General features: G+C 42.7%; 5 protein-coding genes and 1 long non-coding RNA gene across 8 annotated transcripts; 3 read left to right on the forward strand and 3 right to left on the reverse strand.

Moving 5' to 3' along the window:
- Positions 1-3291: 3291 nt before the first annotated feature.
- Positions 3292-28740, reverse strand: cd4-1 (CD4-1 molecule). Its single transcript, XM_083661306.1, has 12 exons — positions 28699-28740; positions 18865-18987; positions 11799-11875; positions 10370-10454; positions 10087-10248; positions 9828-9974; positions 8567-8812; positions 8049-8432; positions 6029-6301; positions 5399-5502; positions 4701-4750; positions 3292-3829 (listed from the first exon to the last, which is right to left on the reverse strand). The coding sequence occupies exons 4-12, from the start codon at positions 10425-10427 to the stop codon at positions 3799-3801; spliced, it is 1455 nt and encodes a 484-aa protein (XP_083517432.1). The 5' UTR covers positions 10428-10454; positions 11799-11875; positions 18865-18987; positions 28699-28740; the 3' UTR covers positions 3292-3798.
- A 1970-nt stretch (positions 28741-30710) lies between these two features.
- LOC310798860 (uncharacterized protein) lies at positions 30711-40770 on the reverse strand. The gene is made up of 9 exons (XM_083661424.1): positions 40637-40770; positions 39359-39424; positions 38805-38966; positions 38488-38637; positions 37217-37462; positions 37025-37075; positions 36546-36721; positions 32570-32637; positions 30711-31069 (listed from the first exon to the last, which is right to left on the reverse strand). Exons 2-9 carry the CDS (start codon positions 39384-39386, stop codon positions 30979-30981), a joined length of 972 nt encoding a protein of 323 aa, XP_083517550.1. The 5' UTR covers positions 39387-39424; positions 40637-40770; the 3' UTR covers positions 30711-30978.
- Positions 40771-41259: 489 nt separating this feature from the next.
- Positions 41260-73469, reverse strand: usp5 (ubiquitin specific peptidase 5 (isopeptidase T)). 3 transcript variants are annotated; one of them, XM_083661295.1, is made up of 20 exons: positions 73250-73469; positions 72500-72628; positions 71383-71446; positions 71153-71280; positions 70394-70539; positions 67386-67570; positions 64599-64693; positions 59498-59688; positions 59274-59345; positions 53382-53469; positions 49650-49775; positions 49415-49568; positions 48408-48579; positions 48218-48306; positions 47673-47858; positions 46509-46652; positions 45356-45498; positions 44894-45044; positions 44658-44742; positions 41260-42111 (listed from the first exon to the last, which is right to left on the reverse strand). In XM_083661295.1, exons 1-20 carry the CDS (start codon positions 73355-73357, stop codon positions 42018-42020), a joined length of 2550 nt encoding a protein of 849 aa, XP_083517421.1. In that variant the 5' UTR covers positions 73358-73469; the 3' UTR covers positions 41260-42017. The 3 variants fall into 3 exon arrangements, with proteins under 3 accessions (XP_083517421.1, XP_083517422.1, XP_083517420.1); XM_083661296.1 differs by having other exon boundaries at positions 47730-47858; positions 71383-71449; XM_083661294.1 differs by having other exon boundaries at positions 71383-71449.
- Positions 73470-74855: 1386 nt separating this feature from the next.
- p3h3 (prolyl 3-hydroxylase 3) lies at positions 74856-91742 on the forward strand (the record flags this gene model as incomplete). Its single annotated transcript, XM_083661436.1, has 16 exons — positions 74856-75144; positions 75564-75751; positions 77259-77417; positions 79376-79568; positions 80992-81123; positions 81811-81953; positions 82329-82418; positions 82515-82567; positions 82662-82741; positions 84355-84482; positions 84581-84676; positions 87240-87390; positions 89314-89431; positions 89972-90047; positions 90153-90293; positions 91423-91742. 16 exons carry the CDS (start codon positions 74856-74858, stop codon positions 91594-91596), a joined length of 2211 nt encoding a protein of 736 aa, XP_083517562.1. The 3' UTR covers positions 91597-91742.
- An 11779-nt stretch (positions 91743-103521) lies between these two features.
- On the forward strand, positions 103522-112694 carry gnb3a (guanine nucleotide binding protein (G protein), beta polypeptide 3a). The gene is made up of 9 exons (XM_083661327.1): positions 103522-103625; positions 104654-104774; positions 105878-106023; positions 106889-106952; positions 107985-108147; positions 108955-109021; positions 109658-109859; positions 109977-110193; positions 111342-112694. Exons 2-9 carry the CDS (start codon positions 104718-104720, stop codon positions 111446-111448), a joined length of 1023 nt encoding a protein of 340 aa, XP_083517453.1. The 5' UTR covers positions 103522-103625; positions 104654-104717; the 3' UTR covers positions 111449-112694.
- A 15454-nt stretch (positions 112695-128148) lies between these two features.
- LOC310798620 lies at positions 128149-130030 on the forward strand. The gene is made up of 3 exons (XR_014553781.1): positions 128149-128194; positions 128915-128979; positions 129667-130030. It is a non-coding gene; the product is annotated as an uncharacterized lncRNA (long non-coding RNA).
- Positions 130031-144179: the final 14149 nt, after the last annotated feature.

Genomic DNA, 144179 nt, shown 5'->3' on the forward strand with positions numbered 1-144179 from the left:
GTGCGCGTGTTTGTTTGTTTGTGGGGAAGGGATAGGCTTTGAACATTCCAGTGGGTGGCTGTAATGCAACATAACGTTGTTTGCCAACCGCTATAAAACTCAAGAAGAAGAAATAGACTTCCACTCAAGCCCAGGCATTGCTTGCTTTTTTTTTAACAGCATTTACTTGTACTTTTACTTTCAATACTTAAAAGTACATTTAATATCAGAAAATTACTTTCGATACTTACAGAAAATATCAGCTACTTTAAGACTTTTACTCAAGTAATATTCTAATGAGTGACTTTGAGTTTTAATAAAGTATTTTTCTGGGAAGATAGCAGTGAGGCAGTTGGCCAGAGTGGAGAGAGAGGGTTGCAGTGGTGATGTATTTAGTGGATATGTAGAGTTGGACGTTGTCGTCGACATAGCAATGGAAATAGAGACCATGACGACGGATGATGTTACCGAGGGGGAGGAGATAGAGGATGAAGAGGACAACACTGGGGGACTTCCTTGGGACAGAGGAGCAGTGGAGGAGGTGCAGTTATTTATGTTGAGGAATTGTTGTCCGTTTGTGAGATATGACCTTAACCAGGAGAGGGCAGTACCAGTGATGCTGAGGGTGGATTCAAGGCGGGAGAGTGATGGAAGAAGAAGAAGAATGGAGTGATTGATGGTATAGAAAGCGGGTCAAGGAGGATGAGGATGCTGAGGTGGCCGGAGTCTGAGGAGAGGAGGCGGTCATCGGTGTCACTTTTAGGAGGGCTGTTTCAGTGCTGTGAGCGGAAGCTGGATTGAAAAGGTTCAAACAGGTCATTCGAGCCTGGAGGTGAGGTGGGTTTTGATTTGACTCATGGATGGAACACTCATGGATGAGAGGAGGAGGGGCGAGTTATGAAACATCTGTAGCACCGCTTCAAAGGGAATGATAGAAGATGAAGAAAGAGAATTTGTTCTCTAAGTGAAATGTAGAGGATTCAAGCCATAAAAGGCTGTTCTAATACCAGAAATGTAGCACAAACCCGACTAAAAGGAACACAGAGTTCAACAGGAAATACTCATCCTCTACTTGAATGAGTTGTGTTTGAATAGAACAACTGCATAGAGGGGTGGAACGGCTGACAAGAGCCAGTGGAATAAGGTGCCAACAAATAAATAAAGGTGACATAATATACAAAAATGCCTTGACAGACTGTTGGAGCAAGAGAGTGGCCATCTGGTGTGTGTGTGTGTGTGTGTGTGTGTGTGTGTGTGTGTGTGTGTGTGTGTGTGTGTATGTGTGTGTGTCACTGTTAGAGGTGATATTGCAGCTGCTCTAATGACAAGAATACAAATAAACACACACACACACACACACACACAATCAGATACGCACACACACATCACTGCTCAATGCTGAGTCATACATTTCAAGTTTCCACGTCTGCTCGTGTAAAAGTAAGATGCGGGGGGGGTAGTCTATTACAAAATGTAAAAGACTACATATTACTAGTTACTTTCATTTGAAAGTAATACGTTACTTTACAAAATTACTGTCTGTGTAGATAGAGTAACTTGTTACTTATTACACTACTTTTGCATTACTTTCACTAAAACAACAGCAGCAGCAGAATGACATCGCCTCCCCGGAACCATCCCGAAAAATAATTTCAACCGTCTTGAAGTCAGTGAACCATCCAAAATTCTAAATGTTATTATTTTCCTTTGTTATTGTCATCTATAGTCGTTATTTGCATAAAAACAGACAGTTTGATTAGGAATTGATTGTATCTTTACTTAAATATGTGCTCTGATTTTTTTTAAGTAACTCAATTTGCAACTTGAGTTACTTGACAAAGTAACTGGTATCATATTACTAAGATCCTATAAGTAATAAGTTATATTACTGAGTTACTGCTAAAAGTAATATATTACATGTAATGTTACTTTTGTAATGAGTTTATGTTTATTTGCACACAGATACATAACATACAGAAAGTTAGTTAAGTTAAGAAACACAACAAATTACCCCCAACACTGGTTAAAATAGCTGAAGAGCTGATCCTACCGTATAGGCGGAGTAGATTTTATTGGCAGATTTACTGCGACTACATCTATGATAGTGACTCGTGTTTTGAATATGCCAGTGAGTTTTGGAACGCTGTACAAATCAACAATCCTATTTCAATAAAATCTTTTTTTTTAATTGAAGTAATAAAGCATTAAATTTGACAATTGAAACATTTGAAAATATGTATAAAAAGAAAGAAAGTAACCAACCCTGCATATTATTATTATTATTATTATTAAGGCTGTGTTACAGAGCATCATACAGAAATATACATTTGGGTCATATGGTTCAAAGAAACAACATGAATAAAAGATAATAGAACAATAATAGAACAAGTAATGACTGTAATGATCAAAAACAATGTCAAATGAATCCTGAAGTTAAATTCAATGGGCCATATCGTATGGGTAACCGAGGTGAATCAGCGCGGATTCCTCGTGAGTGTCGTAGCAAGTGGATTGGTTAAACTCACTCCCCCAGTATAAAGGCATGTTAATCAGCTCCGCCAAGAGAGCTCTTGGCGTTGCGGTTAACATGTCGGACTCCCAAGCCGAGGGTCGGCAGTTTGAATCCACCCCTGGGTAAGCCCTACACATGGGTTGCTGCAAGTACCACCTACACAACGCCGTTACATATGCCCAAGTCTTAGTGCAAGGGCCAATTTTTGCTAGTTTCTAGCACTCAAAATCTAAAATTTTTCTTTTAATTAATTACCCTTTGTGCTAAGACTTGGTTGTAAGATATGGCCCATTACCTTTTAAGATCTTTTTTTAAGAGCTTTTCAATATATTTTAAGACCTCAACGCCACTTTCGTCACATGAGCGATAGGTATGTAAATAACAAGTTCCATCACAATACGATATTATATACTGTAGATTCTTCGGACAACCATACTTGCCACTAGGGAGCTTGCCCCTCCCGCATTACCACCACTGAGGTGCCCTTGAGCAAGGCCCTTAACACCAACCGCTCCAGTGGAGCTGCTCAGTGGCCAGCAGATCAGTGTGGTTGTACTGGGCAGCTTCCAGGTATGAATGTGTGTGTGTGAATGTGAACAGGGCACCCCTGAAAAAGAGAGCATTGCTCTCAGTGAGACTCCCCCTGTATAAATAAAGGTAAAAAAAAAAAAAAAGTATATACTGTATATACATTATATACAGTGTGTATGTATGTATGTATGTATATATATATATATATATATATATATATATATATATATATATATATATGCGGATATCACAAAATCTGCCATGATACGATATACATGTAGATTCAATTCAGGGGTCTGCGATCGATTTTAGCCAATATCATATGCCCATTTTAAAACAATCAGCACAATATATAGCTACATAATGTAATACTTCTCAAATGGCAATTATTAAGCGCCTTCATTTTCCCTAAATTGATTCATCAAAGACCCTATGGATACTCTGTAAATAAATGGAACAAGCAAGGTCTGTAAAATTAAACCAATTCCTTTGAGCATTGAATAAGTGGTACAGTGATACAAATATAAAGAAAGAATCCAAACTGTCTGTTATGTAATTGTAAATGTTATTTACAATTGTAATATACAGTTCTGCTATAATACAATCTGAGGACAGTTCAACAGCGAAGGACATTCTTTGACAACGTTCAGTCCCTCATTGAAAACAGCTACCAGAGGCGCATGGTTTAGTGGACGACAGAGAAGTCCATCTTATCTGGACAGTCATTCAGGTGGTTGTGTTCTCCTCTTGAAAATGTCTTTCTGAGGTCTGGAAGATTAAGTCCGGTGGAATCCTTTTGGCTTGGGGCTGAAACATAAAACCATGCGTTGGGTTTGAGGTACAGAAAGAGAGACGGCACTACAAAATAAGAGTGTGGTGTTACCAGTGTTGGGCAAGTTACTTTCAAAATGTAATATAATACATATTACTAGTTACTTTCATTTGAAAGTAATACGTTACTTTACAATATTACTTTCTGTGTAGAGTAACTCGTTACTTATTACACTACTTTTGCATTACTTTTACCAAAACGACAGCAGCAGCAGAATGACATCGCTGCCCTGGAACCATCCCCGAAAAATAATTTCAACCGCCTTGAAGTCAGTGTAAACAATCCAAAATTCTAAATGTTATTCTTTTCCTTTGTTATTGTCATCTATAGTGGTTATTTGCATAAAAACAAATAGGTTTGATTAGGAAATGATTGTATCTTTTTGAAATATGTGCTTTGATTTAATAAAATGTAACTCAATTTGTTACTTGAGAAAGTATCTGGTATAATATTAGTGAAATCCTATAAGTAATAAGTTATATTACTGAGTTACTGCTAAAAGTAATATATTACATGTAATACCGGTATGTTACTTTTGTAATGAGTTACCCCCAACACTGGGTGTTACACAGACACACACATAGACGCACGCACACACCACACACACACACACACACACACACACACACACACGCGCGCGCAAGCACGCACGCACACATTGAGATTTTAAACCTGATGCAATGAGTGTGAATATACTGTATGTGTTTGGAGGCATTTTATAGACGGTTTCAACTTGACGACATAAACATTCTAAATTGGCAATAGTCTTACTTCCTGTTGAGTCCAAAGTGTTGCCTAGCAACAGAATTCTGCTGAAACTGTCTATTAGTCCAGGAAATAACTTACTTCTTGCACCGACAGAATTTATGCTTGGAGTGTCTTGTCCTCATCTTCCACTATATGTCAGAGATGAGTATGAGAGAGAGAGAGAGAGAGGAGAGAAAGAGAGAGAGGGAGATGAACAGAGATGCTATATGTCAGAGATGAGTATGAGAGAGAGAGAGAGAGATATGTCAGAGATGAGTATGAGAGAGAGAGAGTGAGAGAGAGGAGAGAAAGAGAGAGAGTGAGAGAGAGGAGAGAAAGAGAGAGAGGGAGATAAAGAGAGATACTGTAAAGAGAGAGTGAGATAGAGATTTTAGCATGATAGTGTTATAAGTAATCCAGTGCGCTCTGAGTTAGCCTCGGTTCACACCAGGCGCTATTCAGAAGCAGCACTTAAACAGAAGCCGAGTGCCACGCAAAACCGCTCACACCAGGAGCACCTTCATTGCTCGGCGCTGCCCTCCTCCCGCTCACAACATGCATTGACTTCATGCCCGGCAGCTCGGGTGCAGCGCGCTTGAAAAATAGAACAGAAGATGAAACTATCACTGCAGCGTGGCTTCAGCGTGGCGTGGTGGGGCTGGTGTGAACGGTCTCGCCTGTTAACGAGGACTGCCGAAATTAAACTGCCATAGCGCCGCGTGGCTTCGGCGTGGCTTCGGCGTATATGGCGTGAACGAGGGACAGAAAGGAAAACGATGGCAAAGTTTCGACACTACCTGTCTGCGCCGTCGGAGAAGGATGACGATGACGATGAGGAAGAGGAGGATGAAGATGACTGCGGCACCACATATGGTCACCAGCAGCCACACGCTCGTCTGGGCTGCGCGCACACAGAGACAGAGATAGACAAATATATATAAATAATAATAAATATTTATAATATATACAATATATATATAATATAATATATGAAGAGTTCATTTGCAAAGACAGGTATCTCCCTTTGGATTTTTTTTATCATTTTATTTTATATATTGATGTATTTATACTGTAAATAATTTATTTTTGGGAAATTTTTATTATCAATCATAACTAAAACATATTCACCTGATGATTTTCACATAAATCACCTCAATAATGTTTTCTATGTGCACTCCAGGGAGTATCAAACAGATGTTTGTTCATTTTAAGGATGGCGTTTACCTGTTTTTGCAAATTAACTCCTCATATATAATATATAATATATTTAATATATAAATAATAAATATATGCAACGTACACAGAGTACACAGAGATAGACATATGCAACATACACAGAGTACACACAGTTGTCAGTTAAAGACGGTGGCCACAAGGTGACATGCCCATGTTATATTTCCTGCCTCCTTCTCACATCCTGTGCTCACCGATCTTCAGCGACATCTCGGCTGATGTCAGCTGCGTTGTGTTCCGCCACAGCTCACACTTCCACCTCTCCTCACCACACTCTCCGTCTACCACTTCCGGGACGGTGATATAGGCGGGGAGACGGTCAGATCCCAGGGAGGAGGGCAGGCACCCCTTCTTCTTGGCTCGGACCCATTTCACCTGCAGGCCGACGGGCAGCGGACGACCCATGCTGCATGTCAGGTTGACCTGCTGGCCAGCCGGTATCTCCAAACCTGAGGAGGAGGAGATGACTGGAGAGAGAGAGAGATAGTGAGATAGAGGAGGGGAGGGAGATGGAGAGAATTGTTCAAATAAAACTGGTTGCCTCTGTAACATAAAGTAAGAAGACAGTTTTACAAAAAAAGTCGTAGGCTATAGAGTACAAAAAAAGGACAGAAAGAAAGACATGACATGAAAAGTTTCCAGTTTGAATGTCTGAGCCCCTTACATCTTCTCTAGAAGGTTAAACATGTTAAGGAAAACAAAAGCACAAGATTTAAAGGAACACTCTGCCCATTTTCAACCAGCTTTGTATCATTAGAACATCAGTAGTATATCAGAAAACTGTAAACAGTTTTGAAGTCTGTCATTTAATTTGACAGTTATTGAGTGTTAAAGTGTGGACCAGTGACATCACTGGTCCACACTAACTCAAATTAATAACTCATTAACTCAAATCAACTGTCAATAACTGTCAAACTAGATGACGGTTTTGAAGTCATTCATCTAGTTTGACAGTTATTGAGAGTTGATTTGAGTTAATGAGTTATTAATTTGAGTTAGTGTGGACCAGTGATGTCACTGGTCCACACTTTAACACTCTAACTGTCAAATTAATTGACAGACTTCAAAACAGTTTACAGTTTTCTGATATACTACTGATGTTCTAATGATACAAAGCTGGTTGAAAATGGGCAGAGTGTTCCTTTAAGGGTGTTTTGTACAGCCAATTCTATTTTATGGACACCTTAACTCTGGCTCTGAGGGAAATCTTAACCTAAGGTGCTCGGTGCAAAATGGGCCCTGGACTCTCTGGGAAACAACTGGTGGGTGTGGAGTGAAACTGAAACGCTCTCCCTTCCCCCAACATTTAGCCTACTGTCAGAATAGCAAATACCGCGACTGTGTTTGTGTGAATGCGTGCGAAGTGTGAATAGGCAAAACATAATAAGGGTTAAGAGAGACTTTACTTTATAAATACTCAGAACACAAAGCAAGCAATTAAAATCATTGTGTGCCACACTGTTCTGGCAGAGGGAAACATTAGACCCTATTTAAAACAAGTGGAGCTAGACAAGTGTATTAGCCACCGAATTAGACACGCGTCACACAGGGGACACATAACAGACGCAGAGAGGTGGCAGAGAAGTAATTGTCTCCAGCTCGTTATGAAGGACAATTAGGAAGGAGGAAGGAGGAAGGGGACATGAAGAGAGAGAGATAAGGAGACTGTGATAGCCAAAGAAGTATATGTATATGTATATGTAGCAGATTTGGGTGGATCACACAGTCATGTTCAGACTAGGAGGCCAAATCTGATTTGTGAACTTTAGTGACCTATTAATGACTTTATCCAGATTGGTTTTATGAGTCTGGACGCTCCAAGTCTGATTTGTGTCACTTGTCCCAAACCACATTATGGAGGTAGTTTCCAATCTGCTTTCGACTGATGTTGACTTGAGTGCGGACGCGCAGATCCACCAAATCTGATTTGAACGTCACTCGCAACTCGTCATCAAATGCTTCTGCGCAGGAAAACCACGTCACCAGCGTACGTATTTACTGATGCCCACGTCGTTACCATAGCAACTAACGCAGATAGGCTGTTTAGGTCTGGACACGCAGATCCGACTTGAGAATCAGATGTGTGGCAGTGCGGACACACTCCCAAATCAGATTTGGGAAACCAATCAAGATAATGATGATTAATGACTTTATCAGCAAATCAGATTTGCCTGTAATGTGAACATGACTGCACAACATTTCGGCCCGACTTACTTTCCAACACCTCGACACGTACGCTCCTGTTCAGAGTGGCGCTGTTGTTAAACGTCAGGGTGAGGACATACTCTCCCCTGTCCGCCGCCGTCACCGCCCGCTTCATCCACAAAGACAGCTCGTTTGCCGCGAGGTCTGATGGAGTCAGTCCTCTCGCTCCTTCTGGCTTCCAGCTCAGCGGATCCTCCACGGAGAGGGTGAACAGCTTCTGCCGAACCCCGGGACTGAGCGCAGGCACGAAGCTCCAGTGGCCTCCCTTCAAGCCCTTTGCTTTGAAGTTTGCCCAGGAAAGTTTAGGAGCAATGGCACAGCAGGGGATTTTGAGACGGGTGGCGGGCGGGAGAGAGGTACCGGTATATATATATGGAGGAGCTGCGATGAGGTCTGGGTAGGGAGGGAAAGAGAAAAAAATGTTTGAACTGTTTTTCAAACACACAGAGATGTATAACACACACAAGCGCGCAATAATCTTAAAAAAAAAAAGTAAAATTTAAAAAAAAATCTGACTGAAAACTCACCCAGGACCATAACAGAAATTTTGACAGAGGATTCTATGCCACCGCTTGTCACAACACAGGTCCACTCTCCATGGTCTCGGCCTGTGACTGTGACTGTGAGTTTCCCTCCATTTGCCCTTTTCTCTCCCTGGGGATTGAGCCAGTGAATCTGGGGCTGGGGCTGAGGATTACCTTGAAGACTCGGTACCAGGCAGGTCAGAGATAGAGACTCCCCAGCCAACACAGGCGTCTTTGGTTTCATGCTCACTAGCAGATCAATTGTGGAGTGGGGATTGAAAGGATTTAAAGTGCAATTATTATTATTATTATTTGCTTCTAGGTCAGCTCCACATTAGCATTAAAGGAACACTCCGCCCATTTTCAACCAGCTTTGTATCATTAGAACATCAGTAGTATATCAGAAAACTGTAAACGGTTTTGAAGTCTGTCATTTAATGTGACAGTTATTGAGTGTTAAAGTGTGGACCAGTGACATCACTGACATCACTCTCAATAACTGTCAAACTATTCATCATTCATCTAGTTTGACAGTTATTGAGAATTGATTTGAGTTAATGAGTTATTAATGTGAGTTAGTGTGGACCAGTGATGTCACTGGTCCACACTTTAACACTCAATAACTGTCACATTAAATGACAGACTTCAAAACCGTTTACAGTTTTCTGATATACTACTGATGTTCTAATGATACAAAGCTGGTTGAAAATGGGCGGAGTGTTCCTTTAAGTCGACATGTTGAGAACCTTGTCTTTTCAGGAACTAGTAAAAACTTTTTTTTAGCTTGACCGCCTTGCATTTTGAGTTCGTCCACTTGGTTTTTAAAGGGTGTTATAAACTCTCAAAGACTTTGTCTCAACCGGTGGTCGCACTTTATTTGGATAGTCCAATGTTGAGAGTCAAGTTCTTATGAAGTGATTACAATGTGTCACTAAAAAGTCGAAAGTGTTTCAATGATCATTTGTTTAATATAATAATGATGTGAAAAGAAGTTTATAGATATTCATTGCCTGGTCTAGGGTTGGGGTTCATGTTAGAATTAGGTTCAGATTAGTGTTGGGGTTAGGATTAAAAATGATGTCAGGGTTAGGATTAGGTTGAGAGAGATGCATCTGATGCAACTGACACTTTGTTGACATCTAGGGCTACCTTTTGTTGCCTGGTGGTTACTCAACTGGACTATCAACACTGGACTATCAACACTGGACTATCGAAAGTCCTCATATGAGGGTTGCTGATCATGCCACCTTGTGTGTGCCCTTACCATTGATTTTGGATAGTTTATATGTCTTGGAGGAATGAAAAATCTTAACCCTCCTCAGCACACAAGTGAAAGTTCCAAAGTCCTCATCATGGACTTCTTTAATGACGAGGGAGTACCCAGATAAGGACACCTTATCTTTCCATCGTCCTGTAACACAGGAATTAAGTCATTACCATATTGCCAAGACTGACTTAATTTGCATTTTATATTTTGATTGTAAAAACATTCATATCTGTGAATAATCCAATGTAGTATTCACCTTCGAGGGTCGTCATACCATAGGGATTGCTCGTAATCACTTTATTGTCGTCTGATGATTCGTCTCCAAAGTACCAGGTCACGTATTTGTCATTTATATTCAAAGGCATAGAGAGGGTGACCTTCTTCTCTCCTACCTGAGCGTACACATTCTCCACGGCCCCTAGGAGAAAGAGAAGGGATGTTATGTGACTGTGCACAATATCAAACTGCCGCGATGGAAATCTAATAATCTAATAATAATCTAATAATCAAATCTAATAATCAAGAACACGGCCTCCTACCTGTTGATGCCTTTAGCAGAGCAGTGAGGATGAGGAGGGATCGAATGCACTCCTTCATTTTGCTCACACGTCTGGAAAATGTACCCTGAAAAATGATTAGTAGATGACATATTCGTACAAATAACTGTTTACTTTGCACATAATATATATATATATATATATATATACACAAAGAAGTCTTGTCTGCTAGCAGCAGATCATCACGTGCCTTTACTGTACATGTAATTATTGCCAAATAACACACTTTCCTTTTGATAAGCAATTGTTACACTCCCCGTTACCCTCAGGGTCCCAAAGGCACGCACAAATCGCTCGCGAGACAGTTTCTTCCCGCAGGCCACGAGACTCCTGAACACACACAAATAGCTGCTACCATTACGTACAATATGAGGCCATTTACACCTGGCGCTAACATGCGTTTTCTGTGATCAGATTGCAATCAGATTGTGTTTTATCACTTGAAATGCCAAGTGTAAACACCCACCAAAACGCATTGAAGAAGGATTGCAATCTGATCGGCCAAACCACCTCCGGAGGTGGTCAGGGATGCATTGTGTGTACACATTGAACACAAGTGTAAACGCAATGTGTCCTCTCAATCTGGATACACCAACTTTATGCGGATTGAGAGGACAGCCATTTCTGCAATCTGATTCCAATCAGATTTGAGAAAATGCATGTTAACGCCAGGTGTAAATGGAATCAGGCTGAAGTGATCAAATACAATCTGATTGCAATCTGATGGCAGAAACCACATGTTAACGCCAGGTGTAAATGGCCTCTATGTTCAATTAGGTCTATGCTAGTTGCACCTGTGCAAACAGAATGAATGTGTGTGTAATAACAATAATATAACTAGGTTTAAATTATGTGAGAAAGAAAGAACTATGCTATTTGCACATATGTGCAGTGAATATGCCACTGCTTTGGCGTTTTTTTTTATTGCTTTACTGCCTTATTGTTGTTTCTCTTGTATTTCCTGCACCTTGTTCTGCACTATGTTGTAACGGAGTCTACAGCACAAGAATTTCACATGTGATACTTACTTACTACGGAGTGACAATAAAAATCTTGAATCTTGAATTGTCAAATTTAGCAGAAAATATATTTGAAAAGTAGCATTCCAATAAATCTATGCCCGTAAAGACATCCTGACTTTTATGCCAAAATTCTGCTTGCAAAATGGCATTATGTCAGCGAGAAGCAAGAAGGGGTTTGTGGTGGTCTCAGATTTCAGAAGAGATTTGACAAAGATCAAAGAGTTAAGAGTTCAGAGAGACGAGAGTAGGCGGCCTGTGGTGGGCTTTGGATGAGAAGTCAAGAGAAAGTCAAGTGAGAGAAGGGAGGAGGAGAGATGGAGGGTGTGTGTGTGTCGGGTTGTGGTGGGACCCTGATTTAGTGAGGTGCAGATTCTTATCCCGATCCTCACCTCTTCTTCTCCGTCTCTCTCTCACTCACACCCCCTCTCCTTCCTCCTCTGTTCCACGAAAGACGGATTCCTCCACGCTTTAACAGAGAAAAAACAGACCACATCATCACCGGTAGTACACTGTGGTTTAAGGTACTGTATGTTTCTCTCCCTGTCTCCCCTCCTCTGTGTCTCTCTTTTTCTCTGTGCTTTACTGTATAGGTACAAAGAAAACATCTAAGATTTTTTATTGTTGTTGCATTTATAAAAAAACGAACCTTAACTTGTACCACTGTTCCTTCAGAAGTTGTAGTTTTCATAGACTGTGTTACATAGTGGATTGCTCTATTGCTGACAAAAATGTGTTATTGTAAGTCGCTTTGGATAAAAGCGTCTGCCAAATGAGGTAATGTAATGTAATGTAATGTAATGTAATGTAATGTAATGCTATAACACGGCTTGAAAAACAGATTCTGACTTGTTTGAGAGATCGTGGATGCAGGTACACAGGCCAAGCTGTATTTACATGGTACGTTTGTAGTCAAGGCCACCTCAGTTGAGTTCAAGATAAAACAAGACTAGGTCTTATCAAGTTTGAGTCAGGACCTCCTCCAGGGGTGTCAAACTCAATTTCACCCCGGGCCACATCAGCATTATGGTTGCCCTCAAAGGGCCAGTTGTAAATGTAACACAATTAGGGATGGGGGAGAGTACTCGGGTACTCGAGTACTCGTTTGTAACGAGAGTACTCGAGTACCGTTTCCGCTGTCCGGGTACTCGCCCCACCCCCCTCCCCTATAAAAATGGCCGATCTAACGTTAACAGCGTCTGGTGAATCGCCAGCAACACAGACGTCCATGTATATTAACGCAATCTATATTCAGCAGATGTAAAATAAACAAGATTTGATTGCAGTTGTTTTCCGTTCATGGCCAATTTATATATAGATGTGCAAGCAAAGATGTTAACGTTAGATGTTTTTTACTCGGACGGACCACTTTGACTAACGGACCCCTGACAGTACCCAGCGAGCATTTTTCGGTTGAAAAGACGTTTAAAAAACGTTTAGGGTCAACGTTGAAAAAACGTGCAAGGAAGGTTTGAAAGTGAAAGTTTTTTCACCCACTATTTGCAGACGTTTATTGAACGTTCAGATTTAGACCATATTTCACCAGGAAATTAAATTAAAAATTCAGCAGCGCACACGGGATTCGAACCCCGCTTTCCCACATTCAAGCCAGCCCGCTCTACGCGCTGAGCTATATATTTTCTTATACTCTGTAGAGAGCTGGGCACATATATACTCTATCTCGCACACAACTTGTAGACTACATGATTGTCGACATCGGAGGACAAGTTATTTTATGTGATGTGTGTACGAGACTATTATATTAATGTAACAGACTAAAATTATGTTGTGTGTGTGTGTGTGTGTGTGTGTGTGTTGTCTATAGGCTGTAGCCTATGGCTTCAGAGGTTAACTTCATTTAACACCAGAGACTGAGGAGGTACACAGAGCCTCGTATACAGTCTGTACAATAACATAGCGTGCCCAGAGCACCTCGTTCCGCACTTGGTGCAGACCGGTGCAGACTTGCTTTGGTCTAGTCTAGTCAGTCACGGTTAGTATAGCTAGCAAGTAAGTACTTGCGTTACTGCGTTGTTGCAGGAACTGAATTCATTATTTTATAGTATTGCGCTAAACTATTAACCATAGTTGTGTCCTGGAAGCTTTTTGCTGGCACCACATAGCCTATATAGTCCCATATTTATGATATTTCATGTGACATAAAATGCGTTGAAATGTAGTTTTCGTATAGACCAGATTTCAACTCTCAGTTACACAATAAAATGGACAAATGCCAATTCACACACTATCAATATTGCCTCTATTCCAAGCTACAACAAATGTTTTAACAATATGATGCACCAAATTGTGTTTTTTTACACGTTGACGTTGTAACCGCATTTTAGCCGGTTGAAAAGAGGGTGAAATTAGGTCTTAGACGTTCAAACCCAATATCACCCAGATTTCAACTAAAAATCAACGTTGAAAAAACGTTTTGTGCTCGCTGGGTAACTTTGTTTACCATAGCCAAACGTTCCGTGTTTCACCACGGGCGGGGACCATCACTCGGATGTTGTTGGTGGTTTTTGCGGTTAACGTTAGCGAACATTATTACTGTTTGCATTTATCATGTTTGCAGTTATCACTTTTTGGCAGAACACCAGAGTTTTTAATAAGTGGATTTACTTAACAGTGATCAAGAAGCAGTATGGAATGATTACCGACATGTATTGGGAATTACTTTTACTGAGGTAGGCTAACGGCTAACACCGGATCACCTTATCACAGTCAATCTGTAAAAACTAAAAAGTGCACCAGGCAGCGCTTTTTCCATGCAAAATTGGTAATGTGTGTGAAGTTGCTGTGAACAGCCCCATACAAAGCAGATCACCCCTGCTCTCATCACAGGCATTTGGCGAATGCTAATGGTAACTGCTTAACATAGCCAAACTTAGGATCTTTCATGTGTGTGTGTCGTTCCCCCGGGGGGGGGGGGGGGGGGGGGGAGTACTCGAGTACTCTTTCATAACAGAAGGAGAGTACTCGAGTATTTAAATCCCTTACAATGCCCATCCCTAAACACAATATAAATGTATCTAGCCTACTTGTTATCACATTTCATAATAGCCTCTGATTCGGTTATTATTGTTTTTTAATAATAACTTAATACTTAGTAACTCGCTCTGAAAGCAGAATTATAGGGAAAACAATGGCAAACAGACAACTAGTAGCCTACAACTATTATTCCATTTAACAATAGCTATTTTAAGCCATATTGCGAAGAATTGTATTGCGCAAATTGTATTCTTTGCTAGCTCTCGCGGGCCACATAAAATGAGGTGCCGGGCCGGATCTGGCCCCCGGGCCTTGAGTTTGACACATGTGTCCTAGACCAACTGCAGGTTGAAGGTGAGGCTAAGATCAGAATAAGCTTATTTTTCCAGGTCTTATTTGAGACCAACCATAAAATGTAAGCTTTCCAAATGGATACAAAACCCTTCTTGTCAGTGTTTGGTGTTTTGTTGTGCAGCATTAAATGTGATATGGAAAGAAGAGCAGAGAGGTGGGCATATCTTACGATTTGCATGTAGTTATTTCAGATTTTTTTTGTATTGGTCTCAAGTAAAACTACCGCAACTAACAAAGCAATATCTAAGCCAAGAATTAGGCAGCAAAATAAATCGTCCAAACACCGGTTAAATACTTTAAAAATGTAGTGGTGCTGACCAGTCCCGCTGAAACGGGTGTCAACCGGGTGAGTTGGCGAGCTCGGAGCGCCCTCTAATTGTCCATGAACTTCTGGAATATTTTGTCAAAATTAGATATTTTGTGAAAACTTTAGACGGTATTTATGAGTCACATAAAAGTTTAATATTTTTTGCTTTCCAACTTTCCTTGATGGATGAATGGAAAACAATTTTACTTTCAACAAGGTTTGGCCTGTGATGGACATGACCTCTGTTATACGCATGGAGAGACTTAGGTTCCTGAGAACCAATGCACTTAGAAAGTTTGTGACTATCTGGGACCCATTTTAGTTTACCTCAACGAGGCTAGGGTTGATGGGTGACTCACCCGGCTGGCTTCCCATAGACCCCTTGAGTGAGATCCCAGGTATATCGTTTACAAGAACTTAAGAACCTTAGGTGGCTGGCGGCACCACTTTGTAATGTTGATTATATTTTTTGTTTTGTTTTGTTTTTGTTTTGTTTTTCATTTCTTTCCCCGGTGTCTGAGCCTGTTTGTCTTGTTTGTGTTCTATAAAAATGTAAAATGTGAAAAAAAAAAAAAAAGTTTGGCCTGGTCTGGTCTAAACCTTGCAGCTCGCGACCCTGTAGTATTCCGGGGGACGTTTATTTTGACAATGTAGTCGTCTGTACTGGGCGACTCTGGTAATTAATAATATAATAATAAATGATGGAGGAACCCTCCTCCATCATCCTATGGGATATGCGGCGGATATCTCTATGTCTCCAAGGGTCTATCAATTATATAAAATGTCATGTGTAAAAAGTGTCATAGCACTTTATCAAGCTGGATGTTTCAAATGAATTGTAGTTATATGGCCCAATATCGCTATTATTATCTACTCACCCCCATGCCGATGGAAGGTGACGTTTTTTTAGCCCACAAAACATCTGTGGAGTTTCACAGCAAAACACTGTTGCGGAATTCTCCAAAACAATTGAAGTGAACGGTGACCAACTTTCAAACAAAAAACAAACAAAAAAAAAACACCATTGCTGGCAAAAATGTGTTATTTTAAGTTGCTTTGGATAAAAGCGTCTGCCAAATGACGTAATGTAATGTAATGTAAAAAACAGCTAAAAACAGGGCGTAGGGGCTCACCAGGTAGAACGCGTACCACCAACGCTTAGTACTTCGCGTGGCCGAGCCGGGTTTCGAATCCGTCCCGTGGTCCTTTGCCGGATGCCATCCCCTCTTTCCCCCCCCCCCCCCCCCCCTCCTGTCTATCCACTGTCCTATCCATTAAAAGGCAACCCCCCCCCCCCCCCCCCCAAAAAAAACAAACAAACAAACAAACAAACAAACAACACCACCACAGAAACCCAACCCAAAACAAAACAAAACAAAACAAAAAGCAAAAGGGTGTAAATGTCTTTTCAAGTCAACTTGTCTTCTTGGGGCTTCTGGAGACCTGGATTATCATTGTTGTTGTTGTTGTCGTTTTTATGTTTGAAAGTTGGTCACCATTCACTTCAACTGTTTAGAAGACTTCTGCAACGGCGTTTTGCTGTGAAAATCCACAAATGTTTGTGGACTAAAAAAACGTCACCCCTCCTTCTATCGGCATGGGGGTGAGGAGATAATGACCGAATTTTCATTTTTGGGTGAACTTACACTTTAATACTGATACCAACACATCAGTTATTATATAGCATTAAAATCAAGGTGTTTATATTCATTTTTAAAGGTTTGGCTAATGCTCCATTGAGCCATACTGTATACGAAAAGCTGAAGTAAGTATTTTCTGCTCCTTCACATTGAGGATGAATTCTTCTTCAGGTGTGAATCTGTCAAAAAGAAGCGTTCTTCTTCATGGGTAATCATAACCCTGGGACATTATTGCACTCAAAATACAAGACGTGTACAATGAGTGATAGAGTAGCGACAACACAAATACTTCAATCACACAAAAAAGTTTTTAGTTCGCTGCATAGCCCGTACAGTAGTTTGCGAAGAAAGCCTCATCAATCAATGGACTGCATCAGAGCCGTATAATAGAAGAGTTCCGACATCTCCATTCACTCCAATGGACCAGTTTTTTTCCAGGAAGTAGAAAGTGGAACTCTTGAGTAAAAAGAAGCAGCACTGTCGAGTTGCAGAAAAATAAACAGTTTGTGTTGTACTGTGAAAGGGTTTTTCATCCCTTGAATCAAATTGTACATTATCAGCTTTATTTTAGCATGCAAACGTAGCGCGAGACCCATTCCTGGCTGTTCATTGGCTAATGAGTCTCGCATTTTGGTCCTCCGCTGACGCCACTTTCCTACTAGAGGACACTAGACTGCATTAAATAACGCAACATTAACCCATTGCTACCTGATGCAGCATTTGCGTGTATATCCCTCATTTGTGTGTGTATCCCTTTAAGACCGCGAACCGCGTTAACGCGGTTCGCGGTCTTAAAGGGATACACACAAAAATACTGCATCGGGTATCAATGGGTTAAGCACTGGCATTGGATTTGGTGTGCTGTCAAGGAGAAATGTTGCACAGCAAATGTTTTAGGTGTGTGTAGGCTACATCTATAAAAGTAACCCGGCAACAAATACAGAGGAGAGAGACTGGAGAATGAGAGTTGTTGACGTTAAACAGACGTTCAAAGACGTGGCACCTGTGGAGCTAACCCAGAAATGCAGATGATCAGCTCAGGAGTTGAGGTGGAGGTTGAGTGAACAGATATGGGGGGAGGGGAGATTTAGAGGTGAAAGAGGCCAGAGAGAGAGTTGAGGCAAAAGAAAAATAGAGCAGAGACAAGAACATGCATGCATTAGATTAGACTTTATCTGGTCACCCATATTCAACTGATTTAATTAATTTTATATCCACTGTTATTATTTTTTGTCCTCTCAATGGATTATATATGTATAGTGTTTGTCTGCAATTTTAGCAGGCAACAATGCTACCAACCTTTCACACTAGTGGGAAAAAAGGATGAAAATTAGTACCGAGATATGTTGCCTGGTTTTGTTCCCGTTATCTGCCAGTATGTTGCACACAAATATATATATATATTTTTTTTATATGTTTTGAGTGCTATCTGCTTAGTGTATGACAGAGGCAGACTACAAGAAATGTCAGGCAGAAAATGTCAATGAAATATGCTTTATATACTGTATAAGGTTCTCTGTCAAATAAATGTCCGCAAGCCCTGGTAAAAGTTGCTATTTTGTTATGAGTAAATAAAAATGTGAACACTATATTCCTAGTGCATTGTACGTAACATAGCGGTAGTGTGTATTAGGCTACCAGCAGTCCAATTTTGGAAGCGCTTTCATATTTTACCCAAGCACGATGCAAGAAAGTCAATGTCAAAAACATTCATGTAATGTTTTTTTTTGTTTTTTTTAGCGACAACAACTTTGATCAAAATGTGTTTCTGTGTGCATGCAAAAGTGTGGTGGGATGCTGAGGTAGCCTATTGAGTTTTGTCTCATTCTCTCATATCCAATTTAATATTTCAATTTTGTAAGCTCACTATAAGTTCACTACAGCGTTTGCGTCTCAAGATCTCGTCAAGAAGTTTGATTAGATATACTGTACAGAACTCATGACTCTTCCACCTTCCTGGGCCTGTTAAGGTTGCAAGGGTTCATGATCCTAGGTAGGACAACAATGTCTAGTAGATAATACATATATAGCAAAAATCTAAAATATACTTATAGATTTATTTCAAACATGGTGAAAACAAAAACAAAACAAAGATAAAAAATAAAAGAAATATAGGCAAGAAGTGCCAAACAATCAGTCAATTGGAATTCACAGCATACTTACAACTGGTGATGACTGCTCAGTGTCCCCTCTGCGATTCAGCGATGATCCGGAGCGGAAATGTTGAATATCTAGAAAAAAATCCTCTTTTTAAGCGCTGTTGCACCTCCCTCGCCACTGATTGGTCTGAAAGAAAGCACACGGTTGTCGGTCAAACCCAAATTCAGAATAATGACCCTGTGATTGGTTGTCGAGCGGAAGAGGGCGAGATCTCTTCACTAAACTTTCCTCTGCTACCTGAAAACTCTTTTAGCTGTTGGCTACATTTATGTGTGAGGCCTAAAATGTTTACGCTATATTGTTGTAATATAAATAAATGAAACAAAACCATTCATTTTGGCAATGTAAACATACCATATTTTATTCAGTGACCGAAAAAAGTAATTCTTTTTTTCTAACGTGATAAATGGATGTAATCTTAATTGGGTAAAATTGTTATTTTACACGCTGCCTGATAACATAAGTCACAAAATGTGTGAAGGGTCTCCTTGGACCTGTTATCTATCTTTAGCACATTCTAAATAGCACACGGGTGGCTAACGGCCTAATTTATTGTAATTGCTCAGTTGATTTTCCCCCGGTCACATAATTGTACTGATTTAGCTGCATAATTAGTGTATTAGAATTCAAGCCGTGAACTGTTGGCCCAGCCTTGGCAAAAGCGGTTGATAAACACAAATTAAAAATGCAAGTGTCCCTAAAAAAAAGTAAAATATAGATAAACCTTGATCAGAGGGTTTAATAAGCATTATAGTTTTAAGGAGTTATAATATTAATCATTTTCGATCCAAAGGACACAGAAACACAACACATTTAATGTCGTCCCTTATATGAAACACACCAAGACCAGTAGCTTTTATTGACGTATGGTCAGAGTTGGCCTTCCATGAGTCTAGATTTTGTGAATAGCCTACCTGTTTGTTTCACCAAAATCAACTACCGTTCAATAGTCATTCATGCTCATGATGATCAGAAATAACAAGTCTTTCACTATTTCTTAGATTGCTGACAAATGCTGTTGTGCGGACACTGGCAGCTACAAATGGATGTTAAAGTTGTATAAACTCTTCAGAGGGATGCGCCAAATTGGTCTGATAGATAAACCATCTGTTTTTCTGAAAATAGATTGAGTCCAACGGCAACAGTGTATTTATAAAATACCGAAAAGCAACACAAGAGCAAAAGCAACATACGCACGAACATTTGAATTGGTATTTCAAACACAGCACTCAACAGTCTGTTCATCTTAAATTCGTAAATTCATATTTATCATCCACAGAACACTTCACCACTCATGTACATATTGTATATATTTACTCGATTTGATTGCACTTGCAACTTTGTGATTGTCTTTAGTTATCTTCCTACTTCTTATCTCTGTATATTGATGTGACCGCTACGCTGCATACAGACACTAAGACAAATTCCTCATGTAACTTGCATACTGTGGCAATAAAAGTGATTCTGATTCTGATCTTGACCTTGTTCTCTGATACATTGTTAATTATTGATCATAATCAAGTGGATTGAAAATGACTAGGCAATTAGGGACAGCCTGAGGGATCTAACAGGCGATCCCAAAACTGGAAGATGCCGGTTTTATCAACCATGATATTCAAGATACTGAACCCAAACCCGCTCCCAGTGGAGCCACTCTTGGCGGACCGCACACTATGATCCCAGTGCTGAACTGTGTGTGAGAGCTGAATGCATTAGATTTGATGTTTTTGTAACAAACTTTTTCCAATACTATCCAGTTCAAGCAGGGATACAGGCCTGCAGTTCCACTCCGGATAAAATCAATATTTCAAATTTCATTGTGTCTCTCAGAGATGTAAAGAAGAAAAAAAAAACGATTCTCAATTGCGCTCTATTATGCAGTATGTATTACACTCTGCGTAATATTGTGATGCAGTGAAGCAATTTCACCACTTTTTTCTTCACTTTTTCTCCCTTTAGGCTACATACTGTATATTGGGTAGATGTACACCTGTGCACGCACCAGCCCGAACACCTGCTTGCGCTTATCTCTGCTGTAGAGTCCCGTCTGCACTCAATACAACGGTAAGCCTTCAGGAGAATACAACATCTGTGGGTCTCTCTTTTGTTGGGGAGGTTTATTGTCGTCCTTACTAAACGAGTAGGCTACGTACACAGGGATTGTTACTCTCACAGTATCACCGTACAATTATGTTGATCTTAGTTGTGTTGAAAAACAGACCAAAGAAAAACCCACCTCTGATAAACATGTGTACATGTCACGGGGATTGTTCTGATCCAAGGTTTTGTTTGCTATAACCATCAACAACCAAAGAAGACTGGAGGAATGTAAATGAAGTTGCAACAACGGCAACCCCAGTCGACGCATGTTTTCTTACGTTCTTCTCTCGCAAAACCTGAAAACAAATCTAAAATCTCCACATTAATACTTGATGGCAGGAAAGAAAAGTTTGAAAAATAATAGACTTTGCTTTAGTGATGGGGCAGATTTCAGTGGGTCAGCAACAGACGGAACAACGTAATTAAGATACGGACGCTTGAAGGTGCACCGGTTTGAGATTCATTTGAATACAAACTTTCGTTGTCTCGCAACATTTCTGTTTTCAGGCATCACAGAAAATAGCGATACTTTGTCCTTTTAATGCACCCGATAAAACGATGAAGTGATCTGCCTGAAAACCCTTTAAGATCCATGGTAATCCATCAACAATAGCTTTATGGATCAGTCGGGGAGCAGAATTGTAGAGGCGCACCGAGGTGGTTTAGAGACGTGAACCACAACAAGGACAAAACAAACATGTCGCTCGCGTCTCATCTGTCTTCCTGAGGTTTCTCTTTGTACTACCACGATGAAGGCCCCAAACCCTGCTTCTGTTCCCCCTCTGCGCTTCAATGTGATGGGCCTTCTGCTTTGCTTCTGACAGCAATATTAACTTCTACTTTAGATGTAAACAAGCTCGTGGATTTGACAAAACAGTCCTAGCAAAACAGTCTCCTTGCAGGACATCTCCTTGAGTCTTCCACAGAGGAGAAGCAAAACAGTCTCCTTGCAGGACATCTCCATGAGTCTTCCACAGAGGAGAAGCAAAACATTCTCCTTACAGGACCATCTCCATGAGTCTTCCACAGAGGAGAAGCCAAATTGGACTGTTTTCAATCTACAGTGGATACAAACTGGGCTGCTATTCCAATGGAAAACACCTGAAAGTGCAGGACTCCCTCGTTAGTCAGACGCCTAGCGAGGGCGTCCTGTACCACAACATGTCATTTCTGATTCTGAAAGAGACAAAGACAGATAGTGTGGGCCCAGAAGGCAGAAAGAACGGGTGATTCACTATTTTCATGTATCTCCTACTTCCATAAGGCTTCCCTCCCCATCACATCTTTGCTGTGTCTGATAATTTCATGGTCGCGTCACGTTAGACACAACCAACGGCAAGCAGCCAAAACACTAGAGGATGTTTGAGCTCTCCTTTCAGAAATGGGGAGGCACCTACTAGCTTGTACTGTATGCGCTACGACGGTCGCCCTTCTTCACCGTCTCTCTCTGTGTTTCAAAAAAATAAACACTAAAATGTCAGTGGAAAAAAAGGTTGAGAATCAGAAACATTCTGTGACATTCTGCTCAATGACTGAAAACATGTCGTCTGTTTCATCGCAAGGGGGAACTTCATTCAGGGCGGTTTGAAACCTCAGAGTTGTGAAACAGTAGAGAGGAACGCAGAAAACGTTGCTTTCTTTTCTCCCACTCCTTATATTACTCTATGTTAATCAGGCTGCTGCAGAATCATCATCATCAGAATGGAAACATTGATTTTGATTGTTGATTTGATTGAAACATTGATTTCTTTCTATATTTTGTTAGCCGAGATTACGACGCATGAAACACCATCACGTAAACTGGAAAGGAAAACAAAACAAAAAAAAACACTAGTTCTTCCACAGTGAGTATTAATGACTTTGGTTGTATGTTCTGAGAATCTTCACTGAGAAATGCAATTTGAGAGAAACCAGGCCTCGTTATTTTTTACGGTAAGAAAACTGCCTGACAGCTCAGCAACTGACAGGGCACATTTCATGTTGAGACATATTCACACTAAAGCTGTGATGAGGTTGAAGCTTTCATCACACGAGGCTTTTATCACAACATGACATGTGTAGATGATTGGAAGAACAAACTAACATCTAACATCGAAGTACAGATGCTGTTGCTCAGCGCCTAGCTTGGCGTGTGCAGCATCAACTGCTGCTGTAGCCGAAGTTACTACAGGCCTGGAATAATGAGGACAATACATCATTCATTTTATCAAGAAGAAGACGAGATCCTCTCCGCTATACTAGCTGTCTCTCTCAGCATCATAATAACACTGTAGCCTGTTTGCCAAAAATGTTTGTTAGCGTTGTCTTAAAGGAATAGGTTGCCCCAAAAATGAAAATTCTGTCATCTCGACTCACCTAGGTCTGGAGCCAGGCGACTAACAGTACTCACCCCTCATGCCAAGTGAAACGGCGTCCACCCGATATGCCGACCACCCGCAGTGCCGACAGCCCGCAATGCCAACGTTATAGGTTTAGGCATGGGGGGTGGGAGAGGTTAGGTTTAGGGTTATGGTCTGGGGGGAGGTTAGGTTTAGGCGTGAGGGGTGGGAGAGGTTCGGTTTAGGCGTGGGGGGTGGGAGAGGTTAGGTTTAGGGTTAGGGTCTGGGGGAGGATAGGTTTAGGCGTGGGGGATGGGAGATGTTAGGGTTAGGGTCTGGGGGAGGTTAGGTTTAGGCGTGGGGGGTGGGAGAGGTTCGGTTTAGGCGTGGGGGATGGGAGAGGTTAGCTCCAGCCGGTCCACCGACACGCTGCACACCGCCTCGCTCAGCTGGTTCTGCTTGTGGGCTATCGGCATTACGGTCTGTCGGCACATAGACGCGGCACCAAGTGAAATATGTAAAATGTGTTAGTCCACATAACACACAGGGAGGTTGGCCAGCACAGCTTCGTAGCGGCCTTCTCCAAAGCAACTGAAGTCAATGGGGACCAGATTTACAAAACACCCTAAAACTCTAAACAGACAAACAATCACACTGTGAACAGAAAGACCCAATACAGCATTATTTGTTGCATATCGATCAGCTGTAGTTAAGATTTGCACTAAATGATGGTGTGAATATAGGTCTTTTTGGAACTCGACTGGTCCCCACTGACTTCAGTTGCTTTGGAGAAGAGTTGGAGATGGAGTTGTGCTGTGTGTAACTTATACGGATGAACTTCAGCTGTGTCTCAACTGGCAAGAGGGTGAGTAGATGATCGAATTTTCATTTTTGGGGGAACTGTTCCTTCAAGTCTGAACAATGCTAGCAAACATTTTGGCAAACACAGGCTACATACAGTGTTATGATGCTGAGAGAGAGAGCTAAGATACCGGAGTATAGCGGAGTGGATCTCTTCTGCTTGATCAAATACTGCTATCTCAATCTAACTTTAAAGGAGTTCACCGAAAAACATTACAGATTTATTTTGCACATGATCTCACACATTTCACATCATCATCATTCTCAGACATTCATTTTAGTTGGACAGTTATTGAGAGTTGATCTGAGTTAAGTGGATACAGTACTAGTCAAATGTTTGGATACACTTTCTCATTTAAGTGAATTTGTGTTCAAGCTTTTGACGACTGGTACCATAATGTGGGAAATCATGTACAAAATAAATCGGCATTGTTTTTCCGTGAAGTTCTCCTCTAACTGAAAAAAGATGGACTTCTCTCGTCGGCTTTAGCAACCGATTGTGAGAGAAGGCGAGGCTACACATGAACGTCGGCTGTGTGAGATCACCAATTAGATGCTGACCTTGTCGAATGCAAGGAAGGATTGTGGGAGTTTACTGTAACAAAAACTCCACTGAGCTCGTGTGGAAAATCATAACGATGTGAAACGCTCAAAATAATTCCACTGATGCTTTTATCTGAATTAGATACGCACTTAAACCAAAGAAACCAAATAAAAACACAAAATAAACGTTTCTGAAATACCACGCATCATTTCTATAGTGTACTGGTGTATATAGGGGTAAAGGGTAACACTTTGCAATAAGGGTATATTAATGAACAGTTATTTAATGCTGATTAATGGTTAGTTCATACTTAATAAGCATTATCAGCTTTGACCGTAAGCTTTGGCAGCTAGACAGTCATACGTCGACCCGTCAACACGTCAAACACTTTTGGGGGGCTGCACGAAAGCCTCACCGTGCCACGTCTTACGCCAGAGTATAAATTCAGCTTTAACCTCGGTGACTTCACGCATCGATCCGACCACACCTTAGTTAACATGAACACCATTAGTTAATGAATACTAAGACACATTAGTGAACTGTTAATTAAGGGTAACTGAACTATAACCCTTAATTAATGTACCTTTATTGTAAAAGTGTTACCGGGTAAAAAGTCTCTGTTGACCAATCGACCCATTGACTTGAATGGTCCCCATGTCACCATGTCGACGATGATGACCCAGGTGGAAACACAAGAATGAGGGACAAACCTCAGTTCAACGATTCTCAGTTTCTCTTTGAACGTGTGTGTGTGTGTGTGTGTGTGTGTGTGTGTGTGTGTGCGTGTGCGTGTGCGTGCGTGCTTGCGTGTGTGTGAGTGAGTATGACTGTTTGTATACGAGAGAGAGAAGTGAGAAATGTAGGTCTTTATGAAGCTTTATGAAAAGGGAATCCTAGTTTCTCACATGAAAACACCCCCAAACTGCAACAAGGTCAGGGTTGCTGTTATCACGAAATTGTGTTTAGAAGATAACAGAGGAGAGGAAACACCTGCTACAGCTGGGTGATCGCCTTTAGAAAAAAGGTGACACACACCACCTCTAAAACGCAAAGCGTGTACCGTCACAAAAATGTTTTTGCTTTTGACAGAATAACAATAAATAATGTATGTTTTGTTCAAGGACTTCTTCTAAACTGAGCGACGTTTTCCGATTACTGATGTAGAACATCTGATGTGAGTGACCTTGTCATATTTATCATATTTCTTACGCGCGCTGCGTATCTGATGTGATAAAGTATGGCTGCTCAAATGTAGACTTACAGTCAAACACACAGTAACGTCTCCTTAATTGGCTCTGATTATAAACAGAGTACGAACATCAATAGCTTGTTTGCCATCACTGTCATATAGAATAGAGTTAAACATAATTGTGCAACATTCAGCTCTGTAGGCTATATATACAGCGTGAACTAACATTACAAGGGTTAGAAGTTGATTCCTACTTCAGCCGTTAATGCGGATGAACTATAAACCCATGGTACTTTAATAAGACGCCTGGATAAAAAGTGTTCGACAAATGCCGAGCATATTTTCCTGTTACGACGTTTTATAAGCATGTGTTTACTGGGTAGGTTTCTTGTACAGTACAAGCGCATGTGCCAGTCCAACCATATTAGATCAGCCATTTTGATATTTTCTGAATAATGTTTGATTTGACGTTATTTCATCATTTCCTATTTGGTTCAGGTCAGCTCGTAAAATACAGAAGTCTTGGCAGTCATAGGTTGATAATATGCAGACTTTTACTCTAATATATCCACTTAGAAAAAGAATGGACTTGCTCAAAAATGGAAAATCTTAATACAACGTTTCGGTACAAGGCCTTTTTCAAGTATGTACTCTAATATATCCAGAAATTCTACGTCACATTTGAGCAAGACTTGGGCTTCAAGTCGCATCATCGCAACATTTAGCAGTTGATAAAGTATATAAAACAGTACAACTGCTTCATAGAGTATACCTCATTCTTAATGCCTAACCCTTAACCCTTTGTTTTAGTTCAGATTGATTTAGGCCCACAAAAAGATACAGAGACTGACAATATTTGCCAATATGTTCAAAACCGACGACTAAACGTGGCTCTAACTCCATTTTGAAGCCGGAGGTTTTATTGATATCATTACGGTTAAAGGCTGTATCGAAGCAGAACTGTGTTTTAAGTTACAACTGAAGGAAACAGTTATATTACACTACCACCACTCAAAATTCAGCTATTTGTATGGTAAACTCACTGTTGACGTACCCAACAGATATGGACAGATATTTTTTTAACAAACAAATAAAGACCGATATGATGAATCCTTAAGTGTTACCTAGTTATGGTCACATACAGGGGCGTAGTGGAGGGTAAATGCAAGTAAATACAGTTTACCCACCATTTTTAAATGAGGTTAACTGACCTACTGTATTTTCAGATCAACTGTATCATTCCATTTCATGTATTTATTTGTATAGGGACAGATACACAACATAAACATTAAGTCAACGTCTGATGACATGTATCTCAGCATTTGTAGCCTGGGCTAATTTGCAATGCCCGTCCCTAGATGTTATTAAAAGCACCTGTTAAAAACAAAGTACAGTCAAATGCAGTAAAATATACAGGAAACATAAACAAGGATATGATGAAAATCATAAAAATCGGTCAATCAGTCAGTCAATCATGAATCAATGAGGGAAAAGGAGGTGGGTAAACTACTCACCTTGGATAGCTTACCCACCTCTGTATTTACCACTACACCCCCAGGGTCACATAGCTATAGGTCTTACTCACTTGGCGCGATAAAAAAACGTACGGTTTTTAAGCCCGAAACAAAGCTCTCATGATTATTCCCCGTTAAATCTGCTTCAACATTTTGAACAAGCAAATTCTTTTGTGTTCATAACCGATTTTTTTGTGCACGTCTTGAACGAAAGGTCAAAGTAACACTTTAATATGTAATACACTGTCAATCCACCTGTTATTCACAAACACGCATTGTTTGCTACAAAGTATCTGGGTAATTCAGTTCTTAAATATAGTTTCAGGTAGTGTTTAATAAAAATGGTTTGGAATAACATAGATGTTCAAACGCTTCAGCGATCATGTGCCATTATAAGCAGACAGTCTGCAGGACACAAGACTTTACAGCAGGCTGTTGCCCCTGGTGACTGTTAGGCATCAGAGGTGAACAGGTACAACATGGTTATAAAGTGTTATAACCAGTTATAACTTTTATAACCCTACGCTTAATATTTTCAGGGATTCGCTCCACATTACTGCCGTAAACAGAGGCAGATCAGTCAATCTTCCAACACAAAAGTCAGTGGCAACAGTTGCCAAATCTGCACGACCGTCATCGCGCTTATTGCACAAGTTGTAATCTTCACACAATATCAATAACGGAGAAACAGAGAATTCTATTTTAGGCATTTCTGTTGTAAAGTTGTGAAATGTTGAACTTTCTTTAAGGGCGGTGGCCTGAGAAAACAAGATCAAGTCTTCTCAAGTATCAAGTCACAAAAGGGGATAAAATCCAAGGCCAAGATCGAACACTAGAAGAACTTGAGTATTCTTCGAGGCCGATGATAAAATACAAGGCATATTTCACTCAACAATGCTCACATAAACACTATTCATCAGTGTTGTTTTTCAGCAGAATATTAATATTATGATATATCAAGAGCACTGGAGATATTCAGACGCGTCATTTTCGGGGCGATATGAGACACAAACAAACGAGATGAGACAAAGTGATGGATGAGACTTTCAAAATGTCAGACACCAATAAGACCAGATTTGAACACTACAGTACCACCTTAGCCCCTCTGTGTCCCTTCCCCTCCATCTAAGAAAGGGTCCCAGGCTGTGACAGTGAGATACGACAGTATTTCTCAAAACTCACTGCTCTAGACGTCAAAGACAAACTTGCTATCCGTACTTTTCTACCATCCATTAGAGAATACCTTGCTTGTAAATCAGCATTTGATTAGTAGAAATAGTGAGTACCGGTATAATGTTTTGTAGTACTCACGTGTGTGATGTGCTCAGTTCAGCGATGAGCTCTGGTCTGACATTTCGTAGGCTGCCTGCACCTTAGCAGCGTAGTCACACACACACACACAGGAAGTTAGTGACACTATGATCCTATCCTCTGTATCGTATATGTGCTGATGGATTAAGCCTACATAGAGTACAGTCAGACAGAATACACACAACAATCTTACACACAGTACACACAACAGGAGGAGATACACCACGTGTACATATAAGATTCACATTACATAGGTGAATGTTACAAAATAAGAGAAACCTTAAAGGGAGAGTTCACCCCAAAATCAAAAATACACAATGTTTCCTCTCACCTGGAGAGCTATTTATCCATCTCGTTTTGATGTGAGTTGCAGGGTTTGGGAGATAGCGGCCATAGAGATGTCTGCCTTCTGTCGACTATAATGCACTTGGCTTGTGGTGCCAAAAGGGAGAATAAAGTGCTAAGCTAAGCTAAAGTTATATGCACGCTTCCTTGTCGAAAGGGAATAGTTCCTACATGAAACTGATCAGGGTCTGTGGATTATCTTGAGTAACCGGGTCATGATTTCTGGAAAGAGACATGGCTGTTGAGTTTTCAAATATCGTTTTTTTGGCGCTTTGAACACGACAAGCCGAGTGCCATCCAGTTCCATTGTATTCATGAAAGGCAGACATCTCTATGGCCGATATCTCCAAAGTACAATTATGCCCCATCTTGTTTTGTATATTTTCCTTGTGTATAAAAAAAAATGCGTTTGGGCAACTCACACCAAAATGATCTATGGATATACTGTAGGAGAAATATTTTAGATTTTGGGGTGAACTATCCCTTCTAGCAAGGTCTAAATACAATGTTTTTCTTTTTCTTTCACTCTTTAGTACAGCTGAATTTGGGCCAGTGATGGTCTTGTGTGATAGCATAGTGTTGACAGGTGTTTTACTGTGTATTTCAGTGAGTGTGGTGCAGTACCGCTGTCAGTGTCAACACCTGCCTGTGTCTGCACCAGTTCTGAGGAACTGAACCAGAGTCTCAGAGCCACACTTACTGTAAAACAGGGGTTCCCAAACCTTTTTTGGCTTGTGACCCTATTTTGACGTCACAAAAATCTAGGGACCCGAGACATTTCAAATGCCGGTACAACATCGATAAGATCATCAGTGACATCGTCAGTGATGTCACCTAATGCTTATTTCTCACCGCAGAATTCTGACTTTAATCTGAGAATTCTGACTTTTTTTCTCAAAATTACAACTAACTTCGAATTCTGCCATTATTCTCAGAATCCTGATTTAAAGTTATAATCTAAAAGATTTTCATCTAAAGAAAAGTCACTCGCAATGTTGATTGAGGCCATGTCCATTTGGATGAAGTATTTGCAGTATATAGTGACATTACACTGTTTGGATCTCACTTTTACCACTCACCATCATACAGTAGGTGCCACCCAAGAGAACAAAACTGAAATCTTAGAGATTATCACTTTAAACTCAAAACTAATAATAAATACATTAAATTGTGTGTGGTGTAAAAAAAAAAATTTTTTTTTTTCAGGCGACCTTATTTGAATTCCAGGCGACCACCACTGCTGTAAAAGCTTACTATGCAATTTAAGTAGAAAGAGAACTTATGATTTTTCCATGAACAGGAACAATACTCTTCAGAAATGGTTGATAGATCTTATCTTTTATTGAACGGGAAGGGGGGGGGGGGGGGGGGTCTGATCACATTTCAATACAATACATACATGCACATACAAAAATAGATAGAAAATAAAGTATAATGTCTATAAAATACAGTTGAAAACACACAAAATTGAAAGTACATGAAATTCAACCAAATGTAATTGAAGATGCAAAGCACTACATATTCATATTTACAATGCGGTGTATAATGTGCGAGTACATAATGATATAATAGGCTTAAAATGTTAATAGGCTCCATAAACTAAGTATGTTGTTGCCGTTTCATACTGTAGCGGCTGCCTTTTGGTGCATTTGCATTCAGTTGACTGGTTGCATTGAGTGCAAAAGCTAAAAGTGCCCACATCATTACATCTTTTTTTTTTTATATAATATATATAATTAAAATATATATAATATATTTCATCAAGAGCATTTGAAAGCCCATTTACATTCATGCCATATTCAATCTGGGGTCCTCTCTCTCTCTCCTCCCACTATCTCTACATCTATTCCCCTCTCTCTTTTGCCTTCCTCTAGCTCTCTCCGCCCCTCTCTTCTCCATCTCTCCTTCTTCAATCTGTCCTTTTATGTCACTCCATTAGGGCGGTGGCAGAGGGAGGCTTGGCAGAGGGAGGCTTGATGGCTTCTCTCTCTGCCGTCCTCGCGGCGCTGCTGCCACAGCTGCTGGGCTGTGATAAAGAGAGGGAAGAACACACGTTTTCACACTAATTATGATGCAATAATTAAGTACTTTGGGAAGAGGCACAGTGTCTAGGAAGGTCAAACAGTCGTTGACATAAAGTGAATAGGGGCTATTATAGAAAGTATCTATTCACCTTATGTTCCAACACAGGGGTCAGCCAGTTACTTCCTATTGTGTTTACACGTCCTGTGACAGTACAGTACTCAGTGGTGTATAAAGTACTCGAAAAGCATACTTAAGTAAAAGTAAAGATATCTTCCCAGAAAAAGACTTTGGTAAAAGTCAAAGTCACTCATTAGAATATTACTTGAGTAAAAGTCTTAAAGTACTTGATATTTTCTGTACTTAAGTATCAAAAGTAATTTTCTTGATATTAAATGTACTTAAGTATTGAAAGTAAAAAGTACAAGTAAATGCTGCAAAAAACATTCAAGCAAAAGACATGCCTGGGCTTGAGTGGAAGTCTATTTCTTCTTCTTGACTTTTATAGCCGCTGGCAAACAACGTTACGTTGCATTACAGCCACCAAATGGAATGGCGTGTGGATCGTGATTAACGTAACTTGCAAAGTAGGAGCACTGATTTGCCAAACCTGATTGCTTGCAGGCTACCCAATTTCTTCTGATTTTACTTTGTAACTAAGATGCTTGAGGGAAATGTAGTGGAGTAAAAGTATCCATTTTATTTGGGAAATGTAGTGGAGTAAAAGTGAAAGTTGACAGAAATATAAATACTCAAGTAAAGTAGAGATACTCGGAAAAAGTACAGTACTTAAGTATTTATACTTAGTTACATTACACCACTGACGCGTGATTTCTAACCCCACATAGGATAAGCAATAACCACGCCCTGTGGCGCTGGGATTGGCCAGGAGCATTGAAGCTTGGGACTAAAGCACCTGGGGGTTTTCATCTTTTAAAATAAAGATGTTTAAAAAACTATTGCTTGTTACATTTTCAGTGCTGTACCTTTTCTCTGGGTAAGAATTGAGCTTGAAATTAACGATATGATACATTATATTATATGAGCTATGAACGTGAACACAACACCGTTTATATTATTGCATGTTTTTGTAGATTGTGTACATTGTGTAGATTACAATTATTATGCTTATTATTATTATTACTATGCTAAGGAAGGTAGGTGACCATAATTAATTTCAATGTCCGCTCTCGAAATCGCTGTCCGTTCTCAAGAGCTATTCAGTTTGTTTATGAAATCTCTGGGCTGCGTGCCCTCCAGTGTTGCTCCTGGCCAATCCCGGCGCCACAAGGCGTGGTTATTGCTTATCCTATGTGGGGTTAGAAATCACGCACCACTGACAGTACTAGTGACCAGGTAAAACGGGTGTTTTGAACAGGAAGTCATAACACAACTGGGTCAAGTGGGTGGGGCTACATAAGGTGAATAAAGTGAACAGAGAGGATTAGAAAGTGGATGGAGGAGGGGTTTCTTTATGAGAGAGAAGCAGGTTAAGAACATTTACCCGTTACACTGACAGTAGGCCTTAGCCGTCAGTGGCTGCCTGAGGTTCTTCAGCTTCCGGGCCTTTCGCTACGGAAGAAGAATCACATTTTCATTGATTGATTCATTCACTCCATCGGCCCATCTCCACTCGTTTAAACCTCCTGATTGCATTTTGCAAAGCCGCATGTGAGGATTTCTCAGAGTTTTCTGGGGTCTCTTTCCCAGTGGTGGAATAACTCATCACATTTACTCATGTCACTGTAATTGAGTAGCTTTTTTTTGTATAGCCTACTTTTTGGAGTATTCCACGGTCAGTAATTTTACTTTAAAATTAACAGCGGCCGAGCTACGAATGCGATCTGCAGGGCCAGCTTGGCGAGCTGCAGGAGCAGCTCAGCGAGATGCAAGTGGCCGAGCCTAGAAATCGAGCGCGCGAGATTCCTTCTTATATGAAAGGGAGCAAGTGGGCTTTGTTTCAATTTTTGTCCCACTGATGTCACAATGTCTATGACATCATCAGTGACATCATTATTGACCAAAATTATATTGATGTCATAGGCACTGCTGATTCCATAGAGAACCGCAGGAATGAGTCCAGAAGTATACTTCCGGGTTCGTCAGTGGAAAAGTCTATGGGGTTTTAGAATGGGCATTTCACTTAAATGCATAAAATAAGGTCTGTGGTTAACATCATCGTTATAAGTTTTATGACTTTTGGAACATAATGTTTTTTAAACGCAATTTTTAGAAAACGCTTCAAAAGACATAAAAGTTATTAAGGTTCGTGAAGATGATCCTGCTGAACCCAAATTTGCATTCCCATAAACTTTAGTTAACCCTTATTTTATGCATTTAAATGAAATTCCCATTCTAAAACCCCATAGTCTTTTCCCCCTGACGAACCAAAAAGCAGACAAAAATACGCCATCCCTGCGGTACTCTATATGGCATTGTGACATCATCAGTGATGTCATAGGTATTGTGACATCATCAGTGACAGTGATGTCACCAGTCATGCGAAGTTGAGCAATTGTGCACTGTGCAGGCAAGGTCATGCAGCAGCCGGGCCACCGGCAAAATGTCTAGTGAATGTTAAAACATCTAATGTTACCAGCCACTCAATAGATTAGCATTGTTTTTGTTTTTTGGGCTGGTGGTGAGTGAAGCAAATCTATCAGCCACTTGCATATTTATATTTTACCAGCTTTGGGTGGTGGCTGCAGGTACTAATTTTGTGCCCTGCTTTCATATCATTCATAGCTCAAATGTTAGCTTAGCTAGCCAGGTAAACAAACAACAACAAAACTTGATAGCATTGCTCACTGAAGTTATTCAAGTATCTCCTCCAAGGCAGGCGACTAACCAGCATTCAGTTATCTGCTTAATCAGCATCTGCTGATTGCTTGCTTGCTTCCTTTTTCATCATCCTCTTTTTTCTATTTTTTCACTTCCAGATAACTTCTTCTTTATAACTTCTCTTACTTTCACTGTGAATCATGCATTTGCCGGGAATGGTTCACACTTCCCAGTGACACACTGAGAATCATTCCCATCAGACTTGGCCTACTTGATTGATTCACGTACATTCTCTAGGTTTCAATTTAAATTCAAGAGAAGTACGTGAGCAAATCGTCCATGGAATGACATGGCCGGGGTCCCTTTAGGGAGGGTTCAATGTCATTGCAAATCGTCCATTGGTTGTTTTAATGGGGACGGGGTTGCGGTCACTGCTGTGGAGTAAAGTTCATTAGCCCTCGGGGAGGGGGGGGGGGTGGCCTAATGGCCTGGGGGCCCCAAGCAGTTGCCTGCCTTGCCTGTTCACAAGCTATGCCTCTGCTCACTATAGCTATTAAATTATCTTGAATCTTGAATTTCAAATTTTTCCAATTAACACATTGACTGCCAGCCGTTTTTTTTTGCTGTAGGTAGCTTCTGCCAAGCCGTTTTTTGAGGATTCTGGCTCATTTTACAAGAGCCGAGGATTCGTTTCAGCTTGGACTTTGTGAACATACAATATCTCAAAAGTACTAATAGAATGTGTACTTTCTCTGTCTAAAAGAGTTAGTTTGTAGAGTTAGTAGTTATGTAAGCATTAGCAGTTGAATACAGCATGGTTTTAGCGTCAGAAAAAATATTCAGAGATAAACGGCTTTTTGTGAAATTGGATAGAACAGTCACTTTAACCATTCATTTTTGGCTCTCTCTCTCTCTCTCTCCCTCCCCCTCTCGCTCTCTCTCTCTCTCTCCCTCCCTCTCGCTCTCTCTCTCTCTCTCTCCCTCCCTCTCGCTCTCCCTCCCTCTCTCTCTCTCTCTCTCCCTCTCGGGAGGGAGACGCACTAGGTTTAATCCTAGTGAGAGGGGGAGAGGGAGAGAGAGAGAGAGAGAGAGAGAGGGAGGGAGGGAGAGAGAGAGAGCGAGAGAGAGAGAGAGAGAGGGAGAGAGCGAGAGGGAGAGTTGCTTCAACTCCTCCCTCCGTGGGCGTTCTTCTTGGCTGCAGCGCCGTGTAACAAGCACTTTCCTACCTGTGCAAATTCACTTTCTCATACTCTCGACCTCTCAAATAAATTTCTGAATAGAAATTAAATTACTCTAAATTAGAGCGAAAAAGAAACGAAAAAGAAACAAAAAAGAATGGGTTGAAAATCCCATTCTAAAAGCCTTTTATGGCTGTTTCCAATTTGGTGCTATTTTGCAAGGCAAAATGGCCTGCTGCTTGTCACCAGCCTCACTGCCCCGCTGCCGCTGTGCCTGGCTGTGCCTGTCTGCGTGGCCGCTCCCCGAGGAAGCCCGGCTGGACTCGCCCGCCTCCCGGAGCCCTGGCCGAGAGCTCCGATGAAGCCCCTGCGACTCTGGTCATATTTACGCTGCGTGCCTCAAAGTGTGCTCCATCCGCAATCCACGATGCAAGTTTGCAATCCCGCACCGCCAGCAATCAACGCGAAAACGAAAGCGCCTCCGCCAATCCATTTCCATTCGGAAATGGATCACACTGCTTTTTGCTTGCCTTCCTACTTCCTTGTCGCCACTTAGTGGGTCGGTGGAATGGGTTGTACACGTTGTACACGTCCAATACTTATATAAGATATGTAAAAGGGTTAGATGCACAACCCCCCGTTAAAAAAAAAAAATCGATGCCAAGGACGTGTTTACACGTTGTTGGCAGTCAACAGCTGGATTCTGAAAACGTGTTTACACGTTGTTGGCAGTGAATGTGTTAAAGGAAACAAATTGCGTTGGAAAGATCACATCTAAAAATGTTCTCTTTAGTCAAACGCAGCTCAGTAAATTTAACTCAAAGTACATTATAAAAGGACAGTTCACCCCAAAATCAAAACCACCTCTTACCTGTAGTGCTATTTAACCATCTAGATCATTTTGGTGTGAGTTGCCGAGTTTTGGAGATATCGTATCGGCCATGGAGATGTTTACGTTCTCTTGAATACAAATGGAACTGGGTGGCTGCTACACCTGCCAACTGTCTCACTGTGTAGAAGGAAGCATGCTAATGTTACAGCTAAGCTTAGCTAAAATAACAGCTAAGCTAACAGACGCACGCTTCCTTCTGCGCCGTGAGATGGTTGGCGGGTGTAGATTGGTTGAAAGAAAATAGTTCCTACATGAAACTGCTCACTACAAGGTCTATGGATTATCTTGAGTAACTGGGTCATGATTTCTGGGAGTTTTCCCAAATGTTTTTGTCCCCGTCACTTTGAGCACCACAAGCCGAGTGCCATCCAGTTCCATTGTATTCGAGAGAAGACAGACATCTCTACCGCCAATATCTCCAAAACTCGGCAAGTCACACAAAAACAACCTAGATTAATAAATGGCACTACAGGTAAGAGGAAACGCATATCTTTGATTTTGGGATGAATTGAAGACCTACTTTTTACTTTTAAGTAGGATTTCACACCAGTACTGTTACCTCTAGTTAAAGTAACAGTACTTCTAGTAGGACCATTTGAGTACTCGTTCCACCACTGCTCTGTCCTTACCCGCCTTCTCTTGATCTTCTGGTGCACAAGAATTATGGAGATGACCAGCAGAACCAGGACCAGGCAGCCCGCTCCCACTGCAACCCACATCCACAGGCTGAGCCCCAGCAACAGCGTCGGCTTATCAGGCTTGGCGCCCTTTGCAGGTGGTCCTGCTGGTGGTCCTGCTGGTCCACCTATGAAAATGGACCGTGAGCGAGAGAGAGCACAAAACTAGAAACTAGAAGTCAAAGTCAAATCCAGCAAAGAATGAATCCAGTTTAGATCTAGGCAACATACACGCTAGCCTGGGTAAACCCATCCCCCACGTGACCTGCTCTCAGACCTGTTCTCAGTGACTGGGAACTGAGAGAGCAGGTCACGTGGGGGCTGGGTTTACCTAGGCTACATACACGCAGCTCTCATTGATCTGAGGAATGAAACCGTGATTTTGGAAAATGTGATTTTGGAACGCAATAGTGAATCCCAGTTATACGTACATTTAGGGCAGGCTGGTGTACGGAAGTCCTGTGTAGTCATAGTTTCAGACCCTGAAAGGGAAAACACGCCAGATAATCCTTGAAAATAAATCGTCCCATGTTGTATAGCTGCTTTAGCCAATGGCCATATGGGGGGAGGGGGTTTTGTGGTGTGGTTTTAAGCAAGGACTTTCGTAGAAGCCAGTGTCCTACCATTAACTTTGATGTATAGGGTCTTGCTGTCGTACATCTCCCCGTTCTGAGAGATGATTTTACATGTCCAGGTCCCTGCGTCTGAGTTGGCTACAGGGTTGAGATGGACTGGTGGTGGACCTCCTGGACTTCCATCTGGCCTCACCCACTCCACTGTAGTAACGTCAGTGTCAGGTAACCCTGTTACCTGACACTGGAGCGTAGCCTCCTTGCCCAGCTGGAGATCAGGGGAGGGGCTGACCGACACTGATGCAGAGAGGGGAGAGAGAGAAGGTAAGAGATGGGCTGGTTCAACTACCAACGGAGAGTTCCTTCTGGACTGACATGTCCTTAATTAGAAACTAGAACGACAGCACCGTGGATTTATGCCTCCACCATTAGTTCATTCTTGGGAATTGCGTTCGTGAGGTCACAGTGACCCTGAACTTTGACCACCAAAATGTAATCAGTTCATCTTTGAGGCCAAGTCGATGTTTGAGGCAAATTTGATGAAATTCCGTCAAGGCATTCCTGAGATATTGCGTTAACAAGCTTGAAAATGGCGTTCGAGAGGACAGTGACCTTGGCCTTTGACCACCAAAATCTAATCCGTTCATCCTTGAGTCTAAGTCGATGTTTGAGGCAAATTTGATGAAATTCCGTCAAGGCGTTCCTCAGATATCGCGTTAACAAACATCGGCCGTACGGACGGACAACCCGGATCCATAATGCCTCCGGCCTGGCTATCGCTGGCGGAGGCATAAAAAGTGATTAGATAAAATGATTAGGATGCAAAATGGTGCTTTTTAAAGGAGAGTGGGTAACTTCAGTCCTTGGTTGACAAAATGGCAACACTTTTACATCCTCTACATTATAGAGATATTGAATGATGAACATAACTTCACATATAGATATTGAATGATGAACATAACTTCACATAGAGATATTGAATGATGAACATAACTTCACATAGAGATATTGAATGATGAACATAACTTCAGGTGATTATTTTTGTACCTGAAAGCCACACTAGAAATGAGCATGTGATTTCTAGACAGAAGAATTAGTATTGTAATGTAATGTTTAATGCGTAATGTTTGTTTTGATTAGGTGTCAGATAGGTTTGTCACATAGGATAATGATTAGGTGTCAGATAGGTTTGTCATATAGGAGAATGCAATGAGTGCCAGGAAGCAGACAAGTCTTTATATCTTCATGGGCCTGGCGTAATGGTGTATACCTTTCTGTGATTAACTGTGGTTATTCTGCTGGGAAGTGGGAACATATGGTACCTGTGGTTGTGTACACAAAAAGTGTGTGGTGAGGCTGAGGATTCCCATCCCCATAGCAGGTGAACGTTCCAGCATCCTTTTCCTTCACTTGAGAGATCTGCAGATCCCTATCCCTTACCAATCTTGACCTGAGCGATGTGTCAGTTTTGCCTAAAGTAGACAATATATGTTAGGGTAATGTGTACAGCGATCTGGGAACCCAGACTCTATTTATAGAGACATTTTTCAAATAAAAATAGACTCTTAAGTTCCCAGATTGTATGTACAGCAGTTATTGTTTACAATGTCCTCCGTCTCTCTTCTCTTGTATAGCCTACCTCTGCGTGACTGGCCGTTCGATGTATCACCATCAATAATCACATCTCCTCCACGTTTCCATTCCACCTTCCTCCTAATTTTGCCAGCCCCACAATTGATCTCGACACGCTCCCCTGATTTCTTGCGGATCATGGTACTTGAAGCTGAAAGTGCACCCAGCACTGAGAGGGGAGCACACACACACACACACACACACACACACACACACACGCTTCAGTTATCACAATAAATCACGTGAGAATACAATGAGCTTCAATGAGCTTTGTGTATTTAAACACTGACAAATTGATGGTTTTGGATTAATTCGTTTTTGACGACTTTTGATGTGAGGTGAAAGGGCAAATTGTCAGGTATAATTTCAGGGTATCTTTAGACATTGGGGAAGGTTACCATAAAAGTTAAATTTTCATATAGCATTTTTTTTTTCATGAAATGACTTCTTAAAGTGTCAGACACATGATCAGGATCTGCATATCTTATTGTCAACTCATTGTATACTTCCAAAACATATTTTACATGATTTACAAGGGTAAATAATATAATATTCACTCACCAAAGCCAAACCACACAATGCTCCTCATATCTGATATTTGGATCCGAGAGAATGATGGGAGTGTGACTGTAATGACAAAATCCTGTTCTTTTATCGCAGCAGATTGTGGAATTATGGAGAACAATGTCAGTCAGTGGTTTACTCCAGGATAGAGATAGAGATGGAGCACACCAAGATTCTGTTTGAGATGAACAGCTACTGTCTGCATCACCATGTGATCCCTAACCACCAAGCGACTTCACAAGGCTACTTCCTTCCTCTCATATCAAACAGAAATCAAACTTAGTTCCAGAAATGTACAGAACAGAACTGAAACAATGTCACTGTGCTTGAGAAATTCAAAAAATATATATAAAAAAAAAAACTCTGCTGTATTTAATTATAATAATCAATAATGCATGTTAAAATGCTTGGTAGGACTATCCCTATAAATAAATAAAAAATGCTTCTGAGATGTACATCAGATAAGAAAAGCGCATTAAAGCAATCGTTTTGGCATGCGTTTCTTCCAGCATAAGGCAACTGGGGGAGAAAATTAATTTAAAAAAGTTTACACCATTTATCACTCACTCACTGCTTTGTGGTAAACTACGCCATGCAGCTTTACGGCCCCGAGTTCTAGAGTTTCTAATGCTTTAATAGAATCAAATTCATAAACATATAATACCTTAGACTAATTGAACAAATTGTCGTTTTAAAACCACATTCAAATTTTAATTCAAATTTCCACAATAGGAGGCTGCTCATATTAAAATTCAGTCAATTAGACAACTGCATCCAAATTCAATTCAAAACAAGCCAATTGTATTTTCTTACATATTATCATGATTCACCACAGTAGTGACCGTGAGCAATAAAGTTACATAGAGATCATTAGGCATTTCTCAGTTATAATTAGGTTGATTTGGACATATACACAAGTCTTAAGCACCTAAAGTGGCAATAAGGCACATTTTCCCTTTTTACAGTTGAGGGAACTTACACTTCAACATTTACTTTAAACGCTAATAGGGTTTCAAATACAATACACAACAATTAAGCGTTGGATTGGAAGATCGAAGACATCAACTTAATTGACTTAAATTTATAAATAAGAGGCTATGGTTACAAACTTAAATGTCACTTTTTTTTGTCCGAAACGGATGCACCAATTATTATGTCAAGTCTGACATTTGAAAATATTGTAGATATTCGATATAAGAAAACTGTTTTCCGAATGGGAATACAAAATCCACGTTTTACATCAAATTTGTTTTCATGTCTAGTTTCAAAACTTACCTGGAATCGTAGGTAGTTCATGCAATTTAAAAACGGGCAAAAACTATTTTTCTTTGTCCTTTCACTGCTTCATTTCATCGAAGACGACGGCGCAAGGTTGCAAAGGGTGTCGAGTGCGGAAGAGAACTGCAGTTTGGAAAGTTGGAGGCAATTGCAAACCCCAGCTCTTTGTGGGTTTACTCGTGATGATGCGCTTTCTTGCAAACTAGGCCTGGGATTTCTTACATGGGCACGGCCTAGATTTGACATGAAACTCCGCAAGTCTACGCTCACTTCAAAACACTTCCTAAAACTAGGCTGCATCACTAAAACGTGTAAAATAATCCAATAATGTGATCTCCTCCATCACTCGGGTTTTTAATGTATGTTGAGAAGAGAGCATTCCCGCACAATCCGTTTACTTTAATGCAAGTAAAAAGACTATTTCCTCTTGCCCATGGATTTCCTTCTACCCACCTGTGAACAAGAAACTGAAGAGCCTTAAAGTTCAGTCATAATCTATGATGTCAAAATGAAACATGACACATTTTATAAATAGACCTATAGCTACTGGAAATGTAGGCTATATTATGACAAAACCAAAATCCCTGCAAACTCAAATCACGCCAAAGACAGAATGGCAGAAAGAAAAGTCTTTATTTGTCAGAGCAAAAGTAACAAAGGATTTTTTATTCGTTTTTTGCAAAAAACAAAAACAAAATAGAACAAGAAAACCAACCAGATATCACCCTCACCGCAGTTTAAAGAACAACTAGTTTGGTTTGGTGTTTTGACTTATTTATTTTAATTTTTTTAAACACACATTTGAGCTGTAGTTTTTTAATTTGAACATTTTCTCTTATGGTGGATGTTGAACTGTTATTTACTTCCTCAATGAAACGGTTAGAGGAGGAGGAGGAGGAGGAGGAACGTGGTGCCTGGCTGAAGTGATGACATCAGAGCTGCCACTGTCCAATCAGAGAGGGAGGGGGGGTTGGGAGCAACATGTTTTGATGGGGAGGGGCAGTGTTAACAGACGCCGATGGACACTGACAGAATGTGGATTGATAGTATAGTGGCGAGAACACACGGGAGTGAACGGGCTAAGAACAGCCCAGCAACAAAAGCCCCACTAACGTTTGGTGTGTATTCAAGCGATCAAAAGGAAAACATCTCCCTCCCCAACACCCGAACTGTACATCTGCACCAATTCATGTAAGTGTATACATAAGCCATCTGAGAAGTGTATTTACAACCTAATTTTTGTCAGATCTGAAGCGTGCCAGGCCATTCTTAGTAGCTCGGTGGGGTGCGACTATGCATGTTGTGTTGTTGTGTGTGTGTGTGCGTTTGTGTTAGCGTCCACACTCTCCTCACTCAAAAGTCTGACTTCTCCTTCATCTCATTCAGCCACTCTCCGGTAGAAGTAGAGGTAGCCCAGGTCTTTGGGCGGCTTCTCTGACGCGCACACTTTCTGATCGTTGAAGATGACCCACCTGAGGAGATGACAGAGCGAGAACACAGTTCACCAAGAGCCACTTGAGTGTGGACCGCTGATACTCAACAGTCTCATTCCTGCATGATTAAAACATCACTTGATAAAAGTGACACCTATGGTTACCAAGAGATTGACAGCATTAACATTAAAACTAATTATAGCACTTTATGCGGGATAGTCTAGTTACTAATTTCAGTCCTGTGTTGAAAGGAGGCTTTCTATATTTGTCAAGATATGAGATGAAACCAATCTCCTCACAGGGATAATTAAAGTTTCGTCTTATCTCGATTAAGTTTGGGTAATGAGTTTTTTCTTTTCCCAGATGGATATTTTGAACTTTTCAAATCTATTAAAGGTTAGTACTTTGTACTGTGTTCATGGGACTGTTTTAGGCTCAAACTAGAAGTGGAGTATGGTGCCCCCTGCTGAGCGACTGCCACCCCTACTACTACAATCTGAATTTGAATTTTTAATTAAAAAAAATCACAGTCATATACTGCATAAGTGAAATACTGTAGTAAATAGCTGACAGCATAGAAACACACATAACACACATCATCATCATAAAAGGGAGCAAGTGGGCTCTGTGATTTTTGTCCTGGAAGTGAACCAAATGAGTCCTCTATAAGTTTGAGCTCTTTCTGCAACTGCTGCGCCTGTTGCTTATTGCACTTTTTAATACTCTTTTTTTTTTTTTAGTTTTGTTGTGATGCTTTTAAATCTTTTATTTTCCTGTCAACCATTTTATGTGCTTAATGAATGCACTTTTTATACTCGTTTTTTTTTGTGATGCTTTTAAATGTCCATTTTACTCTCTTCTTTTCTTTTCCTGTCAACCATTTTATGTGAAGCACTTTGAATTGCCTCTGTGTATGAAATGTGCTATACAAATAAACTTGACTTGACTTGATGTCACTCAACTGGAAGTGATGTCATCAGCGATGTCACTTGAACAATTGTGCATCGTGACATCACTGATGATGTCACATAAGAGCAGTTGTGACGTCATCAGTGATGCGAAGTTGTGACATCATCAGCGATGTCATAAGAGGGCAGGCGAGGGAGCAAAGTGAGCCCCGCACAGCGGCCGAGCTGCGTATGCGAGCTGCAGGGCCACCTCGGCGAGCAGGGCGGGGCCGCATGGCATAGCGTGAGAGATGCCTAATATAATAGAAACACAAATGTATGGATCTGCATTTTACTTGACTACTTGTTAGGATGTGACAGTTTCAAAGAGATGTTTTCACAGTAGAGTTCTACCCTTCAAAAAGAACAGGTTAGGCCTTTGAAACAGTAAAGGGCTGTGACACACCAGGCAGGGAGACAGACTTCCAAGGACTAGCAGAAACAAAGGCCGACTGTTTGGGAGCGTGAGACCTCGGACTGTGGATATACAAACCAAGATACATGAATCAAAGCAGTAGTGTGTTTGCCTATCATTTTCACATCACTCTTTCTCACCCCTTAAACAGTTTGGTCATATAGCTACAGCTACTTCTAAATCGAGAATGTGTCTGATAAAAAGTTGCAAATGGCACTGGCGTTGTTGTCGGCCTTTTCCTGCTCTTTTGCTTGTGGAAGAAGAAGAAAGGAAGAGGCGGAGGTGGAAAAATAAGAAGAAAGCGCACTAAGTGGGCGATACCATACTGTGACAGGCTCAAGGGACTTTTCCCGAAGGCCATGTTGTGAAAATATTTCTATATTGGAATTATCAAAATGAGATGAAGTTGAAAAATGAGAAGAATGATTTGTGCGTGCCCTCTCTTCTCACGCACTGCTTCGGTTAACGAGCTGACCAGCCAATCAGTGCTGCTTCAACAACAAAGTATCTGGGACACTTAATAACTGATCGTCTGATGGGCGATGATGACGACATGTATAGACAGCGCCGGGTGCTGTATGCACAGGCTAACATGCTGGCTAGGAGATTTTACTGGTGCTCTGACTATGTTAATTCACTCTTTTTAGATCTTTTTGTACACCGTTGTATACTGCCCCCTTGTGGGTGAAGTTTAGGAAAGAGAGCCATCACAAACTACGGGTTGCGTATAATGACTGTTTTAGGATTCTCATGAACAAGCCCAGGTGGAGTAGTGCCAGCGAACTATTCTGTACGGCCAGAATTCACACCTTTGAGGCTCTCCTGAGGAAATGTATGTATAAATTTATATGCCGTCTAAACGGGTCTATGAACTCTGTAATCCAGGTGCTGACTAACCCCAAGTTTAGCACTGTCAGATATGGTTCCCAGCTTTGGACATATTGGTATCAGTGCCTTGTGCAATGAGTTTTCTGTTTTTTGTCTTTTATGTCCCCGTGTGTTTTTTTAAATGTTGTATGTACTTTTTATGGACCCTGAGTCTGCTCAATAAACTTGATTGATTGAACATGTCGAAAAGGCCGAAAAAGCCGCCAACTAGAGCCGACGGGGGAAAGGACACACCACAAAATCCACAGCGATGGCCCGACATTGCCAACCGCCAAACTATCTGCTTGGTGTATCTGGAGCTTCAAATAAGCTGTAGAAGGCAGTGCAGTACTTACTGTTGGTTCTTCTTGATGTGACAGACGTAGTGGCCGCACATTGTGCTCGTCCCCATGTGGCTGATGAATGCAAACAGCTCATACTCTGGACAAAACAAAAGGAACCAGTTATTGAACTGTATACATTCAAATTAAGATTTTGCTTCCAAAACAGACATTTTTTGAGTTTCTCATCAGATCCCTGCAACTAATTCATTAAGGACATATTGTGAGCTCCCCTCCCTCTCCTGACTCACTGCCTGGTCCGTCTCTGACTCGAGGCCCAGGCGGGGGCTCCCTGCTCCCCTCGCTGTCTGCCGCTGAGCGGCCTCCTTCTGACACATCCATGGACTCCAGGTCATCCAGGTGGGAGAAGATCCAGTCGACTGCCCGCTCCAGGACATTACTCTGGGACACAGAACAGCAGACATATTGTCAGAGAACGTGGACAAGTAGAGGTTTTGGTGATGTGATCTTTTTCAGTAGTCCCTTTTGATATTAAATGTGCTAACACAACTTCACTTGAGTGCCATGCTGCTGCTAACTTTTGTTATGGGATTGAGGCAAATGAGGAACGTTATTAAACCAGAGTTTAAGCAGACAATTCGAGGACTGTGGTTGGATCACTGTCGGGAAAACAGTGGACGAATATGCCCGTTTAGTCTCAGTTTTACCGTTACATTAGTCAAAAGCAGTTGAATCAATCATCGGTTTCTAACCGTGGCTCTAAGTGCTTTGGTAGCCTGGTCTCGGCTGAAGCCCATGGAGACGATCGTTGCCAGGTGCTCCTCAGACAGGCTCTCGGTGGGTGTGGTCCCAGGGGCGGAGCTGCAGCCAGGCAACACCAGGGGAGCGGAGAAGTCTGCAGCAAATCACAAACGGGAGATTATGCAGACTGAGAACAGCACAGTGGAACTGATTGATTATATTATCTCACTGGTTAATTCCCAGCGCTCTGGTACGGTAAACCATCTGGTACGGCAATCTGGACAGTCACTCACGCAACAAACTCCAACGAATAATAAAAAAAAAGCTTCAAAAATCATAGGTACCCCACTCCCATCACTAGACACTCTCTACCATAAACGGACAATCACAAGAGCACAAAAAATAGTTTCTGACCCATCTCACCCAGCCAATCACCTGTTCCAACTGTTGCCCTCTGGACGGCGCTACAGATCAATTTCCACCAAAACAACCCCATTCAAAAACAGTTTTTTCCCCACTGCCATCAGGCTTCTGAACTCCACTCACCTCTGAAATCTCACTGTATACCTCTCCAGCAATGTATATGTTGAATGTTCTGTATTTATGTATTTATATTGCCATATGTCTGTCTATGTACTGTAATGTCTTATGCTGACACAATATTCATGTGCTACAACAATTGCTGTACCGAAAGCAAATTCTGCCGACTTTGTTGTGCAGTCCTTAAAGGAACACTCCGCGCATTTTCAACCAGCTTTGTATCATTAGAACATCAGTAGTATATCAGAAAACTGTAAATGGTTTTGAAGTCTGTCATTTAATTTGACGATTATTGAGTGTTAAAGTGTGGACCAGTGACATCACTGGTCCACACTAACTCAAATTAATAACTCATTAACTCAAATCAACTCTCAATAACTGTCAAACTATTCATCATTCATCTAGTTGGACAGTTATTGAGAGTTGATTTGAGTTAATGAGTTATTAATTTGAGTTAGTGTGGACCAGTGATGTCACTGGTCCACACTTTAACACTCAATAACTGTCAAATTAAATGACAGACTTCAAAACAGTTTGCAGATATACTACTGATGTTCTAATGATACAAAGCTGGTTGAAAATGGGCAGAGTGTTCCTTTAATAAATGAATCTGAATCTACCCACCTGCGTCATCCATATGGCCCATGACCCAGTTCATGGCAGCATCGATGCCAGTGTTCCCAGTGTAGTACACCGCTTTCCTGCAGGCCTCCAGTGGGAATCCCATTTCACATAACTGGGACACAGTGGAGTCGTCCAGGACCGGGGCTGAGTGTGACAAAGAGGAGGAGAGAGGGTTCAATTACTTGGAAGTACACTCCCTCTGTAAAGTTTATTTCACCAGGATGTCACTTTTTTACATTTTTTATTAATTATAACAACATAATCGCCCTGCTTTTTGTGTCCCTGAGCACATCCTTTGTTTCAACAAAAATAAAAAAATATATAATTGTTCTTCTGACGAGGTAGAATAATGAAAATAACATTAAAATACTTAACCGTAAAATTTCAATTAATAGCCTGGGCTTTTATTTCCCTTCAATCACTGAACTTACACCAGTCTATATTTGGGACAGGCTTCTATATGGTTCAGGCCTATAATTCCTTACACACAAAACTCGTGCTCAGCAAAAATGGGAAATACTACCAAATTGTTTATTTAAACCAGTATAAATATATTTTTTTTAAACTTGAATAACATTAATGATAGAAATCATTCATTTTATCTCACTCTGAGAGCGTACCTATAGGCCAACCTCATGCAGAGAGACAGAGAGAGAAGGCTCTGGCAGCTGACTTTGCAGATTATAGAGAAATTTGAATGACAGAAATGTGTTCAGAATTACTCCGTGGTTAGGTTCCATGATAGATCCATGCGTAATGCGTGCATAATTCTGAACAGCAAAGGATGAGGGGAGAGGACGAGAGAGAGAGCGCTCCGTATCAAAACACTGGTAGCCTACATTAGAAAGGATAAAAGCCTATTTCTTTTTCTAATTGAGAGCAGCTTTTATTTGTCAAAACGTGTAGCCACACCCGGCCAGTAATAGGGACATGGCCTTTAATTGGGACACTGCTTTTAGTTTTAATTGAAGTTTTACGGTAGTTATATACTCAAAAAAGAACAATTTCAACATGACAAAAGTAACCAAATCATGAGTAACACAAAGTCACGTGCAAAACAGAAGAGAAACGAAAAGGTGAAAAGGAACAAACGAGTAAAGGGTGGACAAAAAGACGGTATCGTGGAGGGAGGAGGAAAAGAGCAGAAACGACAGACAGACTGACACAGCAGTGGGGAGTAGAGCGAGTCGTCCTCCTCGTTGCCGTGGGAACCCAGGATACCTTTGACCTCCACGTCTGGGGTCATGAGAGGGGGCGGGGCCACCTCCGGCAGAAGCTCCTCCCCTGGCTGCTGGCCGGTGCCACGGAGCGCGCTCAGATCCAGAGTGTCGGGAACGTCAATGCTCACGTCTGCACACGACAAAATCACAACACCATTAAAACGTTTCTCCCACCGCCCCCCAATTATCCATCACCTACTACTGTCTGGGCTCCTGCAGATTTTCAATTTCAAATGTCCATACTTTCTCCAAGGAAACAACGATTGTGGCTTGCATTCCAATATAATTCATTCTGACAGTGGCTATTGCGGGTAAAAAGGCAATATCATGCAATACCTCAACATCCTCACAGGAGGATCATTTTGAACATCATTGAAATGCCTCATCAGCGACTAGACATGCCCACCTCTGGTAGGAGTTCAGAGGTTTGTGCACAGCAACATATTCGCCTGTTGAAGACAATATTTATCAATATAAACCGTTGCTCACCCAGTTTTTTGGGGACCCAGTCAAGGCCAAAGGTGAACTTCTTGATCTGGATAACCAGGTGGTCAGGGAAAGAGGCAAAGCGGGTTGTTCTGACAAATGGGGACAAAAACTGACATTAATAAAACACATCTTGTGATTTGTTCCAGAGAAAATTTTCACTAGTACGTGCACGGCTGTTCTTTCTCCCTACTTGGTAGCAGTGGTCTTGGACTGCACAGCTGAGCTCCAGAAGTCTGTAAGGACCTCTGGTTCGCTGAGAGCTGCCATGCAAGCTGTGAAGGGGATTTGGGCCCGCACTGTTGGGGCGGGGCCTGCTGACGGGTCCGCCTCCTCGCGCCGACGCTCCGCCTCCTGCAGCTCCTCTGTTAAAGCGGAAGGAGGAGGACACAATAAAGATCTTCCGGGATGCAAACTCATGGAGAGTGACATAACAGGGCAGACTCAGAAACTACACAGAATTCCTTCACTTAATTGCCCTATTTAAAAAAAAGGATAATGTCCAACACATACAAAATCCCTATTCAATTACCTTATTACAACAGCACTCTACGCATTCACCATCTCTGATCACAATTAACATAACGTTATTTAACGTTATGCGCAAGTAGGCATTGTGTATTTTTAGCAACTCGTTGACAAACGCTGATGTCATGATAGCTTGTTGAATACAAATGGGATTCACTTTGTGCCATTAAGGCTATATTGATAGGCTAGTCAATGCTCAACTATTGTCTTCCATGCATGAAGTGGAGCTGTCTCGTCAGTTTGGACAAGAATAGCGTTCTGTTGCGTCAGTGAGCATTAAACACTGATTTGCAACTCTCCAGTTTTGCACTAAAAACTATTGTACGGATTTATTTGTTTTACATTTCTTTCCTTTGTAGTACTCCAATATTTTTTGTAGGGACGGCAATAAGTTTAGACAACTTAAAGTTATGTTAAATACAGTATGTTTTTTTTCTGCTGTAAAACTTAAAAACGAACTATTTGTATCATAATTTCAATGTGTAATGCAGTTTTATTTTTGTTAAAATGAATTTTTCTAAAAATCGGTATCGAAAAAAGTATCGTTCAGGAACCGGTATCGATATCGATTTTTTCTTTTAACGATACCCAGCCCTACTAAAAAGAGGCCGACAAACACTATGTCAGCAACGCACAGCTTTCGTTAGCGCTAGCACCCCATCAGCCTCTCACCTGTATTGGTGGCCTGGTCCATGGGCACAGGCAGCTGGACGATATAATCCACCCGCTGAGTGTACTTTGCTTTCTGTGACTGTTGACACACGATCCTCTCCTCCACCAGGAACCTGAAGGCTTCAGACGGGTTGGCCCCAGAGCGACAGTTTCTCTGTGGATGAAAGGAGATGATGTAGGGGGGAAAAGTGCTGGGCACCAAAAAAAAAGAGGGGCAGATTGAGCTCAACTTTACCTCCACCATGTTTATGAAGTGCAATAAAAACTCCTGCGCGTCCTGCTGCCGATTGGTGGAGAACTCTGGGTGGCCCCGCCCAATGAGTGCTTTGAACATTCTTGCTGCTATGCCGATTTGGTCTCCCTGGAAACAAAGTGGAAGCAGGATTTGTCAGGAGTAAGAATTAATATTAGCTGGACCGTGTTCTTGTTCATGTCTGGGAGTTCTAGGGACATCTGTTAAAGCCCAGACTTGTAAATCCACTGTAAATGACTGTTTCTTCTTACCCTGGGTTACTGTAAATGACTGTTTCTTCTTACTCTGGGTTACTGTAAATGACTGTTTCTTCTTACCCTGGGTTACTGTAAATGACTGTTTCTTCTTACTCTGGGTTACTGTAAATGACTGTTTCTTCTTACCCTGGGTTACTGTAAATGACTGTTTCTTCTTACCCTGGGTTACTGTAAATGACTGTTTCTTCTTACTCTGGGTTACTGTAAATGACTGTTTCTTCTTACCCTGGGTTACTGTAAATGACTGTTTCTTCTTACCCTGGGTTACTGTAAATGACTGTTTCTTCTTACTCTGGGTTACTGTAAATGACTCTTTCTTCTTACCCTGGGTTACTGTAAATGACCGTTTCTTCTTACCCTGGGTTACTGTAAATGACTGTTTCTTCTTACCCTGGGTTACTGTAAATGACCGTTTCTGCTTACCCTGGGTTACTGTAAATGACTGTTTCTTCTTACCCTGGGTTACTGTAAATTACTGTTTCTTCTTACCCTGGGTTACTGTAAATGACTGTTTCTTCTTACCCTGGGTTACTGTAAATGACTGTTTCTTCTTACCCTGGGTTACTGTAAATTACTGTTTCTTCTTACCCTGGGTTACTGTAAATGACCGTTTCTGCTTACCCTGGGTTATTGTAAATGACTGTTTCTTCTTACCCTGGGTTACTGTAAATTACTGTTTCTTCTTACCCTGGGTTACTGTAAATGACTGTTTCTTCTTACCCTGGGTTACTGTAAATTACTGTTTCTTCTTACCCTGGGTTACTGTAAATTACTGTTTCTTCTTACCCTGGGTTACTGTAAATTACTGTTTCTTCTTACCCTGGGTTACTGTAAATGACTGTTTCTTCTTACCCTGGGTTACTGTAAATGACTGTTTCTTCTTACCCTGGGTTACTGTAAATGACTGTTTCTTCTTACTCTGGGTTACTGTAAATGACTGTTTCTTCTTACCCTGGGTTACTGTAAATGACTGTTTCTTCTTACTCTGGGTTACTGTAAATGACCGTTTCTTCTTACTCTGGGTTACTGTAAATGACCGTTTCTTCTTACCCTGGGTTACTGTAAATGACGGTTTCTTCTTACTCTGGGTTACTGTAAATGACTGTTTCTTCTTACTCTGGGTTACTGTAAATGACTGTTTCTTCTTACTCTGGGTTACTGTAAATGACTGTTTCTTCTTACCCTGGGTTACTGTAAATGACGGTTTCTTCTTACCCTGGGTTACTGTAAATGACGGTTTCTTCTTACCCTGGGTTACTGTAAATGACTGTTTCTTCTTACCCTGGGTTACTGTAAATGACTGTTTCTTCTTACCCTGGTTACTGTAAATGACTGTTTCTTCTTACCCTGGGTTACTGTAAATGACTGTTTCTTCTTACCCTGGGTTACTGTAAATGACTGTTTCTTCTTACCCTGGGTTACTGTAAATGACTGTTTCTTCTTACCCTGGGTTACTGTAAATGACTGTTTCTTCTTACCATGGGTTACTGTAAATGACTGTTTCTTCTTACCCTGGGTTACTGTAAATTACTGTTTCTTCTTACCCTGGGTTACTGTAAATTACTGTTTCTTCTTACCCTGGGTTACTGTAAATTACTGTTTCTTCTTACCCTGGGTTACTGTAAATGACTGTTTCTTCTTACCCTGGGTTACTGTAAATGACTGTTTCTTCTTACCCTGGGTTACTGTAAATGACTGTTTCTTCTTACTCTGGGTTACTGTAAATGACTGTTTCTTCTTACCCTGGGTTACTGTAAATGACTGTTTCTTCTTACTCTGGGTTACTGTAAATGACCGTTTCTTCTTACTCTGGGTTACTGTAAATGACCGTTTCTTCTTACCCTGGGTTACTGTAAATGACGGTTTCTTCTTACTCTGGGTTACTGTAAATGACTGTTTCTTCTTACTCTGGGTTACTGTAAATGACTGTTTCTTCTTACTCTGGGTTACTGTAAATGACTGTTTCTTCTTACCCTGGGTTACTGTAAATTACGGTTTCTTCTTACCCTGGGTTACTGTAAATGACGGTTTCTTCTTACCCTGGGTTACTGTAAATGACTGTTTCTTCTTACCCTGGGTTACTGTAAATGACTGTTTCTTCTTACCCTGGTTACTGTAAATGACTGTTTCTTCTTACCCTGGGTTACTGTAAATGACTGTTTCTTCTTACTCTGGGTTACTGTAAATGACTGTTTCTTCTTACCATGGGTTACTGTAAATGACTGTTTCTTCTTACCCTGGGTTACTGTAAATGACTGTTTCTTCTTACCCTGGGTTACTGTAAATGACTGTTTCTTCTTACTCTGGGTTACTGTAAATGACCATTTCCTCTTACTCTGGGTTACTGTAAATGACTGTTTCTTCTTACCCTGGGTTACTGTAAATGACTGTTTCTTCTTACCCTGGGTTACTGTAAATGACTGTTTCTTCTTATCCTGGGTTACTGTAAATGACTGTTTCTTCTTATCCTGGGTTACTGTAAATGACTGTTTCTTCTTACCCTGGGTTACTGTAAATGACTGTTTCTTCTTACCCTGGGTTACTGTAAATGACTGTTTCTTCTTATCCTGGGTTACTGTAAATGACTGTTTCTTCTTACCCTGGGTTACTGTAAATGACTGTTTCTTCTTATCCTGGGTTACTGTAAATGACTGTTTCTTCTTACCCTGGGTTACTGTAAATGACCATTTCCTCTTACTCTGGGTTACTGTAAATGACTGTTTCTTCTTACCCTGGGTTACTGTAAATGACCGTTTCTTCTTACCCTGGGTTACTGTAAATGACTGTTTCTTCTTACCCTGGGTTACTGTAAATGACTGTTTCTTCTTACCCTGGGTTACTTTAAATGACCGTTTCTTCTTACCCTGGGTTAGTGTAAATGACTGTTTCTTCTTACCCTGGGTTACTGTAAATGACTGTTTCTTCTTACCCTGGGTTACTTTAAATTACCGTTTCTTCTTACCCTGGGTTACTGTAAATTACTGTTTCTTCTTACCCTGGGTTATTGTAAATGACTGTTTCTTCTTACCCTGGGTTACTGTAAATGACGGTTTCTTCTTACTCTGGGTTACTGTAAATGACTGTTTCTTCTTACTCTGGGTTACTGTAAATGACTGTTTCTTCTTACCCTGGCTTACTGTAAATGACTGTTTCTTCTTACCCTGGGTTACTGTAAATGACTGTTTCTTCTTACCCTGGGTTACTGTAAATGACCGTTTCTTCTTACCCTGGGTTACTGTAAATGAGCGTTTCTTCTTACCCTGGGTTACTGTAAATGACGGTTTCTTCTTACTCTGGGTTACTGTAAATGACTGTTTCTTCTTACCCTGGGTTACTGTAAATGACTGTTTCTTCTTACTCTGGGTTACTGTAAATGACTGTTTCTTCTTACCCTGGGTTACTGTAAATGACTGTTTCTTCTTACCCTGGGTTACTGTAAATGACTGTTTCTTCTTACCCTGGGTTCAGATGCGCTGGGTTCATCGGTGGGATCTGGTGCTGGTTTGGAATACTCTCCTGAACACAGACCATAGCCCAGCTTGGCTCTGTGGTAAACAAGCAAAGCTGACATCAGTGTGCGCCCGACAACATAACAGAATCTCACACAGGAGGAGGATTTGGACATAAGCCTAGATGTATTTTTGGCTTCCAAATAAATGATAGCATGCCTAGTCAGAGTGGGGACTTATCTCTGGTGGGAATACGAAAGTTTGTGCACAACAGCAAAAGGGGAGAAAGTTCATTAGAATTAGGGCTTCACATACATGTCAACAAACCATTTTAGAGTCGGGCGATGGATAGGCCGATCATATTCGAATTTCCATTCTAAATCTAGGCGAGTAGCTATTCTCATTAATAAAAATGTCCTATTCACGATGTCAGAAGTTGAAGCAGATTGTACAGGTCGCCATGTCATACTGGTAGGCCGATTGTACAATACACCAGTAATATTAGCAAATATACGCAACCAATTGGGACGACAGCGTTTTTTTTTACAAAAGTTTGATCACATATTCCAACATGAATTGAATAACTTGCTGGTCTGTCTAACCAGAGATATATGAGGAACAGTGCAGCCACCCTGGATAGGAGGTAGCGCTTGTAATTTACACCAGCGCACGCTGAGCGGGCAGAGTTTTTTCTTTTGTTTCTTTCTCCATCAAAATGAACGGTGTTACCGGTAGGCGTGTTATGTAATCGGTGTATGCCACACCACCGTAACACCGGTAACACCTACACTGTACTTACTTGCCTTATATCCAAGGTCGAGCAATTAAAACACATCAGAGACAACTAGAGTGTCAAGTCACTGTGCAGGCACATACACAACAGACTTCAGGCCATGTCCACACGGAGACGAGTTTAGGTGTATCCGCTAAAGTTTTTTGTCATATAGACGTTTCGTCCAGATGGAACCGCGTTCTGGGACTATACGTTCTGGGAGTATACGCTAATTTTTCAAAACGGGTCCCAGAGTGATTAAATCTGAAGACGCCACCCTTGCATTTCCGTGTTTACAACCCATACGCATCTTTCCTGAAACGATGACGCCATAGCCCCACCTCTCTCCACCAGCAACAATAATCATGGCAGTAGCGTTCGTGCTACAGCAGTGGGGATCTTGCAGCAAAATATAATGCTCCTCTATTACCACCGTCAGCAACAAGTGGACACGGAGAACAGCGTGTAGCCTACAACATCCTCAGGGCTCCACACAGCTGCCTCTTCCCATCCACCCCTCCCCTCCCTTCATCGGATATTTCCCAGAAGGCTTAGCGGCGGCTACATTTTTACAATAACACAAACAAAATCAGGCTTAACGTGTTAGATAGAAATTATATTTATTTTTAATACAACATGCAATTCTGGAATATTTTAATATTGGACAAAATGAAATGAAATTAAATGTAAACCCTGAATGTAACCAACATACTCTCTTGCCCTATATATAGCCCTCGTAAATACAACGTGAATAGGGAAGTGAGAGGTTTGAGGAACACACAGGTTGCATGTGATATCCGCTCGTGTCCACTCCAACAAGACTTTAGCTTACTTGAGGCGACTTTTTCCAATAAAAACACATTTATGCCATGAGTTTATATAATGTATATTTATGTTGCATCATTTAGCCTGTGCTGTGATGTGCAGGAGCAGCCAATACGCTGGGATGTGTTTGCAACATGTCTAAAGATCATGGAAGTGGATGATATCAGGAATGTCACCGATAGTTAACGTTCTATATTGTAGGCTACAGGGAGACCATCAGCCCTGCTGAACAGCTCTGCATTTGCCTGTATACTGTAGGTTTCATCATGTTATTCATGACATGGCAAACCTCCCCGCAAAGCCAAGGGTTTAAGCTGCTGCTACAGTGAGATACACATTATAGACTGTGCGCCCCTAGAGGTTGTATGCCATTATTGACGAGATTGTCTTATTCTCTGTTATTCTACAGCGGTTTCAGTGGTTTCATGTGGATACACACATTTCTTGAAACGTTTCCATGTTTATGGAAAACTTTTCTGAAACGAAAAAAAAAAAAGATAGCTTCCGTCTCCGTGTGGACATGGCCTAAGTTTCACTTTTGTTTTCCAAAATGAGAGCCTCTGTCATTTTAGATAAGACACAACAAGAGCTAATCTCTTTTCTCCTGCAACGGCACGGTGCTAAAAGAATGTGAGGCAAAGTGTGGAGATAAGTCTGTCTGGCACTGCAGATATCAATACAGCGGTCAGATTCAGGGAGAAAAGCTGGAATGACGTTTTGAAAAAGCAGCCGCCTGGAAAGGAGTCGGTAATCGGCTTTAGGGCTCAACAGCTGGCACAATGTGTGGATTTATGTGGAAGGTTTCTTTCACCTACTGTAGTGTGCGTGCACAATAGGGGAGTCAAAAATAATCGATTATAAGATGCATCGCGATGCGGACGTGCACGATTCTGCATTGATTCACAAATGTCAAAAATCGTTTTTTTTTTTTTTTTAATAATCAAATAAACTATAGTGGAAGTACATGCAGTTGTTTATTTTAACTCATTGAGTGCCAATGACGTCGATCGACGTCAAAGTAAATAGTGACGTAGAGTGCCAATGACGTCGATCGACGTCAAATGCGTTTTTTGGCGGTGGGACGTGGATCAAAGCCTCCTGCATCTCCTGTACAAATATTGTAGCTATTGAAGGTGTATAACCTATTTTACGGACTCATTAGGTGGCGACAGTGCTCTCCAGATTAGAGAAATGTCAGGAAAACAGCAGGAAAAAGCCCCGTGATGAAAGAGAAACCGCTCATGCTGCAGCCAGAGCCATATAGATTGCTCTGGCTGCAGCTGACGTTGGCTGCGAACAGCAGTCAATCCGCTCCCACAACTGAGCCCCTCTGCCTCTGTCTGTCTGCATAGTTTCTCCACACGATTAGCTGCCAGAAAAGCAGCACCCGACACTGAAAAGCCAAACCATTCTCAGCAGTCCGGTTTGGCTTTTCCGTGTCGCGCTGGGTGCCGGCGCACAAAAACGGAGCACTCCGAAAATAGACGCTGGGTGCGTGAGGCTGTGTGTTAGTGTGGGGAGGAGTTTGCAGCTGAGGGGGGGGAGAGGGGGGTGGGGCACGCAGGGCACCACACAACTACACCACGTCACTACATCAGAAAATATTAGCTAGAGTCAGTGAATGTGCTTGAAATGCTTCATTTCACAAAAGGCTGAATAACTCAGCTTCTAATTTGAAACGCCTGAAAACGCTGAAAACAACCTATCTTCTCTGGCTCATAACTAAAGAACGGAAAATGGTATCAATAAACTTTTTTTTGCTGATGATACAATAGAGTCTCATCGTTCTTTGGGCGTGTTCGGTGTTTACATAGTAATATCACACAATATTCTGTGGGCCTCGAGAAATTACTGAAACGCTCTGAAACTCTGGCACTGGGAGCGTCCGTTCTCCAAAAGTGGCTGGCACTCAATGAGTTAATTATGGATCATAATACAATGCAATTCCAAATGCACTTTTATTTTAACACATTGACTGCCAGCCGTTTTTTTCTTGCTGTAGGTAGCTTCTGCCAAGCCGTTTTTTGAGGATTGTGGCTCATTTTACAAGAGCCGAGGATTCTTTTCTGCTTGGAGTTTGTGAACATACAATATCTCAAAAGTACTAATAGAATGTGTACTTTCTCTGTCTAAAAGAGTTAGTTTGTAGAGTTAGTAGTTATGTAAGCATTAGCAGTTGAATACAGCATGGTTTTAGCGTCAGAAAAAATATTCAGAGATAAACGGCTTTTTGTGAAATTCGATATAACAGTCACTTTAACCATTCATTTTTGGCTCTCTCTCTCTCTCTCTCCCTCCCCCTCTCGCTCGCTCTCTCTCTCTCTCTCTCTCCCTTCCTCTCGCTCTCCCTCCCTCTCTCTCTCTCTCTCTCTCTCTCTCTCCCTCCCTCTCGCTCTCTCTCCCTCCCTCTCGCTCTCCCTCCCTCTCTCTCTCTCTCCCTCCCTCTCGGGAGGTTTAATCCTAGTGAGAGGGGGAGAGGGAGAGAGAGAGAGAGAGAGAGAGAGAGAGAGAGAGAGGGAGGGAGGGAGAGAGAGCGAGAGAGAGAGAGAGAGGGAGAGAGCGAGAGGGAGAGTTGCTTCAACTCCTCCCTCCGTGGGCGTTCTTCTTGGCTGCAGCGGCCGTCACAAGCTTGTCACCAGTCTGACTGCTTTGCTGCTGTCCTGTGCCTGTCTGCACGGCCGCTGTTTGAGGAAGTCGGCATGGACTCGCTCGCTTCTTGGAGTTTTGGTTGAGAGAAGCTTTTGCGATTCTGGTCATATTTATGCTGCGTGTTTCAAAGTGTGTTCCACCAATCTATTATGTAAATTTGCAATCCCGCATCGCCAGCAATCAGCGGGAAAACGAAAGCGTTTTCCCCCATCCATTTTCATGAGAATGGCTGGGGTGAGAATGGCATGACAAGTTAAAAAAATGCTTGCCTTCCTCTAGTCAGGAGAGCACTGTTGCCACTTAGTGGGTCGGTGGAATGGGTTGTAAACGTTCGGTGGCTCCAATAATTATATAAGAGATGTAAAAGGGTTAGATGCATATCCCACGGTCAAAAAAATAATAATAATTTTTTTGACGACTCAACTCGTCGTTGGCAGTGAACAGCTGGATTGTGTTTGACGACTCAACTCGTTCTTGGCAATTAACGTGTTAAAAGTAGCCACACAGTGAGAAAAAAGAAAGTGAGAAAAAAGAAATCATGTATTGGGGAAAAAAAGTGATGCATCGATTTAAGATGCATCGAGATGCATCGAGAATCGTAATCGAATCGTAGCCCTCTGAATCGTAATCGAATCGAATCTTGAGGCCAGTGAAGAGACTTTGGATTATTGTAGCATTTTATCAAACACGACTTCCCTGCCTACCACTAGGGCTGCGCCCTCCTGATCGATTGGTCGGTCGACGTGCTCTTGGTCGACGAGATTCACGTCGGTCGAACGATCGCTGGTTTTAATAATTTCATAGGAGAGATTCAATTTCATAACAAGAAAAGCGATCCGGAACGAAGTAACGTGCCGCGGAAGCAAGTTGCAACACGGACCTTTTCTAGAAGCACACATGAAGTGATCCAGGGTAGAGAGACAGGCTAATAGTTAGTAGGCTAAGACTGAAAGGAGAGCAACCAGCAGAGTGATGGAATTAACAATTAAATGGCTCACTATCAGCACAAACAATGGACACGTTTCAGCACGCAGCCACCATCAGCTGTTAACGAGCGGCTAACTACTAACTACGCACCTTATGAGTTGAGACTACAGTCGTCAGTGAGACTGCACTGAGATACACTCCAACTCCGGTAGTGTTAGACAGACATAAGATGTTACTGGAATAAATCACAAAAGCTGTCTAGCTGTCCTTTCTGCCAACTAATTAACCATGCCACGTGTGCTAACGTTACATAACCATCACACACGCAACTCAAAGCTGTTTCCCATTAGCTGAATATGGCCAGGTGTTGCACAGCACGCTGATCAGTCTGTCCATTCCGGTAACGTTACAACGCTGCAAATAGCTTTTATTTATAATGATCAGCTATCGGGTGTATAGTGCACTCAGTAGTCAGTACACTGCACAAAATAAGAAAAAAGTACACTGCAAAAAATAAAAGGTACACTGCAATTTTTTTTTAGACCAATCGATTGGTCGGAGCTGTGGTCGATTTCTGGTCGACCAGCATCATCTTTGGTCGAGGGCAGCCCTACCTACCACTGACGAGTATTTTGTGACATCTACTGGTAAGACAGCTAAGTCACAGACAACAACTACACGGCAGAGTAGTAACTTCCTCATGTGGAAGTTAGGAGAGGGCACTCACACTTGGGTTTTGAAGTCCTGGGTGGGGTCGCTTGGGGCCTCATCAAAGATCTTGTCAATGTTAGACACATACCTAGCAGGCATGAAACAAGTTATTTACATTCAGTAGAAATATCGTCACTGCAGACTATATTAAAAAGATTCACACTGCTTTGCTACCGCCAACTCGACTGGGAGGCATAGGAGCAGGTAGCAGGTTCTGAGAGAGAGAGACGAGGTACTGACTTGCTCTGGAAGTCGGGCACGGTGAAGAGCACTTGCATGACAGAGTTGAGGTAGCAGCTGTTGCCCAGGTTCTTCATGCCGGTCAGGCCGGGGCCAGACAGGGGCCTCAGGCTGGTTCCCGACTCCTGGATCACCTCCCACTCCACCCGCTGGTTCACAGCGATCTCCAGCTCTGTCATGGTCCTCTCGGTCTGAGGGGGATGACAATGAAGAGAGAAAAATACCCGATTCAGCTATAGCCAGATAGACTGAATTCTCAACTCGTTACACTCAATTTCCATCTTCTAGTGTGACACTGCCTCCAGTCCAGTGTTTCTCAAACCGTTTCAGATCAAGGACCACTTAACCAATAAAAAAAAACTTGGGGAACAACTAACTCCCAAAACATATACCGTAAATTTCGGACTATAAGCCGCGGCTTTTTCCCCGTTTTTTGGCCCTGCGGCTTATATAACGGTGCGGCTTATCTATGGATTTTTTCGAAAAAAAAAAAAAAAAAAAACGGAATTCTCTCTTTTTAGCACTCTTTCTAACTATAAATCCACTTCTGTTTTAATTTCCTCTCTTGCCCTCTTTTCACCACACCGTGGACACTGTGTGCACTGTAAAAAAAAACACAGGTGGTGTTGTGTTATGTTGTTTTGTTGAAATGTTAATAAATGGGAGCTTCCTCAAACAGCCATCTCTTTCCCGACAATCCCCTCTGTGCATGAACCCTTACATATGGTAATTAAACATTAAAACACAATTTAAAAAAAAAAAAAAAAAAAAAAAAAAACATTAAAACACCTGCGGCTTATAGTCCGGTGCGGCTTATATATGTAACAAACAGGCAATTTTGCTGCTGCGGCTTATACTCCGGTGCGGCTTATAGTGCGGAAATTACGGTATACAGAACACACATATATATACATGTGTGTATATATATATATATATATATATATATATATATATATATATATATATACATATACATATACATATATATATATATATATATATACCGTAAATTCCGGACTATAAGCCGCGGCTTTTTTCACGTTTTTTGGCCTTTTTTGCCCCCTGCGGCTTATATAACGGTGCGTCTTATCTATGGATTTTTCCAGCAAACGGCCACTCGGGAACCTCCAAAATCTATGGATGTTGGTATGAGGCAGAACGAGAGCAAGACAGACATTATGAGAGCGAGACCCTGATTGGATGATGTTGCAAAAAATGTGCCTCGCGACCTGATTGGAGCACTGTGCCACTACTCTCTCTCAGCCACTACGGTAAAACACCCTCCCTCCTCCCTCGCTCCGGGGGGAAAAAGGCAGCGATTGAGCTTGAAAGACAGTCTGAATGAAATTGAATGTAACATTCCCAATTCTATGTATTACATTCTAAAAAACTAACAGCAACATTTTGGAAGGCTAAGCCACACAACTAGCTCGTTGTAATCTAACATCATGCTTCAAAAGATGGAGAACTGGCTGTGTTACGACGATGGCGGCGATTGAGCCTGAAAGCCATGTCTGAGACAGTAGCGAGACAGGAACAACAACAGCAGCAGCAGCAAAGGATCATGCACAAACCCGAGACGAAAGGGACTGTCCGTCAGGGCGCGGACGACTGTGTCAGCAACTCCCTCCCGACTACCAGGAGAAAATTACAAACTTCGGCGAATTCACACAAAGAAAGATCAAGGAATATTCCATCGGACCGGAGCAGATCATAAATATGGATGAAGTGCCTTTGACGTTCGACCTGCCTCTCACTAGGACTGTTAACAAGAAAGGTGAATCGTCCATCACGTTGAGAACCACAGGTCACGAGAGAACGAATTTCACTTGTGTTCTTGGCTGCACAGCAGCTCCCGCCGATGGTGATTTTTAAGCATCTCACAATGTGTGATTTTGTCTGGGGATTAGTGACCTGACTTTTGTTTTGTTGAAATGTTAATAAATGGGAGCTTCCCCAAACAGCCATCTCTTTCCCGACAATCCCCTCTGTGCACGAAGCCTTACATATGGTAATTAAACATCAAAACACCCGCGGCTTATAGACCGGTGCGGCTTATAGAAGAAAAAAATAGTCACCTTTGAAGGTGCGGCTTATAGACCGGTGCGCCTTATAGTCCGGAATTTACGGTATATATAATGTATTTTAGTTAGTCCATTTACCTTTTTTAACATTTATTTATCCTTTTCAGTTCAAATATATATTCAAAGTTCAAAGACAGTTTTTTCTAATCCAATAAATGCACAATGTTGCCAAAGTCAAATAGGCTGTAAATATGGAATATGGAGTATCGATATTTCCTGGGTATGGGTATCGAACTAGAAATTCTAGTTATCGTGACATCCCTACTGTGCACACCCAGTAAGGGCTGCAAGCCGGCCTTCCTGATCAAGCTTCATTTTAGCACAACACCCCTTCACCCCCATCCGTGCCATATCGTTAAGTGTGCGCACCATTACTTTGGCAAGACAAGAAACAACAGAATGATGCACAGTGAGAGACAGACACCCATATCTTAGGTTTTCCACAGTTGTGTGTAGTCTGTGCTTGGCATAAGATGAGAAACAGACTGTGGCAAACAAATTAAAGACAGCGGGGAGTTGGAGAAGAAACAGGTGAGGAGGAAAGTAATTGAGGGGGGAAAGCAGGCAGTACAGGATCATGTGGATGTGGCGTAAACATAAGAGCATACATGAGATATAAGTGAGACACAGCAATTAAAAATGAGAGTCAAACAGAAGATTAAGGGGAGAAGAACAGGACAAATGTTTGATCAAATGTCATTTTGGAAAGTGTTCAGGGCTCGACGCTAACTTTTAAAAGTGGTTGCCGGAGTGGCAACCTGGCAGGAGCTTTTGGTTGCCCGAATAAAAATATGGTTGCCATTTTTAGTCGCCTTATATTTTGAGTACGGTAATTACGGTAAAGCAGCTACGAGCAACTTTTTCGATTGTTATTAAACAGTATAAATTTAATATCAATGCATCACATCTTACCTCTAATAGTAGACGAGACCAACGCAGAGTAGTCTCGCTTGAAGCCCGAGTGAATCGGCCAGTGTTAGTCTGTCTTAGCCTGGGTAAACCCATCCCCCACGTGACCTGCTCTCAGACCTGTTCTCAGATAGTGACTGGGAACTGAGAGAGCAGGTCACGTGGGGGCTGGGTTTACCTAGGCTAAGTCTGTCTGTGGCCAGGGCAGATCAGGAAGTGAAATGAAACGGTTTGCAGCAGCCACTTTCGGCCATAACCACAAAATGACTTCCAAAAAACCTGTTAGAATATAACGAGAGATGTTCGCGAGAGTATGCGTGGCGTTCACATTGTTTATGCTACGTTGCTAGGCAGCGCGAACGGATGAAGGCAGGCAGCTGCGTTTCACTTCCGGGTTTCACTTCCGCGTTTATCCGGTCCGGCGGTAAGGAGAGAGAGAGAGAGAGCCCCCTGTTGACGCGAGTTTAGACAGACACAGACTTAATAATCATCTAAGGGAGCAATCTCCGATTCACACGGCTTTGGTCTCAGCTACTATTATAGGTAAGATCTGATGCATCAATATTGGAATTATACTGTTTAATAACAATCGAAAAAGTTGCTCGTAGCTGCTTTAAGATACTATGTACGGTAGTCATAAGCCGGCTTAATAATGACGATGTGACAGAAAAGTATAATAGTCTATAGTATATAATATAATATGCCTATTCAGTGCGCGCACCGGGTGTAGTAGTAGTAATAATGATAATAATAATACATTTGTGTAATTTCGTTTTCTAAATAAATCTTAGTTATTTTTTGTTTTTATAATGCATTTGCACTGAAAGGATTTGTTTAACTAATATTTGTGAACTTTCATTTTCATATATTTCTTGTTATTACATATTACGGTAGATACATATTACATATTGTGCTTAATTTATTCATTAAAAGCGTTATTGATAATGAAGTAGCCTATGCCTCTCATTCATGTTCAATCAGGGATACTATGACGACGACAGTGGTTTGGGGCCCCCACTCTAAGATGTTGCAGGCCCCAAAAGGCCCAGAAGCGGCCTTGGCCCGCCGCAATCCCTCACTCTCTCTCGCTCACCCAGTATCGTATCATACGCGACAGGCAAGGGAACTAGTAGAGGAATATACAAGTGGGGGGCAAAACTAATAGTATTTCCCCCCCACCTCTTTTCTCTCCACTTAATTAATAACGTTAGAGCAGACGTAGGCCTAGCTCTTGCATGCCTGATCTGATCCGTTCTTTATTTAGGCTTCATGCTTGGCAGTCGTTTTCCGTCCCGTTCAAAGACGCCGTCGGGGTATTTCACCACTCCACTCCCATGACTTAACAAATCCCCTCGTCTTTTGTTTCTGTGCGGGCGGGTCTTGTTCCTCGTCGCTTGAATTATCATCTCGAAAGTCGATTTGTGATGTCGATGCTGACGCAGCAGGGTAGCATTATTAGTCGGGGCTTTGACCCGGCCAGACTTCATCTGACATTTGACATCTTCACGGCTCGTCTTGCGGCCAGTGTTGATTGTGTGCGAGCGAGCACCCACCTGTCCGAGTAGGCTACTTGTTAAACACACCGCACGTGTAGGTTCCGACTGGTAATTAGTAACATCGTTCCGATTGTAAAATGTCACATGTATGTCACTCACAAGTATTTAAACAGATTTATTTGGTGTATATTTTACTGTTTGCTGCAGTACATTTTTTTGTACTGAGAAATGTTTGCCATTTTTTGGGGGGGGTTGCCCGGGGCAACCCGGGCAGCCATTAATGTCGAGCCCTGGTGTTGGTTTCCTAAGAGGTACTGGCTGTATCCATCATTACTACTGAATTCCAGACGAGAGCCCTCTCCAATACCATCTCATAAATGGCAGCTCGACTATGAGGCAGAACCAGCCATAAGTGTCTGGACATGTGCCAACAGGGAAAAATCCATTATCTCTGAGTCATTCTGTCACACTCAAATGATAAAGCATGGGGCTAGGGCAAGCAGCACTGTACCTTTCCCTTGAAAAACATGATCAGATAGAAAAGCAGTTGGAATAGTGGGTACAGGGCACATTTAAGATTTACACAGCAGCAGAGAAATGCGAGGTTCTTACCTTCTCCATGGTCATCATATCGATGCCAAAGTGAGACAGGTGCTCTGGTAACTTTGGATCCAGGACCATGTCGTCCTCGTCGTAGGAATACACATCTGGACATATCACAGAGGGTTAGCAAGCAATCGAGGAAGCATTTTAATTTAGACAAATGCACATAATGCAGTTCAACAATGGTCATGAATAAAGAGACTCGATATGTGTGCATCTGTGATAGATATTTTACATTTTCACCGCAGGAGATCAGCGTTCCCGCACCTTCTTAAAACATAAAATTCAAGGATTTTCAAGGACTTCTTTCTGAAAAGTTAAAATATTTTCAGCTGGGAGCCGGGCGCACAAAAACGCCGGAGCGCTCTGAAAATAGACGCCGGGCGCTGCGCACTTTCTCTAGACGTCCGTGTGCGCCCGCATACGCTCTCCCCCCATTGGAAACAATTGAAAAAAGACGCTGGACCTGAGGAAAAGACGCTAGGTGGACACAGGCCCTTAGACTTATAACATGCACTCGCACTTTGACTCTATAGCCGACTTAAAGGATGGGTTTTCCGTGGGGAATATGAATATATATTAAATCTCACGCCCCTAAGGTTTTCGAATCCATTGAAATTTTTGAAATTGGAGGTTTACTCAGAGATATCAACCAAAATCCACTCTGTGTGTGTGTGGGGGGGGGGGGGGGGTGGGGGGGAGGTGCGGGTGTGGGGACTCGAAATACTACATTTCCCACAATGCACTGGGCTCGCGTGGCCTTCGTTTTCATGCCCACCCCTCAGGCATTTGGCTGATATCAAACTCCAGTAGGTGGCGGTAATGCACATATATGTTTGCCAACCGCCATAAAACTCAAAGAAGAAGAAGAAGGCTTCGACAATAAAACATATCGAGAAGAAGAAATAAATCGAAAATAAAATTGCCTCCAAATTGCACCAAATTTAAACCGAAGTATATATGTCGGGAGATGTCTTCATAAAAAAAGATTCGTGCATTTTAAGGCATTTTCGTAGGAGTTACGCGCATCTGATGTTGTAACTATTTTCTGTAAAAATGTGTAAAAACGGGTACATTGCTCAGCGTTGATTTCGTTACTTCAACCCACCTACTACTAGATGTAAAATTTGACGAGCTTTCCAATGCCGCCAGTCCCGTGTCGGTACGTGCTTCCGTTCCCGAGATCGGTCTCTTTGCAAGGAACTATGGAAAGCTAATATTAGCTACAGCAGGCTAGGCGGTTGAAAAAGATGGCTGCCTTTTTGTTTTTGGTCAAGGCCTCTGAAGGGGCGTGGAGGACCTCTAGAGGCGGGACCATGGCCAACAACAGTTGTAGTTCATAGGTGCACGACTTCCGCAAGGCGGGGATTGTCGCTCTGACGCGTTTTGCGTCAGAGCGACATGGAAATAATGTGATAGATGCTTGATAGGCATGGCAGTGAATAACCAATTTCAAAAATTTCAACGGATTCGAAAACCTTAGGGGCGTGAGATTTAACACGTTCACTGCCAATGACGTGTTTTTACGTCAAACAAAATCCAACGGTTCACTGCCAATGACGTGTTTTTACGTAAAAAAAAAAACGATTTTTTTTTTTTGACGGTGGGACGTTGATCTAACCCTTTTACGTCTCCTATACCAGAATTGGAGGTATTGAATGTGTATAATCTATTTTACCGACCCACTGAGTGGCGACATGTCTCTCCACAGTAGAAAGAGGCGAGCCAAAACTGGAGGGAAAAGCGCGAGGAAGCCGTTCTCATACAGTAAAATGGATGGCGAAAACGCTTTCACTTTCGCGCTGATTGCTGGCGGTGCGGGATTGCAAATTTGCATAATAGATTACGGGTGGAACACACTTTGAAACACGCAGCATAAATATGACCAGAATCGCAAAAGCTTCATCAAAGCTCTCAACCAAAACTCCAAGAAACGAGCGAGTCCATCCAGACTTCCTCAAAGAGCGGCCGCGCAGACAGGCACAGCAGCAGCAAAGCAGTGAGACTGGAGACGGCCGCTGCAGCCAAGAAGACACACACGGAGGGAGGAGTTGGAAGCAGAGGGGGGTTTCCTGCTGTTATGGAGGAAATTACTGTTCAAAACTATTGTTTAGATGTCTGACGTCTTACTGATGCCAAAAATGAATGGTTAAAGTGACTGTTCTATCGAATTTCACAAAAAGCCGTTTATCTCAGAATAATTTTTCTGACGCTGAAACCATGCTGTATTCAACTGCTAATGCTTACATAACTACTAACTCTACAAACTAACTCTTTTAGACAGAGAAAGCACACATTCTATTAGTTCTTTTGAGATATTGTGTGTTCACAAAATCTTAGCAGAAAAGAATCCTCGGGTCTTGAAAGATGAGCCAGAATCCTCAAAAAAACCCTCTGGCAGAACCTACCTACAGTAAAAAAAAAAACGGCTGGCAGTGAATGTGTTAATATATATTCATATTCCCCACGGAAAACCCATCCTTTAACTCATGCACTCGCAATTTGACGATAGATTCTGATTTATATTTATAGATGTATATTTGTACTGTAGATTTATGGTGGTGGTGGTGTTGGATGTTGTTGCCCAGCTGTAAAATAATCCTTGCTCTAACATTGTCACATCTGTATCTTCTGTTCTTTCTCTTTTTATTATTAAATGTGTATTAATGAAACGGTTTACTGCTTTTGTTTGCAATGTACCTGCCTTAAATTGGCCCCTCAAGGGACTAATAAAGTATTTTGAATTAAATTGAAAGGAGCCGTGGGGAACCCTGGGTGGTTATGCCATGTCCTTACCTGCTCCGTCGGGGGTGATGGTGCCCAGTTTGACAGCAAGTGGGTGTCCAGTCTGCTGGAAGTGGACCAGGGCATGGTTGTTTCCCCCAGTGCCATCAAAATACCTGCGGCCACAGAGGATTTTCCCGTCCGTCAGGTTCATCCACAGGTTCTCCTGCAGATCACACACCTCACACCGCCAGCCCCTATAATGGAGAAACGGCAAGTACCATAAGACGACGACGTCCAATAAACTCCTCATCTAAATGAATAGTCTGACTCTTGTACAACCCTGGAAGACCTTTTAAGTTTTGACAAATAAAACCGCCATCTCTAACCTGGGCAAAATATTCTGTTATTGGTAGGGGTGTCACGGTACATGTATTCGTCCCGTGAATTTACGGTACGACCCTCACGGTACCTCGTTTCACGATACGTGAAACGACACGACGAATACGTCAAATCCAGAAGCACCTAAACGCTGTTTGAATGTTTTGAATGGCATTGAATTGAATTGAATTAAACGCCACAGAAGAAGACACACCAAAACAACACAAGGGCCATAGAAATCCGCGTTCACAGAATGGGACGTTTTGTGGCGATAAGCTGTTTTGCAAATTCTGTCATCATCAAGCCAACGAGGTAAGCTTGCCAATGTAACGCTACGTAGCCGCGACAAAGTCCTTTATAGTTGCGCGTTGCGGCTAAACGTTACATAACACTGACAAAGCTGTTAACTTGTAAACAAGCAACTTATATTGCGTGGGATGAGTGATGCGGTCAAGCAGACTCAACCAGACATCTGCGGATGCAGACAAGCAAGGAAGAGGGGATGACTCCTTGTCATGTTCCAATAATCCATTAGATGACCGAACGTAATCATATTATGCTAAACAAAACTCACATCCAATAACGTTAAGGCGCTGACAGGGTTCTTTCCCGTACTTACTGGGAAAGTGAAACCCACCCCGTTGTCTGTCAGACAGTGGGGGTATCTTTCAACAGGGTTTAGAAGTTTTTCTTCTTCTGCCGTTTTATTCTTCTTCTACTTAACATGTAGGTATTTTGACGTTGACTAAAGAAATACTGCCGCCTAGTGGCCGCTTTTAGATAGGATTCCAAATTAGTGCTTATGTAACCGAGTTGAATCAGCGCGGATTCCTCGTGAGTCCCGAGTGGTAGCGAGTGGATTGGTTAAACTCACTCCCCAGGTATAAAGGCATGTTAACCAGCTCCGCCAAGGGAGCTAGCTCTCTTGGTGTTGCGGTTAACATGCTGGACTCCCAAGCCGAGGGTCGGCAGTTCGAATCCACCCCTGGACAAGCCCTTAACATGGGTTGCTGCAAGTACCACCTACACAACGCCGTTACACTTACATCAAACGCAAATGCTACATAAAACAAATACAACAGGGGGAGGGGTTGGTGGGAGTATTAGGCTACTCCACACATGCGCTCTGTTTACAAACTTGTGTACAATAAAGATTTAAAGTGGGGGGAAATGCCTTTGCCCTGTCAAACAGCTGGAATACAGACATCTGAGAGGGAGGCGCACCCCACACTTTGAAAATCACTGCTCTAGAGTAAAACCTTTTTGTGTGGATTGCCTAGATCTTATTAAATAGTGGACATTTATTCATTCCCACATATTAGACACTATTTCTGATGGTATAAATAGCGTAAAAAGCAGAATTCAGACATATTCAAAGGGAAAAAAACAGAATTTGGGATTTGTTGCTTTTTTTCCCCGTTTTCGTACCGTGCCGTATTCGTACCGAACCGTGACCCCAAAACCGAGGTACGTACCGAACCGTGACTTTTGTGTACCGTGACACCCCTAGTTATTGGAGACAAGAGTTTGCTCAGTGCATCAATATATCAATGGATCCTGAATATAAAAGCCTGATCGCCTGGACGTTTTCATTGCTGACCCTAATAAACACCTCGGCTAAGTTTTACAGTATGTAGAGGCAGAGATACCATCAGTTCTGTAAGTCCTCTTATATGTTTTACAGTACAATACAGTGAACGCATCTGTTTAATGAGATCTGTAAGGAAGCGCATCATAACGAGTGTATTGCCAAAACGAGTATGGTCAATTAACTAAAAATGTATCAGCTTCACGGGCATCCAGGTAGTGTAGTGGTAGATTCCCAGTCTACCAACATGAGGGTCGCAGGTTCGAGCCCCCGTGTTACCTCTGGCTTGGTCGGGTGTCCATACAGGCATACCCACCATGCCCCACAGCGCTAACACTGCGCCACCGTGCAGTTATTATTTATCAGCTTCACAAATACAAATGCAGATTTGATGTTGTTCTTCTTATACTTTGTGTGTGTGTTTTTTTTTGCTGCTACACTAAGTAAACAATTTTAAGACATCACTTTGGGCTCTATTTGGGTAACTTTTAATGGCCATTTGTCATTATTTTGACATTGTATAGACTAAAGCAGTGATACTCAACTGGCTGCCCACGGGCTGCATGTGGCCCGCAATGGAATTGAGAAAAAAAGAAAAAAAAAGAAAGAAAAAAAATTACAGTGCACCTGAACGCAACATGCAAGATACCCGCTGAATAAGTGTCCAAATGTTCATGTCATTCTGGCCAATACTCTACTTCTGTTATAGCATTTCAGTCTGGAATATGGAATATCTTTCAATAATCTATGATTTAGCTGCTAAATTGTCAAATACCGCCGTCTGCTTGCTACCCAGGCACTTATGTATGTACTTACCCTAACTAACTTAACCTAACAAACTACCCGGTGTGCACAACATTGTCAGACTAAACTCCGGCTGACACCCCAAAAACCTACAATCTGCTGCAGAAAAATGTATATTGTTTGTTTATTAACTGGCCCCTCGCCTTCTATCATTTCACAAAAGTGGCCCCCGGGCAAAGCAAGTTGAGTATCCCTGGACTAAAGGCTTAATGTTGAAAAGTAGTCCCTCGACACATTAATCCAGAATGAAAATAATCTTTAGCTGCAGTGCTGCTCTAGTGAAAAGGACAGTTGTGATTTGTCTCACCTGGGTGGGATCTTGAGTCCGTTGTCCATCTGTTTGAGGTCGACAGCATGCCGTGACTCCTGTCTCACCTCTCCGTCCCATTGTTGAACTTGCAAGGTATGAGACACTGAGTCTGCTGACATGAGACCCGCCATGGACAGAGACACCTTCAAGGACAGCAATCAAATCAACAGAGATTTAAAATACAGCTAACTCTGTAATTAGGTAGGGACGAATGATATTTCAGTCATAGTGCCAAGCTTTTACCCGACAACTGAGAAATCAAAGTAAATATAATTTGAACTATTGCTTGAAGTATCACAGTTTACGGTCCGTATGCTGAGATGCAAACTGTGTTGTGTGTTGGTGAAATGAATGTTTGAAAATATATGTGTGCCACTGTCAATGTTCAAATGTTAAGGAGGATTTGGGGATTTTTTAACCTGTCCTGGACCCTATTTTCATAACTTTTTATGTCCGAGTAACTAATCTGAGCATTTTGTTTTTAATTGGTCCAGTATTGACCAAGATCATTACTTACACCATTAATCAGAAACTGTAAAAAAAAATATATATATATCGTCGGATTTAAACATTTCCAACAGACATCACTGATTGGGGTGTGGTCCGAAGTGCAGCATGCTATAAATATTCAACCCCTAGAGTGCAGTGCAGCAGCAATTTCCCTGCCCTATGTGACTTAGCATCGATTTGCTCTTCCAAGTCCTGTATCAATATACAGTAACTTCACAGAGGAACTAACAAGACAAGATATCTCACCCGCTCTCTCACAACATCAGGCATGGAGCAAAGGTCATCCGAGTTCACTTCCTGTCTGTCAGGGAAGAGGACAACCTTCACATCCTCCTCATACTGCTCATGCTCCACATCAAAACCACCTTCAATCCCTGGGAGACAGAGCAGAAGTATGAGAGGAGGAAAACATGACTGAAGTCTCATCAGAGGACACCTACATCTTTCTTTGTGTCAGTACTGTTCCATGAACTCACCTATAGCCAACCTAGTGGGCTTTTTCTTAGGTGGGTGTCCGGATCCGGCGTTATTGTCATCTTCCTTCTGAGTGAAATTACATTTGGCATCAGTGGGTGTTCAGAGTGTTACATCAAAACATTAAACTTAATTTATGAGATGAGTGGCGGCCGTTTCTCACTGGTGCGGTGCGGAATGCGTTGCGAAATGCGATGCGATATTTCGTGCGGATTTTCCGCATTGCAAACTATACACACAGGTGCGGGTGCGAATTATTCGCATTCCCACGTTCATTTTCCGTCGGCGGAAAAACAGTGAGCAGAGACCACAATGCAGTCAAGCAGTAGTAGTAGCAGTGATGACGACCTGCTCCTCATATTGCTGAGAAAACAAACGAGAAAGAGGAAAAGAAGGTTCTGGGTTCACCCAATTTTAGAGAGGCGCACAGAACATGGCGAGTTTCATCAGCTGGTCGAGGAGCGCCTGTATCACAGTCGCTTCAGGCAGTATTTCAGAATGGGAGTTGAGCAATTTGAGGCTCTGTTGGGGATGATAGCCCCTCACATAATGAGGAAACACACAAACTAGTAAACTACCGCAAACCTATCGACCCTGAACAACGACTGGCAGTGTGTTTGAGGTGAGCATTTTCATGTAATTTATTTTGTTTACCGTCTTTTGCTTTAAAAAAAAATCACGATATACGAGGGATCAGTGTTTGTAAACAAACGGCGAAACTGGGGGGGGACGTTCACGCTAGGAAGGCAGATAGCCTGTAACGTTACAGTAGGCTATGAACACAAATTGAATCATCACCATGCCAAACAGCAGCGCAGCTCCATACTACAATGTGACGTCAGTTGTAAATAAAGGATTTCATTGGTCAAACGTATCTTGCCGCATCCGAAAATCCGCGGAAGTCAAAGTCCGTGCGGAAAAATAAACCCCCGCACGAATGTTCCGCCTCGGTGTGCAAGGTTCAATTGCAACTCATTAAAACATTTTGTTGCAAATCTCCGTGCCGAATATTCGCGCGAAAATCCGCACCAGTGAGAAACGGCCTTAAGGCTTGGGCAGTACTTTCGGGAAATTAAGAACTAGGAAAGGTGCCCAAATGAAGCAGTCACTTGTGATCACCTGAGTTTTACGGGTCCGGGTGATGTGCAAATAAGCCCGCTGACCAGTCCGGGTATGGTGCCGGTCCACATACTGACCGCCAAAGCCCAGGAAACTGTTCATGCACACATACAGGCCTCCTTCACTCTCCTAGGATGGAGGGAGGGAGACACAGGCAGTGTGAAATGTTGCAGATCATCATCTCCATGTGTGACAATACACAGGAATGTTGTGGTTAGAGGCAATGTAACGTCAGGCACAACAACACTCTCTGACCATGACACAGTATCAACTATTACACAGCAAATTAGCTGTCTAATCAGTATGCTAACGTTAGCTATTATTTAGCAAAACATTGATTTTAATTCTAGCCAAGTCCACCGTGAGACTTGAACTGTCAGGGTTGAGGTGTTATGGGTTATGCTGGAAACTAGGCGGAGCAGTCATGCTCACAGTGTTGAGACGAAAGAAGCATTCGTGTTAGCTTGCTAGCTACTTTGACAGCAGCACACCCGGTTAACATAACACAGCTAACAAGCTAGGCTAAGCTAAGCTCCATTACAGTGCATTAGCTTAGCTTAACGTTAGCTCGCTAGATAGTAGTTGAGTGACTGGAGAATTCAAGGAAGCAAAATGATTTAAAAGCAGGACAGTAGACACACAGCGTTACATTAACACGAAAACAAGGAAGACATGAAGGAAACGAGAAATGAAAGAACACTTGTTTGTTAGCTGACGTTAAGTAAGTTCAGGGTGGTGATGGTGGCTCACCGGCGAGGAAAATGACAAGGCGCATTCGTCTTTGTGGACACGGTCCCCGGGCCTCGGAACCCGAATTGTGGACAAAACTGACATCAAAACCTCGCTAACCTCCGCCATGACACGCGAGCTAAGTTCTGCCTTTCAATGGGAACCCGCTGTTTTTAAGTTTGGACCCCAGCCCTTTGGTTCCTCGGCTCGGAAGTGTCCGTTGTTTGGGTTTGTCTGCCTGTCTGAATGATACCAGCGTCAAATGAGCAGGAATTTCTGAGCAGGAATTTCTTACTTCCGGTCAGGATTTTTCAGAATAAAAGCGATCATTCAAACTCGATAAAATACACAAATTGAAGTTATATCACACAAATTGAAAAAAAATACACATGGAAAAGGTTATATTCCATTTAGATCTATATATCCTTTGCAGTACTAACTACTTCTATATTATTATATTAAGCTTGCTCCAATCAGAGATAGTTAGATTTCTACTTCAATTTTTATGGTTAAAAAAAACGAACTTTATCATGCTTTTACTTTGAAGGCAAAATCACTAAACCCGAGTGAAATTCCTGCTGGCCGGAAGTTAAATTCCTGCTCGTTTGACGCTCGTGAATGAATCACTGATGCTCGCCTTGTGTTGTGCCGAGGCAAGGCCGAGAGCAGAGTCGGCGCTGCCGCACGCGCACGAGTTGCGGTTAACTACCGTAAACTACAGATGAAGGGCACCTGCCATAATTTCCCATGCAGTTAACAAATTGACTGCATTTTGTGTCTACATTTAGGCCCGTCGCCAATTGATTGTATTAGCAGTTAGTTCACCAAACAATATGTCATCGTTATTTTTACGTTATATCATTATTTTTCCTTTAAACCTAACTAGTTTTTTCAGTTTATAGAACATTTCTATAATTTACGGTAATGTCTGTTGAACTCAACCAGCGCCGCGGCTGCCCTCTCGCGGCTACATAGAAGTATTGTAAATCGAAGTTTTTAAATCCAGGCTCAAAACCATAGGCTCAAAACACACTTATTTGCACAGTCATATGACTTACAATAGCACTTTATTGAATGTTATATTTGCTATGATTATTGTTATATTTGCTATGATTATTGTTACTTGATATGTCACTTTACTGAGATAGATACTCACTATATTTGATGATGATTATACTGTGTATGTAATATTTCTCTGTGTATTGTCTTACCTGATTGTATTGTTCTGTTGTTATTGTGAAGTGTACTGAGACACCTCGGTGTGATTTTGCACTCTAAATAAACTTTGATTGATTGATTGATTGATTGATTCACGAACAACCAGCAAAACGGTAAAACAATTTTTTTTTTTAATTATTTCGTCGCAAATTCATTTAAAAACAGATCTACACATTTTACTCTAGCCTGATTTAAATAAGGGGGAATTGAACATGTTAAAGAGAATCGTATTAGATAAACGTTATTTAAGGATGACACAGCAGCGCCCAAAACGTTCTCGCCGAGAAGAGCCTGGTGACGCGAGGTTACCCAAAACGGGAGCCGGGGAGGAAACTTTCTGGAAGGTAAACTTCGCTTCAGTAGTCCCTCCTCCTCTTCCATCTCTCTCCTCTACACAGCTTTTGGGACCATGGCGCCGCACTCAAATCACTTCACTGCTGTATACGTGGCGTCGCACATCGTTATTCTAACATTTGCTTTGACCTCAGCTACTCTCACGTCGTCATCTTTGTCGGGACTGCTGCCGCCGTACGATCTGTTGTATTATTCCGGGGTACGCGCGTACTTTACTGAGGAGTGGGACAAGGCTGCGGAGCTGCTGGAGAAGTCCATCGCTACCAAGGAGTCGCTGGTTCGAGTCCGCACACAGTGCCGTGATGACTGTGAGGCAGCGGGGCGAGACAAGCTGGCGAAACTGAGTATGAGAGAGAGGGTTATTATGGTGTGTGTGTGTGTGTGTGTGTGTGTGTGTGTGTGTGTGTGTGTGTGTGTGTGTGTGTGTGTGTGTGTGTGTGCGTGTGTGCGTGTGCGTGTGTGGCGTGAGTGTTATGGTGTTGTGTGTGTGTGTGTGTGTGTGTGTGTGTGTGTGTGTGTGTGTTATGGTGTGGCGTGTGTGTGTGTGTGTGTGTTATGGTGTGGCGTGTGTGTGTGTGTGTGTGTGTGTGTGTGTGTGTGTGTGTGATTGATTAGTGCAATTTGGTGCTCTCCAGATATTGATGATCCATATAACCAATTTAGTAAAACAGACACATCACTCAATTTATTTTATTTATTTAACCTCAAACCTAAACTCAATGACCTGCATCATGATAGTAATGCATCTTCTCTGTGTTGTCAGACTCTGAGGAGCAGGGCAGTGTGTGGGACCTCTGGGTGTTGGACTGGGTGCAGCACAAAGCTGAATGTATGAGATTCTGCGTGGGACGGTCCGTCACACCTGCGGGACAGCTCCCAGTGTCTGTGGACATTGAGTATGAGTTCAGCACGCGCAACCCCTACAACTTCCTGCAGGTCATATACTACAAAGTAAGCTTCCTGCAGGTCATATACTACAAAGTAAGCTTCCTGCAGGTCATAATATACTACAAAGTAAGCTTCCTGCAGGTCATATACTACAAAGTAAGCTTCCTGCAGGTCATATACTACAAAGTAAGCTTCCTGCAGGTCATAATATACTACAAAGTAAACTTCCTGCAGGTCATATACTACAAAGTAAGCTTCCTGCAGGTCATATACTACAAAGTAAGCTTCCTGCAGGTCATAATATACTACAAAGTAAGCTTCCTGCAGGTCATATACTACAAAGTAAGCTTCCTGCAGGTCATATACTACAAAGTAAACTTCCTGCAGGTCATATACTACAAAGTAAGCTTCCTGCAGGTCATATACTACAAAGTAAGCTTCCTGCAGGTCATATACTACAAAGTAAGCTTCCTGCAGGTCATATACTACAAAGTAAACTTCCTGCAGGTCATATACTACAAAGTAAGCTTCCTGCAGGTCATATACTACAAAGTAAGCTTCCTGCAGGTCATATACTACAAAGTAAACTTCCTGCAGGTCATATACTACAAAGTAAGCTTCCTGCAGGTCATATACTACAAAGTAAGCTTCCTGCAGGTCATATACTACAAAGTAAGCTTCCTGCAGGTCATATACTACAAAGTAAACTTCCTGCAGGTCATATACTACAAAGTAAGCTTCCTGCAGGTCATATACTACAAAGTAAACTTCCTGCAGGTCATATACTACAAAGTAAGCTTCCTGCAGGTCATATACTACAAAGTAAGATGTTCAATGCTGTCATTGTAAAGCTGTCATGTTTGTTACTGCCTTGTTAAAAGCCTTGTGATCGTTTACTACTGTACCAGTGCTTTGATAGATAGATAGATAGATAGATAGATAGATAGATAGATAGATAGATAGATAGATAGATAGATAGATACATAGATACATAGATAGATACAGTAGCTAGATAGATAGATAGACAGACAGACAGACAGACAGACAGACAGACAGACAGACAGATAGACAGACGGACAGACAGGCAGACAGACAGACAGACAGGTAGACAGATAGATTGATAGATATATATACATAGATAGATAGATAGATAGATAGATAGATACATATATACATAGATAGATACAGTAGCTAGATAGATAGATAGACAGACAGGTAGACAGATAGGTTGATAGACAGACAGACAGACAGACAGACAGACAGACAGACAGACAGACAGATAGATAGATACATAGATACATAGATAGATACATAGATAGATACAGTAGCTAGATAGATAGATAGACAGACAGGTAGCCAGATAGGTTGATAGGTTGATAGATAGATAGATAGATAGATAGATAGATAGATAGATAGATAGATAGATAGATAGATAGATAGATAGATATATAGATATATAGATAGATAGATAAACTCTTATAAGAAGAGAGAAGGACTCTTCATCAGGAGCATCTCTCTTCGTTCCTCTCTGACACTCTTCCCTCCTCCTCCTCCTCCTCCTCCTCGTCAGCTGGCTAAGCTACAGAAGGCAGCGTCTGCAGCTCACACCTTCTTCGTGGCCAACCCCAGCCACCTGGAGATGAGGAACAACATCGAGAAGTACAGACGGATGGAGGGCGTGACGGAGGACGCCTTCCACGACAGGGAGATGGAGAAGGAGAACCACTGGGTGAGGTGAAGGAGGGGCGATCATTGTAAACAGCAGGGAGGAACGGGGTTGAAGGGAATGAGGGACCTTAAAACGGCATTAAGGCAACTTTGAACGTAGGCGGCTCAAAATGCCAACGAGGGGTAACTATTTTTTTTTTTCAATCATATTTTTATTCAATTTTAAATTTTACAAGACAAGACAACGACAAAGACAAAAAACAAAAACAAAAAGACAGGGCAGCTCAAACACCTCACAAGTTAGCAAAGACATAGATGTGGACAACAGTAAAGAAAAGGATGGACAAATGAATGAGAATACAATAAAATCAATTAAATTAAATTAAATTAAATTAGATGTACAAGGCAAAAGGCAATAATCAGGTGGCAATATCACTTCGGTTGAGGTATCCAATAGTCCGTGTCTCTGCTAGGTTAGGGTCAATATATTTCAAGTAGGGCTCCCACACTTTATAAAAGACATCGGTTGTTGAGTGCAGCATACATGTCATGAACTCCAGAGGCATAAGCTGCATAATTATCTGGTGCCAGTTCCTCTTTGTTGGAGGTTTGTCTTTAATCCAAAATAAAAGAATATTTTTTCTAGCAGCAAAAGTTAATAAATTAAATAGCCGTTTGTGATGTTTATAAACGAGTTTCTTATGGGGGTCTTCCCCAAGAATAAGGCTGAGGGGTAACTATTTGAAACATTTGAACTTGAATACACAGAAATCATGTAACGTGACATCGGTACACTGGAGCGAAAGGGTAAAACACTTCAGAGACGTGACTGGGGGAGAGTCATGGCCTGAGGGACCGAATTCCTCCTTCTCTCACCTCCACTTTCTGTGATCATTCAATCCAAAATGAACAGTGTTTACTGAGAGACCTCTGCCTGAACATCTTCATTTGTTAAGTCAAGTCAAGTTTATTTGTATAGCACATTTCATACACAGAGGCAATTCAAAGTGCTTCACATAAAATGGTTGACAGGAAAATAAAAGAATAAAAGAAGAGAATAAAATGGACATTTGAAAGCATCACAACAAAACTTTAAAAAAAGAGTATAAAAAGTGCATTAAGCAACAGGCGCAGCAGTTGCAAAAAGAGCTAAAAACTTATAGAGGACTCATTGGGTTTGCATAATAGAATAAATCAATTTATCTATATTGAGTCCCCCGACATCATGACTATAAACATGACTACACACACATAAAACTCAGGTCTGGGTACGGTGTCCTCTTTTCCTCTATACTGCAGTTTGGACGCCAAGCATACCCCCGCTTGTACCTTGCGTCATCTGTTGCCCGTCGACAAACGGGCCGTTTTTTTTCTCTAAACCTTGCTTAAAACGAGTACGGCTCAAGTAAGCTCCCCTTACGCGTGCGTCCCTCCTGACGCATCACCTCACCCTCTTGTGAGTATATCCGTAAGCATCCCCCAGACCTGCAGCGCAGGTTAAGTGTGCAGCACAGGCATAGCACACTTGTTCTAACATGGTTAGGCTGCTCTGAGGTAGGCTTAAATGATTACCCTTTTGATTATTTGAATGAACAGAAACTACTCCTAATTCTCTTCTATTTTTTTCTATAAAGCTTGAAGATCCACCTTTTTATTGAAGGAAAGCAGCAACTCCATCTTCAGAATCAGAAATCAGAATCAGAAAGACTTTAATGATCCCCGGGGGGAAATTGGGACAAGTTACAGTTGCTCGCACTCAGGCATGAAATATCCACATAGCACAACATAGCATAACACAGTATCACACAGTATCTCCCTAAACGTAAAAAAAAAACAGTCAATACAATAAAATAGAATAAAATAAAATAGGGTCAATGGGATAGTGAAAGTAAGTAGAATTGTAGAATAGCATTCAATAAGTAGTTACAGTTACAATCTATGTACAGTACGTAAATTAATTGAATTTCCTTTCCTCTATCCTCTATTCCCCCCCCCCCCCTCACCATTGAACCAACCCAGGCTCTGTATGACTCTGCCCTGCTGTCTGAGGCGGCGTCAGACTGGGTGCAGGCAGCAGAGCGCTGGAGAGAGTGTGTGACTGAAACGCTGCGGCACACAGAGGAGTGCAGGGTCCAGTGTGAGGTGGCCTCCCAGCGCCTGCCGGAGGACCGCGGAGTGGACGGAGGGGACGGCGTGTTCGAGAAGGCTGCAGGTAAAAACAACAAAACCTTTTATACTATTGACTAGGGCTGGGTATTGGTTCAAATTTCAAGAATCGATTCGATTCCGATTCACAAGGTTCCGAATCGATTACTCCCGATTCGATTCCGATTCGATTAATTTCAATATCGATTTGGTTAGTGATACTAAAACGTGTTTTTTGAGCTGTAACCTGAATTACATGATTGTCCAGTTGTGTAACACAGGGGTTCCCCTGGTAGGACCAGTAGATACATGGGGCAGGGGGGGGGGGTTTGCAGACCGGTTGTCAATTTTAATGGTTTTAGTTACACATGTATTTACTCACCAGGTGGTGACAAGGGGTAAATAACAGCCTTTTCATCTGTCAATAAAGACACTTTCACAATTATGCACAGGGATTTGATTTCAGCCTATATCATTTCTAAAAGTAGATATTAATGATCAAACATTTCCATTTATGTAGCCTACAGTATTTATGTTTTTGTTTCAACTACAAACATGAATAAACGTCAACTTGAAAACGATGTTTCAACTACCACACACAGCCTATAATATTATAGTCTATGTTTATAAAAAATAAAAATAAAAATCGATCTCTGGACATATGAATCGATATCAAAGGATTAAAATAAAAATCGATTAAAAATCGGAGAATCGATTTTTTTTAACCCAGCCCTACTACTACTAGCTCCAAGATTGAAAGTCCATGGCTCTCTAAATCCAGTAAGGGGGGAAGAAAGTAAGAGCTTGACATTTCAAAAGCCTTTATTGACTTGGCTTAGAGCCAACACATTTTGACCAAAAGGTCTTCATCAGGGCAAGGACTACCCTGGGTAAACCCAGCCCCCAGTGACCTGCTCTCAGACAGACCCTGCTCACTTTACCCAGGCTAGGCAAAGACTGGCTCCAGGATGAGCAAGTCACCATTGAAAAGGACTACAGTCAATGAAAGACTAGCCATCAAGGCACACGCAAAAGGTCTGTGTAAAGACTGTAGAGGACCAAACCAAGAAAAATATCTCCCAAAAAATACAATACAATAAGGTGACAATATGTATCGTGGGGCAGCAAAAATTAATTGCGAATTTGCAATATCAGCTACATTTTATTCTTACAATTTCACAAGCTCTCCATCGAAATTATATTATTTGTACTTTGTAAATTACCTTTTTAAGTTGGTGTTTAAATTCTAGCAGGCCAGTGCCACTGGTAGAAACATGTGTGGTTTATTACTCAGTCAGACTTTGTTGTCGTCATTCAACTTTAATTTATTGTGGTTGTATTGAATCATAACGTTTATCGAATCTTATTGTGAGATAAACATATTGTCCCATCCCTAAAAAAAATACAATACTTCAAAAGAGAGAGAGAATTGTAGTTATTCCTCAGTTTTGTATCTGTTGTTTTCACCATGTTTCTGTCTGTCCACCCAGCTCTCTCCCTCTCCCTGCTCTCCTGTCAGCAGTCCTGTGTGACCCAGGTCGCCACGCGGCCCGGGAGGATTTCTGCACAGGAGGACTTCTTACCCACGCAGCTGGAGCATCTGCATATAGCGCAGTTCAAAGGTCAGAGTTCAGAGGTCAAACTCAGGGGTCATGTCCCAATACAGTGACACAGTGTATGTTGCTGTCTTCTAAGGGCCTGTGTCCACCTAGTGTCTTTTTCCGACTGTTAAACGCTGGGAGTGCGCTGGGGAGCGCTGATCCCAGCGCACAATATACAAGGAAGCAGTCCGAAAGTAACGTTATTTCAGCTTGATAGCTGACAGCTAGCAAGCTAACAACACAGGTAGGCTACGTTATTAAAAGCAGTAAGCACAAGACTCACCAGAAATATTAAGTGTCTAGCCAATCTGCTCCCACAATTGAGCCTTTCTGTCTCTGTTGTGATAGTTTCTCCATATGATTAGTTGCCAGAATAGGAGCACCCGACACCAGCGTCTTTCTGAAAAGTTTAAATATTTTCAGCTGGAAGCGCTGTGAGTCGGGCGCACAAAAACGGCGGAGCGCTGTGAAAATAGATGCTGGGTGCAGCGCACTTTCTCTAGACGCCATGTGCGCCCGCATACGCTCTCCCCCTATTGGAAACAACTGAAAAAAGACGCTGGACCTGAGGAAAAGATGCTAGATGGACACAGGCCCTAAATGTGCAAATCTTCCTCGGTAGTTTCTTTGCCTATGATTTGTAGCACATGTATTTTTTAACCACAAAATTATTGTTTTCCTTATTTTGCATACCTGTTGTCCCCACAGCTGGTGATCTTGGCGGAGCGGTGCAGACGCTTCGCTCTCTTCTGCTGTTTTACCCCTCAGACAGAGACTCCCTAAGCAACCTGCAGCTCTACTATGAGACACTAGGGGGAGACACAGAGTCGCAGGGCACACAGCCTGCTCAGGTACCATGATATTAACATCACTACAACTGTGGTGTTACTACTGATCTAATCCTCTTTTAATTAGTAATTTCTTCCATCCTATGTACATTTGTGACCAATTAAAACATAAAAAAGATATACATTTATAAGTAAAGCCATCTTAGTTGAGCTTATAGGACTTGAAGTTACAATCCCTTGTGATAACTGGCAGTTGATTAAAATCTATCCATCTTGAATGGTCAGGATTCACTGTCAATTTAGGCATGCACATATAATTCAATAAATACTGGCACACTCACAGCTATACATGCACAAGAAAGAAAAAACGTAACTGAGACATTTACATTTTTAAGTTGGAAACGTTTTGTTTTGCACGTCTGTTTATTTATCATGCAGGAGATTGTCAGATACGTGAGTCGCTCTTTGCAGGAGAAGAAGCTACTCTATTTCGGTATGGAGAACCTAGACTTCAATTTCATCGATCCGGTAAGTATCAGCGCCAAAAGCATGCTGATGATGCCCTCATGGAACAACAGTAGTAAAAGCCCTCAGAGATAAGTCTCATAGTTGTTTTCCACGCAGGATCTTTGGACTCCGGAAGATGTTGTGCCCGAGTCGCTGAGGGAGACCTGGAGGTGAGACAGACAGGAGGAGAGTTATTTCAACAAGAGTGTTAGGAGAAGACGTTAATGGAAAATAAATTGAATTTCTTTTACGTTTTGTATTCAGAGCTGACAAAGAGAAACTGAACGAGAAAATGAAGGAGGTGGAGAAGGTGGAGGAGATGGATGACAGTGGGTTTTATGCAGGTAAGTTTCTCGTTTCAGTCAATCTCCTAAGTTTCTAGTCCTGGTCGCTGCACTAGCGCCTCCTCTGGTCGGTCGAGGTGCCTGTTCGGGGCGGCTGGGAACTTGTGGGAATAATAGCGTGATCCTCCCACACGTGCTATGTCCTGCCAGTGAAGCTCCCCGCTGTCAGGTGAAAAGAAACGGCTGGCAACTGCACATGTGTCGGGGGAAGCATGGTGCTAGTCTACGGCTCTCACCAGATCGGCAGAGGGTGGAGTAGCGACCGGGGCAGCAGGGGGAAATTGGCCAAGTACAATTGGGGAGCAAATGGGGGGGGGGGGGATCACAAAAAAGATAATAATAAAAAGAAATCTCCTAGTTTCCAGCATCTGTCAATATGTAAGGGATAATGTATATTGAGGCGGTGATTACGGGGGAAATAATGACCGACAGGTGGATTGAGCCCGACGCGTAGCGGAGGGCTTAATCGTTCACCTGAAGGTCATTATTTCCCAGTAATCACCGCCTCAATATACATTATCCCGCTTAGAACACGGCCTACAACTAAATCATTCAATAATCTGACAAAAATAATTATTCAAATATATTTTTTAATAGCGTTTTCAACGACAAAGCGGTTTCATTCGTAATTGGCACACAAGACACCACAGCTGCAACTGGTTGGCCTAATTAATTAGTAGTGGCTTGCTGACAAAAGGCTCTTATCAACTGATTAATCCAGGTGTGGCAGAGCAGCGGTCGGTTGTCGAGAAATAATGACCGGTGAATATTGTTGATTGACCAATCACAATCGAGTATTCAAGAGAGCCGTGTTCTAATTAAGCAATATATCACGAGAGCAAGTGTGTTGTGGTGAATATATCCCCCTGATCAGTTGTTATCCCACGAGGCCGCAGGCCGAGTGGGATAACAACTGAGCAGGGGGATATATTCCACAACACACGCTGCTCGAGTGCTATATTGCTTTTATAAAAGGGTTCCAAGTATAATAATATAATAATAATAACACTATAAGTCCGACTGGCATGGTATTCTGAGAGTCAGTTGAAACACTACTGTAAGGCGGGACCTCTAGCAAGAAGATAGACGTGCGGGTGATTTGATTGGATCGTTCTGGAGACTGAAGTTGACATTGGCCAATCCTGGCGCTTGGCTGAGAGCTTTCTGGAAACCCAGGCAGCTCGAGCGCAGCGTTGCATTCTCAGGGCTTGCCCGACACCAACTAACGTTACGGGGTTAAATGCGGGGTTAAATGCGGAGTTAACAGCCTTTCTTTTGCAAAGAAGACATTAGCCCGCATCTATTCTTGTACAAAACATCATTTTCTGCGAAGTATTAGTAAAGTTATAAGCGAAGATCGATTCACAAGGATCTGACAGCTGTCTCCGCCATTTTTTTTTCCTACGTTGTCATTTGAGGTAAGCCTTATTATTACTCTCTTAGTAAGAGAGTTGCCATGGCAACCAATAACCCATGGCCATGGGTTATTGAACTCGGTTACTGGAATTATACAATGGCTGTGAACCAATCAGATTGCTTGATTTGAGAGAGCCATTTTATAACAGTTTATAACGCCCCTGTTTTTCTCTCATCCTTGTATGTCCTTTCTGCAGGAGGTCCAGTCCCTCAGGTTGGTGTGACCATCACCATGGACGACGAGGCTTTAAATGGCACCAATCGTGTCGTGCTGGATGGAGTAATGACTCAGAGGGAGTGTGACACAATACTGCAGTTAGCAACAGTAAGCTCAGGTTTTTAACACAATCAGGCAGGAGAACACACTATCGACGTATGGTCTTCATTAACATTCGCCCGTCCATTTTCCCTTGTCCGTGATAGGCTGCGGCATCAGCTGGAGACGGTTACCGGGGACGACGGTCTCCACACACACCTCATGAAAAGTTTGAGGGTCTGACTGTGCTCAGGGCTGCAAAGGTGAGTGAATGGGGATGTATAGAGACACTGCATGAAATAGGCCACGCCCATCACTGGGGAAAAGCTCCGTTCATTTCCACACACCAGCGTCATTTTCCTTGAATTAAACAGCTAAAAGCTGTTGTGTGGTGGGGCTGCGCAGACAACAAATGTAAAAAATCATCAGTTAAAGTTTTTTTGTACTCCTGAGCAAAACAAGGAAGCCATTGAGAATTGGCGAGAAGAAAAATGTGGATCTATAGCTGTCAAGGAAGTAAGTTGGAGTGTTCATCTTCCGTATATACGATCTTTTTGTGCAACACGCAACCATGTGACATAGGAGAACGCCAGGATTGGAGGGGGGCTTTCTGTTTTCCCCCGTCTTGGGCGTGGTTTCTGAATGATGACGCGTTAAGCAGTGTCTCTATACAGTACAAGGTTTTTGAGTCAAGCTACAACTGCCTGATAAGTGTTCCAACTGACAATAACAAGAACGTTTTATTTCAAGACTGACAAAATGAAATGTGAAACATAATGCCTCCCTGGGCCAACCTAACCACCCCCCCCCCAACGCACTCACACACACGGCTCCTTTGTACATGCACATTATATTATTATTGTGGCGTATATAGGTGTATATTTTCGTTCTGCGTATATATATATTTTTATGTATATATATTTTTTACTGTTCTGCATATCTTTAGGTTCTGTATATTTTTACTGATGTGTATATTTTACTGTCTATTTGTATTTGTATTTTGTCCTATGCTGTGATAAGAAAGCAATTACCCCTTGGTACCTACCTACATACCTATAGGGATGGATGCGTATCGTTTGATATTTTTCGATACTGGTGCTAAAACGATACTTCTAAAACGGTACCGATGCCTGAACGGTGCCTGAAACAGTACTTTAAAAATAAATAAAGCAGATAAAAAAAAAAAAATAATAAAAGAGGCTGTAAAGAGGATTTCAAACAATAATTTTATGTGTTATGCCCTAGAACAGGGGTGCCCAACCTTTTTTGACCGAAGATCTACTTTTCAAGTAGCCAGCCTCCCGAGATCTACCAGTCCAGTTTCAACATCTCAAACGCACACACATCGTTTCCAGCCTGCAGTAACTAACCTCACAACACTTTCTCGTTGTCCCACAACCACTTGACATTAGGGCTGTGAATCTTCACTGGCCTCACGATTCGATTCGATTACGATTCAGAGGGCTGTGATTCAATTCGATTACGATTATCGATGTATCTCGATGCATCTTAAAGTGATGCATCACTTTTTTCCCCAATACATGATTTATTTTTTCTCACTTTCTTTTTTCTCACTGTGTGGCTACTTTTAAAATAAAAGTGCATTTGGAATTGCATTGTATTATGATCGATAATTAAAATAAACAACTGCATGTACTTCCATTATATTTTATTTGATTATATATATATATATATATATATATATTATAATCGATTTTTGACGCGATCGACCTGGGGTGAGTCCGCGGCCGACCAGTAGACCGCGATCGACTGGTTGGGCACCACTGCCCTAGAATGTTAGTGAAGGTGCGTGCAGCGCCAGTTTCGGAGCACCGGAGGGCGGATATTTCACACAGCAGCTCGGGCATGGCACCTAAATGAGGCACCTAAATCTGTGTTGAAATTCGGTTAGCGGGAGTACCGGTTGTAAAAGTACCGGTACCGTATTGGTACCGGGTTTCGGTATCCAACCCTACTTACCTACCTAAAAAATATATATATATTTGCACCTCCAAAGATTGTGTTGTGGAGGTGTGTCGGATGACGGATAACAGTTATTACCGTAGTCGAAAGAATCCTGCACACTGTTGCAACTTAGTACCATTTAAGTCTTTACTCATGTTTCAGTCTTACTAGATCTTCTTCAGAGTAAAGAGATTTGACTCTGTTTCTTACTAGACCTTGAGAATAAACCCTTTTTACGTAAGACCGAAACATCAGGAAATTATTACTGACCATTGATGAACATTTAATATGTGATTTTGCATGCATCAGCCATCCAATATATATTGATAGTGAAATAAAACCTTATGATTATCACAATATTTTATTTTATTTTATTTTATTTCCCCCCACGATTTTTTATCCCATTTTTATCCCCCATTAGTGCTAATTTAATTTATTTATCCTGGTTGCTGCTCCACCCTCTGCCGATCTGGGGAGAGCTGAAAACTGGCTCCATGCTTCCTCCGAGACATGGGCAGTCAGCCAGCCGCTTCTTTTCACCTGACAGGGGAAGCTTCACCGGTAAGACATAGCACGTGGGAGGATCACGCTATTCCAACCAGTTCCCCTCCCGCCGAACAGGCGCCCTTAACGACCAGAGGAGGCACCACATCAGATTATCGCAATATTTATTTCAACCATATTGCCCAGCCCAAAGTAGAGTTGAAGAAATTTGAAGAATCTGTACGCACACACCACTGTACTCGAACCAAGCATCTCGGGCCTCTTTGCGCGCTGTTTCCCCCCCCCTCATGTTGAACACATTTCCTGAGTTTAGCGTTGGTTCCTCACCCTCCACCTGCCCTCCCCTGTGTCTCCCAGTTGGCCCAGGACGGCATGCTGAACCAGTCTGACGCCAGGCTGCTCCATCAGCTGGGCGAGAGGGTGCTGCTCCTCCTGCACTCCTACTTCAGGAGCCCCTCGGGACTCTTCTTCTCCTTCACACACCTGGTCTGCCGCAGTGCTATCACAGGTAGTTCAGAGGTTCTCAACTGTTTATCAGCCAAGGACCCCACAAGATAGAAAATATACCGGGGACCCCCTCATTCTGATTTGTGATTTTGGGCTAAGCTTAAAGTCCCTGGAAACCAAAATCCACAAAAACGTTCTAACTATGTTATTTAGGGTCTTATGTTAGTAACTGTCTGCCTCAGAAATTATTATACATTACTTTCAACCCAAAGCCTTAAAATCGACACTTTTCTACAAGATTCTACAAAGTACTTCCTCATTGAAGAGAGCAGTGCGTGAGGTGCTAAAATGCAGGAGCTTATGACGTCATAAGCTCTATATAACCTTTGTACACGCGCGCAACTCGCCCTACTCTGTGTGTGTGTGTGTGTGTGTGTGTGTGTGTGTGTGAGTAACTTCGCGTCACCAGGCTGTGTCGAGCGCTATGCTGTTCTCTCTCTCTCTCTCTCTCTCTCACTAGTCCCGAGAGAGAGAGAGAGAGAGAGAGAGAGAGAGAGAGAGAGAGAGAGAGAGAGAGAGAGAGAGAGAGAGAGAGAGAGAGAGAGAGAGAGAGAGAGAGAGAGAGAGAGAGAGAGAGAGAGAGAGAGAGAGAGAGAGAGAGAGAGAGAGAGAGAGAGAGAGAGAGAGCGAGCACACAGAGTGGGTAGTCTGGGCACCTTCCACCCCGCTTTTTGTCATGGGGGCGTAAACCCCGGACCCAGAATTAACACCGGATGGCAATGCGCCTAACAACGTCTTTGTTGCCGTTAGCTTGACGCGGTGATGTTACCTAAACTAGAGTCTGATCAAAACAAAGCTAGCGTTACATAAAACAAAACGTTTATGCAATATGGCATCTCCGCCACCACCGCCTGACACACCGGTCAAAACGGTGAAAGAGGATTCTGATACTTGGGTCAAATTGTCAAGTTAACGTGTAAGTTGACGAGCTAGAAACGCTGCCATCCGGTCTAGGGCGGGCTCTAGGCGGGAACCAGTAGGGTGACAAAATCAATTGTGGGCGGGAGCCAGGCTCTTTCTCGCCGAGAAGAGCCTGGTGACGCGAGGTTACAGAGTGGGAGACAGACACGCTGTGGGGGCAAAGAACGGACAGAGATCTCCTCTCAGAGCCGCGGAGCAACGCGCGAACACACACACACACACACACACACACACACACACACACACACACGGTGTGTGCACTCATCTCTCTTTCTTTCTTTCTCCGTTTCCCTCCCCCCCTCTCTCTCGCGCTCTCCTACAGAAATTTCCCTGCTGTAGACTGGACACGCCCACACAGTCCGCGGGAGAAAGTACACTCTAAAAAATAATGAAATCTCATGAGTTTTGCCATGGCTGTCAAACCTAAATTTATATACTTTGCGACGTTCATCATCGTTCAAATTCGGCTGGTGGCTTATGAACATAGGATCCTGTGATGTGATGAACTCAAAATGCTAAATAATAAAGAAATATTTCTGGTTTCCAGGGACTTTAATTGTTTCCACGGTAACGTGCTTGACTTTTAAATTGATAGGTTTGTTAGATTAGAATGTAACCCATGAACCATTATAGATTTAAAGCATACAATATTTTCGATGAACTATGAAGCTTTTGCTAAAAAAAAAAACTTTTTTATTTTTATTTTCCTGAAAACCTTTCGCGGACCCCCTGGCAAACTGCCACGGACCCCTGGGGGTCCCCGGACCCCCATTTGAGAACCACTGGGCATAAGTATCCAAATCTCACCATAGGGAGATTGCTTTTTTATAGAGTAGTAGAAATGGAGTAGGTCTGACCATGTGGAAGTAGAATAAATGGCGTGATTTATCAGTGCTATGGGTTTGATTTTGTGATCATAAAACGGAGACAGAAAATATAATCGGGGGTAATAAAAATGGGTGAGAAACCACAATCCCACTGTTTGTGTTTCTGTGGAACCCAGGGGACCAGGAGGGCAGGCTGGACCTGTCTCACCCGGTCCATGTGGACAACTGTCTCCTAGAGCCGGAGACCAGGCAGTGCTGGAGGGAACCACCAGCCTTCACACACAGAGACCTCAGGTACTATCCGGTATTTAAAAGAAAAAATGTATGAGGCCCATGATGGGGTGAAACAATTGTGAGACATTGGAGGTAGCCGGCACTACTTTCCAAACATGGCCGCCGACCTCTTTTCCTTCCAAAAAGACAGATTATGTGCATTTTGGATTAACATTTCATCATGTGGTGAGTACCCGAAGCACAACATGTATTTTGGCGCCGTGAGATGTGTGTTTTGGCAGATTTTTAACAGCTGTACCATTAGCCTCCATTCTATGGTGATAATTACTAACTTCACGACTGTAGCTCACTGTAAACTGAGCAGACAGTGCCGGTAAGGCATGGTGTATCTTGGTTATGTTGGGGGGATGTGGCAAATGAGCTAAACTTCCAAAAAAGTGGTGTATCCCTTTAAGACAAAATCCAAGATTAAATGACTGCAAATATATTCATTTGAGGTGCTTTAGCTATTTAGGGTGTATTGATAATCTGATTTCACCCTTCATAATTGCTTCCATGGCTTGCCTGAATGATTGACCTCAAACCTAACTTCTGTCACAGTGCTGTTCTCTACCTGAACGACAACTTTGATGGTGGAGAATTGTTCTTCACTGACATGGATGCCCAGACTGTAACAGTAAGTCACTTTGCTTTCTGACTGTTTTGAACAAATAGAGGAGAATATTTGCTGAACCTGGTGAACCTCTTCATCCATGTTGACCCCCTCCTCCTGTGTGTCCAGGCACGGGTCAAACCCACGTGTGGTCGTCTGGCCGGCTTCTCCTCGGGTCCGGTGAACCCGCACGGAGTCACTGCAGTGACTTCCGGCCGGAGGTGCGCGCTGGCCCTCTGGTTTACCAAGGAGCACCTCCACAGGGACATGGTGAGGGGAGATGATTATTATAGGGGGGTGATCTTCAGACCTCTGGGATGGGGCCGTGGTGGACCTGTCGTCTGCAGATGTTGGCTGTTGGCATGGTGACACATGGTGTTTGGTAACAAGACCGGCTGGAAATAATGACACAGAGTGCCATGCAAATCTGATGGTTGTTGTCATGTATTGGCATTCACAGCGCCCAGCTTATGATGTCAGAACTTTTTAAGCAGAAAAATGATATTGTTCATTATATATCAGTTTGGTAATGAAGTTAATCATTCAACTGTCGAATATAAAAGTGTTTAAACTTATTTTCATCATGTCAACCAAGGATGTTTATTAAGAACCAAGGATGTTTATTAAGCGCTAGAATTTAATTTTATGCTGTGAGTGATTTTGTAGGTGTCACATTTGGGATCAAATGCTTTATATTATAGCGTCCGCGCTTAGAAAAATAACAGGAATGCAAAAGGACCTCCTCTAAAGAGTGGCTGTTTTGAATGGATATTGAAACATGTAGCTAACCAATGCAACGGTCAGCTAGCTCTTAACAGTCTGCAGACTCTCGAACTCTCTAAGAGAAGAGAGCACCTAAAAACACAGAATCACTTTATACTGGCATGGCCTCATCTAGCCAAACCCGCCAACTATAGGTTGAGGCCACGTCTCGTCATAGACGCTGGTTTAGCTGGCTCAGCCTGGCTGGGGGCGTGGTCAGGGTGGGGTAAAAAACCCCGTTCTATCCATTCAGCAAAGTTAGAATTTAGCCCAGGCAGACACGATCGGGGATTTAACCACCGCAGTAAACGCACATCTGAGCAGACGTCTTTTGTTCTGCTCTAGAACCCCCAAACCTGTAGTTTAGAGCCGCAGCACCGTCTTTTGGTGAGTCAGCCCATGAGATATATGGGCGGTTTTACCCCACTCGCGCGCCGGCCGTTTAACATTTTGTGGGCGTTCCCAGACATGCGGACTGTCTCTATAAGAGCCCCCTCACGAGGCTTCACTGTGACACTAACAATAATCTAAAGAAACACTAAAGTGGCCTTATCACAGCGGTAACAAACTCAACAAATATTTTCATCTATCGTTTTCATCGATCATCCTCCCTGTTCTTTCTGCTTGTCTGCTTCAGGAGCGTGAGGAGGCGGAGGCGCTGTGGGCAGCAGACGGACAGAGTGTGGTGAAAAAGCCGGAGCAGCAGGTGGAGGCCAGCGCCTCCCCTGCACGCAGCGGGCGAAGCAGCCAAACGCAGGACAGAGGGAGCAGAGGGAGAGGCAGCGTGACGGGACGCAAGGAGGAGCTCTGAGAGCCACAACCAACCAACCTGACAGACTGACTGACCCGCCCGTGATGGGCCGGACTTTTCATCCGCCTCCATCCATTCTAAGGGAACGGATGACCACGCCCCCTTGACCACGCCCCTCCCATATCATGACCACGCCCCTCCCATGTCATGACCATGCCCCTCCCATATCATGACGACCGCGATCTCATTTTTTTTACAGAGTGATTTTCAATTCTTACCTACACATTCATTCTGTTTTTTGTTTTTTTGTTTTTTTTCACGTTTTTTTTATCACTCCAATTTTCTCCCCAATTGTACTTGGCTAATTCCTCCTGCTGTCCTGGGGCCGGTTGCACCAACTGGTCTTAACTATGCCTGGTCATAACTCCTACGTCGGTCTTAGTTAAGACCATGGACTTACGCCTGTTGCACCAACACGGCTTATGTCTGGTCTTAACTATGCTGGTCGTAGCAATGCGCGTCCATGTGAATTGCCAGGGAATGCACCCTGATTGGATGATGTTGCAAAAAATGTACCTCGCGACCTGCTTGGAGCACTGTGCCACTACGCTCTCTCAGCCACTACTGTAAAACACCCTCCCTCCTCCCACCCTCCCTCGCTCCGGGGGAAAAATGGCGGCTATTGAGCAGACAGAGTCAGTCTGAATGAAATTGAATGTAACGTTCCCAATTCTATGTATTAACTTCTAAAAAACTAACGGCAACATTTTGGAAGGCGGGTTAGGTTAACTAGTTAGTTATAATCTAACGTCGTGCTTTCAAAGACGGCGAACTGGCGGTGTTACGACGATGACGGTCAAAAAGGTCTCCGCGGAGATCTCTGTTACAGGCAGGCTCTACGCCTCCTCCTGACGAGGCGTAGGAGTTACGCCTGGTCTTAGTGAAAATAAGGCTTAAGTCGTCTTGGTGCAACCGGCGTAGCTGTTAGATCGTAAAGTTACGACCAACTTAGCTTAAGACCAGTGTAAGACCAGTTGGTGCAACCGGCCCCTGGTCGTTGCTCCGCCCCCTCTCCTGATCTGGGAAGAGTTGTAGACTACTAGCACATATGCTTCCTCCAATACATGTGCAGTCGCCAGCCACTTCTTTTTCCACCTGACAATGAGGAGCTTCACCTGCAGGATGTAGAGCATTGGAGGATCACGCTATTCCCCCCCAGTTCCCCCCCCCCCCCCCCCCGCCTTGACCCATGTGGCACGAGTAATATCAAATATGTGACAAACACATGAGAGAGAGGAGGAGGGGGGGGGGGGGTAGAAGAGTGAAAGAGAGACTGTGTAAATCTAATAAGCGGTTACCTCACACCCTGTACGGCTGCCTGCTGATTAAATCCAAGAACCAACCAAGAGGGGGCGCCTCCGTCTGTGTGCCCGTCTGTTATTTCAGAGTTTCTATATATGTGTATAGGGGTGTAAACAAAGAGGTGGTTGATGAGAGAAATGGGAGAGACATGGATAGGAGAAAAGAACTGAAGATATGTATATCCATGTTATGGGACTAGATACAGTAGTAGGAAGTAGGGGTGGGAATCACCAGATGCCCACGATACGATACTAAAACGATACTTGAGCCACGATACGATAGTATTGCGATATCGCCGATATTGCGATATATTGAATATTGTGATATATTGAATATTGCGATATTTCGATATATTGTCTAACTCCTTTTCCTACCTTTTCCTTGACCTCACCGGAAATAAAACATGCAGTGTTTTTTTGTTTTGTTTTGTTTTTGCCCCACATGTAGACTACATTATTAAGCTTCTCTGGACTCAATACGCCACTGCAGGCACAGACTGCAACATCGGGCGCTTTGGGCAGATGCCCGGTGGCCTGGCATGGCATGGCCTGCATTTTTTTTTTTTTTTTTATATCGATACAATATCGTTAGGCAAAATATCGCGATACTATGGTGTATAGATTTCCCCCCCCACGCCTAGTAGGAAGAGAGTAAGAACAGTCCAAACCAACAGGTGAGCAGTACATCAGAAACTACGCTTAGAGGCAGAAAGAGGGGACAGAGAGAGAGAGAGGCAGAAAGAGGGGACAGAGAGAGGGAGAGAGAGGGGTGCGCAGGGGGGAGGATAGGAATAGAGAGATTATTGTTAATCCCTCATAAATGAGTGCATTTGTTTATTAAGCTTAAAAAAACCTCCCATTTAGAATATGGAATATTAATCCAGCAATAGATCATTTAATCGACACTCCAGCAGCCATGTCCTCCGTCTCCGCCCGTCCATCACAACCACCGGTGCCGTTCGGCCCCTCCTCCTCCTCTTCCTCATCGTGTGCATTAGGTACCGAGTCATATTAACACTCTCACTCCCCCACTGTGTTATAATCTGCCCGGCGCTGCAGAACTGGGTCGGCAGGCCCGTTAATGGAGCCCTGGTTTTAACCTATTCCCTCCCTCACACTCTGAAAAGGCAGCATTAATCGCCTCTTAAGTAGGTGTGATCTATATAATGCATCTTAGGTAGGCTCGCGCTAAGCCGTCTAACTGTCTACCGCTCTAATTATAATCTGGCTGTTGTGGAGATCTGCCAAATCAAATCGGCGCTATGACGGTGGCTCAGTGGTTAGCGCTGTTGCCTCACAGCAAGAAGGTCCCAGGTTCGAACCCCCCGGTCCGTCCCAGGTCCTGGCTTTCTGTGTGGAGTTTGCATGTTCTCCCCGTGTTTTTCGTGTGGGTTTTCTCCGGGTGCTCCGGTTTCCTCCCACCATCAAAGACATGTATGTTAGGGTTAATACTCCTGTCAGTGCTCCTGACCAAGGCACTGGCAAAAGAACTGGAGTTGGTCCCCGGGCGCTGCACAGTGGCTGCCCACTGCTCCTATAGTTCTAGGAAGGTTCCTAGTAGAGGATGGGTAAAATGCAGAGGATGAATTTCCCCATGGGGATAAATAGGTGTGTCACGATACACTCAGTTCACGATACGATACACGATATTGGGTTCACGATAACGATACGATATGCAAACAATATTTTTTTGCGATCGATTTGTAAGTTGAGGGGGCATCCTCCACGCTAATTTGAGTCATTTCACCATTTTCATCCTCCGTGTCTGTAACGTCCCTCGTCTGTTCAAACAAAGCGATGAAAAGGAGAGCGAGCATGCAATCAGATGCAGATCAGTGCCACCATGTTCAGCTTCTTTTTCCTCGCGATACGAGATTTCATCTCAACGATACGTATTGTCATGTTTTGATATCGCGATATATCGTGAGACGATATATTGTGACATCCCTAGGGATAAATAAGGGATAACTTATGTCACATTACCTGATTTCTGCATGATTAGCAGAAATGATGTAAGGCGTTAGTATAGGGCAGGGGTTCCCAAACTTTTTTATCTTGGGGGTGAATTTGGGCTCCGCGACCCAAATCGGTTCCCGACCCATAGTTTGGGAAACACTGGTGTAGGTACGATAACTAAGTGTTGTGTTATGTGAGCATTATCAACACATTATCCCAGCCAATCAGATTGATCCTTTATATCAGTGGGTCTCAACATGGGGTCCGGAGACCACCAGGGGTCCTTTTTTTTTCCCCCACGATTTTTTATCCCATTTTTATCGCCCATTAGTGCTAATTTATATTTATCCTGGTTGCTGCTCCACCCTCTGCCGATCTGGGGAGAGACGAAACTGGCTCCATGCTTCCTCCGAGACATGGGCAGTTAGCCAGCCGCTGCTTTTCACCTGACAGGGGAAGCTTCACCGGTAGGACATAGCATGTGGGAGGATCACGCTATTCCAACCAGTTCCCCTCCCTCCGAACAGGCGCCCTTAACGACCAGAGGAGGAACCACATTAGCAACCAGGATATTGCATGTTTTTGGTGAAGGGCGTTCCTATATGAAGGAAACCCCCGGGAGGCACGGGGAGAACATGCAAACTCCACACAGAAAGGCCCTTTTGACGACCCCACCCGGGCAGTCGGCACTCGAGGACATGCGGACGGGCACGCATTCCTTCAGCGTTCACAGCGTCCCAGGTGGGAATCGAACCCAGGACCTTCGAGCTGTGAGGCGACAGCGCTTACCACTGCACCACCGTACCCCCCAGAATGACTGTTCTAATCCTAGTTTCTCTGTTATCTACCTACAATACAGATAGTCATGGGATTCTGGACAAAATTATATCTAACAATAAAATATTGTCAGATTTGGGTCCGAGAGACAAAATCGAATATCAAATGGGGCTTCCTGGCCCTAACATAAACTACATAGAGCTCACCAGTGACCATAAAACATTTCACTTTCAGCAAAAATATAAAATATATATTTTCTTCCTGCATTCATTTTTTGTTTTTTTGCTGGAAGTTAAATGTTTTATGGTCACTCAGGATTCTCTGGAAGACTGGTTCGCTTGGCTCAAGCCTTAAAACCCGTTCTATAAGGATTTTTTGGAAATGTCTATGGAGAAAATGAAATGGAGAATTCACTTCTGGGGCAAGAAACGTCACATGACTGTTAAGCTCTATTTGGGGTCCTTGATATGAAAAAAAAGGTTGAGAATCATTGTCTTATATTGTACTTTTAACGATTAATAACCTTCTGGCCCCAGACTATAGATTGAGTGCCGACAGAATATTTATTATTATTATATTATTGATCAGAGAGGATTGAGTTGGATCAGATTCAAATTCAAGATTCAAGATTCAAGATTATTTTAATTTGTCCCGAGGGAAATTTGTCTTGGACATACAGGCTGCCACATAGGTACACAGTGCCATAACAAAAACAACAACAAAAAACAATAGTGCATAGCACACCAGTGCCGACATGTGCAAACACACAACCAAAGTGCAAACATCAATAATTTACAGTACAATCAACAATACATTACCTATGACCTGAGTTTAGGAGACTGACTGATATGGGGATGAAAGAGTATTTGTATCTGTTGAGGTGTCTTTTCTTGTTCTTGGTTGGGACTCTGTAACGCCTGCCAGATGGAAGCAGTTGGTATTCTGAATACAAGACATGAGAGGGGTCAGCAATGATCTTCCTAGCTTGTCTGATTACAGTTTTCTCAAAGAGTATTTGAAGGGTGGGGTGCTCCCTCACCCCCATCACTTTCATTGCAGTATGAGTCAGTCTATTTATTTGTGATTTCAGCTTAACTGGTAAGTTGCCAAACCAAGCAGACATACCGTAACGAAAAATGCTCTCTATAACAGCATGATAAAATAATAACAAAATCCTCTGTCCGACCCCAAACACCCTGAGTCGTCGCAGGAAGTACAGTCGCTGCTGGATCCTAGAGCACACAGAGTTTACATGGACATTCCAAGATAGGTTACAATCAATATGTACACCCAAGTATTTGTATGAATGGACCTGGGCAATTTGGGCATTGTGGACTAACACTGGGGAATGATCCCCCAGGTGCCCTGGATCAAAAATAATTTCCTCTGTTTTTTTTGTATTTACAATGAGGTGATGGTCCTCACACCACTGGACAAACCTTTCGACCTCCAGACTATAACTCGAAATGTCTGTGTCTGTGTCTATAAGACCCAAGATGGCAGTATCGTCTGAAAATTTAATAACGAAAATTCCTGAATGAATACTTCTACAGTCGTTTGTGTACACTGTAAAAAGAGGGGGCGAACTCACGCATCCCTGGGGGACACCTGTGTTGATCACCTTGGGCTCAGACAGTGCCTGGTTCACTCGGACTTGCTGGGTCCTGTTGGTTAAGAATGAGTGATACCACCTGATGATATATGGGTTAACAGACATCTGACTGAGTTTACTGAGAAGGATGTGTGGCTGCAGAGTGTTAAAAGCAGAGCTGAAGTCTACAAATGTAGACTGTAAAGTGTACAAATTCGACATTCATGTCACAGCAGTTGCTTTGTGTCTGGCTGATTTGGCGTTTAATCCAGCCACCCACTCCCACCTTTACCCCAACGAGGGCACAGGGTCAGTAATAGAGACAGTCCGCATGTCTGGGAACACCCATACAGGCTATAGGAACGCCCACAATAGACGCTGGGGTAGCCTGGGGGCGGGGTCAGGGTGGGGTAAATTCCCCCGTTCTATCCATTCAGCAAAGTTCTAATTTAGCTGATAGCCCAGCCCAGGCAGACACGATCGGGGATTTAACCACCGCAGTAAACGCACATCTGAGCGGACGTCTTGTGTTCTGCTCTAGAACCCCCAAACATGTAGTTTAGAGCCGCAGCACCGTCTTTTGGTGAGTCAGCCCATGAGATATATGGGTGGTTTTACCCCACTCGCGCGCCAGCCGCTTAACATTTTGTGGGCGTTCCCAGACATGCAGACTGTCTCTATAGATGTGTTGATGTGTGACATCATGAGTCAGTCAGCGGGCCTAACCTGGCTTTGGAGACCAAATTCAGCCTGCTCTCCTCTCCTCTTCTTTTACTATACTACTCTACTCTACTCTACTCTACTCTACTACTCTACTCTACTCTACTCTACTCTACTCTACTCTACTACTCTACTCTACTCTATTCTACTCTACTACTCTACTGACATCCGGCTGATGAGAGGCACTTAACTGAGTGCATGGAGCCACAGAGACCAACGCACAAAGCCTAACAGATTTTAATCCCCAGCCTCACCCAGATTCACATCCTCCCCCCTCTCTCCCTCTCTCTCTCTCTCTGTGTCTCTCTCTCTCTGTCTCTCTCTCTCTCTCTCTCTCTCTCTGTCTCTCTCTCTCTCTCTCTGTCCCTCTCTCTCTCTCTGTCCTGCACTAGGTCATGTGTCTGTGTGGCATCCCCCCCCCCCCCTTCTAAATTTGGTATCTCTTGGTTTTACAGTCTATCTCGCATCCTTCCGGTGTGCACTGACTCCCCCAACTGCGTTCCCCAAAATCCACGGTCAGTACAGCCAAAATGTGCCCGTCCGCTTCTGTCCTCGCCACTGAATCATAGCCTAAAGTTTAACCCACACTGACCCAACACACTAATGTCGCTAACACACACGCACACACACACACACACACACACACACACACACACACACACACACACACACACACACACACACACACACACACACACACACACACACACACACACAGTCTTGTTTGTGATGAAGTGGGAGTCCATCCATGCTGTATGACTATCATGTTGACTCAGTTTAACTGTTTGAATTGTATAATAATATTATAATAATCAATATAATAATATTAATAAATATAATATATTATATATTATATTTAATATAATAAATGCTTAGTGCTGGCTATATATTATATTAATATAATATCATATTTATTAGTAATATTATTTATTATTATTGATATTCATATATATTGTATAATAATAATAATAATAATTATTATAATAATAAGAAGAAGAAGAATCTGATGCACTGTTTAATGTTTATCCCTGTAGGAAAATGCCCTTCTTGTTAGGCCTCTCCTTCAGCAGGGAGGTCAGAGGTCAGGGTGCTGGTAGGCCTGTTTCATGACTCTTCCTCTTGGCACTGGTGGTGATGATGCGTAGCATCTACGTCACCCCGAGCGAGCAGCCACTTGAAGAGCAGGAGGCCGGATCCGAGCGGGGTGGAGTGGAGCGTTGGAAACTGAATGCACTTGTGCCCTGAAGCAACTATTAATAATAATAATAATTACACAGAGAAATGAGACATGACAGATTTAGTACATATTATTTCATAACTGAGATCAAATTCTCTCAGTATTATTTTGTTTTCTTAACACTTAATATGTATTTGCTTGTCCCGACATGTTGGCTTGTGTGCACAAGTCTTGCTGCTACGCTTCAGCGGGGCAGATGTGTTGGGGGGGGGGGGGGGGGGGGGGCGCTGTGTGTGTGTGTTGGGGGGAGGGGGGGGGGGGGGGCTGTGTGTGTGTGTGTGTGTGTGTGTGTGTGTGTGTGTGTGTGTGTGTGTGTTGGGGGGGGGGGCTGAACCCAGATTCTCCGGTTGAAGGCCTGTCTTTCTACTCCCTAATCCACCCTACTGCCCTAAATAGGTTGATGCCATGTCTCGTCATAGACGCTGGTTTAGCTGGCTCAGCCTGGCTGGGGGCGTGGTCAGGGTGGGGTAAAAACCCCCGTTCTATCCATTCAGCAAAGTTAGAATTGAGCTGATAGCCCAGCCCAGGCAGACACGATCGGGGATTTAACCACCGCAGTAAACGCACATCTGAGCAGACGTCTTGTGTTCTGCTCTAGAACCCCCAAACCTGTAGTTTAGAGCCGCAGCACCGTCTTTTGGTGAGTCAGCCCATGAGATATATGGGCGGTTTTACCCCACTCGCGCGCCAGCCGGTTAACATTTTGTGGGCGTTCCCAGACATGTCTCTATAAGTCCTGCTGTCCCCCCCCCCAATCATATAACTTTGACAGTAGTTTCCTTATTAGACAGTGTGCAATACAGAGTTATAGTAATACAGTATATAAAGTATATGGTGTGTATATATATGTGTAGCTATAGGTGTCATGGGGTATGTCTGAGCCTCTGCCCTGCTGTTTCAGCAGAGTAGTGAGGTGAGGATGAACCAGAGAGACCTCTCTCCTGGACGCTGTGGTTATTCCCTGTGTCACCGCTGCTGCCAGCACCCCATCTGATCCCTGCCCCCACCAACCTCCCACTCTGCCCGTAAACCCTTCTAATATTAGCCCGTCCTCAGGTTTACAAAACACAAACCCTCTTCGACCTCAGCACCATAAAAAGCCATGTCCCCGAGTCCCTCTATTTACCTTTTTTCTTCCCCTGGACAGATAATCTCTCCCCTCCGTGATTTCCATCTCCTTTGTTTTTCTGATTCACGCCAGCTCACGTCTTCTGACCCCACGAGCAGACCTGCACGAGCAGACCTGCACCAGCAGACCTGCACGAGCAGACCTGCACGAGCAGACCTGCACGAGCAGACCTGCACGAGCAGACCTGCACGAGCAGACCTGCTGCACCTCGTTTGGCCTTTGACCCCACGAGCAGACCTGCACCTCGTTTGGCCTTCTCCTCCTCCCGTCCCCCCCTCTCCCTCTCCCTCTCCATCTCTTCTTCTACCCCCCCTCCACCCCTCTTTCTGTCCATCCCAGGGTTTATCCCCTCATCGCTGATCTCCCTTCATCCCCTCCAATCCTCATCTGTCCCTCATAGCAGCGGTGGAAGAGAGAGTCCAGGGACGGAGGAACATCCCCCCACTGTGTGTGATACAAATTGTGAATGAGTGAGAGAAAGTGTAGTAAAAGGAAGGCTGAACATATGACAACGGTTCAAAGAGAGACCGCTGGAGGAAGAGTCAGAGCAATCTAACAAACCACCTTCTGACGATTCTTCTAAATTGGTGAGTAGAGGGTCATATTATGTTGCTGTTTTGTGTTATTAACTTATTGCTGGTTGTGTATCCCTGCAGTTGTGTCATGCTAGTCAGTTGATGGGCCAAATTCAGAGGGTCAGATGACAACTTTGATGCGAAAATTGGGTTCAAGGCTGAAATTACATTTTACAATCATTTCCTAGAGTTCCTAGACCTAGAGCCTCTAGGAAATTCTCGAGCTTCACTACAAAAATGTAAATCTCGTTTTTTAATATTTCTTGATGGTTAAATAAGGTGCCATATTTGAAACATTGCATGCTAGTGCATCTTATCCAAAATAATATGAACACATATTTAATGTATGTTATCTGACACTGACACACATAGAGGGATTTATGTGGGATCAGCATGCCGTGATGACAGATAATCTGAGAAGAAAAGGATTCCTTTTGTTGTCCGATTGATTGTCGGACATCATCAGCACAGCGAAATGTTAAATTGATTATGTAGAAGAATCATACAATTTTGTGTGTGTGGAGTTATAATTAGAACCGCAGCAGTATAACTATTTGTAAATGTCGACACAGCCTTTAGGAAAAAAGGACTACTTGGTAGAGAAGCAGTTTGCTAGTTTACCGTTGTGTTAACTGACTGAGAGCAAAGCAGATATGAAGAGCACAAAAGAGCATCACTCTACATTCAATCTGATCAAATGAATGACAGCTTTATTCTCAACAATATTCAGTGAAAGAATTTTCAGTTTTGTGGAAAAGAAATTAGACCATGAACGCAAAACCTTCGGTCTTGATTGATTGATTGATTGATTGAAACGATTTCTTTCAAACAGTTAAAACAATACATAAAGTGAAAAAACCAGTAAACATAACAGTCCAATAGACTTCAGCAAAAGGAAAATATGTAAACTCAAACATAAAAAAACTGTTTGAAAAAGGGGCGGAAGAAGCCTAGGCTTATCGAGTCCTGCCCCCAAATCATTCATAAACAAATTCATACCTCCCACTGTATGCATATCCCAACTCCCACGCTCCTCCACACACGCTCATGTATACATGTATACACATACATACACACATATATATGTATATATATACACACATACGTATACAAACTTAACCATACACACACAATATCATAAATCCATCCACATATCCCTATCAATACTTATTCCTAATAATACATTCCAATATGACCCCAATAACCCAATGCTTTGATATGAACTTGTGTTGAACCAATGCATATAAGAATTTCTTGCCATAGGTTGACATAATTGACAGAGGTGCTTATTAATATGTATTATTATTATTATCAATGGCTGGGTCGTGCCAGATGCAAACTGCAGACCTGCTGCAACGACTGGTCAGCCTCAAGTTCATGCATGGTCATACAGTGGTTGATGGTGGTCATGCCGGCTACCATTCATTCACAACCCTCTCCCTCCCGTTCTTCTCGCCATCTGCGCTCTCCCTCGGTCTCGACTCGCTATCTCCCCTCCCTCCCTCCCTCCCTCCCTCTCTCTCTCCAGCTCTTATCCAGATGCAAAGAGCAGTCATGTAATCGGATGAGAGCAGATTTGATCCGAAAGGTTCCCTTCAAATCTCAGCCAGTAGGATTTAAAACTCACTCTCTCTGCCTCGCCTCTTATACCTCCACACCCGCCCATCCCACCCACCCACCCCCTCTCTCTCTCTGGCTGTGTTAATGCACTCCACTATCCAGCAAACCCCTAGCAGTCATTTTTAATCACATGGAACAATAGCAGAGGGTCCCAGGGACAGAATGGCAAAAGGGTAATAGCACACTGCTAAAAGTGTTCATTTACAACACTTTATTGAAGCAATTTCCCATCTGTGAATAAAGACCTGGCTAAAATCCCCCTGATATCAACTTCAGGGACAATCTAGACATCAGCTGTTTTAAAGGTGAGAGACCAGGAGAGCCATAGTGGCCGAGGCGTTCGGAGCACTGCACCACTATTAGAGATAGAGGCCATTTACACCTGGCGTTAACATGTGGTTTCTGCCATCAGATTGCAATCAGATTTGTATTTGATCACTTCAGCCTGATTCCATTTACACCTGGCGTTAACATGTGGTCTCTGCCATCAGATTGCAATCAGATTGTCTTTGATCCCTTCAGCCTGATTCCATTTACACCTGGCGTTAACATGCATTTTCTGCAATCGGATTGCAATCAGATTGCAGAAATGGTTGTCCTCTCAATCCGCATAAAGTTGCTGTATCCAGATTGAGAGGACACATTGCGTTTACACTTGTGTTCAATGTGTACACAATGCATCCCACCCTGACCACCTCCGGAGGTGGTTTGGCCGATCAGATTGCAATCCTTCTTCAATGCGTTTTGGGGGGGGGGGGTGTTTACACCTGCCATTTCAAGTGATAAAACACAATCTGATTGCAATCTGAGCACAGAAAACGCATGTTAGCGCCAGGTGTAAATGGCCTCAATGTCTTCCATATCCACTCAAAGCATTACAGAGAGAGCCTGGTGGCCAAACAATTCAAAGCAATTTTTCTTTCTTCCATAGAGTCACTCCCTCCTTCAGTCCCATCCCTTCCTGTCCTTTTCACTTCAAACAAATGACAGGCAAATCCACCTGGTCATGTGTTTTGACAGTCCATTCAAATAGTGGGGAGAGAAAGAAAGAGAGATCGCTGCAGGCAGGGACGCGTACTACGATAAAATCAAGGAAAAATATTCTGTCCTATCGGTTTTCAAGGTAAGATAAAGGAAACGGCATCATGACAATTGAATCCACAAAAGAAAATGTGAATAGTGTTATCGGAACATGTAGGAAGATGCTATCTATGGCTGGGGTGATTTGCATTGTACTGCTTTGTCATGAAGTCAGCAACTTAATCTCATGCTTATTATTGTTGTTTCATTTTTCTCCTTGAACTATTCTGTTTCTGTAAAGTTGTTGCTCGTAGCGATTGTCTCGATTGTGAGTCTCTCTTTTCACTTCTATTCTGCCTTGATGACATTTGTCACACTTTATGAGCTTGTCCATTAGGTGATTGGTTCACTGCTAAACATTGTTCGTTTAATCACGACATTACCAAATTCAATAGCCATCAACACAGTAAGTATAACAGCTGGAGGAGTGGTGAACGGCACGGACATCCTGATAGCATAACCCCTCTATCATTGTTGTGAATTTGCCAAGCGCTGAAAGCTGAGTGTCTGTCAAATAACAGATGATAATAAGTATTGATACAGTGATGACATTATGACAGGACATACTGGTTTGCGTTTACACTCAGGGTGTGGATGTGTGTTTGCCACAAGTGTCAGATCATCTGAAGAACAAATGCCTTTGCTGGTTATGATCGATTGTATTACGTCATGCATGAATATTCAATACTGTGTGTGTGTGTGTGTGTGTGTGTGTGTGTGTGTGTGTCTGTGCTTGTGTACACTACCCACGCACACATAACGTGTATTGGTGTGTGTGTGTGGGTGTGTGTGTGTGTGTGCGTGTGTGCGTGTGTACCTGCATGTTTGTGAAGGCAAAGCAGTTGAGGGCCCAGTTTGAATTGCAAAATAGAACTTGCTTAGAGACCGAGGACGGAGAGTAGAGCTCGTCAGGTAAAATTCCAACATGTGTGCTTACTATGAGACAATAGAGACAAATTAGAAAAGAAACAATTGAATTGTGCTCTTGAATTAAATTGATTTAATTAATTGATTAATTGATCAATTGATAATTGCTCTGTTCCTTGTCTGTCCTTCTCTTCTTCATGTCAGGATCATCAGCTTGACTGCTGTCTCTCCCTGTCTCCATTGGTGACGGTGCCCAGCAAGCATTACCATGGGTGAAATGGAGGAGCTGCGAAAGGAGGCGGACAACCTGAAAGACCAGATCACTGTCAGTAGGCCCATCCGTCCATCTCACTTTTTGTAGTAAAGCAAGAAAACAGTTTATGTCTGTCCACAATATTTGTCAATAAGATTAATTTGCCTCTCTCATATGAGCTGAACATGTAATTCCTCAAACAGCCTTCTGAGACATCTTCAATCTCCTCCCCACCCCTAAAAACTGAATTGCTTCTCCTCCACTCCCTCCCAAAATATTGGCTATGACAACCGGAGGTGGACAGATTATGCTACTCAAAAAGTTCCCCCACTACTAAAAATTAGTTGCTATTAGTGGCTATTTAAAATGTAGTAAAAAAAAAGTTGTACAGAAAGTTGTACATGTGATCATTTCCATGTATTAAAAAGAAAAGGATGAGAGGACAGAGTTTAATTAAATTATACTCTTTTAATTAATTGGACACATTACAAAATGTAGTGTTGAAACAAAGTAAAACCAGATTACTTGTATTCTATTTGCTGACTGACCGTTTCCTGTGAATATCTCCACAATTGGCCAATATTGACGATGATCCCGTTTCCAATGCTTATGGAGAGATATTTAACTAATGAACAAATATTTGTCATTAGTTCACTGACCACAGTGGAGCTAAATAATGGCAGTAATCTGACCTTGTGTGTGTGTGTGTGTGTGTGTGTGTGTGTGTGCGCGTGCGTGCGTGCGCGCGCGCGCGCGTGTGTGTGTGTGTGTATTCTGACCTTGTGTGTGTGTGTGTGTGTGCGTGTGTGTGTGTGTGTGTGTGTGTGTGTATTCTGACATTATGTGTGTGTGTGTGTGTGTGTGTGTGTATTCTGACCTTGTGTGTGTGTGTGTGTGTGTGTGTGTGTGTGTGTGTGTGTGTGTGTGTGTGTGTGTGTGTATTCTGACCTTGTGTGTGCGTGTGTGTGGTTGTGTGTGTGTGTGTGTGTGTGTGTGTGTGTGTGTATGTATGTATTCTGACCTTGTGTGTGTGTGTGTGTGTGTGTGTGTGCGTGCGTGTGTGTGTGTGTGTGTGTGTGTGTGTGTGTGTGTGTGTGTGTGTGTGTGTGTGTGTGCGTGCGTGCGTGCGTGCGTGCGTGCGTGCGTGCGTGCGTGCGTGCGTGCGTGCTCTCCAGGCGGTCCGTAAGGAGTTTCAGGACACCACACTGGAGGAGGCAGCAGCTGGAGTCACCGTGGTGAATCGTGTGCAGCTGAAGACCAGGAAGACGCTAAGGGGCCACCTTGCCAAGATCTACGCTATGCACTGGGGCACCGACTCCAAGTAAATACAGAGAGCGCTATTTGATTTTTACATCACATTCACTACAAACTAAGTCTGAAGATAGTCAATAAATACAGGAGTGAGTTCTGATTGGTGTATTAGATTTTGTGCAGTAATCACACTGCTTTGGGCCAGGGCCGCCCATAAGGGGGGGTAAAGGGGTAAGCTCCCAGGGGCATCGCCACTAGGGGGGGCATTGGAGCCAGGCAAAAAAATAAAAATAAATAAATAAATAACACTAAAATATATCTCCCATCCTGAAAATGCGGCAACTAATTTACTTTTTGCAAGGAGTCGAACAAATACACAAAACACAGCAGCAGTAACAAGGCGTGCTTGGGCAGGAGTGCTCCTGTGGAAAATAGTGCCATTCTGATGTAATCCCCCATCCGACCAGTGCAGTGAGAGGCAGCAATGTGCCGCAAGGCATCTAGTCTGCCAGAAAGCCAAAAGAAGAAGAAGAAGAACAAGGCAGGCTTGGGGTGGACCATTTTGCTTGGGGCAGCAGCAGCTAGAGGGACCATTTATGGTGTAACACACAACACAGACAGGTGATAGCAAACAAAACAAGACCGGTGATAGCAAAATGCCAGGAGCAAAACAAAAGTCAGGATGGCAAAATCGCAAAAAAAAAAAAAAAACGGGAGCAGGCAAGAGCTTTAGACCCAAATAATAATCTGTTAACAGGAGTGTTTTTCAGTCAGCTCCGAAAGCTGCAGCGTTGATATGAGTAAAGCGCGTGCGGGGGAGGGGGGGGGGGCATAGTGGCTGGACCCTTCCAGGGGCACTGCCATCTCTCTGGGCGGCCCTGCTTTGGGCCTCAGATCATTGATTTTTCAGCTGAATATCTCTCTCTCTCTTCCAGGCTGTGTGTCAGTGCCTCACAGGATGGAAAGCTCATAGTGTGGGACACTCTCACAACCAACAAGGTAAGGCGGAGTAAAAGACTGTGTCATGATCAGGGCCGGTTCCAGAACAAGATGACTAGGGATGCATCCTAGATAGGGAGGGGTGCACATGCACGGGCCGGCCGCCCGAAAAATTTGACATGTTATTTTACTAAAAATAATGCATTTGACCATCATTTCAAGTAGAATGATACCAGCCAAGCAAGAATATTTCAAGTGTTTCAAGTGCTTTACCGAAATATTTGGACCATATAATGATAATACAATTATCTCAACCTTAAAAGGTTACATGTAGGTGCCAAAAAGCCATAAATTCACATCAAAGAACAAAGAAAAACAACAATTATAATTCAAGTTTAAACAGTAAGTGTGCAGCTGCAGCATTTATTATTATTATTTTTATTATTATTATTATTATTATTATTATTATTATTATTATTATTATTATTATTATTATTATTATTATTATTATTATTATTATTATTATTATTATTATTACCACTCTTTTCAACTGAGCATGCAGACAATTAAAATAAGGGTGCAACGCGTGCTTTTGCACCCCTGTAAAACCGGGCCTGGTCATGATTCCAGATAGTAGTGGATATGAGTGAACCATTAGATTAGATTTACTCTACAATGCCATACAATGGTGGTGGTGCAGTGGTAAGCGCCGTCGCCTCACAGCTCAAAGGTCCCTGGGTTCGATTCCCACCTGGGACGCTGTGAACGCTGAAGGAATGCATGTCCTCGAGTGCCCACCGCCCGGGTGGGGTCGTCAAAAGGGCCTTTCTGTGTGGAGTTTGCATGTTCTCCCCGTGCCTACCGGGGGTTTCCTTCATATAGGAACCCCCTTCACCAAAACACTGACAACGTGGTTTGGCAGTCTTCTAAATCTGTGCGACCACTACAGCCTAACTGGGATTACATGTTATACTTCAAATACTTCCACTAACTGCTGTGTGGTTGTGGTTTTCATTCAGATCCAGTAACATTCAGTTTCAGCGGTTGCAGGCAGGAATATTACAATTGATTTCTTCTCCATCTCCCCCCCAGGTGAGTGCCATCCCTCTCAAGTCATCATGGGTGATGACTTGTGCCTACGCGCCTTCGGGGAACCTGGTGGCTTGTGGCGGACTGGACAACATGTGCTCCATCTACAATCTCAAGGGCAAAGACGGGAACGTCAAGGTGATGCGTGAGCTGGCAGCACACACAGGTAGGACTCCAAAACGAAGGAGGAGACCGGACAAGGACATGCTTGGCTTTATTCATCGCATGCACACAACAACCCATGCCTATGCGGCAAAATTCCAACATATTTTTTTTATCATCGCTGGTCAGACAATGTTTTCTTGCATGTTTTTAGTGGGGGTTCTTATCTGGAGGAAAGCCCAAGTGAGCATAGAGACAGTCCGCATGTCTGGGAACGCCCATACAGGCTCTAGGAACGCCCACAATAGACGCTGGGTTAGCCTGGGGGCGCGCGTCAGGGTGGGGTAAATTCCCCCGTTCTATCCATTCAGCAAAGTTAGAATTTAGCTGATAGCCGAGCCCAGGCAGACACGATCGGGGATTTAACCACCGCAGTAAACGCACATCTGAGCAGACGTCTTGTGTTCTGCTCTAGAACCCCCAAACCTGTAGTTTAGAGCCGCAGCACCGTCTTTTGGTGAGTCAGCCCATGAGATATATGGGCGGTTTTACCCCACTCGCGCGCCAGCCGTTTAACATTTTGTGGGCGTTCCCAGACATGCATGCAGGCATGTTCTCTATTGGGAGAACATGCTCAAACCTCCACGCAGAATGCAAAGCACCATGGCGTTTACAATAATGCAACCTTAGTTGGAAGCCCTTTTTTGTGTTTGGTCCTTGCCCACTTTTCTTAATTTGTGCACTTATATGGAGCATTAATAAACATCCTATCTGTTTTTGTTTTGATTTGTTCATTTATTACTGCTTGGAATTCACACTACTCACTCACACTCTGTCATGCACCTGATATGGTATATCTTCGGTTACCCAGGTTACCTGTCCTGTTGTCGTTTCATTAGTGACAGTGAGATCATCACCAGCTCAGGCGACTGCACTTGGTAAGGATATGATATGACTAAGATACTCTTCTGAAGCAAGGAGTATTTCTGCTTCTCTCGTACTCTGTAGTTGATACAGAAGAGACTCTTTTCTAAAGCATGGCATCCATTCCATTTTAAGCATGGCACCCATTCTCTTTCTTTCCCCCTTCCCCTGCTCCTTTCCCCACCTCTCCTTCTCTGTTCTCTCCTCCCCCACATTTCCCATTCTCTCCCCACCTCCCCCCTCTCCCTGCTCTCTTCTCCCCCACCCCCCCCCCCCCGCTCTCCCTCCCCCCTCCCCTCTCCTGCTCTCTCCTCTTTCCCCCTTCCCCTGCTCCTTCCCCACCTCCTATACTCTCCAACATCTCCCATTCCCTCCCCACCTCATCACTCTCTCACATTCCCCCTGCTCTCCTCCCTTCTCCTGCTCTCTCCTCTGCTCTATCCTATATTTCTATATTTTCTATATTTCTCTATCAATTGTTCAATGTGTTATTTTTATTCTGTAATTTGCTACTGTTGTGTCAGCTAGAATTAGCTAGACATTCTCTGTGAAGCCCTCTGGGACATGCTTGTGAATTAGGGCTATACAAATCAACTTGACTTGACTTGACTCTTATTTCTGGTCTTTGTGGATTGTAACCCTCTCTCTAGTGTACTATGGGACATTGAGACAGGGACACAGAAGACTGTCTTTGCGGGCCACCTGGGAGACTGCATGTCCCTCGCCATGTCCCCAGACTTCAAGTGCTTCATCTCAGGGGCGTGTGACTTCACAGCCAAGCTGTGGGACATTCGGGAGGAGACGTGCAGACAGACCTTCGGAGGCCATGAGAGTGACATCAATGCAATCGGGGTAAGGAGGATGAGGAGACTTCCATCTTCTTCTCTTGAGTGTTGAACGTTTTGCTCAAGCAGATGATCCACCCTGTGTAAGTAGATGCTAATCGACTCTCCCGTCTCTTCCCTCCAGTTCTTCCCCAATGGCAATGCGGTGATAACAGGGTCGGACGATGCCACCTGCAAGCTGTACGACCTGCGAGGCGACCAGGAGCTCATCACCTACCAGGACTCCACCATCATGTCTGGCGTAACCTCCCTGGCCCCCTCCCTGTCTGGACGCCTGATACTGGCCGGGTACGACGATTTCAACGTCAACATCTGGGACACGCTGAAGGCTGAGAGAGTGGGTGAGTAAACACCAAAAAGAAAGATGGGTTGATTAAGTCAGAGGTTCTCAAATGTTTTTCAGCCAAGGACCCCTTACAAGATAGAAAATATACCGGGGACCCCCTCATTCTGATTTGTGATTTTGGGCTAAGCTTAATTGTTTCCACAGTAACATGCCTGATTTTTAAATTGATAGGTTTGTTAGATTAGAATGTAATCCATGAACAATTTTAGATTTAAAGCATACAATATTTTCGGTGAACTATGAAGCTTTTGCAAAAAAAAATTTTTTTTTTTTTTCCTGAAAACTTTTCGCGGACCCCCTGGCCAAATGCAACAGACCCCTGGGGGTCCCCGGACCCCCATTTGAGAACCACTGGATTAAGTGGCCTTGGAAAATGTGTAAATATTGAAAGGTGATATTTAGGATTTGGATTGAAACTAATGTCTCAAACTTTCTGAGGCTTATAATTACTCACATAAGACCCTAAATTACATACATATCTTATCAGGGTCTTTAACGAGATACAATATACTTTGTAGAGAAACATACCAGCAATATGAGCTCAGGTCGGTGTTATTTTATTTAGAAAATCAAAATGCAGGTACAGCACAAGTTACATTTAGACAAACTACTCTGTCTATTGTGTATTGTATTGCTTTCACCAAACACAAAACATGCACTGAAAGAAGTACTTCTTAAAGCTGATGAAGGTGCAAATCCAAGTGAAGAGCTGCGATTATAAACATATTTCCAATGGTAGCCAGTAGGGGTGTCACGATACACTCAGTTCACGATACGATACGATACACGATATTGGGTTCACGATAACGATACGATACGATATTTTAACAATATTTTTTTGTGATCGATTTGTAAGTTGAGGGGGCATCCTCTACGCTAATTTGAGTAATTTCACCATTTTCATCCTCCGTAACATCCCTCGTCTGTTCAAACAAAGCAATGAAAAGGAGAGCGAGCATGCAATCAGATGCAGATCAGTGCCACCATGTTCAGCTTCTTTTTCTCACGATATGAGATTTCATCTCAACGATACATATTGTCACGTTTTGATATCGCGATATATTGTGGGACGATATATTGTGACATATCCTAGTAGCCAGCCCTGCTCACATCATGTCCTCTCTCCTGTGTGTGGCGGTCCAGGAGTGCTGGCCGGTCACGACAACAGAGTGAGCTGTATCGGAGTATCTACGGATGGAATGGCGTGTTGCACGGGATCCTGGGACAGCTTCCTCAAGATATGGAACTGAGAGCGTTTGGCCACCAGCAGGCAGAAAGCCAGTAGCCTGGGTAAACCCATCCCCCACGTGACCTGCTCTCAGACCTGTTCTCAGTCACTATGTCACTACTAGTGACTGGGAACTGAGAGAGCAGGTCACGTGGGGGCTGGGTTTACCTAGGCTAGAAAGCCAGCAGGAGGAGTGGGAGTGTTAACATCTGCCTGGGAGAAAGAGAGGGGAGATATGGAGATTGAGGGAGGGCTGAGGGGCGAGGAACCGCATAGGGTGAGAAGAGGATCTTTTCATTGTGCCAAGTCCTATCTCATGTTGGAGAGGGGTTGTGCTATGATATCCACTTCTTCCTCCTCACCTTTCTTCTCAAGTGACAGGGGCAATATGGCACAGGTGGCGGGGGTCTCAGAAAAGATCATTTTTATCAATAGCGAATTATATTGAAATCGAACCCAATCAATTAAGATAATGCACATTTCTTGCAGCAATTGAAAGGATTACCCAATGAAAACAGTTGCCAAAATGGAAATGGTAGTAGACATTGGATGAGAAAGAATTAAATACACGTCCAGTTTCAACCTATGTAGGTCCATTTTATATCAACCAGAAGTTATGACGTTAAATGAATTATACGAGCATTTTGCATTTTGTTTCAAACTGCTGTTTGAGCTTAGTTTTGGTAGATTTTTCCTAGATACTGTAGTCCTTATATTTACTTTGCATTACTTTCCATTTTCTAAATTACATTAGAATGGACTTATAGCTTGCAAATGTCTACATTTGTGTTCAAGAGTTGTTTTGTATGTGTTTGATAGACAATATTTACCATGAGTTGGGGTCTGTTTTTTTTGGGCCTACTCCCCACTAGCTACACCTGAAAAGTGCTTTGAGTAAACCTTTGGGATTTACAGATGGGATAATCAAAATGGGTCTCATGGTCCACTGAGCACTTACAAAAGAGATTACCCATTCATCATAGGATGTGTATGTATGAGTGTGTTGTATATGGATGATAATACTGTATGCATATGAGCAACACATAAAAGTCTGTATATACCGGTTTTTGCTTTTTGAATGGTACAAGATTAAAATGACGGTTTATGTACATACAAAAAAGATGTCTGCTTAAAACTAGTTTTGTCATTGATTTCTATTATCAGCAAGCTCTCACTAGGATTTGGAATGCCTTTCTTTCCAACACTGGATACACACTGTGTATACTGTAGTAAAGCCATAGTACTTTTCTTAAGCCTTTCTAATAAATGTGGAACTCTGTATCAGACGTTTTGTTAAATTCTTTCATTTACAAAAGATAATGTTTTTGTTTTTTAATTTTGTTATTGATGAGAATGCTAATATTTGCCTGGATTTAAATGGAGTCAAAAATACTCAGCCGAGGAGGGGGCTCATAATCAGTACTGGTGAAATATACATTTCTGTGACAGAAGAATTAGTGCAACAGCTTAGACCAGTGGTTCTCAAACCTTTTCACACCAAGGACCCCTAAACTGACAATTTAGACCACTGACCCCATTCGTTAAGTTTCTGCCCCAGGGTCCCTCCATCTGATAAGATCATGTGTCATTAGTGACCATTTGAAATAATCAATCATCATTTTTTGAAATTTTCATGGAAAAGTAGGTGTTTTATGGTCGGCAACAATTGTGACCGGTGGGATAACACAGTGCATTTAATGTGTATACTGAATTAGCATATGCCTCCCATGCAGTCATCAAAATTCTTATCCCGGCCTTACCCTCAGGCTCTTTCTATGTTCGTCTCAGGACTTCACGGTAGTAAGAGCCCTCTCATGGACCATGCGATTTTCGTTAGACAATCTGTGTTGTGCATTAAACTCACCTTATTTCTGCACTTTGAAGTCACAGGTAGGGGTCGGGTGGGGCAAACTAATTATATCGGAAGCCTAGTTGCGGGGAAAAGTGAACGGTGGTGGTCTGTCTAAAATGCATTGCAGAATGTATGTAGAAGGCAAAATGATGCCAGTGCGCATGCATGTTTCCAGGCAACTCGATGATTCTCGTCAAACTTTGTCTTTAAAAAAAGAAGAACCAATATGCTAACTGTTGTCAACCCTGTTACTTGTATAATATTCTAATATAATTTAAAAAATGAAAAGACACATGTAAAAGTAGTAAGTAAAAGTAAAAAGCAAAAAGTACCAGTAATCCACTCAAAGAAATTTGGGTATTATTAGTTTGTTTACATAACTTTTTCTTAAACAGAAGATGCTGTGAAAGTGCCAAATATAAATGGGCATATTCATCCATGGGAAAAAAGTAAACTCCTCAATATTCTCACTTTACAAACACATTGTAACTAGGGAGACTTTATCTTTCATAATATATCAGATTTGTTCTAAATATGATTTAAAACCTTTTCAAACAGTAATTGTTATGTTGGTAACAGGGCTGACAAAACACAGATATGCATGTTGTTTATATGTGAAAAAATAAAAAAATAAGATAGCCTGAGATGGCACGGCACATTTTCCTGAGGATCCACTTAATCCAAAAAGGGGCTTAAATACTTTTAAAACAGTACTTTGAAAATCAAACATCAAGAATGCAAAATGCCAAGTTTTCCGATAAACACCCTTAAGGCCCAATTATACTCAATGTTAAAGATGGAGACGGAGACTGACAGAGCCTTCTGTCCGTACTCTGAGTTCATTTCGTCCGTTTTCTGTCCGTCATCTGAAACTAAGCTTACTGATACGCATGAAACGGAGCAAAACTACACACACACTCATGCATTTGACTCTCTACTGCCCACTGGTGGATGTATTGCTTAACATGATACCAACGTGAAAGACGCATAGAAGTATGTGGGCAGTGACGATTACACCGTTTGAAACGGACGCCCTTATTTACGGATGAAATGGAGTATAATTGGGCCTTTAGACAGTATCTGCGAAGGTATGCCACATGTCATGTCTCAGGTGCTGTAGTGCCCATGAGCCTGGCGGTAGAGTCGCACTGCATTGGTGAAGGTCTTAATGCATATACCAACACTAGACACCTTCAAGATTATGTGTGCCAAAAATTGTTGTCCTATATTTATGTTAACATACTTTAATAACCTTTTGTTTGGGAGCTTTGATGCAGCCAAGCTCTTCGCCTGGTGCAAGCAGGAAGTAAACAGCTCTGACAATTATAATATGGTGCTACCACCCATATAAGGGTGCTTACATGCTTATAAAAGCATAATGGGTTATACAAGGGGCCAAGACAAACCAGCTGAGCAAGTCACCCACCGCCCCTAACCTCATCAAGGTAGGCCAGAAACGGGTCCCAAATATGTCACTCCTATACCCTAATGTAATCTCAATAGCAGCACCAGTCTCCTTCAAGGAAACAAGATCAATAGAAATTATTAGGCTACAGACCGCTTTATAGATCCACACTGTTACAGCAGGCAACATCAAACTGTTACATTCTAAAAATAGCTCTACTGATGATGTCAGTGATGTCATGAGAGCAGAATCATCTTATGGGGCGGCTGTGGCTCAGGAGGTAGAGCGGGTTGTCCACGAATCAAAAAAGGTTGGTGGTTCGATCCCCGGCTCCTCCAGTCCGCATGTAGAAGTGTCCTTGGGCAAGACACTGAACCCCAGGGCCGATTTTACACTTCATGGGCCCTGGGGCTATTCATCTCTGCAGGTCCCCCCCCTCAAGCGGAAGGGAGTGAAAAAAAATTGTGTGTTTTTTTTTAACCTTTTTTAGCCGTATTTAAAGGAATATCTCATTTTAAATCAACATTAGGATTATACTGTTGTGTAGGGGTGGGACAAAATATCGATACCCACGTTATCGCGATATTTCCACCCGCGATACGTTATCGATACACTGGCGCCAAGTATCGATATGTTTATTAATTTTTTTTTTTTTTTTTTTTTTTTTTTTTTTAATAAACAGGCTAAAATATTATGCTGTGTGTGGTAGTTGAAACATAGTTTCAAGTTGACTTTATTTATGTTTGTAGTTGAAACAAAAACATAACTACTGTAGGCTACATGAATGGAAATGTTTGATCATTAATATCTACTTTTAGAAATTATATAGGTAGGTAGGTAGGTTATATAGGTTTTCTTGTTTTAATAGTAATAATAAAAAGACTTAATGTGTAACTTTTCCTCCGTGGTATCGAAAATGGTATGAGTGAGTGAGTGAACTCAGAGAGTTCATGTCAATTCTGCTAATAAATGCATAATACATGATTTTTTGCCTTCAGAGGTATTTTTTTCACTTGTTACACAGGTATCGTGATGTATCGTCTTCCAATATATCGCAGTATCGCAGTATCGCAGTATCGTGATATATCGTTATCGAGGGCCAAGTATCGTGACGATATCGTATCGTGAGCTACTCAGCGATTCCCACCCCTACTGTTGTGATGTCATTATTCAGTATCTTCTCCTTTTCTCACTAACTTTCATGTCACCACCTGCTCTCCTGTCAGCATTCTAACTTACAAACACAAACTGTAGGTTTAGCCATCATGTTCTTTCATAAACAGCCTGATTGGAAAGAAAACATTGCCACTGAGATGTCACAACAAGCACTTTTATTATTATTATTTAGTATTTATTATTGCTGTTATTATTACAGTGCACACACACATGGTTATTCAATTATTGCACAAATCAATCAAGGAAAAAAAAAAAAAAAAAAAAAAAAAAAAAAAATTGGGCCCCTTGATGTCCCGGGCCCCGGGGCTTCAGCCCCGGTAAGCCCGTTGGTAAAATCGGCCCTGCTGAACCCCGAAATCCCGATGGCTGTGCCAGCACCCTGCGGTGTGTGAATAGGTGAATGTAGGCACATTGTTGTTGAGTTCCACGGAGCAATGGCCTCCCCCGCAGGACTTCCAAACATTCTTGGTGAACAGGTAGCAGACCTCCAACCCAGTAATGATGATGCACAACAAACTGGTGGCCAGCATGTAGATGGTGAAATACTTCTTCTCCATAGACCTGAGGAGAACACATGGACAGAGGTCATAATATATCAACTATTACTTATTAATCATTTATGATTTGTTTGCTAATTTCATGATTTGCTAGAAGTTTATACATTACTTTTTAATCATCTAAATGTACATTAATGTTTTGTAGAAATGATTAGTTCATCATTAACCACAAATGACTTATGACTGAACATTATTACGAAGTGTTACCCCTTGACCTATACTAGTGTCTTGTTCAATAACTCATGTTTGATAGGAAACACACAGATACAAAATACCTTCTGGAGGCTAAGGGCGTTTTCACACATATTTGGGTCGAGCCAGGCGCTGCCGCAGCAGTGAAAAGTAAACAATGTTTCAATTTTCAACTAGAGCGCGGCTCCGTTTCACATTATGCTTTTTATCACCGCGCCCAGGCCGTCGTTCTACAGAGTGGAGCGTCATGTATCCATGCCAACCAGACGGAAGAAGTACAGTTAATTTCTTTTTCACAATAAAGGAGTTGAGGGATGCTATTCAGTCTGGTGCAAATACTACTCCAGGGAGAGATGGGCTTTCATATGAAGTATTTAAACACTTAGATGATAGTGTTATTCTAGAAATTTTGTGTTTGATTAATAATGTGTGGTTAGAGGGTTGTTTGCCAAAGGAATGGAAACATGCAGTTATAGTTCCTATTTTGAAACCAGGTAAGGATGCATCTGATCCTAGCTCGTATCGTCCTATAGCATTAACATCAGTGCTGTGTAAAATAATGGAAAGGATGATTACTAATAGGTTAGTATATTATTTAGAAAGTAAGGGGCTTTATACTGATTTTCAAAATGGATTTAGGAATGGGAGGTCAACAATGGAGTCAGTTGCAGTATTAGATCAAGAAATTAGAAAGGCATTTGATAATAAAGAGATAGTGGTAGGTGTATTTTTAGATATTGAGAAAGCATATGATTCTCTGTGGAAGGAGGGTTTAATGATAAAAATGTATGATTTGGGAATAAGAGGGAGAATGTTTAATTGGATTAAGGATTTTTTAATGAATAGAACAATTCAAGTACGTGTGGGTGGGCAAAACTCAAAGATTGTCAAAATAGAAAATGGTACGCCCCAAGGAAGTGTAATTAGTCCTGTCTTATTTAATATAATGATAAATGATATATTTAGTAATATTGGAAGTGGGTTTGGTAGGTCTTTATTTGCAGATGACGGAGCTATTTGGAAAAGAGGAAGGAATGTAGAATTTTGTTTAAAGCAAGTCCAAAGAGCTTTGGATTCTGTAGAGGAATGGGGAGATAAATGGGGCTTTAAAATATCAGCCGCAAAGTCTAACTTTATGATTTTTGGCTTCAAAAGGAAGTTACCTAAATTTGGGCTTCATATGTATGGTTCTCCTCTGGAGAGAGTGAAAGTATTTAAGTTTCTGGGTGTGTGGTTTGATGAGAGGATGACATGGAACATCCATATAACAAAAACCTTGGTAAAGTGTGAGAAAGTTATAAATGTTCTGAGAAGTTTGGCTGGGTGTGAATGGGGGGCAGAGAGGGAGACCATGCACCTAATATATCAGGCAATGATCAGGTCTGGGATGGATTATGGGTGTTTTGTCTATGGTTCTGCAGCAAAGTCATTGTTAGGTAAGTTAGATGTTCTTCAGGCTAAGGCATTGAGATTGTGCTGTGGGGCTTTTAAGACTTCTCCAATTCCTGCTCTGCTGGTGGAAATGGGAGAAATGCCTTTGTGTCTGAGACGGGTAAAGTTAGGGTTGCAGTACTGGGCAAAACTAAATGGTAGTATTCAGACATTCCCAGCTAGGTGTCTCTTGCAAGAGGCAGTTACAGGGGGCAAGGCCAAATACAAAAATTTCTTTCAAAATATAAATCAGTGGGCCAGGAAATTGAGTTTAGAACAAGTAAGAATTGCAGAACATTTACGGTGGGGATCAGTTCCTTATTGGGTAATGGCTGACCGGGATATCGAGTTTAGTTTTTTGAAAGAGAAAAATAAAAGTGAGATATTAGTAAAAATAGAGGAGTATCTTAAGGTAGTGGGATTTCTGGAAATCTTTACGGACGGGTCTATGAATCCAGAAAGTGGGAAAGCGGGATTTGGGATGTGTATTCCTAAATTGGGAATAAAATCGGGTCAAAGAATCACAAATGGAAGTTCTGTCTTTGTAACAGAGTTGGGGGCTATAATGTGGGCTTTATGGTGGGTAGAGGAAGTAAAACCAAGGCAGGTAATTATATGTTCTGATTCAGCTGCTGCTCTGTTTGCTTTAAGAGCAGGGAAGTCAAAAACTTGACCTGATCTAGTGAATGAAATTTTGTTATTATTATATAGAATTGAGAAGAATGATTGTGTTGTAAAGTTTTGCTGGGTTCCGGGACACGTGGGAATAGAGGGAAATGAATTAGCAGACTCTGTAGCCAAAGAAAGCCTGAAAAGGGAAGAAATAGATGTAAATATTTCCCTGGGAAGAGTAGAACTCAGAGAGAAAATCAAGGGTGGAGTGGATGGAGAGTGGCAGGGGTTATGGGAAAAGGAGGTGAAGGGGAGACATTTATTTTCATTACAAGCTCAGGTTAAAAAAACAAGTGTTTATTTTTATGGATCCAGAAGGGATAGTGTTAAGGTTTGCAGACTGAGGATCGGACACTGTGGGTTGAATCAGTGTTTGTACATTGTGGGAAAACATCCTAGTGGATTATGTGAGTGTGGATTGAAAGAAACAGTTAAGCATGTTTTCCTGGAATGTGCTAAGTATAAAAAAGAAAGGGAAATTTTGTTTAAAGGTTTGACAAGTCTAGGAGTAGCTTCCTTTTCCATTAAAGTTTTCTTTGGTCATAATAAGAGCCACCAGTTGATAATTAAAGCAGTGTTGCAGTTTCTGCATGAATCAGGACTGTATCAGAGAATATGAAGAGTGATTGAATTAGTTTGACCTGCGGAGGGCAGTAATACGCCTAGTAGCGTCCACACTGCCGGAAATCTAAAAGAAGAAGAAGAAGAACCAGACGGAAGTAGACGCGTATAGCGTAATTCCACCCGGAAAGGAAGCCCGGATGTAAACAGAACTGAACGATTGATTGACGACGATATGCCAGGTAAGTTGCGCTAGGCTTGCTGTGCCCTTGGTGGTAATTTGTCCAATAACTGTTTATTCAATGTTTGTGAACGCCGAATTGATGTTAACGAAGTTAGCCTTACCTCGCAATGTAGCAGTCCACTATATTGAGACACACGTTGCATTTCATCAGTGGCTGGAAGAAGGTGTTCTCATAGAAGTAGAAGAGCAGAAAGTTGAACATGACCTCCAGTGCTATCTGCAACAGCAGGCTGAAGATGTAGGTCCACCAAAGCTGGGTGCACAGTTCTCTCCGCTCTCCAGCCGGCAGCGATTCTCCTCTGCTCATCGTTCCTACGCATTTTCACCTGTCTTTACAGGTTAGTAGCGTGTACAAACGTACAGAATAAGGTATAATAATAAGGTATAAATAATAGGAAGAGAAGCCTTACCTCTTTTTGTTGTGTTTCATGATGCACTGTGTACCTTGCTATGTCGACGTGAGCACGAGCTCCTCCATAATGGAGAACGGCCACGCTTAATGGCGGCCGCTGTTGTTAAAGGAGAACTTACCTCCAAAACATTTTTTTTCAGCTTTTAACCAATATATATGACTTTGGGGGTGATGTGTGAAGAATTCTGGTCAGAATTTCCACATTTGACACCAAACTGTTGCCATTTTACCATTTGTATCATTTTTCAGCAGCATATCTGGCATAAGCGCCCTCTAAGGGTCAAAGACTGCTTTTTTTTGTGCCCTCAAATGAATGGGATATTTGGTACAACCTGACGTCACGGTGGGTTTAGCGCGTGCATCTGGTGCATCTCCAAAGCCTATACAACTAGGCAAGATGGAAAAACCTTACTTAGTATAAGGCTCCAGAGGGCTCTAACTGAAGTAAAAAAAAATCTGTTTGCTCTTAAAATACTGAACCAAACGTCGTCAAAGTTGGCACATGTCTTAATTATAGTTAGTTTCCCGCTGAATGTGTCATTACTTTATTGATATCTTACCTGGATAAGCTCGAATGATGATGTTTATATTATCAGTCCGAGTTGCAAGCACTCTCTCCAGCCCAGGCAGGCGAGAGTCGTACTGTTACATGGACGAGCCCCAAGCTCCGCGGGCGCGCGCAGCAGGCCAGCAGCAGCTGGGCTCTCTGTGCTCTGAGAGGAGCAGAGAGAGCAGTCTGATATTTCCGCAAACAAATATGGTCGCAGTTTAGCGCACATGTAAAATATAACGCTATACTACGACGTGACAACGTGACAAAGCTTCTCTAAACACATCGGCTACTATCATATTTCCCTGCATCCCTCCTACTGAGATTATATCGGTAATGATTTTGGACAGACTGAATGCGCGGAGGAGGAGAGATCTGCAGCTCTGCCCTGAGTAGCCCTGAGAGACACTCGCCTCGCTCCGACTACTGTGCCCGTCTGTGAAAAGCGTCCTGTCCAGTCGCACCTTCGCAAACAGATGCGGGATTCCCTCAATCCTGTACCCAATCTCAGACTGTATTCTCTAAATCGCACACCAGCTATTTCTGTCTACGTGGAGAAATCTCGCATTGTGTTACCCCAGAGCGAGAGGTTTGTCCTCACTGTGTGCTGTGTGCTGCGAGCAGCGAGGCTCTTAACGTAAGTTTAGACAAGCCACATGCAAGCCACGCACACACACATGGGACAAAATGGGACAAAAATAATTAAATTTCTAGTTCGCCACTGAATGGCCAAATTGATATAACTATCAACCATTTCAGGATTTTCTGTTTCCATACAGGCCACCAGCGTTGGCTAGTTGATGATATTTATAAAGATATCGCCCCTCTCAAATAAATTATTTTTGAGGCAGTCGGCAAACTGTAATGGCGTCGATTTCCGAAAAAAAATCTTGACTTAACACAGCCAAAGAGTCTAGTATAGACAAGAGTATATATCATTTCTTGGTTTTTTCAATAGGTATTTTCAAATCACTGTTCTAATACATATCTAGGGGGTAAGTCCTCCTTTAAGCTAAGCTACAGTAGACTCCCGCTCACTGACCATTTCCAGTTTACAGCTCCCATGCACTTTCCATACGTTTCACACTTATATTTCTATTGCTTGTTGATTGTTTATAAAAATGTGCCATGTTGTCTTTCTTGAGGTAATTCCGAAAATGCTAATACCGTACTATTGATGCTAGATGCTATAGTGTTACCTTGCTTACAGTACACAACAGTGTGTTGAATGTGAACACAGTGAAACTGTTAAAACAGGATGTATATGATTGATATTCCTTAAGTCATAGCAGTGATGTAGATTTATTTTAATGTATTGGCAAATGTGTCATATATTATTGTAAGCTATTTTTATGAAGGTGCTATGCGATATCATTTATGGGTAGTCGATGCCAGATTGAAGTAGCAGCATAGCAACGTGGACCCCTCTGCAACAACCTCATTAAAAGGTTTTATGATTAAGCTCTGTGGTAGATGGTGAAGAAACAGCAGCGTGTTGAAAACTGAGCAGAAACTGCAGATGAAACAACATGGAGTCTGGAGACCAGCAGTGGTGGATTGAGTCGTTTTGGGCCATTTACAAAAGAAAACGTCAGTATGAATGAAGTTTGGAGATTGAGGCGACAGCAGATGGCGAGACAGTCGGAGACTGACACGATGGCGGAAATGGCGTCGAAGAGTGAGAGTGAGAGCGAGAGCGAAATTGAAAATGATCAGGATAAAAGGGGAATAGAGAATAAACGCAAAAGTTTGTCGAGTGTTTCAAGTGACATAAGTCAGTCAGTGAAGAAAGTGAGGAAAGGGTTAGGTTCGGATAATGAGTGCAGTCGATCAGTGAGGAAGAAGCAGGAGTTTGTAGTGGGGATGAGGGCGGTATCGCAAGTGGATGGTATATTTAGTGATCAATATAAAGTAGGGAAGTTTGTGGAGAGGGAACTTGGGCAGGTGCGGTCAGTTAGAGTAGCAAGAAGTGGACTAGTTATAATCGAGTGTGTGTCAAAAGAGCAGAGAGACAAAGCTGTAGAGGGAGTAAAGTGGTGTAGAAATAAGGCTACTGGAGGTGATCGTGCTAGTGTAACATGTTTTGCACTTGGATCTGAGGTAAGGAAGAAGGGTGTGGTGAGTGGTGTGCCTCTGTCGGTAGAGGCTGAGTTGTTTGAATGTGTGGAGGGTGTGCTGGAGGCAAAGAGATTGACACGATATCATGAGGGGGAAAGGGAGGAGAGTTTGTCTGTGTGTTTGACCTTTGATGGAGAGTTGCCTGAGAGAGTGTATGTTGATTATTGTTGTTATAGGGTAAGGCCGTTTGAAAGAGCACCGTTGAGATGTTATTGCTGTCAAGAATATGGTCATGGTGCTGCTGTGTGTAGAGGGGTCCGGAGATGTGGGAGATGTGGGGGAAAGGAGTGTGAGAGAGACAAGTGTTTAGAGGAAGACGAGGCGAAGTGCCTACACTGTGATGGTGATCATCATGCGGGTTCAAAACAGTGCCCAAGGAGAGTAAATGAGGTGAAAGTGAATCAGATTAGGGTAAGAGAGAAGGGTAGGCTATGTCATATGCTGAAGCTGTTAAAAGAGTGGAGAATGAGAGAGATACAATGGAAGAAATTGAAAAGGAACCAGAGAAGAAACAGAAGGGAGTTGAACAAAACATTTGTGTGGACAAAAAAGGATTTTTGACATTTATGGCCATGGTGATTAATTGTACAGAGCAGATCAAGGGAAAAAAGGAAAAGATTAAGATGATGATGGATGCAGCTAGAAGGTTCTTGAATGTTGTTGACATTTCCGGAGAGGAGATCGAGAAGGCGCTGAGGGATGAGTTCCCGCCGACTGAGTCGTAGAATGGACATATATATCGTGAATGGGAGCACTATGGGTGGATACATGATGAACACTGTAAATAGATTCCACTATAAAGAAGACATCAAATTCCATTTGACCTGTGGAGGGCAGTAATACGCCTAGTAGCGTCTACACTGCCGGAAATCAAAAAGAAGAAGAAGAAGAAGATATCATTTATGCAAAGAGCATGGAAGGAAAGAGAGGACACTCCGGCCATTTTTGGAAACAGAATGCGCCTCGCAGTGGTCAGCTGCGGTAGCGCGGGCCCCTATAATCAGCCTCTCTAAACAGTAACTCAACGGGAGAACACTCTAAATTTCGTGGATTCACATCTTTTCTGGGCGTACTGTAAATCTTGATTGAAGTGGTGTAGTGCAGGGATGTAAAACAACAACCATATTGTGGAAACTAAGCAAAATTTTTCTTTTTTTTCTTTTAGTTTTTTCAAGATAAATAGTAAATGCAAAGGACCCGAGGTTAAAACCACGGCAACGCACTTCTGACGGAGTGGACGACAGCCGCATTAGCTATTTATCTTGAAAAAACTAAACAAAGAAAACGAAAAAATTTGCTTAGTTTCCACAATATGGTTGTTGTTTTACATCCCTGCACTACACCACTTCAATCAAGATTTACAGTACGCCCAGAAAAGATGTGAATCCACAAAATTTAGAGTGTTCTCCCGTTGAGTTACTGTTTAGAGAGGCTGATTATAGGGGCCCGCGCTACCGCAGCTGACCACTGCGAGCCTGTGCGAGGTTCTGTTTACTGTTTGAGCTTATCCAGGTAAGATATTAATAAAGTAGTGACACATTCAGCGGGAAACTAACTATAATTAAGACATGTGCCAACTTTGACGACGTTTGGTTCAGTATTTTAACACATTCAGTGCCAAGGACGTCTGTGCACGTCCTAAAAAAAAGTAACGTTCAGTGCCAAGGACGTCTGTGGACGTCCTAAAATCATAATTCATATTATTCCATAATTCTGCTGTTTAAGGTCGTACCCAGCCAGTGAGCATGAATCCCTTCAAGGGATCACACGGCGCCACCTTAAACATCGTCACAGGAGCTGCTCCACCCACCTCAGATCCTTTACTTTGTACAGGAGACAGCGGAGAAAGCCGTGGAAACCGATGCATGCTTTCTGCCAGAGCCGTATATATTGCTCCGTCTACAGCGAGAGTGGGCTCGGCTGCATCCGCGCTCACAACTGAGCTCTTATGCTTCTATCTATCTCCACACGATTTCCTAGAAAGCCAGCATCCGAAGCGAACGGGCCAAGCCTTTTCGTTCAGTCGCGTTTGCCAGCGCATCATTTCCTTGATGCCCATCAAGGAAATGATGCGCGCAGCAAAGCTGGGATCTGTCCGGGGCAAAAACGGAGTCGAGAAAGCAAACTCTGTGCGTGTGGGAGGAGCCCGCAGCTCAGAGGTGGAGAGGGGGGGGGGGGGGTGTGTGGCTGCACAGAAACCACACCACACGCCACCACATCAGAAAACACCAGCCAGAGTCAGTGAATGTGCTCGAAATTAGAGTGCAAAAGGTATTCATAAAAGGGGCTATATCTTGGAAAGAAAAAAAAAAACGACAGAAAACCCTTGAAAGTGCACTTTTTTGAGAGGCTGTAATTTCATAATGGAACTGTCTAGAAACAACATTTCTTCTTTGGAAGAAGCAGGAGTGTTCAATCTTTCATTAAAGTCCAGCCCCGTTAATATAGCCATAATAGAAAAAATTCTATAGCTGTTTTCAACTGAATGGAAGTGAATCTGGCACAGGCTCCAGACAATTTTACTGAAGCGCTGTGGCACTGAATGTGTTAAGAGCAAACTTCAATAAGAATAGGCTTGGAGTTCTGAGGAGCCAAAAGGGTACAGGGGGGGTAGGGGAGTAATTATCTTGAAATCCCATAGTCTTTGGGAACACTGTGACGTCAGTGTGTTCCTAATCTCCCATTCATTTGAGAAAAAAAAAAAAGCAGTGTTCGACCTTTAGAGGGCGCTTATGCCAGTTATGCTGCTGAAAAATGATACAAATGGTAAAATGGCAACAGTTTGGTGTCAAATGTGGAAATTCTGACCAGAATTCTTCACACATCACCCCCAAAGTCATATATATTGGTTAAAAGCTGAAAAAAAGTGTTTTGGAGGTTAGTTCTCCTTTAAGACCAGTGTAAGACCAGTTGGTGCAACCGGCCCCTGGAGACTTGCCTCAAGGCACACCATTTGGGTACCACTGATTTAGGGATATTTGTGATATCCAATGTTGCTGTCTAAAGCTGATTGGCTGATTTGGCTTGGCTTATTTATGATCTACAGAGCAGTGGGAAAATCACCCAGACCTGCCAGAGATCATGGCTCTGCAAGGACGGGCAGAACAGGACGCAGACGAGGACGGAGACTGGGACGTGTACAACACGTACAACATGTACAATGTCCTCCAAGAGATCGAGTGCGAGTGACTCAAACAACAAATAAAAAGTATGCAGTTTGGCTAAATGTTGACTCCTGCTGTAAGATTAATTATTGTTCCAATAAAGTGGATTCAGTTGTAAAAGGAGCTGGTTAAACAGGTTGTACGTCACTTTTTCGGAACTGGCGTAGCAAAAGTAATATAGTAACGTATAACGAGTAATGTAACAAATTACTTTTGAAACCAAGTAATAAGTGAAGTAATTGTATTACTTTTTAAATGAGTAATCAGTAATAAGTAACTAATTACACTTCCGGAGTAGGGATGGGCGCGAGTACTCGGGTACTCGAGTACTCGTTCATAACGTCAGTACTCGAGTAACGTTTCCGCTGTCCGGGTACTCGCCCCACCCCCCACCCCTTTGAAAATGGTCTAAATCTACACATGCATCGTTATGTGGATCTGGCAGCATGAACTGCACGGGCGTCAAGTCAGCCAGAATGTACAAGTACAGTACGTCATCCGCTTTGTTGATTTAAAAATAAAAGGCTTATTGTAACGCAAGTTGTAACCTTATTTATTTTGAGTAATGCGTTACAGCCATAGTTTCACGCCATATAACATCACAACGAGTATTTTGATACAAGGTTTGCTGCTTCGTTCGTTGAAATACCCTTTTCTCCTCCAACGTGCATAAATAAGCTATTTACTTTTGTTTAAGTAACATTATTTTGAAAGTTTTAACCGGAAGTTTTCCAGCTCATCCCGAAAATGGTGGCTGAAGATATGCTCCCGAAGGAGACAGATGCACGCTTCTTCATAGCGCACGCCCGATAAAACTCATTCAAAACTTTGCAGTAGTTTACTGACTACACTGTCGTTTCCCATAACGTTAGTCACAAGAAATGTGGAGAAAGAATCGCTTTTTGGGAGACAATCGTTTCATGGTGATCACTATTCAGCTGCAGCTGCAACGTTAATCACACTGGTCAGTCGTCAGTTTTCACTTTTTGGCAGAACACCAGACCTTGTAATCCGTGGATTTACGTTAGTGTAACAGTGATCATAAAGTAAAATGGATGATACTGGATAATGGACATGTATTGGAATTGAGCCTTCGCTTGTTTCACAACAATATTGTCCGCTCCGAAGCGCTAATGCCATCTACCCAACCATCGGAGATGCTGTCTGAGGTAGGCTAGACGTTAGCTTAGCGTCACCTCACCTAATATCACAGTCAGTCAGTCCCTCTCCTCACATGCTCCAGGTAACGCTTTCTCCATGCAAAAATGCAAACGTTATGTGTGAACAGCCCCACACACAGCAGATTACCCCTGCTCCGTCATTACCATAGTAATCACACAGACCCCCCCCCACCCCCGCGCGAGTACTCGAGTACTCGTTCATAATAGAAGGAGAGTACTCGAGTATTTAAATTGCTTAAAATGCCCATCCCTATTCCGGAGTAACTTGCCCAACACTGATCATGATACGCGAATGTGGCGTCAGTCAACATCATGTGTTTTCTTTAATCTGGTTTTGAAGCATTTTTCAGTCAAAGCACTGTAACCCCGAACAGTACTACTAATACAACAACAGGTTATCGTGGTATAATCAGGAATTGGACGATGATGATCTTCCACCGGACATGGAGTAAATCTTGAGTAAATCTTGATTGAAGTGGTGTAGTGCAGGGATGTAAAACAACAACCATATTGTGGAAACTAAGCAAAATTTTTCTTTTTTTTCTTTTAGTTTTTTCAAGATAAATAGTAAATGCAAAGGACCCGAGGTTAAAACCACGGCAACGCACTTCTGACGGAGTGGACGACAGCCGCATTAGCTATTTATCTTGAAAAAACTAAACAAAGAAAACGAAAAAATTTGCTTAGTTTCCACAATATGGTTGTTGTTTTACATCCCTGCACTACACCACTTCAATCAAGATTTGCAGTACGCCCAGAAAAGATGTGAATCCACAAAATTTAGAGTGTTCTCCCGTTGAGTTACTGTTTAGAGAGGCTGATTATAGGGGCCCGCGCTACCGCAGCTGACCACTGCGAGCCTGTGCGAGGTTCTTTTGGCGCTGTCACGCTTCCAAAAATAAAAAATGGCGGAGGCTGCTGGGCGCTGATGTTGCAATGGGGCAATATGGAGCTGTCAGTTCTTTCCATAAAAGTTCTTTGATTTATGTTTATGTTCTAGGCAGCACGGTAGGCTTTTATGTTGAAGGCCGGAAACGGAAGTGTGTGGTGTGGTTGTTGTGGGGAACTTGAGGCTGGAAGAGTACGAGGATGAGAGAACAGGAAGAATAATAAAGCTGGCGTCTCATGGTGAGAATGTTCAAGGTTGGAGTTGCTCCGTTTATTGCTTTTTATATCTAAGTCTAGGCGCAGCCTAACGCTCGGTTACACTGGTGGCAGCGGTGTTTCAAGGGAACGTCCCGAGGAGAACCGAGGTATAACGCTAAGGCGGTTGGCTGTGCGTGCTAACTGCTACGAGGCTAGCTGCGCGTGTTAGCTGCTAGGAGCACCACGTGCGATCATGGGCATGTGAATGCAGACTGATGTTAGCGTGTAGCACGGGGATGTGAATGCAGACTGACATTAGCGTGTAGCGCGGAGATGTGAATGCAGACTGACATTAGCGTGTAGCGCGGAGATGTGAATGCAGACTGATGTTAGCGTGTAGCACGGAGATGTGAATGCAGACTGACATTAGCGTGTAGCGCGGAGATGTGAATGCAGACTGACGTTAGCGTGTAGCACGGAGATGTGAATGCAGACTGATGTTAGCGTGTAGCACGGAGATGTGAATGCAGACTGATGTTAGCGTGTAGCACGGGGATGTGAATGCAGACTGATGTTAGCGTGTAGCACGGGGATGTGAATGCAGACTGATGTTAGCGTGTAGCACGGAGATGTGAATGCAGACTGACGTTAGCGTGTAGCACTGAGATGTGAATGCAGACTGACGTTAGCGTGTAGCACGGAGATGTGAATGCAGACTGACGTTAGCGTGTAGCACGGAGATGTGAATGCAGACTGACGTTAGCGTGTAGCACGGAGATGTGAATGCAGACTGACGTTAGCGTATAGCACGCGGATGTGTAAGCACACTGACGTTGGCGTGTAGCACGGAGATGTGAATGCACACTGACATTCTGTTTTGTTTTCAGATGCTCAAACGTTCAAGGCGAAGTTTGACGAGTGCAACGAGACAGGAACTTTCAAGAGGGATCAGGTATGTGAAACTTGACACTAAAACACACTTCATCCTCTCAGCATCATACACTGTTCCCACGGTCATGGAAAACCTGGAAAAGTCATGGAATTTCAAAATAAAATTTTCCAGGCCTTGAAAAGTCATGATATTAGCAAAATCCATGAAAGTTTTTGAAAAGTCATGGAATTTGTGTGTAATGAAATTGGTACAGTAATTTCCCATGGATAACCTTCCGCATAATTTAACATAATGGCAAATGTATTTGTAGCTGTTGACATACGGTGTCAATGTGTGACTCTTTTTTTGTGTGGTAAAAGGTCAAAGTTCAAGGTCACTGTGACCTCACAAACGGCATTTCCAAGCTCATTCGCGCGATATCTCAGGAACTTTTTGAAGGGATTTCTTTGAATTTGGCTCAAACGTCCACTTGGACTCAAGGATGGACTGTTTACATTGTTGGTGGTCAAAGGTCAAGGTCACTGACCTCACAAACGACTTTTCACAATGTAAGTTGCTCCTAAGATCTTTTTTTGATCACCTGAATTTAATGAATGTCACAGAATGATTCATGGCATCTTGTCTTCGTGGGGAAGTGTGTGTGTGTGTGTGTGTGAGATGCTCTGATGATCAATTTTAATGAACGCACGGCGCTGAGGCATCTTCACTGAAAGTGGTGACCTGAATGAAGTTTTACTTTTCTCCCAGGAACTCTACAATTTACAAATGGGATGGCACTGGTTGGACCCATATTGTCGATGGCTGGTTAGAGGGACACAGAACCAGCAAATGCGGCTGCTGTTTACAAATCCCAACCCCCGCCGGGAGGGCCGAGGCCTGGCGTAGAATAGCTGCCAGCGTCAGCTCGGCGTCTGGCATTTTGTTACACCAGAGTGTCACAAAAAACATGACACTGTCAGACGGCGAGCTAAAGAAAAGCTGGCAGCCTCTCGCCGGGCCCAGAGCCAGACCGGCGGGGGCCCCCCTCAAGATGACCCCGACACTGAGCTGAGCCCCAGCGAGGAGCTGACTGCAGCCAGCATCCCCCCGGAGATGGTGGGGGGTTTTGGGGGACCACAGGTGGGCGATAAGTAATCCAATTAACTCTTCATTTATTCCCTTTGTTTAATTATAGGAATAATACCATACTAATCCAATAACAATCGATAATCATGTAGGCTAGCGGGAGACTACCACACTATCATTAGAACCTATCAATAAATGTGTATTCAGTACAGAGTAATCAGCAGTGTCCGGTGTGCGTAATGACTGCAGGCAAATTTGTTGGACACGTGCTTTGCGCACGGATGGGATCAAGCACACCATTGTGGAATGGAGCTCCTGTCAGAACAGCAGACGTAGTAGAGCTAATCAGTGCAAATATTCACATGGAACAGTCTTCATTACAGGTTTCCGAATTCTGACTTTATTCTCAGAATCCTGACTTAAACTCAGAACTCTATACATAATCCTCTTCGGCAGTTTTAAATTGTGTTGTCGTGACCCCACTTGAGTCGTGGCCCCAAGGTTGGGAACCACTGCACTAGGCTTTAGCAACATTTTGCACTAATTACTCAAGTGCCCCCAAAATTTTGTAAATTAATAATTACCTCCAAGCCGATTTCTCCATCCTCCAGCATGCCTTAATTGACTCTAAACTTCTCCTAAATGCGAGCAAAACCAAAGCCATGCTGTTCGCACATGGTAACACTGTGCCCTCCTCGCCTCCTCTATGTACACTTGATGGTGCACCCATTGAGTTCATTGAGTCTTATAAATACTTGGGCTTCTGGTTTGATAATCACCTTAACTTTAAATTGCATATTTCCACTTTGTCTAAGAAGCTAAAATTTACTCTCAGTTTCTTGTACAGGCTTAAAGCCTGTTTCTCCTTGTCTGCCCGTAAACGCCTGGTGGAAAGCCTTTTTATGTCTCAGCTAGACTATGGCGATGTTGTTTACAGTCTTTCTAGTAGAATTGAGGTAAAGCGCACAACTCCTTGTAAGAAAAACAGACCGGGTGCCTGGATAATGGATAACAATGAAAAAGGAGAGCCGGCACTCACGGTAGGCTAATTGAAAAACAGCCTTTTATTGGGCAGTGAAAAATTGGACGTTTTGGCTTTGTTGACAAAGCCTTGAAGCCGAAACGTCCAATTTTTCACTGCCCAATAAAAGGCTGTTTTTCAATTAGCCTACCGTGAGTGCCGGCTCTCCTTTTTCATTTTTTACAGTCTTTCTAGCCCTACTTCCTTGTCTAAACTGGACCCCCTTTACCATGCCGCTCTGAGATATATTACAAACTCAGGTTACAGGACTCATCATTGCATCTTGTACGACCTGGTTGGATGGTCCTCCCTTGCCCTGCGCAGAATGCGACATTGGTACATGTTCATATACAAGGCCATCCTGGGCAAACTACCCTCATATATCTGCTCTACGTTTGTAGCGATAAACAACTCCCATAATTTAAGATCAAATAGCTGGTTGAAATTCAAAGTGCCAATTATGCAAACAGAATCTGGAAAAAAGAGTCTCTCTTACTTTGGTCCCTGGTCGTGGAACGACCTGCAGTCCCGTTTAAAACTGGTCTCTTCCATTCCTCTGTCCAGTTTTAAACATGCTTTATCTGAAGTTCTTACTGCAAGCTGCTCCTGCAGTAATGTCTAGTTTACTTTGCTCTTTTTGACCTGTTATTCTTGTTTTTAGGCCATATGTTTTTACGTTCTTTATCTTGTGTTATTTACCGTATTACCCTTGGATGTGGTATTTTATGATGTATTTGGTTGTCCTTGCTTTTTGAAATGTTTCAGCTTTATAGCCCTGTTTTTATGTTTCCTTTTATTTACTGTAATTTATGTTGATTGTAACCTGGCTTGTAATTGCTGCCTTCTTGGCCAGATCACATTCGCAAAAGAGATCTTGTATCTCAAATGTCTTATCTGGTTAAATAAAGGTTAAAAAACAAAAAAACAAAAAAAAAATGGTAAATGGCCTGCATTTATATAGCGCTTTTATCCAAAGCGCTTTACAGTCAGTAGGTACATTCACCCATTCACACACCGATGGCGGCAGGTTACCACGCAGGGTGCTGGCACACCAACGGGAGCAATTTGGGGTTCAGTGTCTTGCCCAAGGACATGCAGACTGGAGGAGCCGGGAATCGAACCACCGACCTCTTTTATCCAAAGCGATTAGTGTAGACCCGCTCTACCTCCTGAGCTACAGCCGCCCCCGTTGTTGACATTATGTACCGTTATTACTCAAGAAGTCTTGGGAATTCAGCTTTCTGTTTGATGCTCTCTTTAATCCGAGATGGTTTTGTGTACAGTGTGACTTATAACATGACATTGGTTTGTCACAGAGCACAAGATCTCAGAGAGTCCTGAGCCACAGAGAGAGGAGGAGCCCCAGGTGAAGATAGGGATGCTGAACGGAGGGAAACGGATCGACTACGTCCTGCAGGAGAAAACCATTGAGAGTTTCAACGAGTACCTGTTTGCCCTCCAGAGTCATCTGTGCTACTGGTATTGAGCTCTTGTTGACTTCACACTCATTCTTTTAACCATTGCACATGAACTTATCAAGCCTATCGTTGAAATGAAATGAATCAGTCCCCCCAGATTCCAACAGTTGTTAGAAATGATTACTTCAAAGTAAAAATTGAAATGGGTATGCCAATTGGACCAATCCTCATTTGATTGCCTTTGGACCTTTTCCAGAAATAAACACAGAATTGAAGGTAGAAGAGCACTCAGAGAGCGTAGACCTGCACCAAGGTTCATGCTGTTATTGCTTATTCGGGAGTCAGTCCGATCCAAAATTTTATGGATTCTTCCTTGGCCCATGCTAAACCCTTTCACAATTTTTTTTTTAAATCGGACGCGTAGTTTTTCTGACAGTCCTGCTATCAGACAAACAAGCGGCACCGAAAACATAACCTTCTTGGCCAGGGTAATAATGACCAAAATGTCCATCACATCTCAACATAGCGAAGAATCCTGAAGGGACAAGTACCTTTTCAGAAATAATACATCATCAATTCAGTGTTTTAATTCTCAGACCAATCATGGCTTTTGTGTGATCCTTTGGTGAGATCTGCATTCATATTAACGCCTGTTGTTTTTTGTAGGGAATCTGAAGACACGGCTCTGCTTATCCTCAGAGATCTACAAGACCATGGGGATCCATCCTTTTTGGTGATGAAGGCTGGTGATGACCGGGGAATTACCCCGCCGGGAGGGCCGAGGCCTGGCGTAGAATAGCTGCCAGCGTCAGCTCGGCGTCTGGCATTGTCTGGCATTTTGTGACACCAGAGTGTCACAAAAAACATGACACTGTCAGACGCCGAGCTAAAGAACAGCTGGCAGCCTGTCGCCGGGCCCAGAGCCAGACCGGCGGGGGCCCCCCTCAAGATGACCCCGACACTGAGCTGAGCCCCAGCGAGGAGCTGACTGCAGCCAGCATCCCCCCGGAGATGGTGGGGGGTTTTGGGGGACCACAGGTGGGCGGTAAGTAATCCAATTAACTCTTCATTTATTCCCTTTGTTTAATTATAGGAATAATACCATACTAATCCAATAACAATCGATAATCATATAGGCTAGCGGGAGACTACCACACTATCATTAGAACCTATCAATAAATAGGGCTGGGCGATAAAACGATGTCGAAAATTTTCACGAAAAAAACGGCCACGATAACGATGATAAATTTATGAGCTGTAATTTCGATAAAAATATTTTCAGTGTTGCGTTCAAAACCCCTCAGAAACATGACCGCAGCTTAGCACAGCAATGCTTATTGTGAATAACGTGTCGTTTTTGGGGGGTATTTGAAGGCAACACTGAGTGGAACCAATGGCATCAATGGAAAATAAACCATGTGATGCACGCGTTTGCGGAAGAATCCCTTCTGCTCAGAGCCTCGCAGTCGGCTGGCTGAGTTGCTGTTACTAACCAGTTAGAGCCTGGCCTGGCAAGAGTAACATAAACAGATGGAATTGATTTGTACACGGGAGATAAAGCTGCAGCAGACAGTAGTTCTGGTTATGGGTAGCGGTAGTAGCTGGCTGTCATGAATGCTATCAAATTAGCATCTACATCGCGTTAGCTAACGCTAACGTTAGTTTACGCGCTAACGTTAATATCTTAATACTTGACAATCTTGCTAACGTTATGCTATCTGTTAGACCATCTATAGCAGCTATCCGAATAACATTACACATCTATGGTTTAAACAGTCTTTGCTTCCTTTATCAAACCAACAGCAGCTAACTATAGCTGCATAATCAACACCTAGCCTTGGACCAAGACGTTCATTGCATTAATTTAATGCAATGAATGTAATTAATGCCAAGAACGTAACGTTGCATTATGTTGTTTTAATGATTAAAACAACATAATGCAATACACACAACAGAATAAGCACACCAAAGACCAGTGGTATAAGGGAAAACAAGTAACAAGCATAGAACAATTATAATAAGATGAAAATGCAAATGGATCAAGTTACATTAAAAAGCCATAAGTGAATAGTATGGACAAACAGATGACTAAATAAAGGGTTATCATTTAATGACAACAATAGCCAATGAGCTGCATTGAGCCTCTCTCATGAGAATACTTTGAATTGAATTCAACTTAATTGTAACCGGTCAGAGATTAATAGAGTCGTATCTTATACATTCTATATCGCTCTGCATTGAATTTTAATTGTGCCCCTAAAATTCTTCATGTGCTTTTTATGTGCAATTAGTATTATTGATAAATTTATATCGTGATAAATATCGACATCGATCGATATAAGAAAACATATCGTGATAAAAAAAATTGCCATATCGCCCAGGCCTATCAATAAATGTGTATTCAGTACAGAGTAATCAGCAGTGTCCGGTGTGCGTAATGACTGCAGGCAAATTTGTTGGACACGTGCTTTGCGCACGGATGGGATCAAGCACACCATTGTGGAATGGAGCTCCTGTCAGAACAGCAGACGTAGTAGAGCTAATCAGTGCAAATATTCACATGGAACAGTCTTCATTCAGAGTCGGTGACAGATTGAGTGCTCATACAATTATTTTATTTACAGCAGTGCACATGGACACCACTGAGTCGGAGGGCTTGTCATGGCAAATTATTGATCGAAAGCTTATGGATTGATTGATTATTAATTATGGCAATTCCAAGATGTATTTTGTGAACTGTGTTCTTCACCAATTGCAGAAGATTGCTGTACAGAATATTCCTGTGAGAACATGTGTAAGTGTCTGTGGGAATAGACTGGATTTGTTATGTATTCTAGTGAACACCAGATAACTATTGACGTCATGGAAATACACTGAGTTGGAGAAGTTGGAAGAATGGAAACTTACTAGAGTGCATGGGACTTCTAGACAGCAGTGGAAAAGTACTGCCCTCCACGGTGGGGGGCGGGTATCATGGATCAGTATATGAAGTGTTGTAAACAATAATTCGGGGCTCTTGCATTGACAAATGTAGTCAAGAGGAGACCTCTGTGCACAGAGATAATTGTGGAATAAAACCTCCTAAGAACATTAAAAAACGGATATCTCATTATTGATGAATCAGCAGGGCATTGCAGAGATTTTACCATCACATGCTCAATTCTGACTAACTGAGAACTCAAATACACTTTTTGTTTTTCAGACATTTTAAACTCTGAATTCCCCCCCCCCCCCCCCCAATCAGTGCAAATATTCACATAGAACAGTCTTCATTCAGAGTCGGTGACAAACAGATTGAGTGCTCATACAATTATTTTATTTAATCTGAGAATTCTAACTTTTGTCTCAATTCTGACTAACTTAGGGCTTTCACACCGACAGGGCTCCGTGCCGGTTCCGGTTCCAGAACCCTAATCTGAACTGGCCGGCGCGTTCAGACCGAAAAAATAATTGGTTCGGAACCTGAAAAGTTGGTTCTCAGCGGAACCAAAAAATAGTTGGTTTTCCTTGGGAACCGTGACATCATCAGTGGGCGTGTCTTATTCTAGGCTGTGAAAACGAGCAGGAAGGAGAAGAAGGCAGTGACAACACAGAGAAAAATAATTTGCAGTGGTCTCCTGAGGAAACCAAATGTTTAGTGGCGATTTGGGCATCTACCGAATCTCAAGAAAAGCTAGAAAGCAGTACAAGAAAGAACAAATCATATGCCGAACTTGCAGAAGAGAGGGCCAAGGCTGGGTTCACTCGAACGCCAGACCAAATAATTAATAAACTTAAAAAAATAAAGAATAAACTGAAGAAGGACTACCGAATAATGTCCTCCCACTTTGGTTCCGCTTAAACTGGTGTGAACACGGGCTGGTTTGCCAGAAAGCACCAAGGTTCTGAGACTCCAGAACGGAGCCGGAGCCAGAACCAGAACCGTGTCTGTCTGAAAGCACTAACTGAGAACTCAAATACACTTTTTGTTTTTCAGACATTTTAAACTCTGAATCCCCCCCCCCCCCCGAATTCTGACTTTATTCTCAGAATCCTGACTTAAACTCAGAACTCTATACATACCGTAAATTCCGGACTATAAGCCGCGGCTTTTTTCCCGTTTTTTGGCCCCTGCGGCTTATATAACGGTGCGGCTTATCTATGGATTTTTTCCAAAAAAAAAAAAAAAAATCTCTCTTTTTTAGCACTCTTTCTAACTATAAATCCACTTCTGTTTTAATTTCCTCTCTTGCCCTCTTTTAACAACATAACATAACATAACATAACACAACACAGGTAAGCAGAAAGAAAAAGACGAAGCAATCACGCCATGAATGAGGAAATGACTCACCTGCTGGAGGCTGGAGATACACGGCTTGGGCTAAACTTTTACTCCGTGAAACACTATCGATTAAGTCCGACATCGCTCAGAGGTTTTGAGCAGCTTGAAAACAAGTTTGAAAACGTGCAGAAGTCCATCCACTCACTCACTAAAGAAACTAAGGCAACCGTGAACAGAGTTTATAATGCGGAAAAGCGCATCCGCGCACTGGAGGACAAAAACAACACAGTGAGTCCGAAAATGGATAAAATGCAAAATCGAAACCCTGCACACGCAGGTTGATGACTTAATCAGCAGGAGTAAAATAAATAACATTCGCCTGATCAATGTAAAAGAGGGAGCTGAGATGGGTGACATGGACGCTTTCGTGGCAAAATCCTGTGTTACATCCTGGACCTGAAGGAAGGCAAGAAACCACCAGAGGTGGACAGGGCACACCGGGCGCCTCGGCCACGTCCAGACCCCGGCCTGCCACCGAGGGCCATCTTCATCTGCCTACTCCGCTGGCCCGACCGTCAACTCATCCTCCAGGCTGCGGGGAAGAAGCCCCTCACCTGGGAGGGTACGCGTTTTTTCGTCCGGCAGGACCTCTCCGCGTTGGTGCAACAGAAACGCGCAACATACAACAGCATCATCGAGTCAATGGATATCGCTTTGGCGTACTGTACCCAGCGAGACTCGTCATAACCATTGATGGACAGCGGCGGAACAAGAGCTCAAAGTGAAACTGCCGAATATCTTTTGAGTTGGACTGGTCAATAGTACTGTGAGTAACTAAAATAAAAAAATAAAAAACGGAATTCTCTCTTCTTTAGCACTCTTTCTAACTATAAATCCACTTCTGTTTTAATTTCCTCTCTTGCCCTCTTTTCACCACACCGCGGACACTGTGTGCACTGTAAAAATAAACAACGGTGGTGTTGTGTTATGTTGTTTTGTTGAAATGTTACGGTAATACGGTAAATGGGAGCTTCCTCAAACAGCCATCTCTTTCCCGACAATCCCCTCTGTGCGTGACCACTTACATATGGTAATTACGGTAAGCAAACGGCCACTCGGCCAACTCCCTCCCCCGACTACCAGGAGAAAATCACAAACTTCGGCGAATTCACACAAAGGAAGATCAAGGAATATTCACAACAAGACGAGCAGTAGAAGCGGAATATTATAGGAGTGTGAAAACATCCACAATCACCAACGGGTTCCAAAACGCTGGACTGCTGCGGGATGAAGAGGATGACGCCGCCACAGCTGGCGCTGAGGGACGTCAGAGGCTTCAGAGGCTGTTCGATGCCGACAGTGATGAAGAGGAGTTCGTTGGTTTTGAGTGACAATGAAGGAGAGAGGAGAGTGGTTGACGAAGCCACCCTGAACCTGTTCGTTTCCGACACTGAAGATGAGGACTTTGGTGGTTTCAGTACGCAGGAAGAAGAGGAAGACGAGGATTAGTGACTTGACTTCTCTGGTTACAGGTTTGCTGCACATATAGCCTATTGTTGTGTGATTTTGTCTGGGGATTAGTGACCTGACTTTTGTTTTGTTTTGTTGAAATGTTAATAAATGGGAGCTTCCCCAAACAGCGATCTCTTTCCCGACATTCCTCTCTGTGCACGAACCCTTTCATATGGTAATTAAACATCAAAACACCCGCGGCTTATAGACCGGTGCGGCTTATAGAAGAAAAAAATAGTCAATTTTGGTCCCGCGGCTTATAGACCGGTGCGTCTTATAGTCCGGAATTTACGGTAATCCTCTTCGGCAGTTTTAAATTGTGTTGTCGTGACCCCACTTGAGTCGTGGCCCCAAGGTTGGGAACCACTGCACTAGGCTTTAGCAACATTTTGCACTAATTACTCAAGTGCCCCCAAAATTTTGTAAATGCCCCCAGTGAAGACTTTTATTTGCGATACAAAAATCGTTATGAGATACAAAATGTTTGGGCATGGTTCTTCACCGAGCCTTTTGAATTTTGAATGCTGTCCCTGCATGAGGGAGGGACTAAACAAAACTCCATCCTAGACCACACCTCCCAGTCCCACCCATTACGGTGAGCTGATGCAGCTATGAAGCATCTTCAGCATCCACGTCATCACAGAGTGCTTTGAGCTCTTTTGTGCCAACAGCCACACAAACGACTGTACAATCTTAATGTAGGAGTCTCTTGTGCTTCAGCCCCTCCACAGAGGGAGGGCGGTGCTCTCAGAGCAGGACAGTATATAACAACCCTTCAATGGGTGAATGTAGTGTCCTCTAGAGAGAGAGTGGCGTCAGCGGAGGACCAAAATGTGTGACTCATTAGCCAATTAACAGCCAAGAAGGGGTCTTGCGCTACTTTTGAATGCTAAAATAAAGCTGATAATGTACAATTTGATTAAAAAAAACATTCAAAAGTACAACACAAACTGTCCATTTTGCTGCAACTCGACAGTGCTGCTTAATCCAGGACCTTACTTCCTGGAACTCTTGAGAGTAAAAAACTGATAGAATATAGGATATAACATTTTCATTTCCTCAATCAGAACACTGATATTTGACAGCAAACCCCTGTTTTTATGCAGCAGAAGAATGACAATCAAGGATGTACTTTTAAACAGCAAATTATTTTATTACAAAAGTTCAGCTTGACAATCCCAGTAGGCCCACATTGACCTCTTTCCATAGAACCTCTCAGTTATTGTTAACAGGGCAGGGGTTATGTTCACTGCACACCAGTAGGCTACACACTGTAGGATAAATCAGTTTGTTCACTGCACACACCCGTAGGGTAAAGAACTCTGGCACTCTGGGTGAAACAAAGTTTACACATGTGATTCAATTCACTGCAACCATTTATAAGTACGGCACACTTTAAGCCTGCCCTGACAGTCAAACTGGGATTACCAGGTGAAGTGGCAATGGTGGGCAAGAAATGGATTAAATAAACAAACAAACAAACAGAAAAAAAGAAAACTAGTCCGCCCTGAGGGCAAAGCCCATTCTTCTTTGCCCGCTACCAGCACACTTGCCAGGGCGAACTAGACAAGAGAATAAACCCCAAAATAACAAACAAAAAGTATCACGGCAAGAGCAGCGACTGGACCCGCTGATGCTCTGCAGGGAACAAAAATTAACAATCTTAAAACACTTTATTTCCAAAATATTAAAATACATAATGATTAAATGTTAAAACTACACAACTGCTTTAAAATACCTGGTACGTCGATGGTAACTGTCCTATCGACTACCAGCCGCCTTCAACCCAGCAGGGAAGCAGATGATCTGCAATAAATGTCACACACATTCACAGCAAACAATCTAAAACGCTACACACAGAAAATAGCCATAGGCAGCGGCCGACCTCTTTGTTCCTGCTCTGTAGCCTTCCCTGCATGCCAGCATAGACTGAGGTGTGCACCTGCCTCAATCATCTGGCCTGAGACAGCTGTGCTCTAGTGTTCCTCCTACAGGTAACCCTATATGAAGTCATTCGGGCACCTCCCCTTTTCTCGTTGGCGCCACCCACCACAGTTGCAATACCTTTGGTTGGAAACCCAGCGACAGGTGAATGGATCCAACACATCGAACCAGGCTATTTCTCTCCGACATGCAATCCCGACTTGTTCAAAGAGTTTGGTTCAAAGACCGACCGTTTTAGCGAATGTGAAGGACAACATGATGCAGCGTGCCCTCATAAGTCAAACGCGTGTAAACAAGTTCGCTCCGTGGCAAGGAGTTTGACGAGGCAATTAAGGCAATGGATATGTGCTGCCTAGTATGAGCACAGAGGATGAACAGTCATGACATGACGGTGTATATAAAGCAAATATCAAAGAGATCATAAACTCAAGTAGCCTACCTATAGGGGACATCAGACCACTGCATAATGCAAAAGCCCCAATAACACCATGGCCCTGACTCAAATATGTACTAAATAATTAAATCAAGCCCATAGAGTGTCATTAAACCCTTACATGGCATGCAGCAATCCGATGTCCCCCATACTAATATTTACAATAATCCAATTATTAATGATATAGTGATTTATTGTCAAAAACACACCTGACATGAAAAATTACACCATATAATAAGCCACCACCATAGCATATATTTCAATGGCCTATTTATTGTGCATGCAAATAAGAAACATAATGACATTCATTAATACACAGGACAACATGTTAATATCCCTTCCTTGTGCCAAAATAAAACACATTTAGAAGCCCAGGATTATCAGCCCACATACAGCACACTCCAGTTGATGTGCAGTGTACTAAAGTAGACTGAACACAAAATTAAATGACTCAATACACCTTGGCAGAGTTCTGCTAAACAAATAGAAATGGAGAAAATGTGCTCAGTAGAGTACTGGGCACATGCACAACTCATAATTTTGGTATCGTGACATCCCTACACTGACCTGTATTGCAAGCCTGATTACTTGTATTCGCCATCAGTTCCTGTAATGGATGAACGTTATAGTGACTAACATTACAGTTCCTAAAATTAAATGTCTGGTACAAATCAGAGTTTGGTTTTTGATTTGATTTTTTTTTTTATTCTGTCCTTCAGGCCCATGCCAGAAGAGCCCCTGCCAACATATGGGACCCTTCTTCCCTGATTGAGGCGGAAGTTTTCGCAATGTAAGTTGCTCCTAAGATCTTTTTTTGATCACCTGAATTTAATGAATGTCACAGAATGATTCATGGCATCTTGTCTTCGTGTGTGTGTGTGTGTGTGTGTGTGTGTGTGATGCTCTGATGATCAATTTTAATGAACGCACGGCGCTGAGGCATCTTCACTGAAAGTGATGACCTGAATGAAGTTTACTTTTCTCCCAGGAACTCTACTACAATTTCCGAATGGGATGGCACTGATTGGCGCCTTATTATTGTCCATGGCGCTGTCAGGCTGGCTAGAGGGGGGACAGACCGCCAGCGGCTGCTGTTCACCAATCCCAACCCCCAAGTTGCTGGAGGGGATCAAGGTCGCGTATTTCAGACGGCAGATCGCAGCAGGCAACCCCCCCCCCCCCAATGTAATTAATTAAATACTAAATGATTATTGTAAATAGTTTTTTATTTATTTACATTTATTTAGACGGTATTATCGCTTTCACTTGTAAGTTGTATGTTTTTTTTTTTTTTTATGTCCATAGCAAACACTGCAACAGGAAGTGAGCGGGGGTTCAATTTACAATGTTTTTGTTGTCCAGTTAAAACAGTCTATATTGGAGATGAAAGTGTCGTGTCCTATAAATCTTGCATTCCAATTTACTGCACATTCATTGTAACGACAGTTAGCATTAGGGATGGATGTGTGGTGGAGACTGTACGCTTGTAGATTCTGCCCAGGATGATATGATCTGTTCATAATGAGATAATAATACATCTTAGAAAATGGTTATTTGCACAAAAAACATGACACTGTCAGAGGCGGAGCTAAAGAAAAGCTGGCAGCCTCTCGCCGGGCCCAGAGCCAGACCGGCGAGACCCCGACACGGAGCGGAGTGTACTACCACAGCTTATCGCCTGGTGATAAGCAATGTTATGCATCGAAATTAACGTTGGTTAATGGGATATGTCTTACAGACCCATACGCACTGGCGCTGTCAATTGGCCAAGCCTATAGTGGCCAGCAGCAATACATATCGTGCATTCCTTTATAACTGGGGATAGTGTAGATAATTATTCTGTAACTTGCAAAGATATATTGTTATGTTGATAATGCACACAACTCAATAATGACATTATGTAACGTTACTTGGTCGTTAACTAACCGAGCGATGTGGCTGAGCAGCCTACAGCTTCAGGCAGCTTACCTGATATGAAATGAGCACTACAAAGTCGGGCACTTTTTATGATGTCCTCGTTCCAATCAGTTCAACTCAATAATGACATTATTTAACATTACTTGGTTGTTAACTAACCGAGCGATGTGGCTGTTACTAGCAGCCTACAGCTTACCTGATATGAAATGAGCGAGCACTGCAAAGTCGGGCATTTTTAACGATTTTCTCTTTCGGCTTGCAACCAAAGACACCTACGGTTAGCATTAAAAGCAGTATGAGTTGACGGGATTCGGTAAAACTTTAGTCCTTGCTTTGTTGATAGTGTAACAGACTGTTCAGTGTTGTGTTGTGTTCTATTGCGTGTGTGCGAGGCTGTGTATGCTCCCTCGAGTTGCTGTAGAACAGGATATGTGGGGAGAAGCTTGTTATAACGTTACAGCCTGGCTCTATCGTTTATTATTTTATTAACCAAGTGTGAATAGGCGGACCCGAACACTCTGCTACAATAGCTTTCCGATTCTGGCATCGCACTGCACAACACGAAGACATGTCTTGCTCGAATAGTTTTCCAGCCACTGGAAAACTACTTGAGAGGGCTGCGCGGAGTCTGTCTTTCTGCCTCCGTCTTGCGCATCGACGCTCCGTGATGTCAGTGTGACGTAGTCGTATAAGGGGTCTATAGGCTAGCGGGAGACTACCACACTATCATTAGAACCTATCAATAAATGTGTATTCAGTACAGAGTAATCAGCAGTGTCCGGTGTGCGTAATGACTGCAGGCAAATTTGTTGGACACGTGCTTTGCGCACGGATGGGATCAAGCACACCATTGTGGAATGGAGCTCCTGTCAGAACAGCAGACGTAGTAGAGCTAATCAGTGCAAATATTCACATGGAACAGTCTTCATTCAGAGTCGGTGACAGATTGAGTGCTCATACAATTATTTTATTTACAGCATTGCACATGGACACCACTGAGTCGGAGGGCGAGGGCTCCCCTCCCATCCACTCCCCCTCCCCTCCACCGGGACCATCAGGGGGCGAGCGCTCCCCTCAACCGGGACCGTCAGTGAGCAGCGGCGCCCGCTCCCGCAACCGGCCAGGGACAGGCCGCTCGAGGACCGGCCGCTCCCCTCCCAGGCACCCCCCCCCCCCCTCAACCGGGCCCGTCAGGGTTGTGCGGCGCCCGCTCCCGCAACCGGCCTGGGTCGCCAGGGACAGGCCGCTCCAGGACCGGCTTCAACATCATGGAAGTCGGTTTCAACCGTCTGGAGGCCGGCCTCTTGGGGCTGAGGGAGGAGCTCTCCCGCGGCCTCCGGGAGGTCAGGGAGGAGATGATGCAGGACGGGCACCTGGGGCGGCTCACTCAGGCGGTCCAGGGCTGGGCGCGGGGCGCGCCGGCTGCTGCTGCTGTCGCTCCTCCACCGCCGCGGCCGCAGTCAGCTCCTCCACCACTCCACGACCCGCCTTCGCCACCACCAGCGGCTCATAGCGCACCAGCGCTGCTCCACTCCCCTAGGCCAGGGGTTCCCAACCTTTTTTTTGGCCTGTGGTCAATAAGCAGGGGGACCGCGTTGCAGGTGCCTATATGCAGCCAACATATCCGGCCCAGCGGCTCTGATCTGCCTGATCAGCTCTTGCCTCCCGATACTCGAGAAGTTGTTATAC

This window comes from Poromitra crassiceps (genome assembly GCF_964638095.1).
Source record: "Poromitra crassiceps genome assembly, chromosome: 26".
Taxonomy (NCBI): domain Eukaryota; kingdom Metazoa; phylum Chordata; class Actinopteri; order Beryciformes; family Melamphaidae; genus Poromitra; species Poromitra crassiceps.

What these genes read in the sequence shown, in the direction of transcription:
- gnb3a (XM_083661327.1), top strand. Translation starts at nt 104,718, where the DNA reads ATGGGTGAAATGGAGGAGCTGCGAAAGGAGGCGGACAACCTGAAAGAC. An exon ending in CACTGGGGCACCGACTCCAA is followed by an intron (nt 106,024 to 106,888) that starts GTAAATACAGAG and finishes TCTCTCTTCCAG; the next exon opens with GCTGTGTGTCAGTGCCTCAC. An exon ending in GTGACATCAATGCAATCGGG is followed by an intron (nt 109,860 to 109,976) that starts GTAAGGAGGATG and finishes TCTTCCCTCCAG; the next exon opens with TTCTTCCCCAATGGCAATGC.
- usp5 (XM_083661294.1), bottom strand. Translation starts at nt 73,357, where the DNA reads ATGGCGGAGGTTAGCGAGGTTTTGATGTCAGTTTTGTCCACAATTCGG. An exon ending in ACTTCATAAACATGGTGGAG is followed by an intron (nt 49,569 to 49,649) that starts GTAAAGTTGAGC and finishes TTTCATCCACAG; the next exon opens with AGAAACTGTCGCTCTGGGGC. An exon ending in GCTCTACTCCCCACTGCTGT is followed by an intron (nt 46,653 to 47,672) that starts GTCAGTCTGTCT and finishes TGTCACACTCAG; the next exon opens with CCCCGGTCCTGGACGACTCC.
- LOC310798860 (XM_083661424.1), bottom strand. Translation starts at nt 39,386, where the DNA reads ATGAGGAGCATTGTGTGGTTTGGCTTTG. An exon ending in CATTGTGTGGTTTGGCTTTG is followed by an intron (nt 38,967 to 39,358) that starts GTGAGTGAATAT and finishes CTCCCCTCTCAG; the next exon opens with TGCTGGGTGCACTTTCAGCT. An exon ending in AGAAGATCAAGAGAAGGCGG is followed by an intron (nt 32,638 to 36,545) that starts GTAAGGACAGAG and finishes CTTCTTCCGTAG; the next exon opens with CGAAAGGCCCGGAAGCTGAA.
- cd4-1 (XM_083661306.1), bottom strand. Translation starts at nt 10,427, where the DNA reads ATGAAGGAGTGCATTCGATCCCTCCTCATCCTCACTGCTCTGCTAAAG. An exon ending in TCTGCTAAAGGCATCAACAG is followed by an intron (nt 10,249 to 10,369) that starts GTAGGAGGCCGT and finishes TCTTTCTCCTAG; the next exon opens with GGGCCGTGGAGAATGTGTAC. An exon ending in TAAACTATCCAAAATCAATG is followed by an intron (nt 8,813 to 9,827) that starts GTAAGGGCACAC and finishes TTGATCTGCTAG; the next exon opens with TGAGCATGAAACCAAAGACG.